The 144179-nt window shown below is 38.7% G+C and overlaps 3 protein-coding genes across 8 annotated transcripts in view; 2 read left to right on the top strand and 1 right to left on the bottom strand.

Annotated features, from left to right (window-relative positions):
• The first annotated feature begins 53548 nt into the window (after window positions 1-53548).
• Window positions 53549-58110, top strand: tsnax (translin-associated factor X). Its single transcript, XM_072677530.1, has 6 exons — window positions 53549-53931; window positions 54129-54218; window positions 55166-55280; window positions 56480-56610; window positions 57048-57169; window positions 57443-58110. The coding sequence occupies exons 1-6, from the start codon at window positions 53916-53918 to the stop codon at window positions 57812-57814; spliced, it is 846 nt and encodes a 281-aa protein (XP_072533631.1). The 5' UTR covers window positions 53549-53915; the 3' UTR covers window positions 57815-58110.
• A 5414-nt stretch (window positions 58111-63524) lies between these two features.
• disc1 (DISC1 scaffold protein) lies at window positions 63525-115885 on the top strand. 6 transcript variants are annotated; one of them, XR_011979618.1, is made up of 15 exons: window positions 63525-64032; window positions 64235-64544; window positions 64950-65139; window positions 65230-65299; window positions 71397-71550; window positions 71734-71827; window positions 71968-72200; window positions 76131-76185; window positions 77010-77112; window positions 77356-77544; window positions 79975-80035; window positions 90716-90953; window positions 99591-99637; window positions 100293-100337; window positions 104424-104458. XR_011979618.1 is itself a non-coding variant. In XM_072677528.1 (15 exons), the coding sequence occupies exons 1-15, from the start codon at window positions 63951-63953 to the stop codon at window positions 110839-110841; spliced, it is 2076 nt and encodes a 691-aa protein (XP_072533629.1). In that variant the 5' UTR covers window positions 63525-63950; the 3' UTR covers window positions 110842-115885. The 6 variants fall into 6 exon arrangements, 3 of the variants coding, with proteins under 3 accessions (XP_072533629.1, XP_072533628.1, XP_072533630.1); XM_072677528.1 differs by lacking the exon at window positions 99591-99637 and adding an exon at window positions 110690-115885 and having other exon boundaries at window positions 71752-71827; window positions 104424-104541; XM_072677527.1 differs by lacking the exon at window positions 99591-99637 and adding an exon at window positions 110690-115885 and having other exon boundaries at window positions 104424-104541.
• Window positions 115886-122456: 6571 nt separating this feature from the next.
• The window catches only part of sipa1l2 (signal induced proliferation associated 1 like 2), an 86599-nt gene continuing 64876 nt past the window's right edge, over window positions 122457-144179 (bottom strand). The window contains exons 15-20 of the mRNA XM_072677562.1: window positions 136353-136500; window positions 131463-131682; window positions 129633-129764; window positions 125072-125189; window positions 124205-124286; window positions 122457-123725 (exon numbers count right to left, since the gene is read on the bottom strand). Coding sequence (XP_072533663.1) covers window positions 123579-123725; window positions 124205-124286; window positions 125072-125189; window positions 129633-129764; window positions 131463-131682; window positions 136353-136500 — 847 coding nt within the window. The 3' untranslated portion in view covers window positions 122457-123578. The remainder of the gene's footprint in view (window positions 123726-124204; window positions 124287-125071; window positions 125190-129632; window positions 129765-131462; window positions 131683-136352; window positions 136501-144179) is intronic.

Genomic DNA, 144179 nt, shown 5'->3' with positions numbered 1-144179 from the left:
GTGAAAAATCATTCCAAACACTACAGATGTGCCAGAAACACTAAACAGTAACCTTAGCTTGCATAGTTATTCTTGTTTTCATGAGATTCTCATGAAGTTGTGCTAAAGGCTTTAAAGGCTCTCATTGTGCTAAAGTAACAGTGAGAAATCGTTTCTACACAGCGTAAAGTGCACCAAACGCTCTCCTGCAGCGTTAAAACAGCTTTTTGCAAGGAAGTGATGGCAAATCCTCTCCAGCTTTCTGAAATGGCTTTTCTTCATTGAAAAGGTGTTTTAAATGTAGAAATTGCAGTTGTTGGTTTTTTTTTTCATGAAATCCTAGACATTTGGGATCATTTGTTCTGAAAAATGTGGAAATGTTTTCTTCGTGAAAATAACATGGTGAAAAATCATTCCAAACACTACAGATGTGCCAGAAACACTAAACAGTAACCTTAGCTTGCATAGTTATTCTTGTTTTCATGAGATTCTCATGAAGTTGTGCTAAAGGCTTTAAAGGCTCTCATTGTGCTAAAGTAACAGTGAGAAATCGTTTCTACACAGCGTAAAGTGCACCAAACGCTCTCCTGCAGCGTTAAAACAGCTTTTTGCAACGAAGTGATGGCAAATCCTCTCCAGCTTTTTGAAATTACTTTTCTTGTATGAAGAATTGTTTTGAATACTGAAATTGCGTTTTTCTTACGTTATCGTGAAACCCTAGTCATTTGGAATCGTTTGTTCTGAAAAGATGGAAATGTTCTCATTGTGCCAATGCCAGGGTGAAAAATCGTTCAAAACACTACAAAAGTACAAGAAACCCTACACAGTAACGTTAGTTTGCATGTTTTTATGAGTTTCTCACAAAGTTGTGCTAAAGGCTTTATAGGCTCTCATTGTGCTAAAGTAACAGTGAGAAATCGTTTCTACACAGCGTAAAGTGCACCAAACGCTCTCCTGCAGCGTTAAAACAGCTTTTTGCAACTAAGTGATGGCAAATCCTCCCCAGCTTTCTGAAATGGCTTTTCTTCATTGAAAAGGTGTTTTAAATGTAGAAATTGCAGTTGTTGTTGTTTTTTCCATGAAATCCTAGACATTTGGGATCATTTGTTCTGAGAAATGTGGAAATGTTAAACCAGTAGGTGCCTGTCAAATGCTCCCCAGCTTTCTGAAATGGATTTTCTTCACTGAAAAAGTGTTTTAAATGTAGAAATTGCAGTTGTTGTTTTTTTTCATGAAATCTTAGACATTTGGGATCATTTGTTCTGAGAAATGTGGAAATGATTTCTGTGTGCAATAAACATGGTGAAAAATCATTCCAAACACTACAAATGTGCCAAAAACACTAAACAGTAACCTTAGCTTGCATAATTATCGTTGTTTTCATGAGATTCTCATGACATTGTGCTAAAGGCTTTAAAGGCTCTCATTGTGCTAAAGTAACAGTGAGAAATCGTTTCTCCACAGCGTAAAGTGCACAAAACGCTCTCCTGCAGCGTTAAAACAGCTTTTTGCAACAAAGTGATGGCAAATCCTCCCCAGCTTTCTGAAATGGCTTTTCTTCATTGAAAAGGTGTTTTAAATGTAGAAATTGCAGTTGTTGTGTTTTTTTTCATGAAATCCTAGACATTTGGGATTATTTGTTCTGAGAAATGTGGAAATGTTTTCTTCGTGAAAATAACATGGTGAAAAATCATTCCAAACACTACAAATGTGCCAGAAACACTAAACAGTAACCTTAGCTTACATAGTTATTCTTGTTTTCATGAGATTCTCACGAAGTTGTGCTAAAGGCTTTAAAGGCTCTCATTGTGCTAAAGTAACAGTGAGAAATCGTTTCTACACAGCCTAGAGTGCACCAAACGCTCTCCTGCAGCGTTAAAACAGCTTTTTACAACTAAGTGATGGCAAATCCTCCCCAGCTTTCTGAAATGGCTTTTCTTCATTGAAAAGGTGTTTTAAATGTAGAAATTGCAGTTGTTGTTTTTTTTCATGAAATCCTAGACATTTGGGATCATTTGTTCTGAAAAATGTGGAAATGTTTTCATTGTGCAAATAACACGGTGAAAAATCATTCCAAACACTACAAATGGTCCAGAAACACTAAACAGTAACCTTAGCTTGCATTATTATTATTGTTTTCATGAGATTCTCACGAAGTTGTGCTAAAGTAACAGTGAGAAATCGTTTCTACACAGCGTAAAGTCTTCTAAACGCTCTCCTACAGCGTTAAAACAGCTTCTTGCAACTAAGTGATAAATCCTCTCCAGCTTGTTTTTTTTTTTCATGAAATCTTAGACATTTGGGATCATTTCTTCTGAGAAATGTGGAAATGCTTTCTGTGTGCAATAAACATGGTGAAGAATCATTCCAAACACTACAAATGTGCCAAAAACACTAAACAGTAACCTTAGCTTGCATAATTATCGTTGTTTTTATGAGTTTCTCACAAAGTTGTGCTAAAGGCTTTAAAGGCTCTCATTGTGCTAAAGTAACAGTGAGAAATCGTTTCTACACAGCGTAAACTGCACCAAACGCTCTCCTGCAGCGTTAAAACAGCTTTTTGCAACTAAGTGATGGCAAATCCTCCCCAGCTTTCTGAAATGGCTTTTCTTCATTGAAAAGGTGTTTTAAATGTAGAAATTGCAGTTGTTGTTTTTTTTCCATGAAATCCTAGACATTTGGGATCATTTGTTCTGAGAAATGTGGAAATGTTAAACCAGTAGGTGCCTGTCAAATGCTCCCCAGCTTTCTGAAATGGATTTTCTTCACTGAAAAAGTGTTTTAAATGTAGAAATTGCAGTTGTTGTTTTTTTTCATGAAATCTTAGACATTTGGGATCATTTGTTCTGAGAAATGTGGAAATGTTTTCTGTGTGCAATAAACATGGTGAAAAATCATTCCAAACACTACAAATGTGCCAAAAACACTAAACAGTAACCTTAGCTTGCATAATTATCGTTGTTTTCATGAGATTCTCACGAAGTTGTGCCAAAGGCTTTAAAGGCTCTCATTGTGCTAAAGTAACAGTGAGAAATCGTTTCTACACAGCGTAAAGTGCACCAAACGCTCTCCTGCAGCGTTAAAACAGCTTTTTGCAACAAAGTGACGGCAAATCCTCCCCAGCTTTCTGAAATGGCGTTTCTTCATTGAAAAGGTGTTTTAAATGTAGAAATTGCAGTTGTTGGTTTTTTTTTTCATGAAATCCTAGACATTTGGGATTATTTGTTCTGAGAAATGTGGAAATGTTTTCTTCGTGAAAATAACATGGTGAAAAATCATTCCAAACACTACAAATGTGCCAGAAACACTAAACAGTAACCTTAGCTTGCATATTTATTCTTGTTTTCATGAGATTCTCACGAAGTTGTGCTAAAGGCTTTAAAGGCTCTCATTGTGCTAAAGTAACAGTGAGAAATCGTTTCTACACAGCGTAAAGTGCACCAAACGCTCTCCTGCAGCGTTAAAACAGCTTTTTGCAACAAAGTGATGGCAAATCCTCCCCAGCTTTCTGAAATGGCTTTTCTTCATTGAAAAGATGTTTTAAATGTAGAAATTGCAGTTGTTGTTTTTTTTTCATGAAATCCTAGACATTTGGGATCATTTGTTCTGAAAAATGTGGAAATGTTTTCATTGTGCAAATAACACGGTGAAAAATCATTCCAAGCACTACAAATGGTCCAGAAACACTAAACAGTAACCTTAGCTTGCATTATTATTATTGTTTTCATGAGATTCTCACGAAGTTGTGCTAAAGTAACAGTGAGAAATCGTTTCTACACAGCGTAAAGTCTTCTAAACGCTCTCCTACAGCGTTAAAACAGCTTCTTGCAACTAAGTGATGAATCCTCTCCAGCTTGTTTTTTTTTTTTCATGAAATCTTAGACATTTGGGATCATTTCTTCTGAGAAATGTGGAAATGCTTTCTGTGTGCAATAAACATGGTGAAAAATCATTCCAAACACTACAAATGTGCTAAAAACACTAAACAGTAACCTTAGCTTGCATAATTATCGTTGTTTTTATGAGTTTCTCACAAAGTTGTGCTAAAGGCTTTAAAGGCTCTCATTGTGCTAAAGTAACAGTGAGAAATCGTTTCTACACAGCGTAAAGTGCACCAAACGCTCTCCTGCAGCGTTAAAACAGCTTTTTGCAACGAAGTGATGGCAAATCCTCTCCAGCTTTTTGAAATTACTTTTCTTGTATGAAGAATTGTTTTGAATACTGAAATTGCGTTTTTCTTACGTTATCGTGAAACCCTAGTCATTTGGAATCATTTGATCTGAAAAGATGGAAATGTTCTCATTGTGCCAATGCCAGGGTGAAAAATCGTTCAAAACACTACAAAAGTACAAGAAACCCTACACAGTAACGTTAGTTTGCATGTTTTTATGAGTTTCTCACAAAGTTGTGCTAAAGGCTTTATAGGCTCTCATTGTGCTAAAGTAACAGTGAGAAATCGTTTCTACACAGCGTAAAGTGCACCAAACGCTCTCCTGCAGCGTTAAAACAGCTTTTTGCAACTAAGTGATGGCAAATCCTCCCCAGCTTTCTGAAATGGCTTTTCTTCATTGAAAAGGTGTTTTAAATGTAGAAATTGCAGTTGTTGTTGTTTTTTCCATGAAATCCTAGACATTTGGGATCATTTGTTCTGAGAAATGTGGAAATGTTAAACCAGTAGGTGCCTGTCAAATGCTCCCCAGCTTTCTGAAATGGATTTTCTTCACTGAAAAAGTGTTTTAAATGTAGAAATTGCAGTTGTTGTTTTTTTTTCATGAAATCTTAGACATTTGGGATCATTTGTTCTGAGAAATGTGGAAATGTTTTCTGTGTGCAATAAACATGGTGAAAAATCATTCCAAACACTACAAATGTGCCAAAAACACTAAACAGTAACCTTAGCTTGCATAATTATCGTTGTTTTCATGAGATTCTCATGACATTGTGCTAAAGGCTTTAAAGGCTCTCATTGTGCTAAAGTAACAGTGAGAAATCGTTTCTCCACAGCGTAAAGTGCACAAAACGCTCTCCTGCAGCGTTAAAACAGCTTTTTGCAACAAAGTGATGGCAAATCCTCCCCAGCTTTCTGAAATGGCTTTTCTTCATTGAAAAGGTGTTTTAAATGTAGAAATTGCAGTTGTTGTGTTTTTTTTCATGAAATCCTAGACATTTGGGATTATTTGTTCTGAGAAATGTGGAAATGTTTTCTTCGTGAAAATAACATGGTGAAAAATCATTCCAAACACTACAAATGTGCCAGAAACACTAAACAGTAACCTTAGCTTACATAGTTATTCTTGTTTTCATGAGATTCTCACGAAGTTGTGCTAAAGGCTTTAAAGGCTCTCATTGTGCTAAAGTAACAGTGAGAAATCGTTTCTACACAGCCTAGAGTGCACCAAACGCTCTCCTGCAGCGTTAAAACAGCTTTTTACAACTAAGTGATGGCAAATCCTCCCCAGCTTTCTGAAATGGCTTTTCTTCATTGAAAAGGTGTTTTAAATGTAGAAATTGCAGTTGTTGTTTTTTTTCATGAAATCCTAGACATTTGGGATCATTTGTTCTGAAAAATGTGGAAATGTTTTCATTGTGCAAATAACACGGTGAAAAATCATTCCAAACACTACAAATGGTCCAGAAACACTAAACAGTAACCTTAGCTTGCATTATTATTATTGTTTTCATGAGATTCTCACGAAGTTGTGCTAAAGTAACAGTGAGAAATCGTTTCTACACAGCGTAAAGTCTTCTAAACGCTCTCCTACAGCGTTAAAACAGCTTCTTGCAACTAAGTGATAAATCCTCTCCAGCTTGTTTTTTTTTTTCATGAAATCTTAGACATTTGGGATCATTTCTTCTGAGAAATGTGGAAATGCTTTCTGTGTGCAATAAACATGGTGAAGAATCATTCCAAACACTACAAATGTGCCAAAAACACTAAACAGTAACCTTAGCTTGCATAATTATCGTTGTTTTTATGAGTTTCTCACAAAGTTGTGCTAAAGGCTTTAAAGGCTCTCATTGTGCTAAAGTAACAGTGAGAAATCGTTTCTACACAGCGTAAACTGCACCAAACGCTCTCCTGCAGCGTTAAAACAGCTTTTTGCAACTAAGTGATGGCAAATCCTCCCCAGCTTTCTGAAATGGCTTTTCTTCATTGAAAAGGTGTTTTAAATGTAGAAATTGCAGTTGTTGTTTTTTTTCCATGAAATCCTAGACATTTGGGATCATTTGTTCTGAGAAATGTGGAAATGTTAAACCAGTAGGTGCCTGTCAAATGCTCCCCAGCTTTCTGAAATGGATTTTCTTCACTGAAAAAGTGTTTTAAATGTAGAAATTGCAGTTGTTGTTTTTTTTCATGAAATCTTAGACATTTGGGATCATTTGTTCTGAGAAATGTGGAAATGTTTTCTGTGTGCAATAAACATGGTGAAAAATCATTCCAAACACTACAAATGTGCCAAAAACACTAAACAGTAACCTTAGCTTGCATAATTATCGTTGTTTTCATGAGATTCTCACGAAGTTGTGCCAAAGGCTTTAAAGGCTCTCATTGTGCTAAAGTAACAGTGAGAAATCGTTTCTACACAGCGTAAAGTGCACCAAACGCTCTCCTGCAGCGTTAAAACAGCTTTTTGCAACAAAGTGACGGCAAATCCTCCCCAGCTTTCTGAAATGGCGTTTCTTCATTGAAAAGGTGTTTTAAATGTAGAAATTGCAGTTGTTGGTTTTTTTTTTCATGAAATCCTAGACATTTGGGATTATTTGTTCTGAGAAATGTGGAAATGTTTTCTTCGTGAAAATAACATGGTGAAAAATCATTCCAAACACTACAAATGTGCCAGAAACACTAAACAGTAACCTTAGCTTGCATATTTATTCTTGTTTTCATGAGATTCTCACGAAGTTGTGCTAAAGGCTTTAAAGGCTCTCATTGTGCTAAAGTAACAGTGAGAAATCGTTTCTACACAGCGTAAAGTGCACCAAGCGCTCTCCTGCAGCGTTAAAACAGCTTTTTGCAACAAAGTGATGGCAAATCCTCCCCAGCTTTCTGAAATGGCTTTTCTTCATTGAAAAGATGTTTTAAATGTAGAAATTGCAGTTGTTGTTTTTTTTTCATGAAATCCTAGACATTTGGGATCATTTGTTCTGAAAAATGTGGAAATGTTTTCATTGTGCAAATAACACGGTGAAAAATCATTCCAAGCACTACAAATGGTCCAGAAACACTAAACAGTAACCTTAGCTTGCATTATTATTATTGTTTTCATGAGATTCTCACGAAGTTGTGCTAAAGTAACAGTGAGAAATCGTTTCTACACAGCGTAAAGTCTTCTAAACGCTCTCCTACAGCGTTAAAACAGCTTCTTGCAACTAAGTGATGAATCCTCTCCAGCTTGTTTTTTTTTTTTCATGAAATCTTAGACATTTGGGATCATTTCTTCTGAGAAATGTGGAAATGCTTTCTGTGTGCAATAAACATGGTGAAAAATCATTCCAAACACTACAAATGTGCTAAAAACACTAAACAGTAACCTTAGCTTGCATAATTATCGTTGTTTTTATGAGTTTCTCACAAAGTTGTGCTAAAGGCTTTAAAGGCTCTCATTGTGCTAAAGTAACAGTGAGAAATCGTTTCTACACAGCGTAAAGTGCACCAAACGCTCTCCTGCAGACTTAAAACAGCTTTTTGCAACGAAGTGATGGCAAATCCTCTCCAGCTTTTTGAAATTACTTTTCTTGTATGAAGAATTGTTTTGAATACTGAAATTGCGTTTTTCTTACGTTATCGTGAAACCCTAGTCATTTGGAATCATTTGATCTGAAAAGATGGAAATGTTCTCATTGTGCCAATGCCAGGGTGAAAAATCGTTCAAAACACTACAAAAGTACAAGAAACCCTACACAGTAACGTTAGTTTGCATGTTTTTATGAGTTTCTCACAAAGTTGTGCTAAAGGCTTTATAGGCTCTCATTGTGCTAAAGTAACAGTGAGAAATCGTTTCTACACAGCGTAAAGTGCACCAAACGCTCTCCTGCAGCGTTAAAACAGCTTTTTGCAACTAAGTGATGGCAAATCCTCCCCAGCTTTCTGAAATGGCTTTTCTTCATTGAAAAGGTGTTTTAAATGTAGAAATTGCAGTTGTTGTTGTTTTTTCCATGAAATCCTAGACATTTGGGATCATTTGTTCTGAGAAATGTGGAAATGTTAAACCAGTAGGTGCCTGTCAAATGCTCCCCAGCTTTCTGAAATGGATTTTCTTCACTGAAAAAGTGTTTTAAATGTAGAAATTGCAGTTGTTGTTTTTTTTTCATGAAATCTTAGACATTTGGGATCATTTGTTCTGAGAAATGTGGAAATGTTTTCTGTGTGCAATAAACATGGTGAAAAATCATTCCAAACACTACAAATGTGCCAAAAACACTAAACAGTAACCTTAGCTTGCATAATTATCGTTGTTTTCATGAGATTCTCATGACATTGTGCTAAAGGCTTTAAAGGCTCTCATTGTGCTAAAGTAACAGTGAGAAATCGTTTCTCCACAGCGTAAAGTGCACAAAACGCTCTCCTGCAGCGTTAAAACAGCTTTTTGCAACAAAGTGATGGCAAATCCTCCCCAGCTTTCTGAAATGGCTTTTCTTCATTGAAAAGGTGTTTTAAATGTAGAAATTGCAGTTGTTGTGTTTTTTTTCATGAAATCCTAGACATTTGGGATTATTTGTTCTGAGAAATGTGGAAATGTTTTCTTCGTGAAAATAACATGGTGAAAAATCATTCCAAACACTACAAATGTGCCAGAAACACTAAACAGTAACCTTAGCTTACATAGTTATTCTTGTTTTCATGAGATTCTCACGAAGTTGTGCTAAAGGCTTTAAAGGCTCTCATTGTGCTAAAGTAACAGTGAGAAATCGTTTCTACACAGCCTAGAGTGCACCAAACGCTCTCCTGCAGCGTTAAAACAGCTTTTTACAACTAAGTGATGGCAAATCCTCCCCAGCTTTCTGAAATGGCTTTTCTTCATTGAAAAGGTGTTTTAAATGTAGAAATTGCAGTTGTTGTTTTTTTTCATGAAATCCTAGACATTTGGGATCATTTGTTCTGAAAAATGTGGAAATGTTTTCATTGTGCAAATAACACGGTGAAAAATCATTCCAAACACTACAAATGGTCCAGAAACACTAAACAGTAACCTTAGCTTGCATTATTATTATTGTTTTCATGAGATTCTCACGAAGTTGTGCTAAAGTAACAGTGAGAAATCGTTTCTACACAGCGTAAAGTCTTCTAAACGCTCTCCTACAGCGTTAAAACAGCTTCTTGCAACTAAGTGATAAATCCTCTCCAGCTTGTTTTTTTTTTTCATGAAATCTTAGACATTTGGGATCATTTCTTCTGAGAAATGTGGAAATGCTTTCTGTGTGCAATAAACATGGTGAAGAATCATTCCAAACACTACAAATGTGCCAAAAACACTAAACAGTAACCTTAGCTTGCATAATTATCGTTGTTTTTATGAGTTTCTCACAAAGTTGTGCTAAAGGCTTTAAAGGCTCTCATTGTGCTAAAGTAACAGTGAGAAATCGTTTCTACACAGCGTAAACTGCACCAAACGCTCTCCTGCAGCGTTAAAACAGCTTTTTGCAACTAAGTGATGGCAAATCCTCCCCAGCTTTCTGAAATGGCTTTTCTTCATTGAAAAGGTGTTTTAAATGTAGAAATTGCAGTTGTTGTTTTTTTTCCATGAAATCCTAGACATTTGGGATCATTTGTTCTGAGAAATGTGGAAATGTTAAACCAGTAGGTGCCTGTCAAATGCTCCCCAGCTTTCTGAAATGGATTTTCTTCACTGAAAAAGTGTTTTAAATGTAGAAATTGCAGTTGTTGTTTTTTTTCATGAAATCTTAGACATTTGGGATCATTTGTTCTGAGAAATGTGGAAATGTTTTCTGTGTGCAATAAACATGGTGAAAAATCATTCCAAACACTACAAATGTGCCAAAAACACTAAACAGTAACCTTAGCTTGCATAATTATCGTTGTTTTCATGAGATTCTCACGAAGTTGTGCCAAAGGCTTTAAAGGCTCTCATTGTGCTAAAGTAACAGTGAGAAATCGTTTCTACACAGCGTAAAGTGCACCAAACGCTCTCCTGCAGCGTTAAAACAGCTTTTTGCAACAAAGTGACGGCAAATCCTCCCCAGCTTTCTGAAATGGCGTTTCTTCATTGAAAAGGTGTTTTAAATGTAGAAATTGCAGTTGTTGGTTTTTTTTTTCATGAAATCCTAGACATTTGGGATTATTTGTTCTGAGAAATGTGGAAATGTTTTCTTCGTGAAAATAACATGGTGAAAAATCATTCCAAACACTACAAATGTGCCAGAAACACTAAACAGTAACCTTAGCTTGCATATTTATTCTTGTTTTCATGAGATTCTCACGAAGTTGTGCTAAAGGCTTTAAAGGCTCTCATTGTGCTAAAGTAACAGTGAGAAATCGTTTCTACACAGCGTAAAGTGCACCAAACGCTCTCCTGCAGCGTTAAAACAGCTTTTGCAACTAAGTGATGGCAAATGCTCCCCAGCTTTCTGAAATGGCTTTTCTTCATTGAAAAAGTGTTTCAAATGTAGAAATTGCAGTTGTTGTTTTTTTGTTCATAAAATCCTAGACATTTGGGATCATTTGTTCTGAGAAATGTGGAAATGTTAAACCAGTAGGTGCTGTAAAATGCTCCCCAGCTTTCTGAAATGGATTTTCTTCATTGAAAAAAGTGTTTTAAATGTAGAAATTGCAGTTGTTGTTTTTTTTCATGAAATCCTAGACATTTGGGATAATTTGTTCTGAGAAATGTGGAAATGTTTTCTTTGTGCCAATAACACGGTGAAAAATCATTCCAAACACTACAAATGTGCCAGAAACACTAAACAGTAACCTTAGCTTGCATATTTATTCTTGTTTTCATGAGATTCTCACGAAGTTGTGCCAAAGGCTTTAAAGGCTCTCATTGTGCTAAAGTAACAGTGAGAAATCGTTTCTACACAGCGTAAAGTGCACCAAACGCTCTCCTGCAGCGTTAAAACAGCTTTTTGCAACAAAGTGATGGCAAATCCTCCCCAGCTTTCTGAAATGGCTTTTCTTCATTGAAAAGATGTTTTAAATGTAGAAATTGCAGTTGTTGTTTTTTTTTCATGAAATCCTAGACATTTGGGATCATTTGTTCTGAAAAATGTGGAAATGTTTTCATTGTGCAAATAACACGGTGAAAAATCATTCCAAGCACTACAAATGGTCCAGAAACACTAAACAGTAACCTTAGCTTGCATTATTATTATTGTTTTCATGAGATTCTCACGAAGTTGTGCTAAAGTAACAGTGAGAAATCGTTTCTACACAGCGTAAAGTCTTCTAAACGCTCTCCTACAGCGTTAAAACAGCTTCTTGCAACTAAGTGATGAATCCTCTCCAGCTTGTTTTTTTTTTTTCATGAAATCTTAGACATTTGGGATCATTTCTTCTGAGAAATGTGGAAATGCTTTCTGTGTGCAATAAACATGGTGAAAAATCATTCCAAACACTACAAATGTGCTAAAAACACTAAACAGTAACCTTAGCTTGCATAATTATCGTTGTTTTTATGAGTTTCTCACAAAGTTGTGCTAAAGGCTTTAAAGGCTCTCATTGTGCTAAAGTAACAGTGAGAAATCGTTTCTACACAGCGTAAAGTGCACCAAACGCTCTCCTGCAGCGTTAAAACAGCTTTTTGCAACGAAGTGATGGCAAATCCTCTCCAGCTTTTTGAAATTACTTTTCTTGTATGAAGAATTGTTTTGAATACTGAAATTGCGTTTTTCTTACGTTATCGTGAAACCCTAGTCATTTGGAATCATTTGATCTGAAAAGATGGAAATGTTCTCATTGTGCCAATGCCAGGGTGAAAAATCGTTCAAAACACTACAAAAGTACAAGAAACCCTACACAGTAACGTTAGTTTGCATGTTTTTATGAGTTTCTCACAAAGTTGTGCTAAAGGCTTTATAGGCTCTCATTGTGCTAAAGTAACAGTGAGAAATCGTTTCTACACAGCGTAAAGTGCACCAAACGCTCTCCTGCAGCGTTAAAACAGCTTTTTGCAACTAAGTGATGGCAAATCCTCCCCAGCTTTCTGAAATGGCTTTTCTTCATTGAAAAGGTGTTTTAAATGTAGAAATTGCAGTTGTTGTTGTTTTTTCCATGAAATCCTAGACATTTGGGATCATTTGTTCTGAGAAATGTGGAAATGTTAAACCAGTAGGTGCCTGTCAAATGCTCCCCAGCTTTCTGAAATGGATTTTCTTCACTGAAAAAGTGTTTTAAATGTAGAAATTGCAGTTGTTGTTTTTTTTCATGAAATCTTAGACATTTGGGATCATTTGTTCTGAGAAATGTGGAAATGTTTTCTGTGTGCAATAAACATGGTGAAAAATCATTCCAAACACTACAAATGTGCCAAAAACACTAAACAGTAACCTTAGCTTGCATAATTATCGTTGTTTTCATGAGATTCTCATGACATTGTGCTAAAGGCTTTAAAGGCTCTCATTGTGCTAAAGTAACAGTGAGAAATCGTTTCTCCACAGCGTAAAGTGCACAAAACGCTCTCCTGCAGCGTTAAAACAGCTTTTTGCAACAAAGTGATGGCAAATCCTCCCCAGCTTTCTGAAATGGCTTTTCTTCATTGAAAAGGTGTTTTAAATGTAGAAATTGCAGTTGTTGTGTTTTTTTTCATGAAATCCTAGACATTTGGGATTATTTGTTCTGAGAAATGTGGAAATGTTTTCTTCGTGAAAATAACATGGTGAAAAATCATTCCAAACACTACAAATGTGCCAGAAACACTAAACAGTAACCTTAGCTTTCATAGTTATTCTTGTTTTCATGAGATTCTCACGAAGTTGTGCTAAAGGCTTTAAAGGCTCTCATTGTGCTAAAGTAACAGTGAGAAATCGTTTCTACACAGCCTAGAGTGCACCAAACGCTCTCCTGCAGCGTTAAAACAGCTTTTTACAACTAAGTGATGGCAAATCCTCCCCAGCTTTCTGAAATGGCTTTTCTTCATTGAAAAGGTGTTTTAAATGTAGAAATTGCAGTTGTTGTTTTTTTTCATGAAATCCTAGACATTTGGGATCATTTGTTCTGAAAAATGTGGAAATGTTTTCATTGTGCAAATAACACGGTGAAAAATCATTCCAAACACTACAAATGGTCCAGAAACACTAAACAGTAACCTTAGCTTGCATTATTATTATTGTTTTCATGAGATTCTCACGAAGTTGTGCTAAAGTAACAGTGAGAAATCGTTTCTACACAGCGTAAAGTCTTCTAAACGCTCTCCTACAGCGTTAAAACAGCTTCTTGCAACTAAGTGATAAATCCTCTCCAGCTTGTTTTTTTTTTTCATGAAATCTTAGACATTTGGGATCATTTCTTCTGAGAAATGTGGAAATGCTTTCTGTGTGCAATAAACATGGTGAAGAATCATTCCAAACACTACAAATGTGCCAAAAACACTAAACAGTAACCTTAGCTTGCATAATTATCGTTGTTTTTATGAGTTTCTCACAAAGTTGTGCTAAAGGCTTTAAAGGCTCTCATTGTGCTAAAGTAACAGTGAGAAATCGTTTCTACACAGCGTAAACTGCACCAAACGCTCTCCTGCAGCGTTAAAACAGCTTTTTGCAACTAAGTGATGGCAAATCCTCCCCAGCTTTCTGAAATGGCTTTTCTTCATTGAAAAGGTGTTTTAAATGTAGAAATTGCAGTTGTTGTTTTTTTTCCATGAAATCCTAGACATTTGGGATCATTTGTTCTGAGAAATGTGGAAATGTTAAACCAGTAGGTGCCTGTCAAATGCTCCCCAGCTTTCTGAAATGGATTTTCTTCACTGAAAAAGTGTTTTAAATGTAGAAATTGCAGTTGTTGTTTTTTTTCATGAAATCTTAGACATTTGGGATCATTTGTTCTGAGAAATGTGGAAATGTTTTCTGTGTGCAATAAACATGGTGAAAAATCATTCCAAACACTACAAATGTGCCAAAAACACTAAACAGTAACCTTAGCTTGCATAATTATCGTTGTTTTCATGAGATTCTCACGAAGTTGTGCCAAAGGCTTTAAAGGCTCTCATTGTGCTAAAGTAACAGTGAGAAATCGTTTCTACACAGCGTAAAGTGCACCAAACGCTCTCCTGCAGCGTTAAAACAGCTTTTTGCAACAAAGTGACGGCAAATCCTCCCCAGCTTTCTGAAATGGCGTTTCTTCATTGAAAAGGTGTTTTAAATGTAGAAATTGCAGTTGTTGGTTTTTTTTTCATGAAATCCTAGACATTTGGGATTATTTGTTCTGAGAAATGTGGAAATGTTTTCTTCGTGAAAATAACATGGTGAAAAATCATTCCAAACACTACAAATGTGCCAGAAACACTAAACAGTAACCTTAGCTTGCATATTTATTCTTGTTTTCATGAGATTCTCACGAAGTTGTGCTAAAGGCTTTAAAGGCTCTCATTGTGCTAAAGTAACAGTGAGAAATCGTTTCTACACAGCGTAAAGTGCACCAAACGCTCTCCTGCAGCGTTAAAACAGCTTTTGCAACTAAGGGATGGCAAATGCTCCCCAGCTTTCTGAAATGGCTTTTCTTCATTGAAAAAGTGTTTCAAATGTAGAAATTGCAGTTGTTGTTTTTTTGTTCATAAAATCCTAGACATTTGGGATCATTTGTTCTGAGAAATGTGGAAATGTTAAACCAGTAGGTGCTGTAAAATGCTCCCCAGCTTTCTGAAATGGATTTTCTTCATTGAAAAAAGTGTTTTAAATGTAGAAATTGCAGTTGTTGTTTTTTTTCATGAAATCCTAGACATTTGGGATAATTTGTTCTGAGAAATGTGGAAATGTTTTCTTTGTGCCAATAACACGGTGAAAAATCATTCCAAACACTACAAAGGTGCCAGAAACACTAAACAGTAATCTTAGCTTGCATAATTATTCTTGTTTTCATGAGATTCTCATGACATTGTGCTAAAGGCTTTAAAGGCTCTCATTGTGCTAAAGTAACAGTGAGAAATCGTTTCTACACAGCGTAAAGTGCACCAAACGCTTTCCTGCAGCGTTAAAACAGCTTTTTGCAACAAAGTGATGGCAAATCCTCCCCAGCTTTCTGAAATGGCTTTTCTTCATTGAAAAGGTGTTTTAAATGTAGAAATTACAGTTGTTGTTTTTTTTCCATGAAATCCTAGACATTTGGGATCATTTGTTCTGAGAAATGTGGAAATGTTAAACCAGTAGGTGCCTGTCAAATGCTCCCCAGCTTTCTGAAATGGATTTTCTTCACTGAAAAAGTGTTTTAAATGTAGAAATTGCAGTTGTTGTTTTTTTTCATGAAATCTTAGACATTTGGGATCATTTGTTTTGAGAAATGTGGAAATGTTTTCTGTGTGCAATAAACATGGTGAAAAATCATTCCAAACACTACAAATGTGCCAAAAACACTAAACAGTAACCTTAGCTTACATAGTTATTCTTGTTTTCATGAGATTCTCACGAAGTTGTGCTAAAGGCTTTAAAGGCTCTCATTGTGCTAAAGTAACAGTGAGAAATCGTTTCTACACAGCCTAGAGTGCGCCAAACGCTCTCCTGCAGCGTTAAAACAGCTTTTTACAACTAAGTGATGGCAAATCCTCCCCAGCTTTCTGAAATGGCTTTTCTTCATTGAAAAGATGTTTTAAATGTAGAAATTGCAGTTGTTGTTTTTTTTTCATGAAATCCTAGACATTTGGGATCATTTGTTCTGAAAAATGTGGAAATGTTTTCATTGTGCAATAAACATGGTGAAAAATCATTCCAAACACTACAAATGTGCCAAAAACACTAAACAGTAACCTTAGCTTGCATAATTATCGTTGTTTTCATGAGATTCTCATGACATTGTGCTAAAGGCTTTAAAGGCTCTCATTGTGCTAAAGTAACAGTGAGAAATCGTTTCTCCACAGCGTAAAGTGCACAAAACGCTCTCCTGCAGCGTTAAAACAGCTTTTTGCAACAAAGTGATGGCAAATCCTCCCCAGCTTTCTGAAATGGCTTTTCTTCATTGAAAAGGTGTTTTAAATGTAGAAATTGCAGTTGTTGGTTTTTTTTTTCATGAAATCCTAGACATTTGGGATTATTTGTTCTGAGAAATGTGGAAATGTTTTCTTCGTGAAAATAACATGGTGAAAAATCATTCCAAACACTACAAATGTGCCAGAAACACTAAACAGTAACCTTAGCTTGCATATTTATTCTTGTTTTCATGAGATTCTCACGAAGTTGTGCTAAAGGCTTTAAAGGCTCTCATTGTGCTAAAGTAACAGTGAGAAATCGTTTCTACACAGCGTAAAGTGCACCAAACGCTCTCCTGCAGCGTTAAAACAGCTTTTGCAACTAAGTGATGGCAAATGCTCCCCAGCTTTCTGAAATGGCTTTTCTTCATTGAAAAAGTGTTTCAAATGTAGAAATTGCAGTTGTTGTTTTTTTGTTCATAAAATCCTAGACATTTGGGATCATTTGTTCTGAGAAATGTGGAAATGTTAAACCAGTAGGTGCTGTAAAATGCTCCCCAGCTTTCTGAAATGGATTTTCTTCATTGAAAAAAGTGTTTTAAATGTAGAAATTGCAGTTGTTGTTTTTTTTCATGAAATCCTAGACATTTGGGATAATTTGTTCTGAGAAATGTGGAAATGTTTTCTTTGTGCCAATAACACGGTGAAAAATCATTCCAAACACTACAAAGGTGCTAGAAACACTAAACAGTAATCTTAGCTTGCATAATTATTCTTGTTTTCATGAGATTCTCATGACGTTGTGCTAAAGGCTTTAAAGGCTCTCATTGTGCTAAAGTAACAGTGAGAAATCGTTTCTACACAGCGTAAAGTGCACCAAACGCTTTCCTGCAGCGTTAAAACAGCTTTTTGCAACAAAGTGATGGCAAATCTTCCCCAGCTTTCTGAAATGGCTTTTCTTCATTGAAAAGATGTTTTAAATGTAGAAATTGCAGTTGTTGTTTTTTTTTCATGAAATCCTAGACATTTGGGATCATTTGTTCTGAAAAATGTGGAAATGTTTTCATTGTGCAAATAACACGGTGAAAAATCATTCCAAGCACTACAAATGGTCCAGAAACACTAAACAGTAACCTTAGCTTGCATTATTATTATTGTTTTCATGAGATTCTCACGAAGTTGTGCTAAAGTAACAGTGAGAAATCGTTTCTACACAGCGTAAAGTCTTCTAAACGCTCTCCTACAGCGTTAAAACAGCTTCTTGCAACTAAGTGATGAATCCTCTCCAGCTTGTTTTTTTTTTTTCATGAAATCTTAGACATTTGGGATCATTTCTTCTGAGAAATGTGGAAATGCTTTCTGTGTGCAATAAACATGGTGAAAAATCATTCCAAACACTACAAATGTGCTAAAAACACTAAACAGTAACCTTAGCTTGCATAATTATCGTTGTTTTTATGAGTTTCTCACAAAGTTGTGCTAAAGGCTTTAAAGGCTCTCATTGTGCTAAAGTAACAGTGAGAAATCGTTTCTACACAGCGTAAAGTGCACCAAACGCTCTCCTGCAGCGTTAAAACAGCTTTTTGCAACGAAGTGATGGCAAATCCTCTCCAGCTTTTTGAAATTACTTTTCTTGTATGAAGAATTGTTTTGAATACTGAAATTGCGTTTTTCTTACGTTATCGTGAAACCCTAGTCATTTGGAATCATTTGATCTGAAAAGATGGAAATGTTCTCATTGTGCCAATGCCAGGGTGAAAAATCGTTCAAAACACTACAAAAGTACAAGAAACCCTACACAGTAACGTTAGTTTGCATGTTTTTATGAGTTTCTCACAAAGTTGTGCTAAAGGCTTTATAGGCTCTCATTGTGCTAAAGTAACAGTGAGAAATCGTTTCTACACAGCGTAAAGTGCACCAAACGCTCTCCTGCAGCGTTAAAACAGCTTTTTGCAACTAAGTGATGGCAAATCCTCCCCAGCTTTCTGAAATGGCTTTTCTTCATTGAAAAGGTGTTTTAAATGTAGAAATTGCAGTTGTTGTTGTTTTTTCCATGAAATCCTAGACATTTGGGATCATTTGTTCTGAGAAATGTGGAAATGTTAAACCAGTAGGTGCCTGTCAAATGCTCCCCAGCTTTCTGAAATGGATTTTCTTCACTGAAAAAGTGTTTTAAATGTAGAAATTGCAGTTGTTGTTTTTTTTCATGAAATCTTAGACATTTGGGATCATTTGTTCTGAGAAATGTGGAAATGTTTTCTGTGTGCAATAAACATGGTGAAAAATCATTCCAAACACTACAAATGTGCCAAAAACACTAAACAGTAACCTTAGCTTGCATAATTATCGTTGTTTTCATGAGATTCTCATGACATTGTGCTAAAGGCTTTAAAGGCTCTCATTGTGCTAAAGTAACAGTGAGAAATCGTTTCTACACAGCGTAAAGTCTTCTAAACGCTCTCCTACAGCGTTAAAACAGCTTCTTGCAACTAAGTGATAAATCCTCTCCAGCTTGTTTTTTTTTTTTCATGAAATCTTAGACATTTGGGATCATTTCTTCTGAGAAATGTGGAAATGCTTTCTGTGTGCAATAAACATGGTGAAGAATCATTCCAAACACTACAAATGTGCCAAAAACACTAAACAGTAACCTTAGCTTGCATAATTATCGTTGTTTTTATGAGTTTCTCACAAAGTTGTGCTAAAGGCTTTAAAGGCTCTCATTGTGCTAAAGTAACAGTGAGAAATCGTTTCTACACAGCGTAAACTGCACCAAACGCTCTCCTGCAGCGTTAAAACAGCTTTTTGCAACTAAGTGATGGCAAATCCTCCCCAGCTTTCTGAAATGGCTTTTCTTCATTGAAAAGGTGTTTTAAATGTAGAAATTGCAGTTGTTGTTTTTTTTCCATGAAATCCTAGACATTTGGGATCATTTGTTCTGAGAAATGTGGAAATGTTAAACCAGTAGGTGCCTGTCAAATGCTCCCCAGCTTTCTGAAATGGATTTTCTTCACTGAAAAAGTGTTTTAAATGTAGAAATTGCAGTTGTTGTTTTTTTTCATGAAATCTTAGACATTTGGGATCATTTGTTCTGAGAAATGTGGAAATGTTTTCTGTGTGCAATAAACATGGTGAAAAATCATTCCAAACACTACAAATGTGCCAAAAACACTAAACAGTAACCTTAGCTTGCATAATTATCGTTGTTTTCATGAGATTCTCACGAAGTTGTGCCAAAGGCTTTAAAGGCTCTCATTGTGCTAAAGTAACAGTGAGAAATCGTTTCTACACAGCGTAAAGTGCACCAAACGCTCTCCTGCAGCGTTAAAACAGCTTTTTGCAACAAAGTGACGGCAAATCCTCCCCAGCTTTCTGAAATGGCGTTTCTTCATTGAAAAGGTGTTTTAAATGTAGAAATTGCAGTTGTTGGTTTTTTTTTCATGAAATCCTAGACATTTGGGATTATTTGTTCTGAGAAATGTGGAAATGTTTTCTTCGTGAAAATAACATGGTGAAAAATCATTCCAAACACTACAAATGTGCCAGAAACACTAAACAGTAACCTTAGCTTGCATATTTATTCTTGTTTTCATGAGATTCTCACGAAGTTGTGCTAAAGGCTTTAAAGGCTCTCATTGTGCTAAAGTAACAGTGAGAAATCGTTTCTACACAGCGTAAAGTGCACCAAACGCTCTCCTGCAGCGTTAAAACAGCTTTTGCAACTAAGTGATGGCAAATGCTCCCCAGCTTTCTGAAATGGCTTTTCTTCATTGAAAAAGTGTTTCAAATGTAGAAATTGCAGTTGTTGTTTTTTTGTTCATAAAATCCTAGACATTTGGGATCATTTGTTCTGAGAAATGTGGAAATGTTAAACCAGTAGGTGCTGTAAAATGCTCCCCAGCTTTCTGAAATGGATTTTCTTCATTGAAAAAAGTGTTTTAAATGTAGAAATTGCAGTTGTTGTTTTTTTTCATGAAATCCTAGACATTTGGGATAATTTGTTCTGAGAAATGTGGAAATGTTTTCTTTGTGCCAATAACACGGTGAAAAATCATTCCAAACACTACAAAGGTGCCAGAAACACTAAACAGTAATCTTAGCTTGCATAATTATTCTTGTTTTCATGAGATTCTCATGACATTGTGCTAAAGGCTTTAAAGGCTCTCATTGTGCTAAAGTAACAGTGAGAAATCGTTTCTACACAGCGTAAAGTGCACCAAACGCTTTCCTGCAGCGTTAAAACAGCTTTTTGCAACAAAGTGATGGCAAATCCTCCCCAGCTTTCTGAAATGGCTTTTCTTCATTGAAAAGGTGTTTTAAATGTAGAAATTACAGTTGTTGTTTTTTTTCCATGAAATCCTAGACATTTGGGATCATTTGTTCTGAGAAATGTGGAAATGTTAAACCAGTAGGTGCCTGTCAAATGCTCCCCAGCTTTCTGAAATGGATTTTCTTCACTGAAAAAGTGTTTTAAATGTAGAAATTGCAGTTGTTGTTTTTTTTCATGAAATCTTAGACATTTGGGATCATTTGTTTTGAGAAATGTGGAAATGTTTTCTGTGTGCAATAAACATGGTGAAAAATCATTCCAAACACTACAAATGTGCCAAAAACACTAAACAGTAACCTTAGCTTACATAGTTATTCTTGTTTTCATGAGATTCTCACGAAGTTGTGCTAAAGGCTTTAAAGGCTCTCATTGTGCTAAAGTAACAGTGAGAAATCGTTTCTACACAGCCTAGAGTGCGCCAAACGCTCTCCTGCAGCGTTAAAACAGCTTTTTACAACTAAGTGATGGCAAATCCTCCCCAGCTTTCTGAAATGGCTTTTCTTCATTGAAAAGATGTTTTAAATGTAGAAATTGCAGTTGTTGTTTTTTTTTCATGAAATCCTAGACATTTGGGATCATTTGTTCTGAAAAATGTGGAAATGTTTTCATTGTGCAATAAACATGGTGAAAAATCATTCCAAACACTACAAATGTGCCAAAAACACTAAACAGTAACCTTAGCTTGCATAATTATCGTTGTTTTCATGAGATTCTCATGACATTGTGCTAAAGGCTTTAAAGGCTCTCATTGTGCTAAAGTAACAGTGAGAAATCGTTTCTCCACAGCGTAAAGTGCACAAAACGCTCTCCTGCAGCGTTAAAACAGCTTTTTGCAACAAAGTGATGGCAAATCCTCCCCAGCTTTCTGAAATGGCTTTTCTTCATTGAAAAGGTGTTTTAAATGTAGAAATTGCAGTTGTTGTGTTTTTTTTCATGAAATCCTAGACATTTGGGATTATTTGTTCTGAGAAATGTGGAAATGTTTTCTTCGTGAAAATAACATGGTGAAAAATCATTCCAAACACTACAAATGTGCCAGAAACACTAAACAGTAACCTTAGCTTACATAGTTATTCTTGTTTTCATGAGATTCTCACGAAGTTGTGCTAAAGGCTTTAAAGGCTCTCATTGTGCTAAAGTAACAGTGAGAAATCGTTTCTACACAGCCTAGAGTGCACCAAACGCTCTCCTGCAGCGTTAAAACAGCTTTTTACAACTAAGTGATGGCAAATCCTCCCCAGCTTTCTGAAATGGCTTTTCTTCATTGAAAAGGTGTTTTAAATGTAGAAATTGCAGTTGTTGTTTTTTTTCATGAAATCCTAGACATTTGGGATCATTTGTTCTGAAAAATGTGGAAATGTTTTCATTGTGCAAATAACACGGTGAAAAATCATTCCAAACACTACAAATGGTCCAGAAACACTAAACAGTAACCTTAGCTTGCATTATTATTATTGTTTTCATGAGATTCTCACGAAGTTGTGCTAAAGTAACAGTGAGAAATCGTTTCTACACAGCGTAAAGGCTTCTAAACGCTCTCCTACAGCGTTAAAACAGCTTCTTGCAACTAAGTGATAAATCCTCTCCAGCTTGTTTTTTTTTTTCATGAAATCTTAGACATTTGGGATCATTTCTTCTGAGAAATGTGGAAATGCTTTCTGTGTGCAATAAACATGGTGAAGAATCATTCCAAACACTACAAATGTGCCAAAAACACTAAACAGTAACCTTAGCTTGCATAATTATCGTTGTTTTTATGAGTTTCTCACAAAGTTGTGCTAAAGGCTTTAAAGGCTCTCATTGTGCTAAAGTAACAGTGAGAAATCGTTTCTACACAGCGTAAACTGCACCAAACGCTCTCCTGCAGCGTTAAAACAGCTTTTTGCAACTAAGTGATGGCAAATCCTCCCCAGCTTTCTGAAATGGCTTTTCTTCATTGAAAAGGTGTTTTAAATGTAGAAATTGCAGTTGTTGTTTTTTTTCCATGAAATCCTAGACATTTGGGATCATTTGTTCTGAGAAATGTGGAAATGTTAAACCAGTAGGTGCCTGTCAAATGCTCCCCAGCTTTCTGAAATGGATTTTCTTCACTGAAAAAGTGTTTTAAATGTAGAAATTGCAGTTGTTGTTTTTTTTCATGAAATCTTAGACATTTGGGATCATTTGTTCTGAGAAATGTGGAAATGTTTTCTGTGTGCAATAAACATGGTGAAAAATCATTCCAAACACTACAAATGTGCCAAAAACACTAAACAGTAACCTTAGCTTGCATAATTATCGTTGTTTTCATGAGATTCTCACGAAGTTGTGCCAAAGGCTTTAAAGGCTCTCATTGTGCTAAAGTAACAGTGAGAAATCGTTTCTACACAGCGTAAAGTGCACCAAACGCTCTCCTGCAGCGTTAAAACAGCTTTTTGCAACAAAGTGACGGCAAATCCTCCCCAGCTTTCTGAAATGGCGTTTCTTCATTGAAAAGGTGTTTTAAATGTAGAAATTGCAGTTGTTGGTTTTTTTTTTCATGAAATCCTAGACATTTGGGATTATTTGTTCTGAGAAATGTGGAAATGTTTTCTTCGTGAAAATAACATGGTGAAAAATCATTCCAAACACTACAAATGTGCCAGAAACACTAAACAGTAACCTTAGCTTGCATATTTATTCTTGTTTTCATGAGATTCTCACGAAGTTGTGCTAAAGGCTTTAAAGGCTCTCATTGTGCTAAAGTAACAGTGAGAAATCGTTTCTACACAGCGTAAAGTGCACCAAACGCTCTCCTGCAGCGTTAAAACAGCTTTTGCAACTAAGTGATGGCAAATGCTCCCCAGCTTTCTGAAATGGCTTTTCTTCATTGAAAAGTGTTTCAAATGTAGAAATTGCAGTTGTTGTTTTTTTGTTCATAAAATCCTAGACATTTGGGATCATTTGTTCTGAGAAATGTGGAAATGTTAAACCAGTAGGTGCTGTAAAATGCTCCCCAGCTTTCTGAAATGGATTTTCTTCATTGAAAAAAGTGTTTTAAATGTAGAAATTGCAGTTGTTGTTTTTTTTCATGAAATCCTAGACATTTGGGATAATTTGTTCTGAGAAATGTGGAAATGTTTCTTTGTGCCATAACACGGTGAAAAATCATTCCAAACACTACAAAGGTGCCAGAAACACTAAACAGTAATCTTAGCTTGCATAATTATTCTTGTTTTCATGAGATTCTCATGACGTTGTGCTAAAGGCTTTAAAGGCTCTCATTGTGCTAAAGTAACAGTGAGAAATCGTTTCTACACAGCGTAAAGTGCACCAAACGCTCTCCTGCAGCGTTTAAAACAGCTTTTTGCAACAAAGTGATGGCAAATCTTCCCCAGCTTTCTGAAATGGCTTTTCTTCATTGAAAAGATGTTTTAAATGTAGAAATTGCAGTTGTTGTTTTTTTTTCATGAAATCCTAGACATTTGGGATCATTTGTTCTGAAAAATGTGGAAATGTTTTCATTGTGCAAATAACACGGTGAAAAATCATTCCAAGCACTACAAATGGTCCAGAAACACTAAACAGTAACCTTAGCTTGCATTATTATTATTGTTTTCATGAGATTCTCACGAAGTTGTGCTAAAGTAACAGTGAGAAATCGTTTCTACACAGCGTAAAGTCTTCTAAACGCTCTCCTACAGCGTTAAAACAGCTTCTTGCAACTAAGTGATGAATCCTCTCCAGCTTGTTTTTTTTTTTTCATGAAATCTTAGACATTTGGGATCATTTCTTCTGAGAAATGTGGAAATGCTTTCTGTGTGCAATAAACATGGTGAAAAATCATTCCAAACACTACAAATGTGCTAAAAACACTAAACAGTAACCTTAGCTTGCATAATTATCGTTGTTTTTATGAGTTTCTCACAAAGTTGTGCTAAAGGCTTTAAAGGCTCTCATTGTGCTAAAGTAACAGTGAGAAATCGTTTCTACACAGCGTAAAGTGCACCAAACGCTCTCCTGCAGCGTAAAACAGCTTTTTGCAACGAAGTGATGGCAAATCCTCTCCAGCTTTTTGAAATTACTTTTCTTGTATGAAGAATTGTTTTGAATACTGAAATTGCGTTTTCTTACGTTATCGTGAAACCTAGTCATTTGGAATCATTTGATCTGAAAAGATGGAAATGTTCTCATTGTGCCAATGCCAGGGTGAAAAATCGTTCAAAACACTACAAAAGTACAAGAAACCCTACACAGTAACGTTAGTTTGCATGTTTTTATGAGTTTCTCACAAAGTTGTGCTAAAGGCTTTATAGGCTCTCATTGTGCTAAAGTAACAGTGAGAAATCGTTTCTACACAGCGTAAAGTGCACCAAACGCTCTCCTGCAGCGTTAAAACAGCTTTTTGGAACTAAGTGATGACAAATCCTCCCCAGCTTTCTGAAATGGCTTTTCTTCATTGAAAATGTGTTTTAAATGTAGAAATTGCAGTTGTTGTTGTTTTTTCCATGAAATCCTAGACATTTGGGATCATTTGTTCTGAGAAATGTGGAAATGTTAAACCAGTAGGTGCCTGTCAAATGCTCCCCAGCTTTCTGAAATGGATTTTCTTCACTGAAAAAGTGTTTTAAATGTAGAAATTGCAGTTGTTGTTTTTTTTCATGAAATCTTAGACATTTGGGATCATTTGTTCTGAGAAATGTGGAAATGTTTTCTGTGTGCAATAAACATGGTGAAAAATCATTCCAAACACTACAAATGTGCCAAAAACACTAAACAGTAACCTTAGCTTGCATAATTATCGTTGTTTTCATGAGATTCTCACGAAGTTGTGCCAAAGGCTTTAAAGGCTCTCATTGTGCTAAAGTAACAGTGAGAAATCGTTTCTACACAGCGTAAAGTGCACCAAACGCTCTCCTGCAGCGTTAAAACAGCTTTTTGCAACAAAGTGACGGCAAATCCTCCCCAGCTTTCTGAAATGGCGTTTCTTCATTGAAAAGGTGTTTTAAATGTAGAAATTGCAGTTGTTGGTTTTTTTTTTCATGAAATCCTAGACATTTGGGATTATTTGTTCTGAGAAATGTGGAAATGTTTTCTTCGTGAAAATAACATGGTGAAAAATCATTCCAAACACTACAAATGTGCCAGAAACACTAAACAGTAACCTTAGCTTGCATATTTATTCTTGTTTTCATGAGATTCTCACGAAGTTGTGCTAAAGGCTTTAAAGGCTCTCATTGTGCTAAAGTAACAGTGAGAAATCGTTTCTACACAGCGTAAAGTGCACCAAACGCTCTCCTGCAGCGTTAAAACAGCTTTTGCAACTAAGTGATGGCAAATGCTCCCCAGCTTTCTGAAATGGCTTTTCTTCATTGAAAAAGTGTTTCAAATGTAGAAATTGCAGTTGTTGTTTTTTTGTTCATAAAATCCTAGACATTTGGGATCATTTGTTCTGAGAAATGTGGAAATGTTAAACCAGTAGGTGCTGTAAAATGCTCCCCAGCTTTCTGAAATGGATTTTCTTCATTGAAAAAAGTGTTTTAAATGTAGAAATTGCAGTTGTTGTTTTTTTTCATGAAATCCTAGACATTTGGGATAATTTGTTCTGAGAAATGTGGAAATGTTTTCTTTGTGCCAATAACACGGTGAAAAATCATTCCAAACACTACAAAGGTGCCAGAAACACTAAACAGTAATCTTAGCTTGCATAATTATTCTTGTTTTCATGAGATTCTCATGACGTTGTGCTAAAGGCTTTAAAGGCTCTCATTGTGCTAAAGTAACAGTGAGAAATCGTTTCTACACAGCGTAAAGTGCACCAAACGCTCTCCTGCAGCGTTAAAACAGCTTTTTGCAACAAAGTGATGGCAAATCTTCCCCAGCTTTCTGAAATGGCTTTTCTTCATTGAAAAGATGTTTTAAATGTAGAAATTGCAGTTGTTGTTTTTTTTTCATGAAATCCTAGACATTTGGGATCATTTGTTCTGAAAAATGTGGAAATGTTTTCATTGTGCAAATAACACGGTGAAAAATCATTCCAAGCACTACAAATGGTCCAGAAACACTAAACAGTAACCTTAGCTTGCATTATTATTATTGTTTTCATGAGATTCTCACGAAGTTGTGCTAAAGTAACAGTGAGAAATCGTTTCTACACAGCGTAAAGTCTTCTAAACGCTCTCCTACAGCGTTAAAACAGCTTCTTGCAACTAAGTGATGAATCCTCTCCAGCTTGTTTTTTTTTTTTCATGAAATCTTAGACATTTGGGATCATTTCTTCTGAGAAATGTGGAAATGCTTTCTGTGTGCAATAAACATGGTGAAAAATCATTCCAAACACTACAAATGTGCTAAAAACACTAAACAGTAACCTTAGCTTGCATAATTATCGTTGTTTTTATGAGTTTCTCACAAAGTTGTGCTAAAGGCTTTAAAGGCTCTCATTGTGCTAAAGTAACAGTGAGAAATCGTTTCTACACAGCGTAAAGTGCACCAAACGCTCTCCTGCAGCGTTAAAACAGCTTTTTGCAACGAAGTGATGGCAAATCCTCTCCAGCTTTTTGAAATTACTTTTCTTGTATGAAGAATTGTTTTGAATACTGAAATTGCGTTTTTCTTATGTTATCGTGAAACCCTAGTCATTTGGAATCATTTGATCTGAAAAGATGGAAATGTTCTCATTGTGCCAATGCCAGGGTGAAAAATCGTTCAAAACACTACAAAAGTACAAGAAACCCTACACAGTAACGTTAGTTTGCATGTTTTTATGAGTTTCTCACAAAGTTGTGCTAAAGGCTTTATAGGCTCTCATTGTGCTAAAGTAACAGTGAGAAATCGTTTCTACACAGCGTAAAGTGCACCAAACGCTCTCCTGCAGCGTTAAAACAGCTTTTTGGAACTAAGTGATGACAAATCCTCCCCAGCTTTCTGAAATGGCTTTTCTTCATTGAAAATGTGTTTTAAATGTAGAAATTGCAGTTGTTGTTGTTTTTTCCATGAAATCCTAGACATTTGGGATCATTTGTTCTGAGAAATGTGGAAATGTTAAACCAGTAGGTGCCTGTCAAATGCTCCCCAGCTTTCTGAAATGGATTTTCTTCACTGAAAAAGTGTTTTAAATGTAGAAATTGCAGTTGTTGTTTTTTTTCATGAAATCTTAGACATTTGGGATCATTTGTTCTGAGAAATGTGGAAATGTTTTCTGTGTGCAATAAACATGGTGAAAAATCATTCCAAACACTACAAATGTGCCAAAAACACTAAACAGTAACCTTAGCTTGCATAATTATCGTTGTTTTCATGAGATTCTCATGACATTGTGCTAAAGGCTTTAAAGGCTCTCATTGTGCTAAAGTAACAGTGAGTAATCGTTTCTCCACAGCGTAAAGTGCACAAAACGCTCTCCTGCAGCGTTAAAACAGCTTTTTGCAACAAAGTGATGGCAAATCCTCCCCAGCTTTCTGAAATGGCTTTTCTTCATTGAAAAGGTGTTTTAAATGTAGAAATTGCAGTTGTTGTGTTTTTTTTTCATGAAATCCTAGACATTTGGGATCATTTGTTCTGAGAAATGTGGAAATGTTTTCTGTGTGCAATAAACATGGTGAAAAATCATTCCAAACACTACAAATGTGCCAGAAACACTAAACAGTAACCTTAGCTTGCATATTTATTCTTGTTTTCATGAGATTCTCACGAAGTTGTGCTAAAGGCTTTAAAGGCTCTCATTGTGCTAAAGTAACAGTGAGAAATCGTTTCTACACAGCGTAAAGTGCACCAAACGCTCTCCTGCAGCGTTAAAACAGCTTTTTGCAACTAAGTGATGGCAAATGCTCCCCAGCTTTCTGAAATGGCTTTTCTTCATTGAAAAAGTGTTTCAAATGTAGAAATTGCAGTTGTTGTTTTTTTGTTCATAAAATCCTAGACATTTGGGATCATTTGTTCTGAGAAATGTGGAAATGTTAAACCAGTAGGTGCTGTAAAATGCTCCCCAGCTTTCTGAAATGGATTTTCTTCATTGAAAAAAGTGTTTTAAATGTAGAAATTGCAGTTGTTGTTTTTTTTCATGAAATCCTAGACATTTGGGATAATTTGTTCTGAGAAATGTGGAAATGTTTTCTTTGTGCCAATAACACGGTGAAAAATCATTCCAAACACTACAAAGGTGCTAGAAACACTAAACAGTAATCTTAGCTTGCATAATTATTCTTGTTTTCATGAGATTCTCATGACGTTGTGCTAAAGGCTTTAAAGGCTCTCATTGTGCTAAAGTAACAGTGAGAAATCGTTTCTACACAGCGTAAAGTGCACCAAACGCTTTCCTGCAGCGTTAAAACAGCTTTTTGCAACAAAGTGATGGCAAATCCTCCCCAGCTTTCTGAAATGGCTTTTCTTCATTGAAAAGGTGTTTTAAATGTAGAAATTACAGTTGTTGTTTTTTATCCATGAAATCCTAGACATTTGGGATCATTTGTTCTGAGAAATGTGGAAATGTTAAACCAGTAGGTGCCTGTCAAATGCTCCCCAGCTTTCTGAAATGGATTTTCTTCACTGAAAAAGTGTTTTAAATGTAGAAATTGCAGTTGTTGTTTTTTTTCATGAAATCTTAGACATTTGGGATCATTTGTTTTGAGAAATGTGGAAATGTTTTCTGTGTGCAATAAACATGGTGAAAAATCATTCCAAACACTACAAATGTGCCAAAAACACTAAACAGTAACCTTAGCTTACATAGTTATTCTTGTTTTCATGAGATTCTCACGAAGTTGTGCTAAAGGCTTTAAAGGCTCTCATTGTGCTAAAGTAACAGTGAGAAATCGTTTCTACACAGCCTAGAGTGCACCAAACGCTCTCCTGCAGCGTTAAAACAGCTTTTTACAACTAAGTGATGGCAAATCCTCCCCAGCTTTCTGAAATGGCTTTTCTTCATTGAAAAGATGTTTTAAATGTAGAAATTGCAGTTGTTGTTTTTTTTTCATGAAATCCTAGACATTTGGGATCATTTGTTCTGAAAAATGTGGAAATGTTTTCATTGTGCAAATAACACGGTGAAAAATCATTCCAAACACTACAAATGGTCCAGAAACACTAAACAGTAACCTTAGCTTGCATTATTATTATTGTTTTCATGAGATTCTCACGAAGTTGTGCTAAAGTAACAGTGAGAAATCGTTTCTACACAGCGTAAAGTCTTCTAAACGCTCTCCTACAGCGTTAAAACAGCTTCTTGCAACTAAGTGATGAATCCTCTCCAGCTTGTTTTTTTTTTTTCATGAAATCTTAGACATTTGGGATCATTTCTTCTGAGAAATGTGGAAATGCTTTCTGTGTGCAATAAACATGGTGAAAAATCATTCCAAACACTACAAATGTGCCAAAAACACTAAACAGTAACCTTAGCTTGCATAATTATCGTTGTTTTTATGAGTTTCTCACAAAGTTGTGCTAAAGGCTTTAAAGGCTCTCATTGTGCTAAAGTAACAGTGAGAAATCGTTTCTACACAGCGTAAACTGCACCAAACGCTCTCCTGCAGCGTTAAAACAGCTTTTTGCAACTAAGTGATGGCAAATCCTCCCCAGCTTTCTGAAATGGCTTTTCTTCATTGAAAAGGTGTTTTAAATGTAGAAATTGCAGTTGTTGGTTTTTTTTCCATGAAATCCTAGACATTTGGGATCATTTGTTCTGAGAAATGTGGAAATGTTAAACCAGTAGGTGCCTGTCAAATGCTCCCCAGCTTTCTGAAATGGATTTTCTTCACTGAAAAAGTGTTTTAAATGTAGAAATTGCAGTTGTTGTTTTTTTTCATGAAATCTTAGACATTTGGGATCATTTGTTCTGAGAAATGTGGAAATGTTTTCTGTGTGCAATAAACATGGTGAAAAATCATTCCAAACACTACAAATGTGCCAAAAACACTAAACAGTAACCTTAGCTTGCATAATTATCGTTGTTTTCATGAGATTCTCACGAAGTTGTGCCAAAGGCTTTAAAGGCTCTCATTGTGCTAAAGTAACAGTGAGAAATCGTTTCTACACAGCGTAAAGTGCACCAAACGCTCTCCTGCAGCGTTAAAACAGCTTTTTGCAACAAAGTGACGGCAAATCCTCCCCAGCTTTCTGAAATGGCGTTTCTTCATTGAAAAGGTGTTTTAAATGTAGAAATTGCAGTTGTTGTTTTTTTTTTCATGAAATCCTAGACATTTGGGATTATTTGTTCTGAGAAATGTGGAAATGTTTTCTTCGTGAAAATAACATGGTGAAAAATCATTCCAAACACTACAAATGTGCCAGAAACACTAAACAGTAACCTTAGCTTGCATATTTATTCTTGTTTTCATGAGATTCTCACGAAGTTGTGCTAAAGGCTTTAAAGGCTCTCATTGTGCTAAAGTAACAGTGAGAAATCGTTTCTACACAGCGTAAAGTGCACCAAACGCTCTCCTGCAGCGTTAAAACAGCTTTTGCAACTAAGTGATGGCAAATGCTCCCCAGCTTTCTGAAATGGCTTTTCTTCATTGAAAAAGTGTTTCAAATGTAGAAATTGCAGTTGTTGTTTTTTTGTTCATAAAATCCTAGACATTTGGGATCATTTGTTCTTAGAAATGTGGAAATGTTAAACCAGTAGGTGCTGTAAAATGCTCCCCAGCTTTCTGAAATGGATTTTCTTCATTGAAAAAAGTGTTTTAAATGTAGAAATTGCAGTTGTTTTTTTTTTTCATGAAATCCTAGACATTTGGGATAATTTGTTCTGAGAAATGTGGAAATGTTTTCTTTGTGCCAATAACACGGTGAAAAATCATTCCAAACACTACAAAGGTGCCAGAAACACTAAACAGTAACCTTAGCTTGCATAATTATCGTTGTTTTCATGAGATTCTCACGAAGTTGTGCCAAAGGCTTTAAAGGCTCTCATTGTGCTAAAGTAACAGTGAGAAATCGTTTCTACACAGCGTAAAGTGCACCAAACGCTCTCCTGCAGCGTTAAAACAGCTTTTTGCAACAAAGTGACGGCAAATCCTCCCCAGCTTTCTGAAATGGCGTTTCTTCATTGAAAAGGTGTTTTAAATGTAGAAATTGCAGTTGTTGTTTTTTTTTTCATGAAATCCTAGACATTTGGGATTATTTGTTCTGAGAAATGTGGAAATGTTTTCTTCGTGAAAATAACATGGTGAAAAATCATTCCAAACACTACAAATGTGCCAGAAACACTAAACAGTAACCTTAGCTTGCATATTTATTCTTGTTTTCATGAGATTCTCACGAAGTTGTGCTAAAGGCTTTAAAGGCTCTCATTGTGCTAAAGTAACAGTGAGAAATCGTTTCTACACAGCGTAAAGTGCACCAAACGCTCTCCTGCAGCGTTAAAACAGCTTTTGCAACTAAGTGATGGCAAATGCTCCCCAGCTTTCTGAAATGGCTTTTCTTCATTGAAAAAGTGTTTCAAATGTAGAAATTGCAGTTGTTGTTTTTTTGTTCATAAAATCCTAGACATTTGGGATCATTTGTTCTGAGAAATGTGGAAATGTTAAACCAGTAGGTGCTGTAAAATGCTCCCCAGCTTTCTGAAATGGATTTTCTTCATTGAAAAAAGTGTTTTAAATGTAGAAATTGCAGTTGTTGTTTTTTTTCATGAAATCCTAGACATTTGGGATAATTTGTTCTGAGAAATGTGGAAATGTTTTCTTTGTGCCAATAACACGGTGAAAAATCATTCCAAACACTACAAAGGTGCCAGAAACACTAAACAGTAATCTTAGCTTGCATAATTATTCTTGTTTTCATGAGATTCTCATGACATTGTGCTAAAGGCTTTAAAGGCTCTCATTGTGCTAAAGTAACAGTGAGAAATCGTTTCTACACAGCGTAAAGTGCACCAATCGCTTTTCTGCAGCGTTAAAACAGCTTTTTGCAACAAAGTGATGGCAAATCCTCCCCAGCTTTCTGAAATGGCTTTTCTTCATTGAAAAGGTGTTTTAAATGTAGAAATTACAGTTGTTGTTTTTTTTCCATGAAATCCTAGACATTTGGGATCATTTGTTCCGAGAAATGTGGAAATGTTAAACCAGTAGGTGCCTGTCAAATGCTCCCCAGCTTTCTGAAATGGATTTTCTTCATTGAAAAAGTGTTTTAAATGTAGAAATTGCAGTTGTTGTTTTTTTTCATGAAATCTTAGACATTTGGGATAATTTGTTCTGAGAAATGTGGAAATGTTTTCTGTGTGCAATATACATGTTGAAAAATCATTCCAAACACTACAAATGTTCCAGAAACACTAAACAGTAACCTTAGCTTGCATTATTATTATTGTTTTCATGAGATTCTCACGAAGTTGTGCTAAAGGCTCTCATTGTGCTAAAGTAACCGTGAGAAATCGTTTCTACACAGCGTAAAGTGCACCAAACGCTCTCCTGCAGCGTTAAAACTGCTTTTTGCAACGAAGTGATGGCAAATCCTTTCCAGCTTTCTGAAATGACTTTTCTTCTTTGAAGAAGTGTTTTGAATACTGAAATTGCATTTTTGTTACGTTTTCGTGAAACCCTAGTCATTTGGAATCATTTGATCTGAAAAGATGGAAATGTTCTCATTGTGCCAATGCCAGGGTGAAAAATCGTTCAAAACACTACAAAAGTACAAGAAACCCTACACAGTAACGTTAGTTTGCATGTTTTTATGAGTTTCTCACAAAGTTGTGCTAAAAGCTTTAAAGGCTCTGATTGTGCTAAAGTAACAGTGAGAAATCGTTTCTACACAGCGTAAAGTGCACCAAACGCTCTCCTGCAGCCTTAAACTGCTTAAACCAGTAGGTGCTGTCCAATGCTCCCCAGTTGTCTGAAATGGCTTTTCTTCATTGAAAAAGTGTTTTAAATGTAGAAATTGCAGTTGTTGTTTTTTTTCATGACATCCTAGACATTTGGGATCATTTGTTCTGAGAAATGTGGAAATGTTTTCATTGTGCAAATAACACGGTGAAAAATCATTGCAAACACTACAAATGTTCCAGAAACACTAAACAGTAGCCTTAGCTTGCATTATTATTATTGTTTTCATGAGATTCTCACGAAGTTGTGCTAAAGTAACAGTTAGAAATCGTTTCGACACAGCGTAAAGTGTACTAAACGCTCTCCTGCAGCGTTAAAACAGCTTTTTGCAACTAAGTGATGGCATATCCTCTCCAGTTTTCTATAATGACTTTTCTTCTTTGAAGAAGTGTTTTGAATAAAAAAAATTGCATTTTTGTTACGTTTTCGTGAAACCCTAGTCATTTGGAATTAAGTTGTGCTAAAGTAACACTGAGAAATCGTTTCTACACATCGTAAAGTGCACCAAACGTTCTCCTGCAGCGTTAAAACAGCTTTTTGCAACTAAGTGATGGCAAATCCTCTCCAGCTTTCTGAAATGACTTTTCTTCTTTGAAGAAGTGTTTTGAATAAAAAAATTGCATTTTTGTTACGTTTTCATGAAACCCTAGTCATTTGGAATCATTTGATCTGAAAAGGTGGAAATGTTTTTGTTTTTTTTAAATAACATGGTGAAAAAGCTTCCCACACACTACAAAAGTGGTAGAAACGAAACACGGTAACCTTAGTTAGCAATATTCTTCTTGTTTTCTTGAGATTCTGATGAAGTTGTGATAAAGGCTTAGAAGGCTCACATTCTGCTAAAGAAACTAGGAGAACTAATTTATGTCAAATGCTCTTTAGCTTTCTGAAATGTTTTTTTTTCTTTGAAGAAGTGTTTTGAATATAGAAAATTTAACTTTTACTTAGTTATTTGGAATTATTTTAGTTGAAAATGGAAATGTTTTTCTTCTATAAATAATACGGCAACAAAGCGTTCCACACACTACAAATATGCCAGAAGCGCTACAATATTGCAATATTCCTGCAATAATACTCTTGTTTTCATGAAGTTCACACAAAGTTGTGGTAAAGGTTTTGAAGGCTCTCAAAATGCAGATGTGACTGTGAGAAATAGTTTCTTCACATTGCTAAGTGGACGAAATGCAGTTTAACGTTCCAGCAACGTTAGACTGCATAAAGCAAATAAGTGATGTGACAATTCTGAGAAATTATATAACTTCTTTGAAAAAGTTCTAAATGGGGAAATTACACTCATAAAATGAATTAAATACAAGTCATTTGGGATCATTTGATATGACAAAAGTGACAATGTTTTGTTTGGGCAAATAACATGGTGAAATTACATTTCACACTCAACAACGTGCCAGAAACGCTACGCATTATCATTAGTTTGCATTATTGTACTTGGTTTCATGAAATCCACATCAATTTTGGGTAAAGGCTTTAAATAAAATGAGGCTCTGCAAATAATAGAGTAAAAAAGCGGTCCTCACACAGCAATCTGTTAGTCTGATATATTTTATGTTTATATTTATATGTTTTTTTTGCTTTGAAAACAGTTTTGAACTATGAAAATTTATTTACCAATAGGGAACTGCACCAGTGTAAGGTTTTGAAATTCTCGTCAACCGTTTTGATCAGGGCTTTAAATGTTATCTTAATGCACGAATAACTGTCAGAATGCAATTTTACACGTGGACCAAGCGCTCTCCAACAGCGTTACGTTTTAGGGAAAGTTTAGTCATTTGAGTTAACTTGCTCAGTTAATAGTGTAAATGTTTTTTATGCAAATAAATCACTGAACAGGCGTTTCTGTGTATGACAGAGTGGACCAAACCGGCTGATGTGTGCTGGTATGAATAATAGGTAGACATGGGTGTTGGTCATACCATAAGGAGTTAGATCTCCTGACAGTGTGGAGAAGGAACTGGGAGTGTTTGTCATTGTCCATTCATCAAAAAAACTTGGATTGATGAAAATGGAACACAGATTGAACTTCACTAGTAGCTAAATCTGTGCAAAGCATTTGTTCTCTTTGAGATACAGTTAATTACACTTGATCCCCGACCAGGGGCGTGCCTAGACTGTTTCTCCATGAAATTGTCATGAAAGCCAAAATGATGTTACAATTGTACTAAAACTGTATACATTACTCATTAAGATGAGATCACTTTAATATGTGAATAATTGAAACAGTGGGCCGAAATTCATGTAAACAAAAACATGCAAGCACATGTGGCCTCTTTTTTTACAGCATTCAGAAAAAATGTTTCTACCAAACAGTGGCACAACATTGGGTGGAACACACAACCAACCCAATACATTATATAAATAGTGTTTTATGTTACACAAAACATGGGATACACAAGGATTGTCAAAATGTTGCACTTATATGACATTATGTATATATATCATTTATTTGAGTCTTTACACAGGCAATACTCCGTGATAATGTGAGATTAGCAGATTTAGATATTTTAACTGGAGTGACTTTTGACGGAGTATCACAATATGTACACCAGACCTGAGGAGTTTACCTTAGTCTGCTGAATATTGGTTTCGAAAAGGACCACTGTTCCCTAATATTACTATGAAGTTATAACTTGAGCAGGTAAATTATGTATTGTGTATAATTATGTATATTGGAATGTTTCTTGTAATTAATTCACATAAAAACAATAGGTTATAATTTGTGCTTTATTTGATTCATTTTACATGAATACAAATGTAACATTCATTTTTATTCACAACCAGACCAATTTGCTATTTAAGGAAAAAATGCGCGAACAAACCGGTGGAAAGCATCGGGTGCTTGCAAAAGTCATGGCATCATGATAGACTATAAACTTTCATGAAATTAAGACCTCACATTTGCTCACATTTGATTCTTTTCATCACAGCTTTTATTACATGTATTACATTGTTATAAATTATTAAAACAAGTTTAGATACCAGTTACCAAAAGATGTAACTGACACATACATACACAACGATTATGGTTAATTTTGATTATTATTATTAATAATTGTCATGTCAGGTCTGTCTATGGTGTGTCTCTAGAGTTCGCCGCTTCACGTTCAGGAGTATATCGCCTCATGGTTTGCAGGTTGGTTGCCTTGAGGATTCGGCGGAAGACGAGAGGACCCCCATCCACATGGTCAGGCGGTCCTTCTTGGTGGTTCATGCTCCGCAGGTTACTGGCCGACGACCGTGGTGTCCCCGTGGGGGGGGGGGGGGGGGGGGGTATATGTCTTGTTTATTCATTATCCCTTGTTCTTGCTGCATTCTTGTGTTTTCCCCTGTTTTGTTTTAATAAATCTTGCATTGCACCGTCTCTGCGAGTGTTCGCCAGTCATTGTCTAGCCTAGCCAGCATGACACTTACATACAAATAAGCAGTTAAAAAATACTTAAATAATGACACAAAATCCACAACATGATGACAGTATTTGAAAAATAAAATTCTTTTTTGAAAACAATGTACACAGATAAAAATATGAACCCCAAACTAAAATAAACCACTGATGTTCAGACATTTACTCTTCTTATTTTGTTCTGAGAAAAAAAACACTGCCTCTGCTTTATCCAAACCACTTATATTAAACCAAATATTCTTTCTCTGCCTAAGCCTTCTCTGACATAACATTCAGCATCTTTGTTTCTTAGCTTTTCTGGAGATAAACACATTTGGTAAACTGGTGGTGAACTGGTGGTGGATTTCCGCAGGTGCAGACACCCCTGGGTGTTCATCTGAACAGCAAACTTGACTGGTCAGTCAACACTGCTGCACTCTACAAGAAAGGCCAGAGCAGAATCTACCTACTGAGGAGACTGAGGTCCTTTGGGGAGCAGGGAGCACTCCTGAGGACTTTCTTCGACACAGTGGTGGCATCTGCCATCTTTTATGGAGTGGTCTGCTGGGGCAGTAGCATCTCGACGGCAGATAAGAAGAGACTGAACAAACTCATAAAGAAGGCCGGCTCTGTCCTGGGGTGCTTCTTAGACCCACTGCAGGTGGTGGGAGACAGGAGGATGACAGCCAAGCTGGCATCCATGCTGGAGAACAGCTCCCACTCCATGCATGAGACTCTGGCAGCACTGGGCAGCTCCTTTAGTGACAGGCTGCTTCACCCCAAGTGTGTGAAGGAGCGGTATCGCAGGTCCTTCCTTCCTGCTGCCGTCAGACTGCACAACCAGCACTGCTCCCAGCGGACCACATACACACACACACCTAAACTACACACACATGTTCAGGGAACAGAGATCCCTCAATGTAAAAATATAAAGTGCAATACCCCCCCCCCCCCCCCCCATCTTATCTTATCTTATTTGACATCATCACATTATTGCAAGAGATGTCAGCTTTTGATCAGTTTGAGTTTGGAAAAGCTTTGTTATCAAAGATTTGGGAACAACTGACAAATGTCATTTTGAGAGAGGTAAGTAAGAGGCTCAAATGCATCTTTGCGCATTTTAGCTGGCCAGCTAACCATAAACTTAACCAAAAGCTTAGTTAATGATGGTAAAAAATATTGTAATATTGGATATGCAAATCTACCTTTGTCTTGCTGTGTTCGCTCTTCTTCCAGCTTCTTCTTCTTTCTTTTTTTTTGCTCCAGAGGGACAATTCCTTTTTTGAGACAGGGGAGGAAGGCACCCATCGTCAAGGCCCGGGCACTTCAGCACAATATCTCTCTGCGAGAGCTGGACTTTTTTTTCTCAGAGCGATTTACCGAGAGAGATATTGTACAATATGGGTGCTGAAGCGCCTGGGCCTTGATCGACCACACAAAGCGGCACATACCTGCATTTGCCCAACAGTGGCATAGTATTGGTATAATAATAATTGGTAATAGTATTGGTGTGCCAAGTATGAAAATAAATTCATTAAAAATCCATTTTACTTGTGTAATACCATTTCGGTTTATTATTTAAGGTTATTTTTAAATATAGATATTTGTTTATTATGATAACATTATATTTATCATAGTGCTCTTGGGGGACCCCTGGTGGCGTTAGGGTTCTAAGCGGCCGCGTAATTAGAGTATTCCTTGTGCCGGCTCTGAAGTCCTCGGATCTTGAAATAGTCCCGCCCATTTTCTAAGTGGTCAAACAAAAGTCTTAAACTTTCGGGAGGGCAGGGCGCAACATTGGAGACGGGCTGTAAGACTGCCCATCCAATCAGAAGCTAGGTATTGGCATATTCTGTGGCTCAAAAACAATTCTCAACTTTTGATTGGGTGGGCAAGACTCTGGGCTTGGGTGGGCTGAGCCCACCCCTGGCCATATTTCCCGACAGCCTTGGGCAAACCGGGGAAATGCGTGCGAAATAACATGTGTGGTTTTTGGTGTCTGAGAGTTTCCAAGTAGGATTTGCCTGCATGTTCAGATTATGGGAGTCTGTCTTTCTTGGTTTGGAAATGTTTATCACATGTTTATCGAGGTTAAAGATCAGGGTCCCCATACCGGATGAGTCTCTTCTCCTATCCTCTTCTGTCACGATACCAGACTGATGCGAACACCATACGGTATGCGCCATATGTTTCTTGTTGATCTCTTGAAAAGCACCTGGTAAGCCAGCCTATATAAGTAGGGAAAGTAGAACTGCAAGTCAGAGAAGTCTCAAATTGTCGTGTGTGGAATAGCCATGCTGCGTTGATGTTTGGAGTGATGCTCCGTTCTAAATTTAGATACATTGCATTGTAAACACCGCAGTGGCAGGGGGGTTACAGAGTAAAAATTAGAAGAAAAAGTATAACGACGGAAAAGGAATAGTAAAGTTGAAGTAAAAAGGAAAGTTGAAGTAAAAGTGTAGAATAGCCTAATTAGTAACGATAAGGTAAGCTAATTAACATCATGCGAGATTAATGAAGGTTGGGCGCATATCTGCATTCATTAGGGTAAGTCATTAGTCACTGCGTGAAAGTTGGCTGTGAGAAATAGACGGATTAGGTTAAAAGTTAAAAAGAGAAAAGTTATACCCTGGCCAGGGAAATTGGAAAGAGTTAAGAATAAAGAGGAATATATGAATGGAATAAAGAAAAATATGAGGAATAATGAGAAAATTTGTGAATAAGATAATAGGAATAGAAAAAGAGCGAACTAAAAGAATACGAGAAGAAAGCCGCAGATTAGGATGACAATATATTTATGTATAATTAATTATGTATAATTAAAAAATAATTTGTAAGTTCCCACTCGAATATTTTTTTGACGAACAAGTGTTGATGGTTCGCATAGTGTGAGTGCGCCGTTACGTTTCCTCACTTCCAAACGGAACAAACTCGGGATATTATAGTGACTGTGCTCCCACACTATTGATGATTTAAGCCGAACCTTCTTTTCTGCGTCGGTCATGTTTAATTTTTTGGAACGTATTTATATTTATTTTTTTATGTTAAACTTATTTTAAAGATTACGCCACCGTGCAACACAACGAATCGATAAGAAATTCGTTGCCAACCCTTTTAATAATCGATTATTATCGATTCGTTGTTGCAGCCCTAGTTGTAATGTCTGTATGCACTGTGTTGTGTTGCACCATGGTCCTGGAGTAATCATGATATCTTGTGTGTGTTTCTGTATGAGCGGACCTGCATTACCTTTGTGTGTGGCTATATGTGTGTGGCGTTCGTCCTAGGTGAATGAGAGAGGTTTCTGTTATTGAGTTTTATATGGAATAAAACATATAGATTGGAGTTGAGAATAGGAAATTTAGAAATTCATAAGGAAAGATATTTTGTCCTTTATTGTTAAAACTTAAGGGTCTTTTTGGGGGACTGGTTTTGAAATTGTTACAACAAATGAGCCCAGAAATGCGGACTTTATAAATTAAACTTATAAATGTACAAAACATATAAAACCTATGATGTGATGTGTGAATCTCTTTTTGAACTGACTAAAATATATGATTATTATTTTAAAATATTTTTAACTTAAGTGTGTCAATCCTAGTGATGATTATTTTAGCCAATAAATAAAAGAAATGTAACATACTACATTTTAAGCAAGTAATTTACAAAAAATGAACTAGCACCAAAGTAAAGTTATTTATTAAAGTTATAAACACTTACTAAACAGGCTGCCATTCCAAAGGCATCAACAATTATCACACTTAAAATATTTCAGAGTATAGAGCATGAAAACATGAAAAACATTATCTGCGGGTGAACACAAAAGAGCACTTATCTCCCCCTGAACATAATTTATACCTACACAGCTGCCTTGAAACAAAATCAACAAAAATATCACACAACCTCCTTGTTTCTGCATATCATAGTCCATTAACATCAGCTCCACTTACCATGTAGGAGCACTTTGAGTTCTATAATTCACAAACAAGGTTGAGTGCGCTTGATAATGACAGGCTTCGTCTTTTGTGTTTGGTTAGATTGACCACTAGAGACAAAATGTTAGGGACCATTTGATATGACATTTTATAAGCAATTTCAGTCACTGGCATTTCACTGCAGGCTAGGCCTTCCCAACAATGATACATGCACAAACATTTTAATATACTACATCATCTAACTTTAGCCTCAATTTAATGCTGCAATTTTGTTTTATTTTTCTATTTTTAGACAGCTTACTCCTTGTTTTTTGTGCTGCAATACTCTGAAATGTCTGCACAAACGTGATCAATACTGTGCTGATGGCAAAGTAAAATCCCGCCATGCCTTCTGCCTGAAGAAGACAATCATTCGTGGTGTGTACCAGTTGAGCGCAGGTTCACATTTGTTATGCCATAAAACTCCACAAACACCTGCAGACACACAAATACATATGTCTACAGAATACTTGTTTCAAGCATCTTACTGGCTTGGTAAGACACAAAAACTGGATAAATAAAAGGTAAAGCGATAAATCATGTTCATGTTAAAGTGCACAAACAAAGACAAGGATTTGTTATGAAGAATTAAATAATTCCTAAACAGATGTAAAAGTCTCCATTTATATTTTGGCAAGCTGAACTAAAAAAAAAACACCCTGAAGTTTTGAAAATAAAGTTTTTCTGTTTCTTTGCCAGTCTGTCTTTTTCCCGTTTGAACAATTAAGAAACAGACTGCTGCAAACATATGCTGATACTGAATGTTGTAGTTGTCCCCATTGGTCACTGACAGATGATGTCAGATGCCTAAATGTGTAACTTATTTGTAATGTCATGTTTTGATGGGAGAAAAAATTAATGCAAGTGAAGGCAAGTGATATTTCCATATAGTATCTGATTCTGTCCCCAGTTGTATAGTTGTACAGTCGTACAGAAGGCTATGAGGCAGAAGACTATAATGCAGATTTACCATCAGCAAAAATAATCAGTATGCGAGCTAGAATCATGATGTGATTGTTATGCGGATCTGCTGGAGGAAACTCCAGATTGGAGTAGTCTGCTATCTGGGTCTAACGAACATATTGGGAAACACACTGGTTTTATTTTTGTAAAGCTTGTAACTTCTGAAGTTGAGCTCTCTGATGAATGAAATGAGATTCAAACTTAAAATATTCACAACTTGGCAGGTGATTTTCAATACAAATGACATTTAGCAGAGCTTGATTTAGCAGAGCTTAAGTTGTGTGCTCAAGTTTAGAATCAAAGCCTTCAAATACTCAACATTTTAGTGCCACAAATATTAATAAATGACTGATCAAAGTTATAGAAATTAATGTTCTATATTTGCTAATGTATAACTGTATAATCTTATAAATTATTGTATGAACTGTATAAATGATTTAAATATACCAAATTGTGTGAGTTTTCATAAATCGAGCTTGGCTAAACCAAACTAATTTTTAATAAATTTGTTTGGAAAATCACCTACAAAGGCAAAATAAATAAATAAACCTGTAAGTAACCTGAATGAACTAATAAGGACTAACAAAGTACACCAGTGTTTGAAGATGCATGTTACTGCATTACAAAGTTAAAGCAGATTACAGTTGAACCACTGTAACTGTATTCTATTCTCTGCCGTACATAGCTAAACTGTGGCCTTGCCTCAGGGTTGACAGGGTTGTAGGTTCAATACCCGGGCTCGGCAAGCTGCCACTGTTGGGCCCTTGAGCAAGGCCCTTCACCCTCTCTGCTCCTCGGGTGCTGGAGTTGGCTGCCCACCGCTCTGGGTGTGTGTGTGCTCACTGCCCCTAGTTCACTAGTGTGTGTGTGTGTGTGTGTGTGTGTGTTCACTACCACAGTAAAATTGACACATCAGTGCAAAAGGCAGGGATGTCAGAGTTTGAAGGTTGTTCAGAGCATAGTACTATGATTTGGCATCAGATTCAGACAGCAAAAACAGAGAGAAAAGATCTTAATATGTTATTCATTATGGTATTAAATTTGGTTGGCTAATGCTTTTAGTCAAGTCAAGTGGGTTTTATTGTCATTTCAACTACATACAGAGTACACAGTGAAACGAAACAACGTTCCTCCAGGACCATGGTGCGTACAAAACACAAGTGCAACACAAACAAGTGCGGACAGACAACACAACACAGTACAGACAGAGAATAATAAATAATTGGCGGTAGTGTGCAAATTCTGCAGTGTGTAATAAATATTAAGTCCAGTGAGGTAGTAAAGTTATTAGTGCAAATGCTTTGTGCAAAAAATGCTTCCCATTTTATCTGGGGTAAACTGTGGACAGAGAGAGAGAGAGAGAGAGAGAGAGAGAGAGTGTGTGCATGTAGCAGAAAAGACATCAGGTCAGAAGTTGAGTTGAGTTGAGAAGTCTGATGGCTTGGGGGAAGAAGCTATTGCAGAGTCTGGTCGTGTTGGACCGGATGCTGCGGTACCTTCTTCCTGATGGCAGGAGGGAGTGGGTGAAGGGTGGGTGGAGTCATCCACAACGCTGGTTGCTTTGCGGATGCAGCGGGCAGTGTAAATGTCCATAACGGAGGGGAGAGAGACTCCGATGATCCTCTCAGCTGTCCTCACAATGCGTTGGAGGGTCTTGCGGTCAGAGGCTGTGCAGGTCCCAAACCAGGCAGTGATGCAGCTGCTTAGGATGCTCTCTATGGTCCCCCTATAGAAGAGGGTGAGGATGGGTGGAGGGAGACAGGCCTTTCTTAGCTTCCGGAGGAAGTAGAGACGCTGCTGGGCTTTCTTGGCTGTAGAGCTGGTGTTCAGGGACCAGTTGAGGTTCTCCGCTAGGTGGACACCAAGGAACTTGGTGCTCTTAACAATCTCCACAGAGGAGCCGTTGATGTTGAGCGGAGAGTGGTCTTGTCTTGTTTTCCTGAAGTCAACAACCATTTCCTTGGTCTTCTCTACATTCCAGTAAAGGTTGTTGACTGTACACCAGTCTGTCAGCTGCTGCACCTCCTCTCTGTATGCTGACTCGTCGCCTTTGCTGATGAGACCCAGCACAGTTGTATCATCGGCGAACTTTATGTTGCTGTTGGAACTGTGTTTCGCAACACACTCATGAGTCAGCAGGGTGAACAGCAGAGGGTTCAGTACACTGCCCTGGGGTGCCCCAGTGTTCATTGTGATGGTGCTGGAGCTGCTGTCCCCGAACCGGACTAACTGGTGCCTCCCTGTCAGGAAGTCCAGGATCCAGTTGCAGAGGGGGGTGTTGAGGCCCAGCAGGCTTAACTTCCTGGTGAGGTTCTGTGGGATGATAGTGTTGAATGCTGAACTGAAGTCTATGAACAGCATTCTGACGTAGGTGTTTAGTTCCGTGCCGCATGCTCTATTGTGGAAGGTATTTGAATTTGTCCATGTACTGGGTGGATTATAAGGCTGGTCAAAGCTTATTTTCAGAATATTCCGTTTTATTTTGACAAAGTGGAGTACGTCACACCCTGACAACAGCTGTGACCAAACTTCAAGCAGTCAAAAAGAAGTGTTATCTTCTTCATGTGTAGACAACTGATTTGACAGTGTACAATGAAAACAGGAAGAGAGCTTGACTGGAAAGGTCTGTAGGCAGCAATGCGAGCAGCATGATGTCCAAAGGGAGTCGCAGGGTCCAGGGTGAAAGCTGAAATGTGCTGCAACCTAACACTGGTCCAATCTATGGCAGAGGGAACCAAGGCAATGCATAGGTAATGCAGTAGGAGAGTGCTGAGGTCAGCAGCCAAGGACCTGAGGGATGTGGAAATGTTGTGATGAATGAGGCAGGGACTGGGATGAAGGGGATGAGACTGCAGTCAAGGACCTAATTGTGAGCAGGCAGCATGTACCGTCAGCCACCAGCAGGGGGCCCGACCAGCAAAGTATGAAAGCTGGTGGGGTTGGAGCAAAGAACACCAAGCCCCAGAATCCCCAGCGGCAATCAATTCAATAGAAATTATTCTATACTTAGTGTTGCTGGGCTGCACTGGTACTTTATTAAAATAATCTTAATCATGATACATAAATCTTTAGCAAATGTGCCATTATGAAGGACAATATACAGCTTTCAACCAGGAGCACCATGTTTTATACTAGGCAAATACACAAAATCAATGAATTTTAGACATTTTGGCTGTAATGTCTGTACTAAAACTAGTGTTGCTTGGAAACACAGTTTACTTTTTGAATATAATTCGACACAGGACACATAAATCTTTAATAAAAGTGGCATTATGAAGGAAAATATACAGCTTTCAACCACTGGCAGTACCGACATTAAATCCACAGATTTTTTGTATTTGCCTAGTATACAACATTGGGCCAGTGGCTGAAAGCTGTACATTTTTCTTCATAATGCCACTTTTATAAAATATTTATGTCATGTATCAGATTATATTCATAAAGAACCAGCGCAAAACTGTATTTCCCAGCAACACTAGTTTTAGTACAGACGTTAAATCCACTGATTTTCTGTATTTGCCTAAACATGGTGGCTGAAAGCTGTATATTTTTCTTCATAATGACACTTTATTAAATATTTAAATTTCCCAGTAACACTACGTATAGAATCAGTCTAATAACATCTGTTCTTATTTATTGGTATTAATTTGAGTTGCTAAGTTAATAAGCTTTTAAATAGTTGTAAACACACGTTTAGTCTTAAACCAGTTTATAATTTTCAATTCAGATAGTCAAAAATTATTTTATTTAGATTTTGGAGGGACTTTTATTTTGACAGAATTTCGTTCTGGACTCTGACTAAGTGTTGCTGGAATCACAATGCTGGCCCAAGCTATATGCAAATTACGCGGCCGGTAAGGACCCCAACGCCACCAGGGGGCCCCCAAGAGCTCTCTCTCTCTCTCTCTCTCTCTCTCTCTCTGCGGTCCTTTTTTTGTTTGTTTTGCACACTTACACATCTGTTTAAAACTGGTTAACTTGTTTACAGTAAATGCAGTGTCTTGACTGCTGGTGTTACTTTCACACAGTTCAATTATATGGCACACTGACAATGGCAAGTGAAAATGTATTGAAATATTTTTGTGAGTTTGCTACCTCTGTAAGGTTAAAAATGACCAGAATGACACTGGTATGATGTAAGCTAATTACAAATAATGCCAATGATAGCGGGTAAATTACACACACACAGTGTAGCATATGGAATGCTGAAGCACCTGGTGCTGAGGTGGTGGTATGGGGAGTCCCACATAAAAAATCTGTGGCTGACCCTCCACATCTTCAGCGTAGTCTTGGTTTGAGCTGTTTCAACTCTTTCATCTTCCAAGTCTCTAGTGAGGAAAGGCCATTCACCAAGCAATGGATAATTTATACAGTAAATAGTTTATATGATCCCTTGGGATTCGCTGCCCCCATCACAGTGCAGGGAAAGGCCCTCATCCAAGAACTTACACAAAAAAAAACAGGCGACTGGGACAATCCTCATCCATCTGCTAAATAAAAGCAATGGAATGCATAGAAATACTCTCTCTTTGAAGTAGAGACTTTGCAAATCCCCTTGCAGCCTTTGCTTACATACAGGTTCTCAATGAAACCCTTACTGGATTTGTCACCGAAAATGCACCGAAATGGCAGAGCTCATTTGCCAAGAAATGGATTTCAAATTCCAAGATGTGAAGTATACCACCTTTAGGCTTTATGTCTATGAATTAAACAGAGTTTCAAGAATCAAGAAATTCACTACTCCCCCACATGTTTGTGACCATGTTTTGTCAGAAAACAACCTGACGCTTATGTTGCAACAAGACCAAGAACAGTAGGCTTTCTGCAACAAACCTCAGTTTTTGAAACAAACCCAACAACAGTTGTTTTCACCAGTGACATCAACTGCGTTTTAACTACTCAAACCAGAGCACGATACTGAGATTCATATAGAAGCAGGTGCTTTTAAAACTAAAGCCATTGATAAACTTTGGAGTGTACAACAGTTTGAACTCAAGGATAAAGTCAGACATTTGCTAAAGAGAACGAATCTCCAAAAAATGTCCTTGTGGAAGCCGAACCCTTTCATTGACCAGGATGGAGTGCTTAGTGTTGAAGGCCCTGCACAGATGATTGTTCTCTCCGGGAACATCACGAAGGTGGTACACCACGACTGACTGGCTCTACCCAGTCATTCCACTCAGGTAGGTGAATTAGAGACTGGGCAGTGTTTTACTCGATTTAAACCATTAATTCTGCCATTTCTTGCATAGTGTGGGAAATAGTAATTTACCAGTATCACTCACGTATGACGTATTAGATAAACCCTGCAGTATTGAGACAGTGTCTGTCTCCCATATAGTTGTAGACGAAAATCAATTTTAACAACCTAATTAGGATCAACATTGTGTTTTCCTAGCAACTTCCGCATTAACTTTGGGCTATTAAACGTACAATCTCTACCACCTAAAGCAGTCATTGTCTATGAAATTATTACTGAAAACCACCTCAGTTCACTATGTTTTTGTGAAACATGGGTTAAACCTAATGAATTAATTGCTTTGTATGTATCGATTTCCCCCACTAACTACTGCAATTATCCTCGCATGTCTGGTTGTGGCGGCAGCATAGCCACAATCTATGATTCAGTTCTAGGCATAACCCAAAAGACTCAGGACCCCCTTAGAACTGGATTTAAAACAATCTTAGATGCCCTGGGATTTATTCAAAATGTTATAGGTCCAACTCATTGATGCAACTATACACTAGTTCTGACCCTGGGTATTGAAACAGAGAATTTAGTCAGCATCTCTCAGTCTGACTCCATCTCAGACCACAACCCAATCATGTTTGATGTAGTCTTAAACCAGGATATTTGCCTGCCACCTCGCTTGATGAGCAACGTACCATAACAACCTAGTTGAAAAAAGCTAGTGGATTTATTAATAACTCATCCTATAGATCTTGAGCATGAAACATATGATCTGCTGTCTGTGCTCCACTCTAATCTTGACAATTTTGTGCCAATTAAGATCAAACAAATTAGAAAGAAAAGGCTAGCATCTTGGTATAATAACAATAAGTGTACTCTAAAACGGATAACTCATAGCTATGAACGTCAGTGGCGACATACAAAATTAAAATCCCTACGGCCTGAATGGCATCATAGTCATGCGGAATACAAAAATGCCTAAATTAAAGCAAAACCATCATATATTGCTTCACTAATTCCTTTTTCCTTTTTAATACTGATTTCATGACCTTTTTTAATGATAAAATTGAAAACATTTGACTAAAAATTCATAGTCAGTCCCTAACCACTGCAGTTAATGTTAATAAATGGTGGACCAGCTTTAATGCAAACTTGGAGTATTTCCATCCGGTCACTGACAAAGACATTATTCATCACAAGTTCAACATTATTGTCATCCTCATCCTCATGTGTGCTAGATCCTACTTACCTACATCCCTTAAATCAGCAATTATCAAGCCTATTTTTAAAAAACCTAACCATGACCCTAATGAGCTTGGTAATTATAATGTCAAATATCCCCTTCATAGCAAAGGTCCTAGAAAAAGTAGTTTTTCAGCAGCTATGCACCTACTTCCACAACAGTAGCATTTACGAGGTCTTTCAGTCTGGGTTTAGACCCAACCATAGCACTGGTTACTAAGAGTCACAAATGACCTGCTCGTTTCATTTGATAGGGGCTGCACTATTATTCTTGTGCTGCTTGACTTTAGTGCTGCATTTGACACCATAGATCATACAATTCTGCTTTACAGGCTTGAAAATACAGTAGGAATCTAACAAATCAATGTGTTCAAAAATTTGACCATATTAGTACCAGTAAAATTCCGCATTGTATATAAAAAAAACTCCTTTTGACTTAAGTCACTAAATGGTTGGCCCCATTGGGGAACCATACAATCCATAGCATACACTTGGCTCGCAGGGTGCTGGCTTTGTTTTAGTTTCTCGCTTTAGGAGAATCAACGCTGGAGGACAAGCTTTCTCTTATAAAGCTCCCCAACTCTGGAATAAACTTCTTATTGGTGTTCGGGACTCAGACACACTCTCTGTGTTTACATCTAGATTAAAAACCTACCTTTTATAAATACTAACACATATTCTTTACAGGCTGTACATCTATTCAAACTACTAAACGCATCATACTTTTCTCTTTTCTTTTCTTTCCCCTATGTTCTGAGCTGCCTTCTGCTGTCAGCTTGATGCCCATTGATTCCTGTGTCCATGGACCTACAGCCACCCTCTCCAGCAATGCTCCTCACACAAAAGAGAAGCCCTGCATCTGCTCCAGAAGGGGTGTTTGATCTAGAACATTTATACAAGAAACAATGGCAGCATGTCCATGTTCTTCTGGAATAGCTTTAAGAAAACCTGGTGTGGCCTCGCCTAGTATTATACATGGCTTGGGTTTAGTTGCATTTTTTTCTCTGTGAATCTTGGTCCACATATGCCTGTAGGTTTGCCATCCTGTGTCCTAAAAAACTATACAACTGTGTCCTGTGTTACTTCTTACTTCTTATTTATATTGTGTATATAGTGTAAATAATTTATCTACATCTTTTGTAACTGAGTGTCTTGCTATCCCTTTCTGCTGTGACACTGAGAATTTCCCCACTGTAGGACTAATAAAGGATTATCTTATCTTATCTTATCTTATTTTATTTCATGTTCCAATGTGTTTGTGATTGAAACACAACATTTTTCTAGTTCATTGGATAGCTACAAAAGCTAGCATGTTAGCATTTGTGCAAGTGTGTTTATATGGCAGCAATGTAGCTATTTCTCAAGAATGCTTATGTAGACTGTTACATCTGAGATCATTGAGATGAGATAATGTTGATATGTTTGTAGAAGCTAATGCAATAATCTTGTAAGTAGTTGAGACAACGTATACTCAATAATTAAGAAACTGTAAACAGATGTATTGTAATTTGTTTATTTCAGTTTTACAATAAAAGAGAGACGGATCGAAAACTAAAACAAAAAAAAAGTAAAACAAAACAAAGAATAAAGAGACCTTGAGTTTGAACTTAATGTCTGCTGTATGCTATCCGTGTAACTGGATAGCTCCAGCCAGTTCCATTTTCAGTGAGGACAGAACAATGACCTATCTGAAGCTGAGTAAGCATCCCTTCTGGTCTTTGATCATTCCTCCTTACTGCAGTTGAACCAATCCTAGGCTGGAGGAAAGCTAGTAAGCTATGCTCTAAATCAGTGTTTCTGAACCCTGGTCCTGGAGACACCTTACCCTGTGCATTTGTGCTTTAGTGTTTTCCCTGCTCCCAAAACACCTGTTTAAACTAATCAGCTTATTAACAAGCCCAAAAAAGCCCAGGGGTGTTTTGAAGCAGAGGATCCACTACAATGTGCAGGGCAGTGTGCCTCCAGGACTAGGGTTAAAAAACACTGCTCTAAATAAAAGGTAAAGAGCACAGGTTTAGCACATTTAGCACTCAATTATTGAGTATACATTTTATGGTCATTTCCACACTAATTTGGAGTGAACGTCACAGATACGTTCCTGGCAGTTGCACATGCACTGTGCTGGCAGACACAACAAACACAAGTGGAGTGAAATGAGCGGGATACACAAAATAATGACAAAAATGTAATTGGATGCCACAATCAGAATGGTAAAGCAAATTATGTGATTTGTATGGAACATCAGCAAAGACGCCCTTTGAGGCAAAGCAGAGACGTTTATGGTTGCTAATAAATGGGGTGATGAAATTTTGTGAGAAACAGACTGGGGTAATGAAATTTTGTCTCTGCAGTGCTTATTTTATATTGCCACTGTTTATCACACACAAATGCAAAATCAATTATGTACTTAAAAATAAATACAGAAAAAGCAGTCACAAAGCTGGTATTCTCTGTAGGTTATTTCATAATGGTAAACACCATTGACCAGTGTTAGCAACATATAATATATGCAAATGGTCTCTCTCAGTGCAGCTCAAGGGCCCTCCACTATGGAGACAACAACATACTTTCATCCTCCAGACAGTCAAGAGGGGCCTTGTACTAGTAAGAGTTTAGCACATATTTGTTAGTCCAAGTATCCTCCTTTTGTTGTAATGCAGTCATGAATAGCTCTATAACCACTTACACAAGCAGTCTGTTGCTTGCATAGTTGCAATAGTAATTCAGGATTGCATGATCATACAGTAATCTGGTTTATCTTATTTCATAGTCACATCTTACATGTTTGTAAGGCCAGTGCATTTATTATTCATATATATATATATATATATATTCATTCATATATATATATATTATTCATATACAGTCATGCCCGAAAGTATTCATACCCCTGGCAAAGTTTGACTTAAATTTACTTTTATTTAACCAGAAGTTATATTTTTGCCTTGAAACGACACAGGCATCTCCCAGGAGATAACACGATGATGTACAAGAGGCATCATTGTGGGAAAAAGTATTTCTCAGCTTTTATACACATTTGAACAAAAAGTGGCATGTCCAAAATTATTCATACCCTTTGAAAACTGTCACAGTATATGGGAAAATCCAAAGTTCTATACCATTCCAAATAGTCCAAGCTGTTTTAAAGCATCCTAATTACCCTGATTCATTGGGAACAGCTGTTTTAATCAACTCAACAGGAGAAAAACAGCAGCTTGCAGTTGGTTTGTGGACAGTCATGGCTAAGACAAAGGAGCTCACTAAGGACCTGCGGCTGTGCATTGTGGCCGCTCACAAGTCAGGAAAGGGCTATAAAGCCATATCAAAATGTTTTCAAGTTCCAGTGGCTACAGTGCAAAGTATTATTAAAAAATACAAGAAGTTCCGCACTGTGGAAAATCTCAGAAGATGTGGTCGGAAGCCAAAAGTGACACCTGTGCTGGCCAGGAGAATAGTGAGAGAGGTGAAGAAAAATCCAAGGATCACCACCAAGGCCATCCTGGTGAATCTGGACTCTGCTGGTGGCGACATCTCAAGGCAGACAGTTCAACGGACACTGCACACTGCTGGGTTCCACGGACGCAGGCCAAGGAGGACACCACTTCTCCAGAAAAGGCACACAAAAGCCCGCTTGACCTTTGCAAATGCTCATCTGGACAAAGAAGAAGACTTCTGGTGTTCTGTTTTATGGTCAGATGAAACAAAAATTGAATTGTTTGGCCACAATGATGTGTGCACCATTCGGCGTAAAAAAGGAGAAGCCTTTAACCCTAAGAACACCATCCCCACTGTCAAACATGGTGGTGGGAACCTAATGTTTTGGGGGTGTTTTTCAGCCAATGGACCAGGGAACTTGATCGCAGTAAATGGCACCATGAAAAAAGAGCAATACATCAAGATTCTCAACAACAACATCAGGCAGTCTGCAGAGAAACTTGGCCTTGGGAACCGGTGGACATTTCAGCACGACAACGACCCAAAACACACAGCCAAAGTGGTGAAGAAATGGTTAGCAGACAAAAACATTAATGTTTTGCAGTGGCCCAGCCAGAGTCCTGACTTGAATCCAATTGAGAATCTGTGGAGGGAGCTAAAGATCAGGGTGATGGCAAGGAGACCCTCGAACCTCAAAGAGTTGGAGCTCATCACTAAAGATGAATGGGCAAAAATACCAGTGGAGACATGCAAAAAGCTGGTCAGCAATTACAGGAAGCGTTTGATTTCTGTAATAGCCAATAAAGGCTTTTCTATTAATTATTGAGAAGGGTATGAATAATTTTGGACATGCCACTTTTTGTTCAAATGTGTATAAAAGCTGAGAAATATTTTTTCCCACAATGATGCCTCTTGTACATCATCGTGTTATCTCCTGGGAGATGCCTGTGTCATTTCCAGGCAAAAATATAATTTCTGGTTAAATAAAAGTAAATTTAAGTCAAACTTTGACAGGGGTATGAATACTTTCGGGCATGACTGTATATATATATACAATGAACTCAAAGTCCAGCATGACAAACTTCTGACAGAGAGACCTAATGATATTACTGCTCAAACACAGACGTGGATGGACAAAGGATGAGTATTTGGCTGAGCAAGGGTTTTGATTAGGAAGGACCTTTTTCGGCATATGGAAGAAATTCAAAATATTAATAATATTAACAAGTGTAGTGCCTAACAGATGGCACAATGACAAGGCAGTGAAGCCTTCACAATGTGAAAGAGAAAGACTTACAGGTTGAACTGAAATGTGTGCTCCACAAACGGTACATTTCCATGGTTTTAAAGTGATTTTGATTGACATTGAGATTAACAGCAATAATTAAATGAGTGCTGCATTTGCATTTTAGAGGGCATTTTAAGTTCTAAAAATGCCTAATTTTATGGATTTAAACTTAAACTATAGCCACTTAAATGGCTTTTAAGACACCTCCTTATTGTATTACATGATATTTTTATGTAATTGTCTGTAGATTTTCCAGCTGAGCACAAATAGTGTAATGTAGTGCTTCTTATTCTGCCTTTTGTGTGTGTGTGCCAGTCCCTGCATTTTGATTGCCTCCTGGTGGTTTCACATTGATAGTAAACCTCTAGAGCATATAAAGCAACTTTTTCTGGTGTTATTGGAGACTTTTGGAGACTATGAGGTCTCTGATGACACGACACATATGTTCTTCAGTTACTGTCCTCAGCGAGCAGCTGGTGTTGCTGTGAGCCCCGTCCCACAACAGTAGATGACTTACTCTTTCTGTGAACAAGTACAATTTGTGTATATTAGGTTTGAAATTAAAGAAAACAAACAAACAAACAAAAACTAAAAAAAAAACAACTGCTGGGTAGTTTCTACTAACCCAGCCATACAAGTGCAGTCCGCCGTAAGTATATAGTGCTAAATAGCTAGTTGTTGTTAACTTGTTGTTGGATAAATAAATTGTATTGATTATATTAATTGTGATTCTTTTAAAATAGAATTTATAAGTAGGATGTAAGCTTTTACCGTTTTTTAATTTATTTTTGTAAACGTATTTTTAACGTTTAACTGCTTATTTTACATAATCATCTAAGTAAGTACAAACCGTAAACACACATCGGTTCTCCACCCTCCGGTCCAGTGCGCGGCGGTAATGCATCAAGACAGCGCTCAAACAGAAGAAGGGACCAGCACTGTTGCTACACTGGCCTCGATAAGATTAGGCTGTGTGTAGCTTTCGTCGAAGAGATTATGCTTGCGTTTATAAATAAAAAAACGGATATCGTTAGCTAAATTACCTATTTATCTATGCTTAAAAAACATGTTTTGATAGCCCTTCGTGAACGGGTTGTACCATTGTGCCAGCTAGCCAGCACAGTAGCTAGCTATAGCTAGCTAGCTAGCTAGCTAACGATTAAATTACACAAGGGCTAGTTTAACGGTTACTCTGTAAGTGTTAGCTAGCTAGCTACGTTACTGTTCCTATAAACGAGGCACTCATCGAACTTTCAGTATAACTGGTCCAAGAGAAATGAATAAAAAAGAAGGTAACTTGAGTATTGTCAGTATTATTTCAATCAGTTGACAAGGATAGTGACGTTAGATAGTGCTAGCTAGCTTTTTCGCTTTGTTTGGGTACACACGCATATCTAATTAGCTAATGCTGATGGAATTATCTTAACCAATAAAAGCTGTTTATATAGCTAGCTTTTTAAAGTGAAAATTAAAGTTTTTTATTTGTTAGGTAACGGAAGCGCCCGGAAACGGAAGACTGATTCAGTTCACAAAACAGACGATTCTGTGATCCCATCCGATGTGATTTCAGCATTCAGAGGTAAGTTAGTTAAACATGTAGTCGTTAACGTTACATTATATAACATTTTTGGGCTATATTGCTATAGCTATATCTATCATTGTCTGTTTCACAGTCCTCTTCCATTACTGGTATTAAGTTATGCATCCTGCCACTTTCACAGACCGCAACAAGAATAGAGTTAGGCTAACATTAAAGGTAATTTTGGTATGGCATGCTACTCGGTAGGTAATGAATAACAACAGCAGTAAAACTAGGCTGAGTATATGATACATTATATAATTAACCACAATAAACAACACTAATATAACATAAGATCCAAAACCTGAAGAACAAAGTTTTACTGTAGTATTTTTTGTGGCCTGAAAAATAAGGTATTAAAATATATTAAAAATAATATTTTTGGGAGGTGTAATTACTCTTTAATCCCAAATTCCATTTTATTGGAAAATATATTGTTCTTCAGGATACTGAGCGTTATACTGAGCGTCTGTTATGATGGCTTAATAATTTAGTCAAAAATGCAGCAGCAAGCCATTTGTTCGTAGAAAGTGTACGCTTCCCAGTTTGAAGGGTGGAGTGTTGAAATGTATATTATATTATTTTCTTAAATACATTTTCCTGAAGAAAATTGAAAACCGACCTGACTGTATAGACAGGGCTTTATTTAGCCAATTCTGTGTGTTAATATCCATTTATAGACACCAATGTAACTGCTGCACAATTTAAGGTTGAATAAAAAATAAAAAGGCAAATAAAAAGCCAATTTCAACATCAGGCAAAAGTTGTGCATTCAGTGGAGTACTTTGTGCAATACAGTGCAATATTACTAGTTTTAGTTTCACTGCAGCATTCAGACCATTATGTGCAAATGTATATTTGCATTGATTATTTATTTATTGAATCCTTTATTTTTTTATGTATAGATATATATATATATATATATATTTTTTTTTTTTTACCCACAGTGTTTCAACAGGAACTTGACACCAGACATGATAAATATGAACGCTTGGTCAAATTAAGTCGAGACATAACAATTGAGAGCAAGAGGACAATTTTTCTCTTACACAGAGTAACGAGGTAAGAATGACATACTCATACTCACTTGCATAGTCATCAGAAATGAGTCACATTAATTGACCAATTAATGTAAATATAAAGGAATATGTTTAGCATATTTTGGTGTCCTTAATTATAGAAAGGCATGTCTTAATTATAGAAAGGCAGTTTTCTTTTGAAGAAAAAAAGTTTGTTACTGCTTAAAGTGTCTACACTTTAGCTTCACAACGTCAGGTGCAAATTATTAGAACTTTATCAAAGAGAATTTTGGAGAAGCTTGTCTTGTTTGAACTTCAAGCATTTAATTTGGTTTGATTTTAATCTCAATTTGACTACGTTTGTTAAAGAAGGGAGAAAATTACCACAAAAAGTAATTATTATTATCTGTTGATAGTCTGTGATGTTTCGTTCCTTGCCACATGCACCGGGAGTCCGCAAAGGTGTAGCATCCCTCCAACTTCAGCTTGTACTGTCTCTTGGCCTGTCTGATAGATCTACGCAATTCATATCTGGCCCTGCACGTAGCCTTAAGCTTTAGGTCACAAACCAACAGGTGGACTTTTTGGATTTTCTGATAGAAGTGTGTGGTTCAGTTAAGACAAGTCCAGGTCTTGCAGCAATAATGCATGTTTGATAGTTGGTATGATGTTCTTAAGGGTTTGTATGTGTGTGTTAAACCCTTTGGAGTTATGTTGTAAGACATTTCCAATTTGCAAAGCTTACAGAACACCAAAACAGTCTTTCTCCAAAATACTCCCACACTTTAGATGCCCACGGACGAGTACTTTTAGCTGCAGACTAAAAGGAGTGTGTCCGGTTTGATTGAATCTGTATAGTAAACCTGCTCACTTGCTGAACACACTAGAATTAATTAAACCTAGATTTACTTGAAAATGTGATGCCATTTTCCCTTTTGTTGGTGATATGAAATTTAAGCTAAATAATGAGCTGTTATGTGAAAACACCCCCCCCCCCCCCATCACACAGTGCCAGCCACTACCATTTTCCCCACTTTTCGAACTGCTACTAATGAATTTTCATCAAAGAGCAAACACTTTCTTTCAAGTTCACATGCTCATTTTTGTGCAGCTTTCATAAGTAAGGGCCAATCTATATTAAATAAGTGGTCATATTTTGCTTGTAGAATCAACCATTAATATTAAAATGTTTTTTGTATGAAACAAAATGCACAATATGTTTTGTTCTGGACTGCATTGCAGTGTACCCAATGTGGAAGAGGTGTTAAATGAGGCTGAAAACAAGCTAGATGGTGTGAGGCAAAAGATTGGTCAGATAGCTGAGGAGCTGAGAGCGGAAGATCTTTATCAGTTCCACAAAGCCTTCACATCAGGTTGGTCTTCATGATTATGGTCTAGCTTGTTCTGATGTAGCTGGTAAATCAAAACCTAGTATTTGTTTTATTAGTCAAATTAACTCGCACGCAATGCAGCTTATTTTTTTATATATATAATGCCATGCCAGTGTTGCATTTAGCACCTACTTTTAACCATTATTCGATTTAATTTTACTTATCAGATTTTCACACTTTGTTGAGAGGGTTAAAATTTCAAATAAACACCTAAAAAAAACATTTATCTGTTTCTGGATTCTAATGTTAAATTATTATATGCTTATATGTTACCTATGCTTATATAAAACTTAAGGTGGTTTCATTTTTCAAGCAATGCTTAAGCTTAACTATGGTCCATAACCTGAGGACTGAGCTGTGTCTGTGCTACACTAGGCAGAACCATACCACTGCAAACTAAATAATTTTTTGTCTGTAAGGGGTTCAGGAGTATGTAGAGGCTGTGTCCTTCCTTCACTTCATCAGGCATCGCATCTTGATCAGTCTTGAGGAGATCAATGCCGGTCTTGTGTTCTTGAAAGATGAAAAGAAGGAAACCAAGGTAAAGGGTCTTTTAAGTATATACCGAATTGTTGATTTGACCACTTTCTGCTATCTCTCTGGTAGGATTTCGTTCAGCCTGTTTCAGCCTAATAATGGCTGCCTTCAATTGATTCACTTCACTAATTCAATTGATACTTTTGTGGCGGTCCCATGAACAGCAGCCAAATATAACACTTGGAAGCAACTCCTGGCCTTTTATCTCCTGTATTTGTCTTGTAATGTCATAATTTCACTTTTGCAAGTGTTCATTTTAATCTCCTCTTCATGTTAGGTAAAAGGTGAGTGTCCAGGAGCATGCGTCTTGACCTTCCAAGTGACACCTGCTGACTACTTGCTGGGTGTGGCTGACCTGACAGGTGAGCTGATGCGTATGTGCATCAGCAGTGTTGGAAATGGTGATATGGAAACACCTTTTGAACTCAGCAACTTCCTGCGGGACATCCATGATGGATTCTCTTATATAGGTAACATGGGTCCTTATGAAGTCTCTAAAAAGCTTCATACTCTTCGTCAGAGCCTCGGCAAGGTAGAGGATGCCTGTTATATGCTCAAAGTGCGTGGTTCAGAGATCCCCAAACATATGCTAGCTGATGTTTTCTCCGGCAGGACGGCAGTGTTGGACCAGGATGAGGGATTGGCATAAGGGAGTTTATTTCTGTGTTTTAGATCTACATGTCACCATCATTGCCTGTATTTGAGTTTATGTGCAGAATGTGCATGTTGGATTGTATCCCCCACTGGACATATTTTTTCTAACAAAATGAGAGGTGCAGCTCTTCTACGCAACAAAGCTGCTACACAGTAGAACTGGTGTATTTGATTTAAAAAAAGTGCTGTCAAACATGTTAACAATACTTCCTCCTGCTATGAACTAGTGTTCTGTCTTTACCTTTCTGCTGATTTGTCAATGGCATTGTTAGAATATATATATGTTCTCTGTTTTGCATCATTGTCATTTTTTTGTACACGTCATGCACAAAATTGAACAGTATGCAAATGTCCTATGTAAACACACAATTAAGTTCTGTTTATTCCTGCACAAGGTGCTGTATTTGTTCCTTACACGCATTGCAAAACAATAATTGGATATTTGCATGTCTGGTCATTTGTTTTAGGAGCAGCTTTATAGGTCCACCTTAACAAGCATCTCATGCAGTGCTTCTTCCATGATCCAAGTATTGGTAGAAGATTTGGTGTAGTTGATGTTTTTTCTGTCAAACAGAATAATGGGAAAATATGGGTTAAAATGTTTGTGGGACTACCATCTTCTGGTAGGCTTTAAATTGGAAGGCTCTAGAACAAAACTGTGTTTTTCAGCCATGAGTAATGGTACTGAGATCTCATCAATATTTGTCAGTTTTGGGCTAATTGCCACTAGCAAGTCTTTCATAGATTTTTCTGTACATATGTGCTAAAGTCAAATGTCAAAGTTTGTTCTTGTTATGAAGCCTTAATTTTTAGGAGCCCCACCACGTCCTTGTTACATCCTCCTTGTGTGTCCAAAAAGGCTTTCTTGCTGTAACACAGAACGCTTCTGGAGCTTTCATCATAATTGGTCTAAAGTGTATATAGGCTGCTACAGTCAATCTCTTATATATTTGAGGTAATATTACACAGTCTAATGTGACCAGAGCGATTGTGTCTTTTTGAAAGCCCAACACATTTAGCAAAAGCTACTTGAGGGAAAGAGGGAAACAGAAAAATAAAAGTAGGACAAGGAGGGGAAAAACATTCAAAAACGGCAACAAAAACCAAAAATTACCAGTTAGTGGATGAACTAGAAGGGTGTGCAGCTGGTCTGGCATGGGTGGTAGGGGAGCCTGGAGGTTGGGCTCAGGTAAAGGGTCTATCTTCTTACAGGTCTGGCTGGGTAAGCGGGCGGAGAGCATGCTAAGCAGTATCTGAGTGCGGCAGATCTGACTATAACTGCCTAATTGGAAGGAGAGAGCCAGAGGGTAGCAGAGCTACGGGAACACCATGAAACACTGGTGTCCATCTGCTTCCCCGTCCACTAACCTGGATAATCGCATGCAAGCGGAAGGATGACAGCTCCAGCACTCATCCAGCAGATGAGTTTTCAACTTGTACTTGAAGATTGGCACTGTGTATGAGTCCCAAATATTATCTGGAAGGTTATTCCAGAGTTGGGGGGGGGGGGCTTTATAAGAAAAGGCTCTGCCCCCTGCTGAGGCTTTCTGAATTTTGGGAACGAGTAAGAAGCTAGAACCCTGTGATCGAAGTAATTGTGATGGTTCATAATAGGAAATAAGATATTGCAGGTACTCAGCAGCGAGGCTACATATGGCTTTGTGTGTTAGAAGAATTTTATAGTCAATATGAAATTTAACTGGGAGCCAATGCAGTACTGATAGAACAGGACTGATTATAGTCAAATTTTCTATTTTTAGTAAGGACCCTGTCTGCAGCATTTTGAACTAGCTTAAGTTAACTAAGGTAAACTTTAGTAAGGCTCAGTAAGATAGGATTTGAACCATGGTATGGCTGTTCCTGTGATCCCAACCATGCTTTCCAACCTTTCTAAGAGAATAGATTGATCTATTGTATCAAAGGCTGCACTGAGGTCGAGTAGAGCTAGTAAAGATGCATAGCCTTGATCAAAGGCAAGAAGGAGATTATCTTCACTAGGGTCTGATTCCAGGTTGGAATTTCTCCTACATGTGGTTCTTACCCAGGTATGAGCAGAGTTGTTTGGCCACAGTTTTTTCTAGGACCTTAGAAATAAATGTTAAGTTAGAAATGGGTCTGTTATTAGACAGTATGCAAGGATCAATACTTGGTTTCTTGATCAAAGTTTTTAGACGGCTAATTTTAGGGTACATGCCCTAAGCTAAGGAATGAATTTACTATTGTTAAAAAAGGTCTGATTATCATTGGGAGTATTTTTTATTTATTTATTTTTTTAAAGGAATTGAGTCAAGATTTTATGTTATCAACCTAACCTTGCCGACCTCAATAACTTTTCCTATAATGTGAATTATATACAGGTGAATATTTGCAATTCTTGACACTTAATGACCTGGTGACATGCATTTCTATAGGTAATTGTGATTATTATATATTTCATTACAGTTGTACGAATTGGATTGTCCATATAATGGACCATACTTCTCGATTTCTTGGTTTGACCATAACACTAAACATAATACTATAGTGTAACAATGGATACATACCATGCACACTGGCTTTAAAATCAAAGCACTGATAATTTTTACCATTTTATGTACCTCATATCATGAGGCTATGGCTACCACTGTAAAGAGATACACATGCACAGTGTCACAAGGAGTAGGGTGATCAAGTGCAACACCACCACCACCACATGCTTGGCACTGCCGCTACCCAATCCGCGCACCAAGTAGGGGGCACAAATTGGGTAGCACTGTAAAATGCATCATTCATGTATGTATGCATGAGGGTTTGCGCATCGGTCATGCAAATCAGATGGTGACCGTGACCAGCTGTTCTTCCACCATCTTGCTGCTTATTAGTTTGGTCTGCAACCATGACAACAGAGCTCTAAATGGTATGCCTGATTTTAATACATTTGTAAACTGCAGAAAGCTGTACCTTAGTGGGCAGTGTGATGTTTTTTAGCAATACAGAATACCAACAAAGCCTCGTGCAAAGTGAGGGGGACAGTTGCGCCTGCAGATTGAATTAAATATAAACAGGCTCAAGCTGTAGTAGGAAAAAATTGGCAGGTGACAAAAAGAGATACTGGAGAACATACTGTAATAGAATGGTGACAAATGTTGAAGGGTTTTTGGGAGCGATGTTAAGAAATGGGTGTAAAAAATGATTATCGGTATTGCAGTGTGGGAATGTGGAGGCAATGTCTGATAAGGAAAAGGCAGAACTGCTAGTGCAACCCTTTTGTTAGTACATAGCAACCCTCACTAGACCCTCACTCATCTTAGATTCTGAAAAGATGACATCTGCTATGAAATGATGAAGCATTTATCTGACAAAGCATTTGTCTTGTTAGATTTATACAACCTTATCTGGAGAACAGGATGCCTTAAAGCTGGTTGTGGTAGTCCCAGTAGGGAGGCTTGGAAAAGACCCACAAAGGACCAATGTCTTTCACATCACACTTGAGCAAAGTGATGGAGCGTATGGTGACTGAAAGGCTCTCCTTCTTTTTAGAACAGCAGAATAGCTTCTAACGCCACCAGAGTGGCTTACAGAAAGGTAGGATGACAATGGATTCAGTACCGTGCTTAGAATCAGATATTTGACTACCACAAGCTAATAAAGAGGAGGTTTTGTGTTGAAGTTTTCCTTGATATAGAAAAGACTTGTATATCCTCCAGGATATGCTCTGGAAGGAGGGACTACTAATTAAACTAGATATCTTTGGTGTTGGAGGTAAGCTTTATAATTGGTTGGTGGATGTCTTGAAGGGTAGGAGGATACAAGTAAGAGTGGAGAATAAATTTTTCGGAATATGTCACATTGAAATGGGGAAACTGATGGGCAATATGAATCAATGTTAAACACTGTTACCTAGCTTCAATAGCTGCCTTAGTGGTGGCTCAGCGGTTAGAGCGCCGGGATATCGATAATAGGGTTGTGGGTTCGATTCCCGAGCAAGGTCCTTTACCCTCTCTGCTCCCCGGGCGCTGGAGTTGGCTGCCCACCGCTCTGGGTGTGTGTGTGTGTGAGTGTGTGTTCACTACCAGATGGGTTAAATGCGGAGGACACATTTCGCTGTACACTGTACAGTGACAAATACGTGCACCTTTTTTTTTTTTTAAAGTGCATAGAGTATAACAGTGGGGAATAACAGTCGATTAAACATTGTAGTTTTACATGGCAGATTTACCAAACCTATTTACGTGGATCAGCACAAGACTCCCTCCTGTAATTCTCAACCCCTGAATTTCATTAAACATGGTTACTTGGGATCAGAAATTAAGTGAACATATGTAAGTGAAAATGCTTCAGGTCCACAGACCAAAAACAGATAGTCCTTGCAGGTGAAGGAGGAAACCATGTAGAACAAACAGATCAAAGATGATTATTTTGTATTGCCAGGTTGATAATTTTTAATTTATCTCTCATTAGCAAAGCCTTTTAGCACTATCCCAAACACCCTAATTTCAGTAGAAATAACAAATATCTTTCTTTTTTTTTTACTGATTTTGTTTCTAGTATTACATTATATTTATGTTAATGATGAAAATATGTGCTATTTAAGATGTTTGACCAAGTGAGTGAGGGCATGCAATATTGGTTTGTGGTTTCACAACTAAAAAAAGTTTTAGTTTTTTCCACCCATCAAACAAGAAAATAAACCTTGCATACGGTCCTATTTTACTTTTTATTTCCATATGGGAATAAGAAACTTTTTAGATTTGCAATGAACTGCATTGTGCCCAGTAATTCTGAGTAGGGGCTCCGGACCCATCGCAACCCTGACTAGGAAAGCTCCCCTGCATGGACAGCTGCATCTTTTGTATTGCTTAATATTGTTTACTTGGTCAAATATTGTGTATACTTTGTAATGATACTTTCTTACACTTGTAAAATTATTCAGCTTGCATGGCAATCATTTGTAATACCTTAATACGTTCTGTTTTATAAGTGTATGTTATAGGGTTAAGTTACATTTTTGTTTCTATGATTATTACATTATTGGAAAATTATTACAATAGTACATGTGTATTTGTTGAGAAACTAAAGAATACAAAACCCGCAAAGACAACATCGTAAGTGAAAGTACCAAACTCACTTAAAATATATATATTTAAAACATCAAGCTATAGATCAAGTGATCCAACTGCATCTTTGCTGTGTATCTGTAACTATGAAACTTGTTTTTGCCATGTTAAATGTATATTTACTCATACTTTAAGATATGCAACATCTGTGTTTATTTTTTTCCCCCATATATTTTAAAATAAATGTAAAACTCTATTTGGTATATAGTCAATATTATTGGAAATACATTTTAGTGAGTGAAATGTTATTTTGCAATCAAATAAAATACGTGATCATATATTTTTTTCTATATTGGTCCAGCAGATTTCCAGTCTATTAGTACTCTTTTGGTGTACTAATATTGTAACTATTAATGTACAGCTGTTTGTGTTTCTTGGTTTGTTAGCATTATGCTGTTCAGAAACTTACATCAGGATCTTTTTTTTTTTTTTACAAAAACGTAAACCTTAGCGCCCAGTATAGTTGGCACATCACTCCTAGCTTCTATAAATTTACTGACAGCTTAGCAACTTTAAAATGTGCTCTGCAGCTACATGCCAGGTGTCTTTAACAGCACTAACCAGTAGGGGGGGCAACATGGAAGCGGGAGTCAGATTCTAGCACACGTAGGAGGAACTGCTTTATCACGCGACACAAAGCGGGTTCTCTGCTGCGCCTGTTTCAAGATGACAGTACTTTTCGTGTTTTATTAACATAGCTAGGGATTTATTTTTAGTAGAACTAACAGCAGTTGTGACTATTTTACTGTTAACGACCGGGATCCGGACATTTGGCTGTCGATTTCCCATTTTCAGACCGCTGCTATTACTTTTTTCCTTTTCTTTGTCTTATAGAGGAAATGGCTACTTCAATTGGCAGGACCGTTAGACTTCTCAGACGCATATAAGTAGCTTTACTCTCCTTAATACTGTCTGCTACACTAACTACTACTAATATAAGAAATCTTGGTGAAAAACAAAAACGGAACAGATTGCAGATTCCAAAAGCGACCAGAGTCGCTTAACACTTAATTTTGTCACAAGGACATTTCAGTGATGTTCACAGGAATGGTTATGATGGGGAGCAAACCAAAGTTTACCACTGTCAAACATAGTCGCCGCGCTGTGTTCGGGGAAGGTAAGAGCTTTTAAATGTCAGCTCATAAGATGGTAAACATTTTAATTTGTACTGCATAATACAAGACTAAAGCTTATGATTTTTTGTCTTGAGACAGCTGCAAGTCACCTGTCTCCATGATAATTTAAGTCTCTCAAAGAAAAAAGTGAGACTCTTTTTTTTGTACCTCTTGTGGTTAAGTTTCTAACCTTCTTTTTCATAGGCAGCCTGGTCACATCAGCAGAAGTAGATGTTTCTTGGAGGATTTTCAGGAGGCCAGAGTATATTACTGCAAAACTGAATAGGTGTCTAGACTGTGCTGTGGGTTTGGTAAGCAGGGAGTGCTGCTTGCTTTGCAGTGACACTGGAGCTCAGCCATCCTGTTCATTTGTCTGTTATACCAGTGAAGAGAACACTAAACGATCCAACAGTCTGGGTCACCATGGAGAAGATTCTACAGGAGACAGACCAGGTCTGCTGTACCAGAATACGTCTCGTCCTCTGTGGAGTGGCGCCTATCCGCTAGGACCCAGGTGGGAGGAAATATCTTCATGTATTCTTGAGTGTTCTGAAGATACTCCCTCAGTAGACATTTTAAACTCTAGCTTTAGCTTCATTCAGCAGTCTATTCAGTCAGACTCTAAATGTTCTTTTTGGAGCAATTGTACATTTAAAACTACTGAACAAACAGACCGTGATACAAGGACTACATTACCTGTAGTGGACCGATATCGATCTATAAATGAAAATGCGGAACCATCACGATTTGGTTCTGTGCCTGTTGATGTACCGAGATAAGACATTTTGTCTGTAGACAAACTGTCTGTCGATCACTCAGTAAAGCCACAGAAGCTAAATTGCAAACACTTGGGAGTTGAGCTGTATATGCCATGGAACAGAGACAGACAGATTTCTTTCTCTGTATTGTCTCACTCCAGACACAATATGCTAGACTCAGACACAGGCTTTTTGGACACAGAGGTTCACTCCTCCCTTTCAGTGGATTCTTTAGACGTTGCCTCTACTTCAGTGTTGTCTGGTTGTCTGGACCAGAGATGGGATGTCCTGATGAACAAGTATGAAGGACTCATACAAGACTGCTTGCATGAAAACCGCACAAACTTCAGGGTTAGTAATACTCTTTTATAGTATTTAGCCATTTACTAAAGAGGATCAAGGAACATAAGAAGTCAGAATCACTAAATGTTTCCTTTCTAGATTGAATCTATGAAGTTCAAGCTTCAGAGGCTGCAGAAAAAGGCAGTTTTAGATGATGATTATGACACAGGTGAGTTTTTTTTTGTATACATTGTTAACTTGCATGAAAAAATACTAGACATCAGAATTGTCTTGGCAAATTTAAGTTAAGAACAATATAAGATAATCAGTTAAATTACATTTAAACAAATGTCAGTTTGGTATTCAGAAGGACAGGCATTTAACCAGGGAATTGCTGAATCCGGTATACCCATTTCATTCCACTGTATGTTTTTAGTAGCAAGAGACTCATTATGCTTTTTGGTGTACATTCAGCTGCATTCATTCATGAAGTGAGCTAAATTGTGAGAGCATTGTGGAAGATTGTAGTGCCCTCACGATCACGCTTGAATGCAGTAACATGATGAGTTATATATCTCTAGAATTCTGCAGCTATGTTGGTGAACAACAATACATAAACATGTACTAATTTAGCAAGACTAATAGATAGTTCTGATAACCTCTTTATAAGTAGCATTAAAAAAGCAAATGAAAGTTTTTATAATAGGGCTTCTGGATATGGCAACGTGGGGAACAGACTGCTCCGCGATACTTCCTTGAAATATCTTGTTAAAATAAGCTTAGCAGTTCCTTAAATGTAATACATGTAGATGAAACACTTTTGAATGGGCTGCTCACCACTGCCATAGTGTAATGGAAAAGGGGTTCCTGAAAATTCAAGATATGGTGGGCAACAGACTTGGCAAACTCATATTTGAAAAAACAAAATCACTCAGAGCAAGCTGCCATCAACCTTAGGCTTTGAGAATGTTTTAGAAAAGCAGGTATGAGTATGTAACTGCCATAGTGAATGTGTGTGCAGATGTGGCTAGCGCAGTAAAAGGTATCACAAACTGTGGGTTAATTGCCTGGATTAGAAGTCATTTCAATATTTGTTTAAAAGAAATCTCCCCAAATTGATCAGCCCTATGATGGATATGTACAACAGAATGTATAAATCACCACAAACATTAGAGCAATGATTAATTATTGTAATTCTGAAACCAGAAAAAGATGCACAATTGTGTGTTTCATATTGACCTATTTAATACTGATCTTAACAAAAGCAATTGCCAAGATTGAAACAATATATTATACAAGTGCCTTATGTTGAAGGTGGAATGTTTTATTTATTTATTTATTATTATTTCAGGCATCAAACCACCTGACAGTCATTGTACGCTGGAGATCAAAATTACAGAACATTTAATGAACTCATTTTTCTTGTATCTATACTATATCTATATTCTTGTAAAATGTTTTACAAAATAACCAAGGCACATCAACAATTTTTTTTCTTCCTGTAAACACAATCAAAATCGGAGAACAGCACAGACACAGCATGGTCACAACAGTCAAAAATTAGTAGGAAGTATACCTTACTTTAAATGACTACAGGACATCTGCAGCCACAGGGCATCACTATTATCTCTCACAGTCTCTTCCACAGTTTGGTGACTGGAATAAGTTTCTTGGTCATAAATTTGTTGCCAAGGATTTTCCAGAGGTTTTTGAAGACTCTGGGTTTTAATGTTTTCAATTTCAGGGAACTGCTTTACCCATTTTTCTGTATGACAGGGAATTGTCCTGTATTAAAATTGCTGGTTGATTGGGTGATGAACGCAGAGAAGGAACCATATGTTGTCAAAGAACGTTCGACATAAACATTTGCATTCACTCTGCCATGTAACGGTGTAACTTCTGCTGACAACATCCCCAAACCATGACACTTTCTCTTCCACCTTTCACTGATGTGTTTACACACTTTGGGTTCAGTCTTTCCCCAGTTTGACGACAAACGTTTCCTACCTGACCCAAATAAATTAAACTTGCTTTCATCACTAAAATACACTTTGGAGCACTTCTCCTGTCCACACAACATGCTCCTCAGCAAAGGTTAGTCTAGCCTTTTGATTCTTTCTGCTAATGAGAGGTTTGGGCACTGCAGAGTGGACTTTCAGACGAGACACTGTGCTGAACTGAACTGGCAAGCAATTCCAGCTGCTGTGTTGAACCAAGCTGCCTACTGAGATTTTTTTAGTGGATGGCCAGCCTTCTTGGGGCTTGAATGAGTTTGTGACATTGTAAGGATGCAATATTCTAGAAATCACAGATTTGGACCAGCTGGTCCTGCCTTGGGTGATGGCATCATCCCTTTGGCCTTCATCTGGACAACCTACTGCCGAGGGTTATAGTCACCTTTGAATGGCTTACCAGGTGCCAGATTAACACAAATAACTGGGGGTGAATCTGAAAGTGTTCTTTTTAGTTATTCATCCTTCAATGAGTCAGATGTATACAGGTTTGCAGCAATACCTCATAAAATGTGAGAAATAGGTGATCGTGACAGACCGTGCCAGATTCATCCCAGATCTCTTGAATTGCTTGACTAACTGAACTTTGGATGATAAACTTTACCCACCCATCTAGTGTATAAACGCAAATGATCAGACATATGTAAATGTGTTTCATGGAGGAAAGCAATGTCCACCTTTAGCTAATATATATATTAATAATAATTTCCTTTTGTTTGTTTAACATGGTCCAACCATTATTGCTTTCAAATATCGTCTGAATCTCATTCCTTTAAACGGTCACAAAGTCTGCTCACATCGAAGGTTATTGTTAGTTATTGGAACCAATTATTTCCAAGTGGGGCAACAATGCCTTAGCCTTAGCAAGTCCAGTCATTGAGACTGCAACATTATGACCTTTAGTGGTCCTGACAGTCATTATTAGTGTATTTTGTTGGATAGAAAATGTTTTTTGTATGCATTACGCCAAAATAACACTTAAATGACTACTTATTCTGAAACATGACCTACTCCATTGCTTGCTTAATAGCGCCCCCAGACATATTTTAACGGTAGAGACAAAAAAACATAAGACACCCCTGAAAGGCTTAACGAGATGCTCTAGATATTCTTTATTTTATAGAAGGGTAGAAGGTATATAGATAAATAGAAGGTTCGCTATTTCACATGTTTTGTTCCTGTTCATTAATTGTAAATGTTTTAGAGAAAAACACAGAGACTTAGAGATTGTAACTGGTATTGGGATTCTATTAAGCCTTAGGCTGACCTTGTTAGGCGATGATAACTTGTTATCAAAAGTGAGTTAGAATTTGTCAAAAGATGTCCATATATATTATGATTATTGATCAGCTGCCTTTAGTCTAGATAGTTCCATTTGACTGTAGACACCATAGTATCATAATAAAAATATTATTAATATTCCTAAAATTGAAACCAATTTGTACATCTTAATAGGATACGACGGATATGAGATGATTAGATTAACTGCTGAAAAGTCATAGTAATTTAGGTTAGAAATTTTTTTAAATATTGTTAGTAATAATTTTTTACCTGATGACTATGAATAAACAAGCAGTATATAGTAAGCATTTTAACACACTTATTTACAAATTAGTTTTTAACTCAGAGTCTATGCCCGAATAAACAGTGACTATGTGTATGTATTAATTAGCATATGGCAGTCATTTTACATAAAGTTTTTTCAGGGTCTTGAAAGTCAGACTCTTAGGGTTTTTTCAGGCATTTTTTAACTTTTGGGAACAACAGCAAAAACTAGAATTACTTTGCAGGTTTAGCATATTATGCAAATTAGCAAGACATTAAAAGTAGGTGGAGCTGTATGGTACCTGTAATCTAGAAAACCTTCGACCTCCCTGTCCGTGGAGACCCCGCCTCCTGCACCTGCGTCAGGGAAAAAGGTCGGTGGCTGATTACGTCATCGAATTCCGCACACTATCGGCGGAGAGCGGGTGGAATGCCAGCACTCACCTCAGCTTTCCACCATGGTCTTAGTGAGGAGCTCAAGGATGAGCTGGCTTACCGTGACCCTCCCACCTCCTTCGATCGACTCATTGAGTTGGCCCAACGGGTTGATAACCGTCTCGAGTAGAGGCGAAGGGCGCGGAGTGCCAAAGCCTCTCGAGCTCACTGGGTAATAGAATATCCTATATATCCTATTTGATATATCTACTTATAAGGAACATCCTGACTGGTGAATGTTTAGCTTGGGAAATGACTAATTAATAGCAACTACAATATTTTACATATAAATTAATCCTTTGAAAGCAAAATATGTAATAGGGTATAGGTAAAAACCTGCACAATTTCAGCTTGATTGTATATATGGTTGCTGAGAAACAGTTTTGTAGCACTGGCCCAGCCCCTTTTGGTATATGTCCACTGAGACGTTTTGTTGAAATATGCTTAAGCATTCAAAAGTCAGAGCTGTTGGAGCAAATTTGGCTCCAATTCAGTTCATTTGCATTAGGCTCCCATATTTGTCGTTTGTTTTTATTTTTTATAATTCTTAACATACAGACCTTACTGATTATTTTATACCATTTATTTATTACCATTTATGTGAGGAGTGGTAAAAATCTGTGTACTAGTTTAACTAAGTAGGTTTTGCATATTATGCAAATTAGCAAAAAATCTAATTAGGCGGATGTTAGTGGTCCAAAAATAAAAGTTCTTTGGATTGACCCAAGGAATCAGAAAAAAACTATTGTGATTATTATACCTACAGTTTAGAAGTTTTTGGACAAAAACGCTTTTTAATGTGCTGCAGTGCCACCATCAGGCCAATGAATGTCATTTCAAGATAAACCCCAAAACAATGAAGTTGCCACACTTGGACCATAAAGAAGAAGAAAACAAAAACAATAGGGTTCCTGCATCTTCCTGGAGAATAAACACTTTAAATAATGTATCCTAGACAGTACTGAAGGGTTTTGTTTTTCCATACACTGGATGTCCAGCTCAGCTATGGTTTACCAGGACTGGTGAAGATTACTGTCATGCCCGCGCCGCCGCGCCTGCCCCAGGGGCAGTCTCGGGCCGCGGCTCACAGGCGATCAAGAACTCCCTATCACGGTCATGTCATGGACTCCAATGTTGAAGAGGATAATTTATTTGTGAATTATGGTGGAAAATAAGTATTTGGTCACCCACAAACAAGCAAGATTTCTGGCACTCACAGACCTGTAACAACTCTTCTCAAACTATTCTGTCCTCCACTTGTTACCTGTATTAATGGCACCTGTTTGACCTCGTTATCTGTATAAAAGACACCTGTCCACAGCCTCAAACAGTCAGACTCCAAACTTAACCATAGCCACAACCGAAGAGCTGTCGAAGGACACCAGAAAGAAAATTGTAGACCTGTACCAGGCTGAGAAGAGTGAATCTACAATAGGCAAGCAGGTTGGTGTGAATAAATCAACTGTGGGAGCAATTGTAAGAAAATGGAAGACATACAAGACCATTGATAATATCCCTTGATCTGTTGCCCCACGCAAGATCTCATCCCGTGGGGTCGAAATGATCATGAGAACGGTGAACAAAAATCCCAGAACTTAAACGGAGGGACCTGATGAATGACCTGCAGAGAGCTAGGACCAATGTAACAAGGGCTACCATCAGTAACACACTACGCAGAGAGGGACCCAAATCCTGCAGTGCCAGGCGTGTCCCCCTGCCAGTACACGTCCAGGCCCGTCTGAAGTTCGCCAGAGAGCATATGGATGATATATATATATATATATATACCTTTTTGAGCTTCTCATTTTGCCGCTGAAAGTTGTAGGTAAGATGCTCCTCAGTGGCATCATTTTGTTTCAGCTCCACTCTTCGGTTTTCATTTCCTCCTCTATTGCCAGGAGATTCAGAGTTGCACTGAGAGCACCATGGCAATAGAGGAGGAAATGAAAACCGAAGAGTGGAGCTGAAACAAAATGATGTTAGATAATTTAGATTTTTTTTTTATTACTGCTTAGTTTGCGCAAATGGTAGTTATGTCTGTACCAATTACACAACTGTGGCCAACGATGTATAAAAACAAAGCTGAGATGCATTAAAAATGTTTAAGAATTTATTTTGATTACACAAAGTAAAAACGTCATAACAAAAAACATCATAGTGTTGCGAATTATTTTAAAAACTAAAATCTTTAAATAGTAAAAGTAGCAATGCACCTTGAGCTTGTGTTTTTAGGGCATTTGTCATATTTTTCTTTCACGCTCTGCTGTGGTATGGCTATGAGTTGTAAACTGTATATATACATGCTATTTTTTTAAACCATGTGTGTACTTTTAGCTGAACACTTCAGTAAGAAGTTGGACAAACTAATGAAGCAACAGGCCTCCCTGAAGCCTGGCCTACCCTCCAGACATCCCAAAGTTGCTTGCTTTTTGGAGAGGCTCAGGGTGACAATTCATAATGCTCTCCGGAGGACAAATTCAGAATGCAGGTCTGTAACAACATTGGACCTCAAAAGGTCTTTGCATAATTACATAACTTATTAATACCTAAAGGCAGATTAGATGATTAGATGCCACAAACTGTAATTTATTTGGACAAAGTAACTAGCTATCAAATATGCCAAACATACTGCTTCTCTTTACTCATTATATAGTTAAATTTTTCCTTAAAGATCACTTTATTTAAACAGACAAAATGAGAAATCTGATGAATGTCACATGGGACCAGAACGAGAGCAGCTTCTACAGAAGAAAGAGCTGATTCAGGTGCATTCAAAATAGTGTGTTTGCATAATATAATAATTAAAATATAGACCACCACATTGATGTGTAAATTGTTTTTAATATCATGTTTTATTTAATCATACAAAAGCCTAAGAGTACTGTCAACTGCTAATTTTCTTCAGGAAGAGATGGTAGTGCTGCAGCGCAGACTGGAAGAACTACGTAAACAGAGCCTGGCTTTGGAGGAGCAGCTGATTCAGGAAGAGCGCAAGCTGGAGACAGTAGAGATTGAGGGAACCATACTGCAAGGCTGCAGCCCAGCTCAGCTGCGCCTGATTGGCCAAACACTGGAAGACCTGATCTTTTTCAAGCACCGTGTCCAGATTTCTCTGTCTCCACTTCCGTGTATTGTCAGGTACCTTAAATATGTTGTTCAAACACTAGTAGATTCTTGTTTATTGTTGTCTCATATTAATATTACTAACAGACAGGGCCTAAAAATGAAAGAAATCTTACTACTATTTTAAGTGCCTTTATTATGCTGCTCTCTTGTTTGATTTTGCTGCTGTAAAAAGTGACTTTCCCGTGGGATAAATAAAGTGACCTACCTACCTACCTACCTACCTACCTGGCCTTACGACCGGAAAGTAGGTGTAGTCAGGTTAACAATATTCACGGATATGGTGTTGGAAGAGGGCAGCTTGTCAAATCTATTGCATTGTTAGTGAATCTGTTTCATCTGTATGCAAGTTGCAGTAGGTCCACTGAGGTAGTGAGATCACATGAGGTATCTAACCAGCCGGTCATTTAAGCAACATTGTCTTTGGAACAGGGACAATGATGGCTAGTTTGAAGCACCGATATCACCGATAACAGTACTGTCTTTGATATCACATCGTCCTCAATGCATTTTCTGATTAATTTGGTGACTATGACTGAAATGGATCCCTATTTATGTTGTAGGACACTAATTGAGTACATTGTCCAGTTTCTGAATCATGACGTGAAATTCAAGCATGATTTTAAAGACACTACAGTTTTCAACAATGCACACAACAGTGTAATTTCTAGTGAACAGCGTAGCTAAGCATCATAATGGTCAAAGATTATTCAATAAACAGCACAGCAGTTTGTGTGTGTATATCTTGACAATTGCTTTAAACATAGCTCAACCATTCATATTTGTGACCAATGCCAATGCATGTTGATGTGGAAGTTGCTAAATTAATTAGTTTTTTTTACCATTGCTTAGTAAACTACAGAACATTTTCCACTCCACATCACCAAAAAATAGAATTTGATTGGTTTGACTAGCCATGCAACTCCCTGATAGTAGGTGACTTCCATTTCCGTTTCTGCCTATAGGAGTAGTGATCCAGTTTACCAAAAGGCAAATGTATGGGTCTCATTAATCAAGCAATGGAAATTAGTTACTGCAGGTTATAAAACTAGTTAAACAGTGCATTAGGCACTACTTTATTATTGTATTGCTGTCTTTGCAGCTATTGTGAACAGCTGGCACATACAGTGGGGCAAAAATGTATTTAGTCAGCCACTGATTGTGAAAGTTCTCCTACTTGAAAGATGAGAGAGGTCTGTAATTTTCATAGCACACATAGGCACACTTCAACTGTGAGAGACAAATGAGGTAAAAATCCAGGAAATCACTTTGTAAGATTTTTAAAGACTTTATTTGTAAATTATGGTGGGAAATAATTATTTGACCACCCACAAACAAGCAAGATTTTTTTACAAGACCTGTAACAACTTGTTACATGTATTAATGGCACCTATTTGACCTCATTATCTGTATAAAAGACATCTGTCCACAGCCTCAAACAGTCAGACTCCAAACTTAACCATGGTCACAACCAAAGAGCTGTCGAAGAACACCAGGAAGAAAATTGTAGACCTGCACCAGGCTGGGAAGAGTGAATCTACAATAGGCAAGCAGGTTGGTGTATAAATCAACTGTGGGAGCAATTGTAAGAAAATGGAAGACATACAAGACCATTGATAATCTCCCTCCATCTGGGGCCACACACAAGATCTCATTCCGTGGGGTCGAAATGATCATGAGAACGGTGAACAAAAATCCCAGAACTACACGGAGGGACCTGATGAATGACTTGCAGAGAGCTGGGACCAAAGTAACAAAGGCTACCATCAGTAACACACTACGCCGAAAGGGGGCTCAAATCCTGCAGTGCCAGGCGTGTCCCCCTTGCTTAAGCCAGTACATGAAGTTTGCTAGAGAGCATATGGATGATCCAGAAGAGGATTGGGAGAATATCATGTGGTCAGATAAAACCAAAATAGAACTTTTTGGTAAAAACTTAACTCGTCATGTTTGTAGAAAGAAAAATGTTGAGTTGCATCCAAAGAACACCATACCTACTGTGAAGCATGGGGATGGGAAACATTATGTTTGGGGCTGTTTTTCTGCAAAGGGGGTCTCATGTATCATGAGATTTTAAGCCAAAACCTCCTTCCATCAGTGAGAGCATTGAAGATGGAACGTGGCTGGGTCATCCAGCATGACAATGATGCCAAACACACTGCTCGGGCATTGAAGGAGTGGCTCTGTAAAAAATAATTCAAGGTCCTGCAGTGGCCTAGCCAGTCTCCAGACCTTAACCTCATAGAAAATCTGTGGAGGGAGTTGAAAGTCCGTTTTGCCCAGCGGCAGCCCCAAAACATCACTGCTCTAGCAGAGATCTGCATGGTGGAATGGGCCAAAATGCCAGATATACAAAAAAAAATCTTTAAAAATCCTATAATGTGATTTCCTGGATTTTGTTTCTCATTTGTCTCTCATAGTTGAAGTGTACCTATGATGAAAATTACAGACCTCTCTCTTCTTTCTAAGTAGGAGAATTTGCACAATCAGTGGCTGACTAAATACTTTTTTGCCCCACTGTATTATACAGACATCAGATAAGAAAACAACTTAAAATATAAACAGATTTAACATCACCTTTTGGATTTGAAATTGAGAATTACTAATCCCCCTTGGATTATGAGATTAGGTGCTTGACATTATAAAACCCTTTGCAACCGTTTTATAAATGGAAAAGACTGAGGATGCTCTAGTAATGTAGCCTATTACAGTCGTCAAGACAAATATATCAAGAAAACCATATTGACCATTTGTGACGGACACAGCTGGAATTTGGCTCCCGCTTTTATCCCATCCGTGCAGTGAACACACATGCACACCAAGGCAAGGCCCTTTACCCTCTCTGCTCCCCGGGCGCTGGAGTTGGCTGCCCACGGCTCTGGGTGTGTGTGTACTCACTGCCCCTATTTCACTAGTGTGTGTGTGTTCACTACCACAGATGGGTTAAATGCACATTTCGCTGTACATAGTACAGTGACAAATATGTGCACCTTTACCTTATACACCAGCGAAACACACACAGTGGACAGTGAGCACATATGCCCGGAGCGGTGGGCAGCCATTGCTGTGGCGCCTGGGGAGTAGAGAGGGTGAATGGCTTTGCCCAACAGTGGCAGCTTGCCGAGCCCAGCTCTAACCGCTTATCCACCACTGCCCCCTTACTGCCCCCTTAGTGCTCTCATGCTTTGGTTAATAAAGTAGAAGACAAACTCATCTTTGAAAGACAATGTTAGAGATTAATTATTGTTTTTAAAAACTTTAAGCAAGAAAAGTGTGGTGTTTGAGGAGTGCACTGTGCTAAGTTTGGGTACCCTAAGAGATCTCAGCTCTGAGCTGAGAAATAATGGTGAGGAATTGCATACAAAAAACACCCCACCCGGTTGATAAACTGGAGTGTCATTGCGATGTCTGCCTGCCTGCTCCTTGTTACGCTGCAGCACTAGTTTTGTATTTATTAATACTAGCACTGTATTTATTAAATCTCTGTATGTAGCCTCCTCTATCTCTTTTTGCAAAATGTTAGTAGGTGGTTCGGCCTCGCCCTGTTCTGTCTGATACATAAGTGATGAGGCATCTGCATTAGTATTTCTAGAACCTGGTCGATGTGTGATGTTAAACATGAAAACGACGAATGGGATTGACAAGCATCGAGTTTCGCATTACAAAAATACTCTGACCGAAAAGAGGTGATTGGCTGCAGACATTCTCTTCTAATGCGAGTTTAATTGCGAGTAGCTCCCTATCTCCTCTCCCATAATTACATCATATGTGTGTAAAATGTTGCACTGGTGACATTTTACTGTCATTTACTTTCATTTGATTAATGAAATGCATTCCAATAAAATGGAACTTTATTGATCTGTTTCTGGTCTGTTTAAACAGACATGTAAGCAAATGTTTTCTATTTGTTGAACGTCGGTCTAGTTTTCCTTTCTCTATCTGCAGACTTCAGGAGCAGGAACAAGCTTTGAGTATATTCATAAAAGAAGCATCAGCCAAAGTAAGTCTTCATTATATCAACAGTCATCATATTGTGTGGTGTTTAATTCAATTCTGATTCATTGCTTGTTGTATATCCCAATTTGTTTTACACACATCTGTAAGGGTACTTACTGTTAGGTCTTTACTATGTTTCCTCAAGAAGCTCATTAGTTTTATACTTCTTAGAGTTGCTTTGACTGAGTTTGAGTCAGATATGGTATAAAAACTAAACAACTAGTCAGTAATCACTGGCACTATCTACATTTTGTACACAAAGTATTTTTCAGCGCAATGCCCAGTGTCAGAAAGCTGGATCTCTGTGAGAGGTCATGGGTTTTTCAGCAGAACAATGATAGCATACTTTAAAAAGCACCCAGAAGTGGTTTAAGACAACTAGAGTTCTTAAGTGCAGTTGCTGTACTAGAGAGTTTATAAGTGCAGTGAGTCCAGATCTGCATCCTAAAGAACAGCTGTGAAGGGATCGTAAAACAGCAGTTAGAAGAAGGCACTCTTTAAATCTGAGACCTGGAGCAGTTGGGAAAAGATGGCCACACCTCTTTATATCTGTAGCAGTGAAAACTGTTGTAACGTCCAGCTTGCTAACATTTTTGCTTTGTGTGTTTGCGCTGCATGACTGACTCTGCACATGCACATATTAGCACACATGCAGAGCATGTGCATGTGGATATAGGCGTGATGTAGGTATGTAGACATTCAATCATTCATCCGGTTTGTTTTATTGTTTATGCCAGCTTTTAAGACACGAAACATTTTGTGACAGTGATTGAAAAATTGTGCTCTATTCCATTATTAGCTTATGTTTTTTTCCCCTGTCTCTCACAGGTTTTGATGAGCCAGAGGCTGGGAAATAGTCTCAGAAGGAAAGTTAGTGAGAGTGAGACCCAATTGCTATCCTTGCATGAGGCCAAGCTAGCGGCCATTTCAGGTACAGAAACTTCTCTATTGTAAGTAAAGAAAAAGAAAAATAGTTTTTTTGTGGATTTATAAAAAGTCACTTAAGACATTAAAATACCAGACTCCAGGGCATAGCAGTTTTTCACTCTAACACTGTAACTTTTTTTTACAAAAAACAAAACATTTCCTTTTCATGTTCAAGAGCAGACAGCAGATCTCTACCAAAAACAAAGTTAGTCTTCTCTAACCTCTCGGTGGTCCATTGTTGGTACAGGAAGTGACTTTAGCACTGCAAAGGAGCTGAAGGCAGAAATAAAGTCTTTATATGGAGAGAGGGATCATCTGGAAAGCCTGGCAAAGAGACTACAGACATTATGTGCGGGATGTGCCCAAGATCTGGCTGACATGAACGGGCAACACAGCCGGCTAAAAAAGGAGCTGCAGAAGAGACAGGCCCAAAATGGTAAGTCACAGCCTCCCAGCAGCACTGCCCTAGATTATATAGAAGGCTATCTTAATGCTGCCCAGCTTCTGGGCCAACTTTTGCTTTCAAAGAGATTTGAAAACTTGCTAATTCTTTTAAGATTTTGTTTTTTAAAAAATCCCCTTATCCCAAATGTAGTTGATCAGCCAAGCTGGAATTTTCTTTTTTGTTTTGCCCTGGAAGTATAAGACTAATATAACTAGTACACTTTATGGAAGGTTCTACCCCATCAGGCTAATCCAATAAATATATTGTGTCTGCATGGTGACAGCACAAATCATTTCTAATTTAAAAATGCAGTTCTCCTTTCAAACTAACTACATTTACATTTACATTTACGGCATTTAGCAGACGCTCTTATCCAGAGCGACTTACAAAGTGCTTTGCTATTTACCCAAGAAAACCTTCGCTAGTTAGAATAGGCTAATAATTCAAAAGATACCTCTAAGCTTTAGACATTGCTAAACACAATACAATAAGGCGACCATAGAACTATTCGTTCGGACACCCAGGGGCAGCTCGTTCCACCACTTTGGTGCCAGGACAGAAAAAAGCCTGGACGCTTGTCTTCCGAGGATTTTGAGGGATGGCGGGTCGAGCCGAGCCGTACTTAAAGCTCGAAGGGCTCTTGGTGCGGATTGGATTTTGACCATTGCCATCTGATACGGAGGGGCTGGTCCGTTCTTGGCTTTGTAGGCCAGCATCAGGGTTTTAAATCTGATGCGGGCAGCTACAGGAAGCCAGTGAAGAGAACGCAGCAGTGCAGTGACATGGCTAAATTTTGGGACATTGAAGACGACCCGTGCTGCTGCATTCTGGATGAGTTGCAGGGGCCTGATGGTGCACAGAGGGAGACCAGCCAGAAGAGAGTTGCAGTAGTCAAGTCTGGAAGTGACGAGAGACTGAACAAGCACCTGGGCGGCCTCTCTAGAGAGGAAGGGTCGAATTCTCCGGATGTTGTACAGAAGAAATCTGCAGGACTGAGTTACGTTTGCAACGTGACTTGAGAACGATAACTGATCATCCATCACTTCACCAAGGCTTCGGGCTTCAGTAGAAGGAGTGACCAGTGAGTTCTCAAAGGTGATCGCAAGATCGTTTCTTGGTCCAGCAGTTCCCGGTATGTACAGCAGCTCCGTCTTGCTGGGGTTGAGTTTGAGGTGGTGAGCCGCCATCCAAGAAGAGACGTCGGCGAGGCATGCTGAGATACCGGCAGAAACCTGTGTGTCAGACGGTGGGAAAGAGAGCATGAGTTGAGTGTCATCGGCGTAACAGTGGTAAGAGAATCCATGAGAGGATATCACTTTACCAAGAGAGTGAGTGTAGAGTGAGAAAAGAAGAGGACCAAGAACTGAGCCTTGTGGAACGCCAGTGGAGAGACTACAAGGAGCGGACGTGTCGCCCTGCCACGTTACCTGGTATGAGCGTCCCTGCAGGTATGATGCAAACCATTGCCATGCAGAGCCGGTAATTCCAAGACCGGCAAGGATAGACAGGAGGATCTTGTGGTCCACTGTGTCAAAAGCTGCGGAGAGGTCAAGAAGGATCAGAACCGAGGACAGTCTGGCAGCTTTAGCTGCATGGAGCTTCTCTGTAACTGCAATGAGAGCAGTTTCAGTAGAATGTGCAGCTTTGAAGCCAGACTGGTTAGGGTCCTGAAGATTGTTCAGAGTGAGAAAGAGAGACAGTTGGTTGCAGACAGAACGTTCGAGAATTTTTGAAAGAAAAGAGAGAAGAGAGATAGGTCTGTAGTTGCCAATGTCCAAGCTGTCTAGAGTTGGTTTCTTTAGGATGGGCACGACTCTGGCAGACTTGAAGGCTGATGGTACCTGACCTGACGACAAAGAGCTGTTTATGATAGAGGAGATGAAGGGAAGGAGGTTTGGAGCGATTGTTTGGAACAGAGGGGATGGAACAGGGTCTAGTGGACAGGTGGTAGGATTATTGGAGGTGAGAAGATGTAGGAGGTCATCTGTGGAAAGAGGAGAGAAGCAGGTCAGAGAAGAGGGAGGAGGAGGGCAGTGCCTAGAGAGCGGGGTAGAGGCGGGGGGCACTGCTATAGTTTGCTTTGTCAGTAGGTTTGTTATGGTCAATTTGTCAGCTTTGTAAACCACAGTAGATAGGTTTAATGCTTTCTTATGATGTATCCACAGTTCTAGGTATTAACCGAGGTACAAACTACTAAGTATGATTGAGTATGATGATGATGATGATTTTTTTTCCATGTTAATTTAAGGCTTCCTGTATGGAGACTTGCATACATATACATCAGTATTGACTAATGTGTTAACAAGAGAATGAAAAATAATCTTAAAAGAAAAATTCTTTTAAAAAATTAAATGTTTTTCACTAGATTTCCTTTTTGTAAAAGTAAACTGTGTTTTGCCTCAGCCTTCTTTTTCTTTACAGAGCAGAATTTGAAGGAGAATATTGTCAAATACATTGAATTTCTGGAGGACAAACATTACAGGTAAAAAAGAAGTATCTCTCACACATCATAAATTTTGTCATCAACCTTCCTGCCCTGCAAATTTAATGCTTTTCTGTTTCAAAGTTTGCAAAATAGTTAATGTGATTCCAAGGCTGATAATCAAAAGCTGTAAAACCTTGGGAATTGAATGCTAATAGTAGAATTTCTTAGGATGTGAATGTGGGACCCTTTGGTGTTTGTGCCGTTTGTCACGCCCGCATTTCTCTATCATGGTCATGTCATGTTTACTAAAGGACTTTTAGGTTGACACGGACTTTTATGTTAACAGTCACGTTCTGTTCACGCTTCACTATGCATGTGTTTGTCTTCACGGTTTTGATTAATATGTTCCACCTGTGGCTGGTATATTTAAAGATGGCTAGCGCCAGCAGCCAGTGACGAGAATTTAACTCAGTGTTGAATTTTGTGTATCTTAGTGCAGACTGAATCTGTTGGGCTCATCTACTCAGGGAGTAGAGGCTAACCTCATTAGCCTAGGGAATCCTGTGTATCTGCCAAATCATGCTGACTCTCTTACCTAAGGACGGATTGTACCATAAGGATCTGTAGGGGCTTGTTCACGTGAGTGAGCTTAACTCACTTAGCTTCAGTCACGGTTCAAAGCACAGTCATGGTCGTTAGCTCAATTACGGGCTAGTGGCATTGTCTGTACTCAGGGAAGCTAGCCCAATTATTGTATCGGTTCTGTCGTTTGGGTTCGGCAGCTGTTTCCTCAGCTCTTGAGTCAAGTAAGTTCTGAAGCGCCTGACTAGCCCTTTTGTGTTTCACTGTTTTCCCCAGGCACGGCCTGTAGGTTTTGGTTAGTGCTATTGTTCTGGCTCATTCCTGGCACGCTAGCCTAGCCCTCGTATCTCACCAGCCACAGGTGTGCACCTTTGTTTTGCCCTGATTCCGTTGTCACGTTTGGCTTTCTGTTTATCATTTATCCCGGAAACGTTTGCTGCTTTTTCCTGTGTTCTGCCCTGTTTATTGTTTTAATAAACTCTCTCGCTTTGGTCCATCCCCTTGCGAGTGTTCATCCTCATTGTCAGACCCAGCGGATCATGACACTGTTCCCCAAAGACGTATTTGTTGTGCTTCAATTCGACAAGCCATGGATAGTAGTCTGGAAAGAGGTGTTGGCATATACTCAAAAAAATACTCAGTGTTAACCACAAAGTGTCAGACACGTCAGGGACGGGGCTGTTTTACTTGCAGGTGTAACAGATCACAGATGTAAACTTCTTTGAAGCCTCTGACGCAGCACATCATATTGAGGAGCTGACACATGTCCATCCTTTTGTTAAAAATAGTCCACTAGTACCTTGCCCTTTTGATTGATTTCCAGAACGTTGTTGTACATGGCAGCCCCCTCCCCCACACTTCACAGTGAGGTTCTCTCACTCTGAATATCTAGTTACACCTTTCTAGAATAAATGGGTAGACTTCTATTAATTCAGCAGGACCTTAGGGGATGTAGCCAGAAGGTCTGCTCCTATCCAAATCTGAACCATCCAGACACACAATAGACACACAGCAGTTAAACCTTTGAACAATACATTTCAGATACCATAACAACATTTGCTGTCTGTCCTCGCTCTAACCCTTGAGACTTGGATGTTTGCATTACAAATAGTGCACAAACATAAAATGGTTTAATCACAGTATCAAACTGTGGAAATAGGCATTTTTTTTCTTTAACTTTTCAGTCTTCTTTCACTTTTTTTCTCTGAGAAGTCTGTGATGAGCAAAATTAAATCCAAGTTCAAGTCCAACCAGGCCGGTCTTACTACAGCTCTCCCAGAGTTGGTTCTGAGAGTACGAGTAGATGATGGTTCATAAACGTTCTGCTGCGGTGGTGCAGATTAAAGCGTTGTGCATCTTTCATCCTCCTCTCCCTTTCATTCGGCATCACAGCGTCTCTATTGGAAAGAGCAGGTTCTAACAGTGCAGGAAGAATAGGTACTGTGGTACGAAACCTCCTTCCCATAAGAAGTTAAGCTAGACTGTACCCGTTTTCTAGTGGGGTAGCCCTGTATGCAAGCTTTAAAAGCAAAACAAGGTAGGGATCGCCTGAGTTCAAGAGCCCCTTTACTGTCTGTACTGCATGTTCAGCTTCAGCATTGCTCTGAAGGTATTTTGAAGTGCAGGTCCCATGACTGAAACCATAGGATTCTGCAAACTCAGCAAAGGCCGCTCCCGAGAACTGTGGCCCGTTATCAGTGACAGATCGAATTTAGGTGGTGGATCGTGTCATTAGACCTTGTGGGGGTTAGCAGAGCGATCTCCACGTACCTTGACGCATAGTCTACCACTAGCAGGTAGGTTTTACTCCCTAGCATGAACAAATTTGCTCTACACTTCTGCCATGCTTGGCCTGGGTTTGGTGTTTGCATCAGCGGCTCCCTGTGATTCTGTCTCTCCTGGTAGCATGCTCTGCAGTTTAGAACCAACTCATTCAGTTGCTGGCTCAGCCCTGGCCACCATACTGACTGCCGTACCCGCTCTCTGCACTTGACCACTCCCTGATGTCCTTTGTGCAACTTGATGAGTCATTTCTCATTGTTAAGGGTATGACTAGTCTTTGTGCCTTTAGCAGGAGACTATCCTGGACTGTAAGAAGGGCTTGTTCAGCCTGGTATATCTTAAGGGCTAAGGTACGTTGTGCTGGCAAACCTTCTGCACACAACTGCATCCCACGTGAGCACACGCTGTCTCTCTGCAGCTGTTCTCTTAACTTCTCCAGATATGCAGTCCTCGCTTGTAAATTCTCCATGTCTATACAAATGTTAATGTCTTCAAACTCTTTGTCAGCTTCATATCCTTCAGATCTCTAAAGGCTCTAAAAGCTTGCTCAACGGCACACATCCAGCAGTTTTTTTTTGACAGGAGATTACACAGGGGTTTGTCTCTCTGAGCCAGCTGATAAACTTGCCCAACTGGTTAACCTTTCGAGAAATGATCTTAAATCATTCATTGTCGTCGGCTCCTGCATCCTCTTCTCAGCTCTTCTCTGTCTTGCCGGGGTCTTGTCTGATGCCACTGTTTGAGACCACATGACCTTGGAAGCTCACCTCTGACTTTGACAGGTCACATTTATCAATGTTTAAGGTAATGCCTGCCTTCTAGATTTTCTCCAGCACAGCATACAGGCGAGGGTCATGCTCCTCTTGTGTACAACCCCACACCAGCACATCATCTATATGGCAAACCACACCTTTAAGCCCCTCTTTGACCTCAGTTACCATTCTCTTCTAAAAATGTTCAGGGGCTGATGCTATGCCGAAGGGTAGCCACTTGAAGAAATTGCCCTATCGGATGCATTAGAAAGGACCTCTTTGCTGCCTTTGACAGAAAGAAGCATTGTACACTTTTGACACAGTTGATGATTTCCTTGTCTTAAAAAGCTTACGAAACACTGGCTTTGATAACAAAGCTACAAGCTGGGTTCATAGGTACAAGTGTGTGTGGCCCTGGGACACCATAAAGCTCATCTGCTGCCAGTAATAAAGTAAAGAGTTTCACAAGATTCAATATTAGCTCTGACTTTATACAGTCAGGGCTATTCACACCCCTATTCCAGACTGCAAAGTACATCTATATGCAGATGACACTAGGTTTTTAACTGCTGCCTGTATAATATCAGCAGAGTAGTAGTGCTTTTTGATGCCTTACAGTTAACTTTCTAAGCATAGACTAGTCCATGATGTTTTCTAGAAACAAACTTTTAGCTGCCCAAGTCTTACTACCCTGAAGGGATCTTTAATTGAAAGGGCCACTGAATACACGTACCTTGTCATAAGGCTGGATAAGAATTTTTTAATCATATTAAAAAGCTAGTTAGTAAACTAAGACGAAAGATTCCATGCAGCGGACTTGCCTGGTTTTTCTTGCCTGGTTAGGAGAGACAAGGTGCACAGTACATGGTCAATTGCACATCTCATCCACTGGTGGCACTAGTAATGAGTATCAGGTGGAGGTATAAAGGGTCTTAAGTAGAATGATGAAAGAGGCTGGTGTCGGGCGGAGCTGAAATAGGCAATGAATGTCAACACTTGAGACCTGTTCTACCCTTAGGTCTTCCTTTTCTTTTTTTGTTTTTTTTTATTTTTGTGGTGGTTTTTATATATATATATATTATATATATATATATATATATATATAAAACTGGACTTGTCCAGTCGGTTTGGGTACAATCAACCATGAGCTGTAGTATTCCCAAGTGTCACTCATTCAGTTTTGTTTAGCACACATTGATACTCACATTTCCAGGTTACTCGGTCTTCTCCCTAGGTTGACTGGGTAGTGTGCACGAGTAATCTTTACAGATTTTTCGGTGAGAACTGCTTCAAGGCCCACTTCACTACTATCTGCCGGTCACCTTGAACGGTCTGGTGGAGTTAGGACAGGTGCTATCTGTAATGCTGCTTTCAGATCCTCAAAGGCTTGCTTATATTTTTTCTTTTTTTTGTAGTGCACATAATGGAGTGGCACACTCTTTAAAAACAACCAGAAAAAAAATGTGTGAATCAATAGCCCACAAGGCCCTAGAATCGTACATCTTTCATTTTTTGGACATTGTTAACCCCCCCCCCCCCCCCTTTTTTTTTTTTTTCTATGTTTTTTATTTTTCTCCATTTATCAGTCTATATGAAAAGTAAAAAGCAAAATTCCTTAATTTCATTGTCAAGCATGAAAAATCATATTGGTTGTTTTTTTGCACATGCACTGTTTTGTGGGTACTGTTTTCATCTTTGCTGACCTGAAGCCTTGTACATAAGATCAAGGGTTCTTGTTTTCTGGAATGAAAAAGCCATTAAAAATGTTTTTTGTGTTTAGGACTCGTATCTTAGATACAAGTACTACTACAGGAGCAGCCCAAGGAGAAGTAGAAGGGTTTGAGTATATGTTTAGCATGGGCATCTTCATCTTCTATCTCATCCATGAAAGATGACAGCTGTTTAGTGAAATGAACAGGATATGCTTTCCCTTATGCTGAAACCTCATCAGCTATGAATGTTTCATATTTAATTATTGCAATGTGGCGTAATGCATATGTGAAAACTGTTAGCCAACCTAGAAGCAAGTTTCTTAATTGTTGTTCTGCACCTGTTGCTAAAGCACTTGACACTAGATGTATGATGCCTTCTACAGTGGAATCTGAAACTTTGATCAAGATCAAAAGCAAGAGGTAGGGGAAGAGGCAGTGTAATAACTGCACACTTCAGTAAACAAATCATGTCTTCAAAATTTCAAATAAGCAAATAAATAACAATCCTGTTGCAAGTTTTTTTTTGCCTAAACTCCTATTAAACTCATTTTAATACATTAAGTATATATAGAATAAATAAATAACATATCAAAAGTAGAACAAAGAAAAAATATTGCACAGTTAGATTGCACTTGTTAATAGTTATTATTGCACTTATTATACAGTTATTATTGCACGTTTACAGTTATTATTGCACTTGTTTGTTCGTATATGTTTTGATCAACAGTCCTGAAGGTCATCAAGTTGTGTGTTATGTTAGTGGGTGTTAAGTAATGTAATGGCTTGTGGGACAAAGCTCTTGTTGAATCTGGCTGTCTTACACCGCACGCAGCGGTAGCGTTTCCCAGAAGGCTGAACAGTTTGTGGGGGAATGGATGGAAATGAGGATCTGATGATTTTCTCTGCTGTCCTCACCCGTCTCTGGAGAGCTTTCTGGTTCAAGGTGGTGCAGCAGCCATACCAGACTGGGAAGCTGCTGGTCAGGATGCTCTCAATTGTACCTCTGTAGAAGGTTTTGAGGATTGGAGGTGGAAGGTTTAGCCTTCTAATCTGTCTCAGGAAGTGAAAACGCTGCTGTGTCCTTGACAAGAAAGGTGGTGTGTGTAGTCCATGTCAGGTCTGTGATGTGCACTCCCAGCAACTTTGATATTCTCACTGACTCCACAGCATTGCCATGGACTGCAAGTGGCAGGTGTACTGTGTGCTTCCTCCTGAAGTCAATAATAATCTTGTTTGTCTTGTCGCCATTCAGTGACATTATTGTTGTCACACCACACCACAATGAATTGAAGACAGAGCTGAAGTCAATGAAGAGCATCCGCACATAACTGTTCTTGTTTTCCAGATGTGCCAGGCTGTGAAGCGCTGCTGATATGGCATCATCCGTATATTGGTTGGGGCGATATGCAAACTGGAGTGGGTCAGGTGTTGCAGGGAGTCCAGCTGGGATGTGTTTTTTGACCAACCTTTCAAAGCACTTGATCATGATGGAAAAAACTATGGGATGGTGGTCTTTGAGTGTTAATGCTAGTGACTTCTTTGGTAGTAGTATGATGGTGGTGGTTTTGAAACATGGTGAAACGATGCCTTGGCTCAGGCAAGTGTTTTAGATATCAGTGAGGGTGTGTGTCAGTTTGTCAGCACATGTACACACCCTGGTATATTGTCAGGGCCTGCAGCTTCTCATTGATCTGAGCCTTTTGTGGATGAAGTACTTCATTGCCCGGGCTGAGGGGGTCCTTTGTTGTGTGCCTTTTAATGTTGTGTGCAAGTTTCTCCACATTTTCAGGTGGCAACTTCAAATGTGAACTTCTTGTCATGGTCACAATATTGTCAACTTTGAGAAAATGTGCTCTGAACGCAAAGGCATGTTTGACAGCAAATGCCAGTCTCAGGTTTCTCCCAGTTTATTTTCTGCTTTGTCTGTGGTAGTGGTGCAACAGCCTCTTCTTCACTATGATTTGCTGCTGGCTCATCAGCAACTATTTTCCAAGCATCCAAGTATCAGCATTTACTATTTTAATTTTTTGTGTGTTTTTTATGTTTCTGCCCAATGAAAGAATATCCAGAAAGTTAAATATCCTTTACAAGAGCACCTTTGGTTTTCAGGTTTTCCCACAGGGATCTTAAGCAGATGGGATTCTTTTTCCTCCATAAGTCCTTATGTATTTTCTTTTTGCTAGTTTTTTGTGGCAGTATGTGTGAGCAGAGAAGGAAAGAGCACATGGCATCATATACTGATTTTTGAGACCCTCTTGCCTGCTTCAAATTCTAAGGTTATCTGCATTCTTTTCAGAGCCAAAGTGTATTTTATTGTCATTTGGACTATACAGCAGGAGTGCATAGCTAAACGAAATTGTTTCTCCAGGCTCCAATGGGCAAATATAACATCTATCAAAAATAAATATAATAAAAATTAATCTGGAAGGTAAACCATTTTTCACTCTTTTCACGCTTACTTGAATTTTGTCTTATCTTTTACCATGTATATAACCATGCTCTGACAGACAATAGTTATGTGATAAAAAACAAACCGGTCAGGGAACATGAACGGAACATGCAAGGATCAAACAACTATGCAACACACTAGATCATGATGCTTTTTAAGTGACTCAAAAACTATATACATGCATACCCACAGGGTTTGGGAGTGATATTTTAAAATGTATTCTGTCACATATCACTGATTACAAATAATGTCCAAAGGATTACTTAAACTTGTATTACAATAATAGAATGTGATTACATGCTATTGCTTTTGGATTAAATGTCTCTTTTAAAGCCACATATTTCAAAAAGAAATTATATATAAATTCACATAATTCCAAGATGTTGCGAAGTAGGCTGCATTGTAGCTTAACAGAAGCAATAGTGTTCATCATAGTGGTCATCATGACGACGCTCCAAACTTTTTCCACCCCTTTAAAAAAAATGTTTTCACAATTATTCCAACTTTATACCCTCTTTCTCTATACCATGGCTCGCATTAGTTATGATGAACACTATTGCTTCTGTTAAGCTACAATTCACTCACCTTTCATTTTTAACTCTGGATCCAAGCTGGCTGAGTGAGATCCTAAGGAAGAACAAATGACGACTGGTGACTGGTGACAGCCTGTGCTTTTTAACTTGCTCCGGTTTTTGCAAACATCTTTAATACCTCCCAGATGCTGGCCATATTCTGACATGCCATTCATCATGCCTTTTTCAAAGAAACCCCAGCCAGCGTGCCTCAATGACTGTTGCCCAGTAACCTTTACATCAGTTGTGATGCTGTGCTTTGAAAAGCTGGTCAGAGACTTCATCACCTCTTCAGTGCCAGTTTGCATACCACCAGAACCCCTCTACAGATGATGCCATCACATATCTGCACTGACTTACCTGGACACTAGTAGGGGTAACATGTGTACTACATAATAATAACATAATAAAAACATAATACTGTTTGTTGACTACAGCTCAGCATTTAAATGATCCCCTCCGAACTTGCCACCAAGTTGGAAGGTCTTGGACTTTATGTATCAGTTCATGAATGGATCTCAAACATCCTGATGGACAGACCACAAGCAGTGCGGATAAGCAAATATGTCTCACCCACCCTCAACACTGGAGCCCCCCCAAGGTTGTGTCCTGAGCTGTGTGCCCTCCTGTGCTCACTGTACACTTATGACTGTGTGGCCACTTCTTGCTCTACTGCAGCGCTACCACTCCATCTGGATCAACAGAGTAGAATGAGTGGACAATTTCAAGTACCTTAGAGTTCACATCTTACAGGATCTGTCATGGTCTTGCCACATCAACTTTCTGGTGATAAAGCTCTGTCAGAATCTCTGGTGCAGTCATTTACATTTACATTTACGGCATTTAGCAGACGCTCTTATCCAGAGCGACTTACAAAGTGCTTTGCTATTTACCCAAGAAAAGCCTTAGCTAGTTAGAATAGACTAATAATTCAAAAGATACCTCTAAGCTTTAGACATTGCTAGACACAATACAATAAGGCGACCATAGAACTATTCGTCCAAGTACTCTCTGAATAGATGGGTCTTCAGTTTGCATTTGAAGACAGCGAGCGACTCGGCCGTTCGGACACCCAGGGGCAGCTCGTTCCACCACTTTGGTGCCAGGACAGAAAAAAGCCTGGACGCTTGTCTTCCGTGGATTTTGAGAGATGGCGGGTCGAGTCGAGCCGTACTTGAAGCTCGAAGGGCTCTTGGTGCGGATCGGCTTTTGACCATTGCCATCAGTCAGACTGCCCTTCAAGGTGATGCAGACATTCTACTCCTGCACCATCAAAAGCATCCTGACTGGGAACATCACAGCCTGTTTTGGGAAAAGCACCAAACAGGACAGATGGATACTTCAGAGGGTTTTTCAGCTAAACGAGTAATTTGGACCAAGCTCCCTGACCTGCAGTTTATCTACAGCAAGCAGTGCTGAACCAAGGCCAGGAAGATTGTAAAGGACCTCAGCCATCCAAGTAACAGACTATTCCCTCTGAGGTAGTCAGGGAAGCGCACAAGCCATTCAGACTCTTAACCAAGACTGTGGCTGTTGAGACAGTTGACTTCCCCACCACCCCCACCAGACTGGACTTCACTAAACATACAGTGGCAAGAAAAAGTATGTGAACCTCTTGGAACTCTATGGTTTTCTGCATTCATTTGTCATAAAATGTGTCTGATCCTCATTCAAGTCAAGTGTATTGACAAATATAATGTGCTTAAAATAATAACACAAATTCTGATAATTTATGTCTTCATTGAGAACAACCATAAAAACCCCATAGTGGTAGTGAAAAAAGTATGTGAACCCTTGAGTTGATTATCTCAAAAATGCTAATTGGAGTCAGGTGTTGGCATACCTGGAGTCTTTTTAAGAAAATGATCTACTAGAGCTACTTTGACAGATTAAAAACCACTCAAACTTTTAGAGTTTGCCAAATGTCAACATTGAATGTTTGAGGACGTTTTATTATGTCTAAATGAAAGATTATTGTGTACAAGATACAAGTTTTTGTGCTATTGCTAATGCTATTAGTACTAATATTGCACAAACACACATGCACACATCTTAATCACATGTCTTAATATATTGTCTTAAAGACATAAAGAACTGGATGACTCTCAATTTTCTTTTCTTAATTCAGAAAAAATGAATTAACTTATTGTTTCAAATATGGATAAATCCAGAAATGCAAATATAATGTGCTTAAAATAATTACACAAATTCTGATAATTTATGTCTATTGATATTGCTGTAAGTTTAGATAGATTACTTACAGCAAGTCGGGCTAGATAAGTGGGCGACCATTAACTCTGAGAAGGTAAAGAGACAGAGTTGGTTCTCAATGGATTTGTAGAGAGCAGAGAATGTTGAGCAGTATCAAAGTTTTTTTCTTAATTCAGTTTTGTTTTTTGTTTTTTTGTTATTTTCCGGTGTCCAACAGAGGAAGATGAGTTTCCATTTTGAGTCTTGGTTTCTCTCAAGGTTTCTTCCTCTCGATCTGAGGGATTTTTTTCTTGGTACTGTTGCCACTGGCTTGCTCAAAAGCGGCTCGGACCCGAATCTCTGTAAAGCTGCTTTGTGACAACGGAAAAACGTTCAGATTTGAATTGAATTGAATTGAATCATTGAAAACAAAGGATACAGTCACAACAAACAACATCAGCAGTGGAATTTCACATTACATAAATTAGTTATGTTCACATTACATAAATTATTATATAAATTATGTAATGCTAGTAATTACTCTATTTTTTAAACGTAATTTTATGAATTACTTTACCGTACCATTACATGTATTTTGTTATTACTCCATTCTGATACCATCTTTTGCATCTTTTTATGTTTACACCCTTAAGGACCCATTTATTTAGTTAATATATAGTTATTGTGTTTTTCTACAGCGTTGGAAGCATGGCAGTGAAGCGTATTTGGGAGGCTGACCTGGAAGCATGCCACCTTCTCCTTCAAGGCCTCCAGCTCCATACTCTTGTGTGCTCTAAATCAGAGGATCTTTCACCTGCCCCAGAGAAATGTCCACAGGTTCAGGCCTTCTCTAAAGCACAAGCAGACTATGCCATGCTTACTGCTTTGGCGAGTTGCTGCGGCAGTGAGGCCAACCTGCAACACAAGTTCACTAAGGTACACCATAATCTCTTATGTTTTCATGTCTTCTTATGTTTTTAAGTGTACACCTAGCTATCAAAGCATGCAGACAGCTAAAAGATATGGTTGAACACACTTTATTTTAGCAATAAACTGACAATAAATTAATGTGAAATCTTAGCCTGCATTTTCAAATGAATAAAATTCATCGTTCATTAGTGAGAAGTGGGAAATATTTGTTAGTTGTGGTGTGGAAGTCCCGAGGTAGTTTTGCCAGTTTTTTGGATGAAACCACTGAACAAAACAATGTGATAAAAAGAGTGAAAATATATAAATCAAGACCATAGAAATAGCAGCACCTGAAATAAAATTTTCCTACACTAGCAACTCACATGTTTCACAAAACAAAATGTGCCACTGTATGTATTAAAAATACAAGGTCTATATATAAAAAAAATATTAGCTATGTTTTTATGTATATATGTGTGTGTGTGTGTGTGTGTGTATATATACAGTCATGCCCGAAAGTATTCATACCCCTGGCAAAGTTTGACTTAAATTTACTTTTATTTAACCAGAAGTTATATTTTTGCCTTGAAACGACACAGGCATCTCCCAGGAGATAACACGATGATGTACAAGAGGCATCATTGTGGGAAAAAGTATTTCTCAGCTTTTATACACATTTGAACAAAAAGTGGCATGTCCAAAATTATTCATACCCTTTGAAAACTGTCACAGTATATGGGAAAATCCAAAGTTCTATACCATTCCAAATAGTCCAAGCTGTTTTAAAGCATCCTAATTACCCTGATTCATTGGGAACAGCTGTTTTAATCAACTCAACAGGAGAAAAACAGCAGCTCTCTGCAGTTGGTTTGTGGACAGTCATGGCTAAGACAAAGGAGCTCACTAAGGACCTGCGGCTGTGCATTGTGGCCGCTCACAAGTCAGGAAAGGGCTATAAAGCCATATCAAAATGTTTTCAAGTTCCAGTGGCTACAGTGCAAAGTATTATTAAAAAATACAAGAAGTTCCGCACTGTGGAAAATCTCAGAAGATGTGGTCGGAAGCCAAAAGTGACACCTGTGCTGGCCAGGAGAATAGTGAGAGAGGTGAAGAAAAATCCAAGGATCACCACCAAGGCCATCCTGGTGAATCTGGACTCTGCTGGTGGCGACATCTCAAGGCAGACAGTTCAACGGACACTGCACACTGCTGGGTTCCACGGACGCAGGCCAAGGAGGACACCACTTCTCCAGAAAAGGCACACAAAAGCCCGCTTGACCTTTGCAAATGCTCATCTGGACAAAGAAGAAGACTTCTGGTGTTCTGTTTTATGGTCAGATGAAACAAAAATTGAATTGTTTGGCCACAATGATGTGTGCACCATTCGGCGTAAAAAAGGAGAAGCCTTCAACCCTAAGAACACCATCCCCACTGTCAAACATGGTGGTGGGAACCTAATGTTTTGGGGGTGTTTTTCAGCCAATGGACCAGGGAACTTGATCGCAGTAAATGGCACCATGAAAAAAGAGCAATACATCAAGATTCTCAACAACAACATCAGGCAGTCTGCAGAGAAACTTGGCCTTGGGAACCGGTGGACATTTCAGCACGACAACGACCCAAAACACACAGCCAAAGTGGTGAAGAAATGGTTAGCAGACAAAAACATTAATGTTTTGCAGTGGCCCAGCCAGAGTCCTGACTTGAATCCAATTGAGAATCTGTGGAGGGAGCTAAAGATCAGGGTGATGGCAAGGAGACCCTCGAACCTCAAAGAGTTGGAGCTCATCACTAAAGATGAATGGGCAAAAATACCAGTGGAGACATGCAAAAAGCTGGTCAGCAATTACAGGAAGCATTTGATTGCTGTAATAGCCAATAAGGGCTTTTCTATTAATTATTGAGAAGGGTATGAATAATTTTGGACATGCCACTTTTTGTTCAAATGTGTATAAAAGCTGAGAAATATTTTTTCCCACAATGATGCCTCTTGTACATCATCGTGTTATCTCCTGGGAGATGCCTGTGTCGTTTCCAGGCAAAAATATAATTTCTGGTTAAATAAAAGTAAATTTAAGTCAAACTTTGACAGGGGTATGAATACTTTCGGGCATGACTGTATATATATATATATATATATATATATATATATATATATATATACAATGTATACAGTGGGGCAAAAAAGTATTTAGTCATCCACTGTGCAAGTTCTCCTACTTAGAAAGATAAAAGAGGTCTGTAATTTTCATCATAGGTATATCTCAACTATGAGAGTGTAACGACTGGAAGTATGGTGTTAGGTGGGTGCTCTCGTGGAGAGGCAAATACTTAGCTCCATTAAGAAACACGCAGGGAACACGTCGTGCAGGGGTTTTAGAGTCAGTTTTAATGACCAATGAGAGCACCTCGACTTCGCTCGTCACAACTTCCCAGACAACACCAGCTGGAGAACCCAGGCTACAACCCAGCACAGTGCACATACTCTCCCGCACTTTCCTCCACACTCTCCATCATTCGCTCTGGCTCTCTCCATGCACATGCACACTGTACCCCACCTTAAAGTGACCGTTACATATTCCCTCCCAAACAAAAAAAAAAAGGCTGACCCCAGCCGTCTACAAACAAGCTATAAAGGATCAACAATGTGTCGTACCATACATGGTAATTGCAGGGAATATTACATATATTACAGACAGGTATACAGAAACAAAGAAACAAAAATACATAACCACAAACCCCCTTTTTTTTAAACCTGGAAAACCATGCCTTAGTACGTTTAGCAGGCAACCTAAAATAAAAAAAAAAGTATAAAACTTAAACCACTTGGTTCCCTTTACCATTCAGACATTTCGACATTTTCTTTTTAACATTGTTAAACTTTCAACTTAAACATGTGATTGCAAAACCTGCACACAGTATGATCTGAAAACAGACTTTTTACATGGCCCAGAAAACAAAAACAATATGTTCATTGTGGTCAAATAAAGAAGTTAGTCCCGATTTAAATGGTCTGTGTGGTAACGGTCCATCTACTTACAGTCCAGCCGGCTGTAACTCTCGGATGATGTCTTGGTCTCAGGTCATAAGAATGGGTCACGTAAATGTCAACATCAGACACAGCCAAATGACTGGCCATACCAGTAGCGGTAGTGCTTATCAAACAGTCATTGTCAGTTTTGTCTGTGTCAGAGAGTCTCTCTCTTAAGTCATAGCTATGAGCAGCTGGTCCGTCAACATCATCTACAAACATACGAGCTAGGGGCTCTGACAGTTCAACCAAATCAGCACTAGCAGGAATTGGGTCTTTCAAAAGCGGGGCCTCCTCCTCTATAGCCTTATCAAGGACTTGAGGCTCTGGCTCTACAAAGGAGCTATGACTCAAATTGTCGTCACCTGCCCTACCAGAGGAATTTTCCAAACTAACAAAAGAATCTGGGTTAGGGTGAGTAGTGGTCTGAGTGTCACTTCTGGGCCAAGTGTGAAATGGCTGAAGGTTGACTACATGCACAACACCCATGTCTCAACCATCTTCTTTAACCAAACGGTAGTTGACCTCTGAAAGCTTCTGAGCAATGCGATAAGGCCCACTATACACAGGAGCCAGTTTAGCTGTTAGATTGGCCACTGCATGGGTGGCCGTCCGGAGGGCAAAACAAATTTGCGGGAGGTATTTGTCCCAAGTGTTGTCCCACACTCCTTTTCTGTTGTGGAGTAGAGCTTCTCAGACTTATGAAGTGTTCGACTGGCATAGGCTATGACAACCTCTCTTCCAGCGTTGTCTCGCTGCATAAGCACTGCACCCAACCCTATGTCGCAAGCATCCGTATGACGACAAAACGGACAGTCAAAATCAGGGAAGCTCAAAATTGGTGCTGAAGTGAGGCAGCTTCTCAAATAGTCCATTGCCTGCTGACAGTCTGTGTTCCACACAAATGGGGTGTCATGCCGGGTCAGGGCAAACAGAGGTTCGGCATGCCGGGCATAGTTGTTCACAAACCTCCGGTAGTAACTGGTAGGATCCAGAAACGGTCTGACTTGCCTTACGTCTGACGGCACAGGAAAGGCCAACACAGCACTAATCTTATCTGTATCAGGAAGGATACCTTTGGGCGTGACTCTGTAACCCAGGAATTTGAGATCATCATGACAAAAATTGACATTTCCCCAATTTTAGGGACAAACCTGCCTGCTCAAGCCTCAAGAACACTTCTCGCAAGTCAATGAGATGTTGTTCGAAGCTTGGAGAAACAATCACAATATCGTCCAAGTAAACGGTACAGCATTTGTAGATAAGGCCGGCCAAGATGGTGTTCATAACCTTCTGGAATGTAGCAGGGGCATTACAAAGGCCAAAAGGCAGGACCCTGAACTGGAAAAGACCACAGTGGGATGTAAACGCAGTTTTCGGTCTAGAGCTCTCCTCCACCCCAACTTGCCAGTATCCCCGAGCTAAATCAATAGTGGAGATAAATTTCCCCCAAGCCAGGAAATCGAGAGACTCATCCACACTTGGCAATGGGTACTTGTCCTTCACAGTTACATTGTTTAGACCTCTATAATCTACACAAAATCTGGCCTCTCCTGATGGTTTAGGTACAATGACCACCGGTGCCCAGGGTCCCGATGCTGGTTCGATAATGCCCTCCTCAAGCATGCACTGAATTTGTTTTTCAATGAGCCTCTTCTTTAGAGGAGAAGTACGGTATGGGGAAGATGGATTGGCCTATTATCCCCCGTCTCAATATGGTGCTCTGCCACTCTGGTATGACCAAGGCGATTGGTAAACAACCCACTGAAGTCTCCCAAAAGATTCTGCAGCTTCTCTTTTTGCCCAAGACTCAATGAGGACTCGCCTACTTTAACCAGAAGCGCATCAGTCTCAACCTGTGAGCAAGCAAGGTCTGGTCCATCCCAGGCACAAAAGGTGTTATCACTTGAAGGGTCGTCAACTAGGTCTAACATACCCGATGTATCTTGGACTCCCAGAGTCACAGTCCTGCTTGGGACATGTATTGAGACCGACGCCCGTATCATTAAATCCATCCCAAGTATAACAGGTGAAGACATACTGTTCGAAATGACAAATCGATGAAAGAAACGTTGGCCCTGAAACCAAAGAGGAAGCCACGCAATCCCAACTGGAACACAGTAGGCTGCATCAGCCAATCACCCATGGCTCACACTTAACTTCTCCATCTTTGTTTCGGTCAGCATAATCTGCTAATATGGCCGAAAGTGAATCGCCAGTGTCCAATGTTGCAGACACAACATGATTCCTCAGCTTAACACTGACACAAAATGGGGTGTTCCACGAAACTGCAGAAGACACATCCACAATATGGGCTAAGTGGGGAACATCAGCAGTGTTAGCCACCTGCTTATTAAAGTCAGGCGAATCGCGTGGTGGCAAAGAGTCACGCCGGTACGGCCTTTCACCTTTCGCACGGCTATATGGCTGCCCTTTTCTTTGGGGACGTTCGGGGACGTGCCTGCTCAACCCACCATGGGGTTGTGGAGAAAACACAGCACCACTTTGGTTGCCTGTCCCGTCCCCCTGAGTAGTTTTAGAATTGCACTCCGGGCAGGTTCGAGACGAATAACCAGGCAGTGAGCACTTATAGCAGACGACAGACTTAACTGACGGAAGGGAAATCCCACGAGAGCTGCTGGAGTCACGGTGACCCAGTGCTGCATGAAGCTCGTGGGCCCGCAACAGAAGATCCGAGACAGAAGATATACAAGAGCCATACAGAGCAATAGTGTATTTCTCCAGAGCATGCTTGCAGATCCGCCCAACCTGATCGGGTTCAGGCGGTGGATGTCTCAGCTTGGCAAACTCACTCAACATGTGTGCAACAAAAGTCGGAAAAGGCTCCTCCGAAGCTTGAAAGTAGTCAAGAATTCCCCTCCAAGTTCGCTCCTGATCATCAGAAGGTATAAAGGCCTTCTGGAAAAGCTGGGAGAACTGGGCCCAACTATCATTATGCGGCCTTAGAACTTGAAACCAACGGCTTCAAGAAAGGATCCGAGCATCCGACAAGCCCATATCACGCTGGTAGTCTCCAACCGCGCGTAGCCACTCCGCTGGCGGAGTGCCACCAGAATTACTGAACTTGGGAGGTTCAAGTTTTGACTGTTGCAGTAGTGAAGTAAGAACACGTGACGTGCTACTGAGCACAGCGGAATCTGATAAGAGTTCATGGCTTGAGCAATGATCTACACCACAAGAAGTGTTCATGTTGACTCTAGCTCCAGATGAATCACTCAAGTCAGCTGCATCGTGCCCAGGACTAATCTGAGCCCCATAGGAACTAGCAGAACCCCTTAGATTAAGTGGATCAGGATTTGCATAAACATTAGGCCGACAATCAGCTGATAGGCCCACATTTTGGCCAGGTATATGCGGCTTAGACGTGCTTAATGGAACTGACCATGTAACACACTGACTATGAGAACTGGGTCTAACGTATGTAGCCATGTATTAGCCCCGTGCTCCCGCATTTAGCGAATTCAGTTCACCATAAACAAATTATTCAACAGCGAAAATGTCCCATCTGAAAAGCAGAAGCACACACAACTGTCCGCTTAGGCAAAAATGGTCCAAAGGGAGCAAAAAGCAAGTCCAATCTCGCAAAATGAGCCGAATCCAGGCACGAGAGGCAGTAGCTGGTCTAGCTAACACGCTAGCGCTACATAGGCTCAACGAGTAACGGCGGAAAACAGGCGACAGTGGCCTCGGAAAAAGCAATGGGCTAATCGTTAGCAGCGCAATAAGCAAAAAACACCGGGTATCAAGTCCCTGTTCGTGCACCATTTTTGTAACGACTGGAAGTATGGTGTTAGGTGGGTGCTCTCGTGGAGAAGTGAATACTTCCATTAAGAGACACGCAGGGAACACGTCGTGCAGGGGTTTCAGAGTCAGTTTTCATGAGCAATCAGCGCACCTCGACTCGCACGTCACAACTTCCCAGACAACACCAGCTGGAGAACCCAGGCTACTACCCAGCACAGTTCACAATACGCACACACTCTCCCGCGCTTTCCTCCACACTCTCCATCATACGCTCTGGCTCTTTCTATGCTATCTTTCTATGTACCCCACCTTAAAGGGACCGTTACAAGAGACAAAATGGGAAAAAAACCAGGAAATGACGTTGTAGGATTTTTTAAGAATTTATGTGTAAATTATGTATTTGAAAATACATTTGGTCAATAACAAAAGTTCAACTCAATATATTGTAACATAACCTTTGTTGGCAATGACAGAGGTCAAACATTTTCTGTAAGTCTTCACCAGGTTTGCAAACACTGTAGCTGGTATTTTAGCCCATTCCTCCATGCAGATCTCCTCTAAAGCAGTGATGTTTTGGGGCTGTCGCTGGGCAACACAGACTTTCAACTACCTCCACAAATTTTCTATGGGGTTGAAGTTTGGAGACTGGCTAGGCCACTCCAGGACCTTGAAATGGTTTTTACAGAGCCAATCCTTCGTTGCCCAAGCAGTGTGTTTGGGATCATTGTCATGCTGGAAGACCCAGCCACATTCCATCTTCGGTGTTCTCACTCTCTGATGGAAGGAGGTTTTGGCTTAAAATCTCACAATACATGTCCCTGATCCCTTAACATGGATCAGTCGTCCTGTCCCCTTTGCAGAAAAACAGCCCCAAAGCATCAGGTTTGCTTCACAGTAGGATGCAACTCGGAATTAATCTTCCTCCAAACACGATGAGTTGAGTTTTTACCAAAAAGTTCTATTTTGGTTTCATCTGACCACATGATATTCTCCCAATCCTCTTCTGGATCATCAATATGCTCTCTAGCAAACTTCAGATGGGCCTGGACATGTACTGGCTTAAGCAGGGGGTCCCTCTCGGCGTAGTGTGTTACTGATGGTAGCCTTTGTTACTTTGGTCCCAGCTCTCTGCAGATCATTCATCAGGTCCCTCCGTGTAGTTCTGGGATTTTTGTTCACCGTTCTCATAATCATTTTGACCCCCAGGATGAGATTTTGCCCCAGGTGGAGGGAGATTACCAATGGTCTTTTATGTCTTCCTTTTTTTTTTTCAATTGGTCCCACAGTTGATTTATTCACGCCAACCTGCTTGCCTATTGTAGATTCGGTCTTCTCAGCCTGATACAGGTCTACAATTTTCTTCCTGGTGTCCTTCAACAGCTCTTTGGTCGTGGCTATGGTTAAGTTTGGATTCTGACTGTTTGAGGCTGTGGACAGGTGTTTTTTATACAGATAACGAGGTCAAACAGGTGCCAATAATACAGGTAACGAGTGGAGGACAGAAGAGCTGTTTGTGGGTGACCAAATACTTATTTTCCACCATAATTTACAAATAAATTCTTGAAAAATCCTACAGTGTGATTTCCTGGATTTTCTATGATGAAAATTACAGATCTCTCTCATCTGTCTAAGTAGGAGAACTTCAATCTTCAACTTCAACTTCAAATATATATATATATATATATATATATATGTGTGTGTGTGTGTGTATCTATAGAATTCACTCTTCCTGATGAGATTTTACAATTCTCACTTATCACAGTCTGTTTCTCTCCAACTGATATTTTAGTTTTTAACCCTTATTGATTCATTTACTTCTTTGTTCCTTGGCACATCTCTCTCCTTTCCTCTGCTTCTCTTTTCTGAAGACTGACTATTACTACTAACCAGCAAACACCCTCCCTGAATAGAGAAGGTGAGATGGGGTGTTTTCTGTCCTCCAATTCTCCATTTGTCTCCATTAATTAAATGATAGTTTAATAGGCTTCTGCACATATATATGGACCAATGGAACTTTCAAAGAATATGGTATTTAATAAGCTTTAAATTGCTTGCACATATTATTCTCTTTATAAAACAAATTATTTTTTTCTGCAGACACACCACAGAACTATATAGGGTTAAAAGGACAGATGGATGGATAATTATATTTTATATGTATGTTAGGTAATATATGAGTTTGGTGGAATTACCCCCTCCCCCAACTGCATATCAGGTCAAATTTAATGTTGACTTTGCATCCCCAAAGTAAACAGGATACTACTTATTGTCCAGTACCTTGTTTAGCAAATATATAAATCTGTCATTAAATTGAATCTTGTGTGTTTATTGTGGAATTAAACATATCCATTAGGCCTCGGTCACACTGGGTTGTTGTCAGGGAATTCTGTCTGCAAAATTCCATAGATTTCAATAAGATTCACCATAAATGAGGCCTGTTTACACTGATGATTTTCAACCCTGCTTGCAGCCGTGCCTATTTCACAAGGTAGGGCAAATGCAAGAACCCAAGGTGACCGTTGTTATTTGCATGCGTTTTTCTAAAACTATTTTTGTTCTTTCTGTTCTAGAAATTAGAAGAGTTTCTTTGCTGTTTAGAAGATAGCCATCATAAGGTATTTGGCTTGATTATTGTTTATCCAAAATATTCTTGTTTCTTTTGTGATGTGTTGAGGTATCCTATAATAGCTTAAAAGTTTATTTGGACCCTGTTTATCCTCAGTGGTATTTATCTTAACAGGGGCCTGTTAGCAAGACCACTGTGACCATCAAATCAATAATTTGCACAAATGTGAAAGTTACTTACCAGTTATAGTGGAAATAATTGCTTGTTTTTATAGACGACGTGAGCAAGTAAATAAAAATATATTGACATTTCATACATTTTTCAACTGTGGCATTCAGCAGCTGTGATGGTTGGTGAATTTTCTTTATCAAAATCTAATTAATCTTACATGGTTAGTATGGTTTAAAAGGCTACGATTTGAGAGAGGCGTATTTAGTTAGAGGTTTTTGGAGAATGGTTGTATGTGGACGACTGAAAATCGGTATGCAGGTAGCTTGAGATGGCCAGAACATGACCGCCCACAATCCCACTAAGGGGCATTTTTGCGTAAACAGGTTCAAGTGCACTAATGTGTACTAGTAGCCACACTAATCATCAGTGCTAAAATGGAACTATTTCTGTACTTATACTTAAATTGTACAAAAAATAGTACAAACTTAAATTGTGTTGTGTTCTGAACTGTGCTAAAATCGAACTATTTTAAATTTACTAGACTTTAAACATGCTACTGCATATGTATTTAAATTAACATTCCCTTAACTTAAAGTAAAATTAAAACACTTTAAGGGAACACAATGTTATTAATTGGCCACACAATGTCACACCTACCAACGATTACAAGGTCCAGGTTTGAAGACTTTTTTCAGACTTCATGCCAAGTGATCACTATAGCATTCAGCCAACATGAATCCACACTAAGTGATAACTTGCTCTTATAGCCTTCAACATTAAGACCAAGCAGCCCACACCACTTTAAAGATTACAAGTGAACACAGAGGTGATTATGGTGAGTGAAGGGGGAAGACACTCCCTATATTACCAATAATGCTGACTTTGAAAGAAACAGATGACATTGAACACTTTCTGACCATGTTTGAACAGTTAACTCAAAATGGTAGGTGGCCGAGAGAAAGCTGGGTACTACATTCAGTTCCACTGCAGTGTATGTGGTTATGGGTGGGCACCACAAGAGAAAGCAAAAGATAAAATTGAAGGCACAATCATGCTTAAACATTACTTGAGAATGGTCAACCCTGAGCTTAGAAGCTGGATCATCAAACACAGCATGGCCTCAGCTGATCAAGCTGTGGAGATGGCAGAATACCAGCACCATACCAGTAAAAATAGACCACAAAACTTTCACTATTTTATTTTTCAAAAATTGTGAAAAAAAAGCTCTGCTGAATAGGTTACCTTACTGTGAAGTACCAACAAGTAAAAAATCAAGAACGAAACAGACCCTACCTGATATCCTGAAGCTTTTGCACTGAGAAAAGTTAAAGCATGTCAATTTGTTAATGCTTTCATACAGCTAACAGTTTAAAGATCTTTTTGCCTTATTAGGCATAAAGGGTATCAGGACCACCCCATACCATCCCTGAACTGACTGGTTAGTGGAACGTTTTAACAAGTTTGTTTCAGAGACTGGTGCAGACTGGGTTACCTGGCTTCCATACCTGCCTTTTGCATGCTGAGAAGTGCCTCAAGCATCCACATGGTTCTTTCTGCCTCCTGTATAGGAGTAGATTAATATTATTTAATATTCCAGTGATATGATGATATGCTAGCTATTTTGCCCCAGCAATCTCCTGAGCTGGTGCCTTGTGTTATGTCCCAATGCTGGGTCCCAATCATTTCATAAACATGGAGGCTGAGTGATAACCAATCTTGCTCTGTGCACTTGGAATGCAGACAGAACAGTGGCGAAGATCTCTGCAACAAAATCAACTTCTGGCTGGTCTGTGATGACATCCATCAGCTTGCTCTCGCCCTGCAGCTCATGCTCTTTGACAACTTGCACTTATTCCGCAATTCACATTGAGCAAAGCTTATGCCCCTTAGTAGCTTGCGCTCACCACTTAGCTGGCCCTGAACGCAGCTTTTTTTTTAAAATTCTGCTCGTGCTTAATCAGCAGCTCAAACTAAGTAGCTGGCTTTATTGTGGATTAACCTTGTACATCCTTGGCGCGACATATTTGCCATAGACAATCAAGCATGTAAAGCATGCCTACCAGACCCTTATGTTTGATTTTGTTTTTTTTTTGTGCATGGGGCAAGAGGTCAAGTTTTAAGGTCTGAAAGACCAAGAAAACTTTTTGAGAGTACTTCTCATAGGATTGCTAGAAAGGCAAATCAGACCTCCTCCCTTTTGTACCCATACATTCATAAATGTGACCTGTAATGTAAACGAATCTGTCCCTTTGCTTAAACGTATTTTTATTTTACGTATTCTTGGTGCAGCACATGTTTTTTGAGATGTCCTAAAGATTAAATACACGTCATTATGCTGACAAAATCTTGCCAGTGGATAGCTCTGTACTGTAAAAGCAACAGGCTAGATAAAGGAAGTAACAATTTTATTGTCAGATTTAACCCTTGGTATGCTTTTACAGTCCTGAAATACAACTGATGCTTAAGCAATGTTCCGTTGGCTGATGACCGCACTAAGCACATGTTTACAGAAGACACAGATGCCTTAAATGGAAGACTGCTTTTTTTTTCTCTTTTTTTAACTCTTTAAATGGATGAAATCCAAAAAGCTATGCTTTTTGTTTCTGCTGCAACCTGACTCATACATAAAATCATGGCTACTACAACCAGCACCGATGTCTACCAATATCAGATCTGCTTCAGATGAGGAATCTGCCACAGTCTCCACTTTCAGGCAGACTGTGGAAAAGCCACATGCACAAGGCTTGCTACGATCCATGCAGTTGCATGAAGCCACTGGCCGAGAGAAGTGACATTGAAAGTGGTCTGCCAGGAGGTGAAAGCATGGCAAGCGAGCCGGAGTATGCGCTAGGCTTATGGCTGGAAACTGGAAAATCTAAATCCAGTGGACCATCTAGCATGAGTTCAGAGACTGCTGTGTTATTGTGTTTATGGAAAAATACAACTTCCACTCCAGACTCCACCCAGCTTGATTGGATTCTGGGGTCCTGAGTGTTTACATCAACACTGAATAGTGTTAAAACACAACACTGGTTTCCAGTCACTGCTGGAGTTAGCAGTTGCCAGAGCCAGACCCTTTTATTTACAGAGGGAGCTGACTAAAGTGTACACGGTACACTAATGCTAATGCCACATTGAACAAACTTTTATCTCTGCTCTTCAGGACTGTTTTAAGCACACTGATGGGGACATATTCAGGGAGGCAGTGGCTTCAGCCAACTCAATCAACCTGGTGGGGGTATATATAATCAGTGACTGGCTACTTTAGCAAGTGCATTGATGTTACTGTCTACAAACAAATCACAATACGACACAAAAAGAATATCTGTTAACAGATTTTACAGAACTAATTAATAGGTTTGCTGTGAAGCACCAAGTAACTGTGTTTCCGGCAGACCCCAGAAGCGCATCTACTTCCTGAGGAGACTAAAAAGCCCAGCAACAACCATAATACAACAGAATAAACTTTGTTGCAGGGGTAAACTGCTACAAAACTCTACTCTATTAAACTCTAAGTTTTTTTTATAAATCTGTGTAAGAACAATCTAAAAGCAGTTAGTAAGCATACAATGCTGTAAATGACTAAACAGATATATAAAAAAAGTGAAGAAAGAGGAGAAGCAAACTAAAGACAGCACAGAGACAGTAAGGCCTTGAACAGTGAGTTCACAGAACTGATCAGCACTAAGCAATCACAGTCTGATTTTCCATCATTTTTATTTAGTATTACTATTGTCATTGCTATTTCAGTGATCATTGTGTGTGTGATTTCTTTGTTTGTTTTTGTTTTTTCCTTTAACTTAAGGATGCCAAAACTTTGTCCATGTGTGTATAAGGTTATTCATTTTCTGGTCTTACAGAAATGCACAAAAGTTTCTTTCTTTAGCCTGTCGCTGAATTTAATTATCAAAATTGTAAAAGCTGCAGCTGTTTGTTGATTTTTATTCTTTGTTTTCGTTTCTAGAATCTGCACAGTGAGTCAGTGGACCTAACAGAACAATTTGAGTTCATCAGTGAAAAGCTGCTGTTTTTGGAAGAGCAGCTACAGACTGCCATGCAGATCAGTGACCAGGACATCACTTATATCCTTACAAAACATGTCATCTGTGCATATACATAGAATTGTGATCAACAGATACTGTTACATTTAAAAGCTCAGAGACATAGCTGCACTGTACAGATGTTCAAGATTACACACTAGAAATTAGAAAGGACTCATTGAACAGAGGAAGATCTAGCCAAGACATGGACCAAGCAGAGCCATTTAATCTAGAGCAGGCAAAAGGCGCTCTAGCTAGTCAGGAGCCGACTGTGGGGAGGCATGAGCAGGCCCTGCAGCAGATTTTTTCTCAGCTGCAGGGTCTGACAAATCTAGTAGCCCAACACCCTAGCCAGCACACTTCTTTATGCTGAGCCCTCTCTACCAGCCCCAGAGCGCTATGCTGGTGGACCAGGAGGATGTAGAGGGTTCCTTCTTCAGTGTTCACTGGCTTTCGAGCTGCAACCATCCTGCTTTCCGTCTGAGCGTGCTAAGGTGGCATACATCGTCTCTCTCTCCTCACCGGTAGGGCATTAGCCTGGGCCACCCCGGTGTGGGAGCACCAACCCCACGTATGTGCCTCTGTGGCCCGGTTTGCGGCTGCACTGTTGCAAACCTTCGACCTTCCGCTCCATGGAGAAGAGGCGGGGTCTCGCCTCCTGCACCTGTGTAAGGGAAAAAGGTTGGTGGCTGATTATGCCATGGAATTCTGCATGCTTTCAGCGGAAATTGGATGGAATGCCAGCGCTCTCATTTCAGCCTTCTACCATGGTCTCAGTGAGGAGCTCTAGGATGAGCTGGCCTACCGTGACCCTCCCACCTCCCTCAATCGGCTCATTGAGCTGGCCCAAAGAGTGGATAACCGCATCGAGGAGAGGTGTAGGGTGCGGGGTGTCAGAGCCTCCTGAGCTCCTCGGGGCCCCCCTGCTGTCTCAGGCTCTCTTCGGGGGTTAGAGAAGCCTCCCGGCAGTAGGGCCCAGTCCATGCAGCTGGGACACACTCGCCTTGTCCAGCGCTTCCTGGGCTTTGCCAACTTCTTCTGAAGGTTCGTGAGGAATTTTGGCTCTGTGGAAGGCCCTTTGACCGCTTTGACGAGGAAGACGTCAGGGAGGTTTGTTTGGTCCACGAAAGCCCAGGAAGCGTTCGACACCCTAAGGCACCTGTTGACCACGGCCCCGGTTCTCCAGTTGCCTGACCTGAAACTTCCGTTCATCGTAGAGGTGGACGCCTCTGAGGTAGGCATGGGTGCAGTCCTCTTCCAATTACGTTGTGGGTGACAGTGAATTACTGGTGGTCAAGCTTGCGCTCGAGGAGTGGAAACACTGGCTTGAGGGAGCAATCAAGCAGGCCAAACCTCTTAATCCGCACCAGGCCAGGTGGAAATTGTTCTTCACTCGGTTATATTTCGTATTATCGTGCCGACCGGGCTCGAAGAACATCAAGCCTGATTCTCTCTCTTCTGTGATGGCGATTCTGGTGGCCCCGCATGGAAGGAGACGTGCATGCTCATGTAGCTTCCTGTTTGGTGTGCTCTCAATGTAAAAACCCCAGAACCAGGCCCACTGGTCTGCTGCTCCCACTGGCTGTTCCCACGTGTCCTTGGTCCCACCTGTCCCTTGACTTGATCACGGGATTGCCCTGGTCACGTGGCAACACTGTGATTCTAGTCATTGTGGACAGGTTCTCCACGGCTGGCTGCTTTGTGGCTCTCCCAAAGCTGCCATCAGTTAAGCAGACAGCGGATCTAGTGCTCAACCAGGTGCTCCGGGTTCACAGACTCCCCTCGGACATTGTGTCAGGCCCCAATTCACCAGCCAGTTCTGGGGTGCATTTTGCCAACTGTTGGGGGCGGAGGCCAGCCTCACCTCTGGCTTCTACCCCCAGTCTAATGACCAGACAGAGAGGGTCAATCAAGACCTGGAGCGTACCCTCCGCTGTTTGGCCTCCTCCTCACTGTCTACCTGGTCTGACCAACTGATTTGGGCGGAGTATGCACATAACATAACCTCTGGCACTCGTCCCTGGGAATGTAACCCTTTGAATGCCATTACGGGTACGCTCCGCCCATGTTCCCAGAACAGGAGACAGGAATGGGGGTCTGTTCGGCAGAACAAATGGTCATGCGCTGTCGGATAACCTGGCAGAAAGCCCGCAGGTCCCTCCTGTCTGCAGTAGCTGCTCAGAAGCGGGTTTGGCTTTCGGCTAGGATCTGCCCTTGCGTGGTGCTCCCCGCTAGTTGGCTCCTCGTTATATTGGACCATTCAAGATCCTTCGCCGGGTCAATCCTGTTGCCTTCCACCTTGCCCTTCCCCCTTTGATGCATGTCCCGTATCAAGCCCGTCTTGTGTTCCATGGGTCCCGCCGATCCGCCAGGCCCATAGTTGGCAGTGCGCCGGCCTAAACAGTCAGGCGCCTTCTGGATGTCCGTCGGGTCTGGAGTGGGCTCCAGTATCTAGTGGACTGGAAGGGTTATGACCCAGAGGAACAGTCCTGGATGCCCTCCTGCCACATTCTGGACCCCGAGCTTATCTGGGCATTTCGTCGGGAAGCAGAGCGCAGCTGGGTTTGATTCCTGGGTGGCTTTATTTTCGTTTCCATTTTGCCTTTCAGATTAAGTGCTCTGCACTTGGGGCTGTTGGTCACGGGATCGTGGTAGCTCACTTAGTGGCCTGTGTAGCTGAGCACCACATTACAAGTACACGTTATACACCACCAACAATGGATTTAAAATTAAGCAATTAATATGCAAAATTCAGCTTCAAATATGTAAAGTTTAATCACAGTTTTCTCCCTTGCGATTCTTTGCCAGGCTTTTACTGCCACCTTTTTGTGGATCTTTTCATCTTCACTTTTGTCATCAGTAAGGCATGATCAGAGATCAGACATGTGACTGATTAGATATTCAGATGGGAATTTTACCAAGAAAATAATTCTGCAACCAATTGTCTTCTGTGGTCTTCCAGGCTTGCTAAGCTTAACAGTGCATTCTGTATATATCCTTTCTTTATTTTTTTTCAATGTGAAGAGGGTCATTTGACACATCAAACTTATTGAGACTTTCACAAGAAAAACAATGGTGTGCTTGGTTTTAACGTAACTTTCTACATTCTTTCATGAGTTATTTACAAGCTTCTCTTTGTTAACAGCCATTGACATGTCACAGAGATTAACACGTGAGGAGCAGATAGAAATTGTGTTGATGTCTGCTGAACGCGGTACCCGGGTCACTGCAGCAGATTTCAAAGCAAGACACCCTATGAGACCACCCATCTCCCATGCTACAGTTAGCAAACTGCTTGCCAAGTTTCGTGAAACTGGTTCAGTGTTGGATTTGCCAAAATGTGGACGCATGAAAACTGTCACTAATGAAGAAACATCAGTGGCTGTCCTAGCTTAATTCAGCAAGAGCCCACAGCGTAGCACTCGCCGCATGTCACTGGAGAGTGGCATCAGTCAAACATCCCTTCGGTGGATATTAGCTACTCACAAATGGCACCCTTACAAACTCCAGCTGCTGCAGCATCTCAACGAGGATGACATAGATCGGTGCACTGAATTTGCAGAATGGGCAAAACAAAAATTGGAACAGGACCCTCAGTTTACACAGAAGATTTTATTCAGTGGTGAGGCAAAAATTTATGTGAATGGTTAACAAACAAAACCACCGCTATTAATCTGATCTATTGGATAGATCCCTCCAAGACTGTTGGAACACAAAAATTTATGGTATGCTATATGGGGTACAAAGATAGTGGGGCCATTCTTCATCAATAGAAACCTCAAGGCCACTGGAATTTGAAATTGCTACCTGATGATGTGTTTCCCTCTTTAAGCTGGCACGTTCCCTGAGTTTTTCCAGCAAGATGGTGCACCACCACATTATGGGTGTCGGGTCCGAGCATTCCTAGATGAACAGTTTCCTGGAAAGTGGTTTGGTCGTCGTGGGCCAGTTGAATGGCCCCCAAGGTCTCCCAATCTGACCCCCTTAGACTTTTATCTTTGGGGTCATCTGAAGGCAATTGTCTATGCTGTGAAGATACAAGATGTGCAGCACCTGAAACTACGGATACTGGAAGCCTGTGCTAGCATTTCTTCTGCGGTGTTGCTATCAGTGGGTGAAGAGTGGGAGAAGAGAGTTGCATTGACAATCCAACACAATGGGCAGCACTTTGAACACATTTAATAAGTGGTCAGAAACTCATGAAAGAATAAAGTTACGTTAAAATCAACGTTAACGCCATTGTTTTTCTTGTGAAATTCTCAATAAGTTTGATGTGTCACATGACCCTCTTCCCATTGAAAAAACTAAAGTTGCATCCAACATGGTCACCACCCATCTTGAATAGTTTTCCCCCTCCCATATACTAATGTGCCACAAACAGTCTTGAAATCTCAAGACTATCAAGGGATTCTAGAGAGAAATGTGCTGCTCAGTGTCAGAAAGCTTGGTCTCAGTTGCAGGTCATGGGTCTTGCAACAGGATAAGGACCCAAAACACAGCTAAAAAAAAAAAAAAACAAGAATGGCTAAGAGGAAAATGTTGGACTATTCTGAAGTAGCCTTCTATGAGCCCTGACCTAAATCCTATTAAGCATCTTTGGAAGGAGCTGAAACATGCCGTCTGGAAAAGGCACCCTTCAAACCTGCAACAACTGGAGCAGTTTGCTTATGAGGAGTGGGCCAAAATACCTGCTGAGAGGTGCAGAAGTCTCACTGACAATTACAGGAATTGTTTGATTGCAGTGATTGCCTCAAAAGGTTGTGCAACAAAAGTTAAGTTAAGCATTTTTATTTATTATTACTTTTGTCAGATTCAAGTTATTTCTGTGACTATTGTGGGTTTTTCTTTCATTAACCGAGGGGTACCAACAATTTTGTCTGTGTGTGTGTGTGTGTGTGTGTGTATGTGTATATATATATGTGTGTATATATATATATATATATATATGTGTGTGTGTGTGTGTGTGTGTGTGTGTGTGTGTATATATATATATATATATATATATATATATATATATATATATATATATATATATATATACACACACACACACATTCTACATTTTGTGAGTAGTGCCATCTTTTAAGCAGTGCTTAGTCAAATGTACCCAACCAATATATCCAGCTTGCAAGGATTAGAACTTTTAGTATTTTTTCTTATCAAGATTAGGAAAGCCATTGCAACTTCAGAAGAATAAAAAACTAATTTAGAGCAAGAGATGAGTAGATGGATATTAGAGATTTTTGCTGATGGAACTTGTCGTGGAATTCTGTCAAGAATCGATAAGGCAGACAAGAATATGCATTGAGTAGCAAAGTTTTATTGAGTCTGCACGCAGCTCGTGACCACGATACAGACTGAGGTAGAAACAGTTAACATACATATTTATAGTATAGATTAGGGAGTTGAGAAAAGGGAGGAGGAGAGGGTGTGCGTGCCACACCGACGTCTGAAGAGATACATTGTTTAGGAGTGCTGGCGCCTGAGAGGACACATTGTCCGGGTCGAGAGGTTACTAGCAGGTTAAGATAGGCTGTAAATACGTCAGGTGCACTCCCAATGCAGCTGTAATCTATGCTAGGAAAAACAATAGTGTTTCATGGGAAGAGAAGAGCGATTTAACATATGCCGTACAGGCAGTTGCAAGGCCAACACATGATTATGGTTAGCACACACTATCACAAGGCTAAGCATGATTACAATGAATGAGTGGATTTTAAATGAGTCTATTATGAATCAACATAATATTATAATGTGGTTATAATATAATTTTCCATAACAAACTTAATCAATTTCATTCAGCCACACTGATCTCTCTTCATTTTATGATGAACTGTACAGGAGCATCTGCCATCAGAGGTGCACCTTTAATTTGCTTCAAAAACAGCTTAAACAATCCAACAGAATTTTGCTGCATCTATTTTATTCCTTAGAGATGGTATGAATTATTTAGGCCAAATTTTGTGCCCCTCAGGAGGTTCAAATAAACATTACAGTTAAGAATTGGTTCAGTTTAATAATGATTGAGTTGTTAGTACTTGTTGATTGAGCTGAAGAGCAGGTCATTTATTTGCATGTTTTTATGTAGGCTAATTAATATTTAGATGCATGGATAGATGATGTTTATTTTTGGCTGTTATGTGATGTTTGTCTCTGAGTGTCACTATGCTCGTTAACTCCTTATGTGCACCATCATTAGAGAAGGACGTGCAGGAGGTGAAGACCACTCTCCAATATATGCTGTCCCAGCTGCAGCGAGGTTTTCTTGTGCATGAAGAGGAGGGACAAGAAGATAAAGTTCATTTTTGTGATTTGGATGGTGGAGAGAAAATAAAAGCATAGGATAAAAATGTTATTGATGGGTGGGAGAATTGGTGGAATGATAGAATGCACAGCTAAAACATGTATCCTATACTCTTTAATGCCAGTTTTGCTTTTAAAAACAATTGATAGCCCTCTTTACTGGTCATTTTTAATGTTCATTTTGTGTTAGATCTGAATAGTAACTTATTCATACAGTAAATGTTACAGTATGTTTGTGCACATAATGGCAATGGGAGGGGGGTACTCTATAAAATGTTACTGAAGTTAAAAAATACAATGGCATGCAAATGTTTGGGTATTCCTTAACAAGAGGGACTATTTCATATTTTTTGCATAATGCTTTTTACAACTGGTGGTTTTTACAAAGCAACTTTACAGGAATCCAGTAATAGGACAAGAGAACAACAAAAAATAAAACATAAAATACATAAAGACCCCTGGTGAGCAAGGCAAAGCTGACAAGGAAGGCAAGGAAAACTCCCTCAGAGCCCCTGGATTTGCAAGCTTTATCTAAGATGCCAGCACACTGTGATCTAAGTAATTGTGACAAGTCGTAATAGAAAATGAGATCTCACAGGGACTCAGGAGCAAGGCTGTGTAGAGCTTTATATGTTATTAGAAGTAGATGCCAGTGCTGATAGAACATGGCTGATATGATCATTTCTTCTAGTTTTAAAAACTGGTTGAAAACTGGTTTCAGCTGGAACATCTTGACAATAGTACATTGCAATGGTCATAAGCAATCAATAAGCATGTACTAATATTTCTATTAGGCAGAAGATACTCTGTCCTAATAATATGACCTGTACATTAATCAAATAGATCTGAATTAATGATGACGCCAAGATTTTGTCTGCTGAACTATAAACAAGACAGAAATCAGGAGATTTAACATTAAGCCTGATCATTTATTTCTTGTGGTTTTTGGACCCAAAAGAAGAACCCGTTTTGTCTATGTAGAGAAGAAGGAAGTTTCCATCCAGCATTTTACATCTTTTACATAGTTTTACAAATTTTCAGGTTTGGCTAATACATACAGTTTTGTATAATCTGCAAAGCAATGGGAATTAATGCCATGTTTGCTCTTAATTGTGTCCAGTTACAGCATGTATAATGTAAGTAATAATTATCCTAAAATAGTCTTGCGAAATTTCATATCTCACTTTATCATTCAAGATACATATTGTATCTTTATGAACATTCAGTTAAATAAGAACCACAGAGGAGCTGTTCCTGTGATTCAAACCATGTTCTGTAATATTTCTATTTCTATTTCTTGTGGCTTTTGGACCCAAAATGAGAAATTCTGTTTTGTGGAAGTTTTGTGACATCGAGTGTTTCACATCCTTTACACAGTCCTTCATTTTCTAGATTTGTCATCAGACTGGGCTGACATATATAGCTGTATATCATTTTCATAACAATGGAAGTTAACCCAATGTTTGCTCATAACTGTTCCCAGTGGCAGCATGTCAAGTCAAGTCACATTTATTTGTATAAATACACTTTTTACAACTGTTGTCATCACAAAGCAGCTTTACATAATTAGTAATTAGTAAAATACCGAGACAAAAAGAAGAAATAACGTAAGACATGAAGGATCAAAGACCCCCAGTGAGCAAGCCAACGGCGACAGTGGCAAGGAAAAACTCCCTCAGAGCTGGAGGAAGAAACCTTGGAAGGAACAAAGACTCACAAGAAGGACCCATCCTCCTCTGGTCAGAACTATTTAAACATTATTGATAAAAATTACCAAACTAGTTGTATCTACCTCCAGCTTGGTTGACCGCCATTTCCACTCTAATTTTCATACTGTTTGTTTTGAGGTATGCGTTTTTTCACTGAACCACGGTGCAAGCTTTTTTTGCCTTATTATTTTACATTTAAGCTATTTTATCTAAGGTAGTTTGAAAAGGTATTTTCTAGATTGTTAGTTAATACATCTAAGTCTGTTTGATCTGATGGAAACTAAGAGACTAATGGAGACTAAGGTTGATAAATCTGAAAGGTTTTCAACATATTGTAGGGCTGGTGTTATTGAGCGCTTTACACAATGGCAGGGAGACAACTGAAGATTTTGGCTAAGATGTAACTTATAAGAGATTAGGTAATGGTTTGAGACTACTGAGCTTTGATGAATAATATTTAGGTTATCAATGCTAAAACCCAGGATCAAAACTAAATCCAGGGTATGATTTTAGTAGTATTGTGTTATGTTTTTGGTAATGCAGACAGAATCTAAGATTAAGGTAAATGTCTTTGTTAGTGGTTCGTCGCATAGGATAGGGTCCTGGAAGCCTGTAGATATTAATTAATGTGAATGCATTCTTATCTGTGACCGGATTGATATGTTGATGGAAAGAATCTCAAAAGAAGTGAGAATCTAAAGTATTTTTTTAAATTACGCATACTCCACCTCCTCTTCTTGATAATCTAGGGCTATGTACATAATTATACCTAGCAGGGATGGCTTAATTTAATGTTAAATATTGATTAGGTCTAATACAAGTTTCAGTGAGACAAAAAAAGATATAATTCACCAATCTGAGTTGCCATTTGAAAGTGACAATTAACAAATTAAGACAAGCTTTTTGAGTTATTTTACGCTTAGATTTAATTTGGGGCACAGACAAAGTGACGCCTCAAGGCTAGCCTCTCTGTCTGCGGCCTGGCTCGGGTCCTGGCTCGGGTCCATGCTGCATTAAAGTAAGGCAGCACCCTCTGTATGAGTGGGGTGGACACCATCCCTACCTAAAAAAACAACAACAACAAAAAAAGACAAGCTTGCCTTTGAACTTTAACTGATTGTCTATAAAGCCCACATGATTCTGTGAACATCACTTAGACATTCAGCGGTTTAGCGCTGTGAGTCTGCTGTAAGCCTCAACGCCACACCTCATTCGAATGGGACCAGGACATTGGCTGGGCCAGTTTAATCCCCTCCTTTTTTTTCTTTAGTCACTTAAGATTGCCACAGACCAATCCCATTGGCCCCTATGTAAATGACCATCCTCGAATCTCTTATTTGCTAGCTGCTTAAAATTGTCTCCTGGTAAACTGCTGGAGCCTCTAGGGGACTACCTGTTTTTACATGTGAAACAATAGTGTCTTGAAGTTTGAACAGGCTTCTTATTTACTGTGATGAATGCAAGAATAGAAACAAAAGAGTGTACAGTACAGTAGGCTCTTAGTTAATGCAGACTGAGACGGGTGCTTCACTGAGCGGGGCAAACCTGTTTGACACGGGAAGGAGCTAAACTTTAAAGAAATGTGTAAGCAAGGTGCAAGCTAAACACAGAGACAGTGAGCCTCGAACACTGGCTTCTCAGCACTAAGCAGGAGCACTAAGTAGTTTTGACCAGAGGAAGATGGGCCCCCCCTTGTGAGGTCCCCTTCAGGGTTTCTTCCTCTAACCCTGAGGGAGTTTTTCCTTTCCACTGTCGCTTTTAGCTTTGGGGGCCTTAGTTTTTTTGATGTTTAACACAAATCCGGTTTTCTTGTCCTATTATTGGATTTGTGTAAATTGCGCCAGTGCCAATTGTAATATACACACACACAAACTAATTTGATTTGAAATAGCTAAAGGGATCATCTGTATCTACACACATGTATGCCTTTGTGAGTTGCAAACCCCTCCTGATATAAGCCATGGGTCTGACAACACCACCTTGCTCTTGTGACAAAACAGCCCCAAGATCATTCTGACTAGCATTGATCTCCAAGATGAATGGGAATGGGAAATCAGCATACACTAGCACCAGGACAGAAACCTGCTTTGGTTTCAAAGCTTCCAAACTCTGCTTACACAAAGTGGTCCAGGCTGACGTCTGGCCTGACCCTTTCTTAGACTTAGTATTAGCCAGCTCAGCCATCAGCTTCTGCAAACAGCTAACTGGGCAAACCCTTCCTCAAAGTATCTATTATAGCTAGCAAAATCTAAAAATCAATGGAGCTCGGCCACATGGTGTAGCAGAGGCCACTGAGCCACAGCCTCAATCTTGGCTGGGTCGGTTCACACTCCCTAATTAGGGATTACATGCCCCAATTAGTGGACCTCTTGCTGAAAGAAAGCTCCTTTTTCATAATTTCTGATGATAATGTCCCTCAAATTGGAGTCAGCTGAGGACAACCACCAGCTAATGGCATTCATTTCAGGACTGCTGGGACAGATGAAGAGGCATCCTGCATGTCATTTATGATAAGGATCACTCCTCCAATCATAACATCTGTCATGGGACATGATGACACAGTCATAGGGAGCAAACAAAAGTACACTATAATGTATATATTATATATAAATTTTAAACTGTGGAGCAGAGGGGCATGTCACAGAAAAATGTCTTTTTTTCAGAAGCATTGGAAGGCACTGTAGTAACAATACAATTTAGAATAAAACTAAATGCCAGGTATGAACTGAGGAGCTTTGAAATTCAAACATATTTTAACAAATAAAATCAAACATAACTTAGAACTATTTCAATTGTATTGGTATGGCATTTAAGCAGAATTGAATGTCACTAATGTAAAACTTAGTCTGGGTTTATAAAAAAAAGTTAGTGCAAGTTATATATAATAAAAAAGCAGAGAATATTTAAGAATAGACAGACTGTATTTGTGATTGTTGATTACTTTTTGTGGAAATCAGACATGTAATTAACTAATTAATTAATGTCCTTTCCTTTATTCCAAACCATGTAACTACTCTTTATTAAGTAATTAGTCAAATGTAGTTACTTTGTTCACTACACTAAAAAAAAGATACTGTAAAATAATGATGATGAATGTAGACCTGATTTATTGTTATTAATACCTGACCCTGTAATACTGCAATTGTTTTATTATATATTTTTATATCCTATAATTAAAATATTTCCTAAACTGTATAGTGTTTTTTTTATTGTTTTGAGTTATCAAAGAATTTCAGTATTCTGTCTACAATAAGGGTAGACACTAATGCTAAAGCTGTCCTACAGACTTATGATGTGTAATATGTGTGGAATGTTTATGGTTTTTTCTCCATAGTGTGGATTATGCATTGTCAAATAAAATACTCAAACATTAATTAAGGAAAAAAGATAACTTGATTAAAGAAAGAACAAACAAAAAACAGTAGAGACCTCTTTTCCATTGGACTTCCATTTTCACTGGAAATATTTTAGATGATCAAACTTAAAATAATTCATTAACATTTATGTTGTCTCATTAGATACAATAGATTAGATCACAATAGTGTGCTTCACTGGCATCATCTTGGTTTTCATTAGTGTACAATCTTACGCAAATGAATCAAATGCAGAACATCATTATTGCTAAGGTCTATGCAAACTTTACAAATGAAGTGGAAATTCTTCACAAGTGACTGCAAGTGCTTATTTCTTTTCATTTTGATGGTTATAACTGAGAACTAATGAAATCACAAATTCAGTATCTCAGAGAATTAGAATATTACTGTCATGACTGGGGAACACTCGCAGGTACGGTGCAATGCAAGAACAGGGGCATAACAAAAAGCAGAAGCGGCAGCAAAGTACAGGGTCAAACTAGTAACATAAAACAAACATGTGACAAAGTAAACTAGTGGATAGCCAGGGCGTGAACGATATAACAAAACAGGGAGATGTAAACAGTAACTAAGAACACTGGCAGTGCCAGTAAAAAAAAGCAAGGGAGAAACGTAAACCGCGCTCGTCAGGCGCAACAAAACTGACGAGACGTAAACACGAAGCTTAGGAATCAGAGGCGACTCTGAACAAACCAAAGCAGTAGTACTCTCATGAACATGGATAGTCCAGCAGGACTCTTGGAAACGTGACGGACTCTAGTAGACGTCCTCGTGAAGCACTAACAAGATCCCATTACTTGGACAGACACAACCACTCCAGGTTGACTCAGAACGGCAAATTCTCGGCAAAGGGGTGTTCGCGTAAGCTCCCTAAATACCCCAGCCTCAGGTGAACCAAATCAATGAATGCAAATCAGACACACGTGAACACAACATAAAACATGGAGTGATACATGAGCAACTGTCAACATAAAAGTCCGTGGCAATTGACGTGAACATGAACACTGAACTTAAAGTCCGTAAATGAGGAAATCAACCGAACATCAACTTAAAAGTCCCTAGGAGCCTGTGGACCACGGACCGGAACCGCCCTCGGGGCGGGCGCGGCGACGCAGACCTGGCAATTACTTAAGACCAATACAAAAAAGGATTTTTAGAAAGGTTGGCCAAATTAAAAGTATGAACATGAAAAGTATGAGTATGTACACCACTTAATACTTAGTCGGGGCTCCTTTAGTCTGGATTACTGCAGCAATGCGGCGTGGCATGGAGTCGATCAGTCTGTGGTACTGCTCAGGTGTTATGAGAGCCCAGGTTGCTCTGATAGTGGCCCTCAGCTCTTCTGCATTTTTGGGTCTGGCGTATCGCATCTTCCTCTTTACAGAAAATCTATGGGGTTAAGGTAAGGGGAGTTTGCTGACCAATTAAGAACAGGGATATCATGGTCCTTAAACCAGGTACGAGTAGCTTTGGCACTGTGTGCAGGTGCCAAGTCCATTGGAAAATGAAATCTGCATCTCCATAAAGTTGGTCAGCAGCAGGAAGCATGAAGTGCTCTAAAACTTCCTGATAGACGGCTGTGTTGACCTTGGACCTCACAGTGGAAACTTTACACTGGAGCTCAAGCAACGTGGATTTTGTGCTCTCTTCCTCCAGACTCTGGGACCTTGATTTCCAAAGGAAATGCAAGATTTACTTTCATCAGAGAACATAACTTTGGACCACTCAGCAGCAGTCCCGTCCTTTTTGTCCTTAGCGAGACGCTTCTGACGCTGTCTCTTGTTCAAAAGTGGCTTGACACAAGGAATGCGACAGCTGAAACCCATGTCTTGCATACGTCTGTGCGTAAGGGTTCTTGAAGCACTGACTCGAGCTGCAGTCCACTCTTTGTGAATCTCCCCCACATTTTTGAATGGTTTCTGTTTCACAATCCTCTCCAGGGTGCAGTTATCCCTATTGCTTGTATACTTTTTTCTGTCTTTTCCTTCCCTTCGCCTCTCTATTAATGTGCTTGGAGCTCTGTGAACAGCCAGCCTTTTTAGCAACGACCTTTTGTGTCTTGCTCTCCTTGTGCAAGGTGTCAGTGGTTGTCTTTTGGACAATTGTCAAGTCAGCAGTCTTCCCCATGATTGTGTAGCCAACATAACTAGACTGAGAAACCATTTAAAGGCCTCTGTAGGTGTTTTGAGTTAATTAGCTGATTAGAGTGTGGCACCAGGTGTCTTCAGTATTGAGCCTTTTCACAATATTAAAATTTTCGATACTGAATTTGAGGTTTTCATTAGTTGTCAGTTATAACCATCAAAATTAAAAGAAATAATATTTCAGTAGCCCTGCTGTGTCTGATCCACTCCCATCAGACACAGCACACACGAACACACCACCATGTCAGTGTCACTGCAGTGTTGATCCACCACCCACATAACAAAGTGAATACAGAGAAACAGATGTACTACAGTCTGTAAGTGTAGAACTACAAAGTGCTCATATATATTCATTATGAAATGGACAAATGGTTAGATGCAAGGACGGGGTTTTAATGAATTAGTTATTTCTAGTCATTTTTCCAAGCTAAAGAGTTTTCTTTCTGTGTGTAATCACTGTCCCGTGTTTTACATGAATTGACCAACTGGCAGATTTCATTATCATTCAGCTAACCCAATTAATACATTACAGGGACAGCTATGACTGAGCCTTTTATGTCAGAATTACTTTGTAAATTACTCTTGAACCAAACAGTTTTCAAAATTTGTAATTATTTCAACCTTATGCCCGGGGATGTTTTGTGGATAAATTTTTTTTTTCTTGTCCAGAGGCTTTAGAGTTGAAAACATTTTCAGTTAGGACCTTCTCCTTTCCTGTACGCAATATTCTTGCTGTTTCAGGATGCTGATGGAGACAGTGTGTTACAGGACCTTGCAGTACAAAATCAAAATGGAAACATCAGACTTTTACAGGTATTGTGGTAGAAGGTGTGATAGTTCTGACTGATCTAGGTAACTTTGCAAGGGCTTGCTCCATGCTTGTTGGATTTGTATATGCAGTGGATCTCGCTTATCTCAAGGAGCTCAGGTATAAATTCAACATCTTTCAAAAACTCCTCTTTGAACTGGATTGTTTAAGGCTAAGGCTCTCTCCAAAAGAGAATAGCCTCAAGAATAAGCTACTTAAGAAAAGGGACTTGTGTGGAGAGAAAAGAAATTGTGTGACTCTTAAAACCTTTACATTGTTACATGTTTAATTGTTATGTTTAATTGTTTAATCACATGTTTATTGTAGACCAAATAACCAGGGAAGAGGATTCATGTTTTTGATATTATATTGTACAGACAACTGTTCATATGTGTTGTGACCGCATTGTCTAAACAAGGCTCTCTCCAAAATTAAATAGCATCAAGAATAATCTCAAGGCTTAAAAAAGGTACTCTTGTAGTACAACTTTTACATTATTGTCTATAAAGCTTTGTTAAATGCACACATTTTGTTAAATAATCACACTCATTTGTGGGCACATTTGTTTTTTATTTAATACTGGTATAGACAGCTGTTTGTATACATTGAGGAAATTTCATTTTGATTGTGGTTTAAGTGAATAGGGCCTTTTTTAACATTCCAAGTGAACCTTTATCAACATGATGGACAACAGATTGCCAGTCTGATATATTTCTGTTGTATACCTACTGTTTTATGCATGGTAATCTGTTATAATAATGTTAATATAATTAAAAGAAGATATGATATTTGGTAGATTAAAAATCTGAATAGATCTAGAATACAAATTTAAACTTAAAGTTGTACAGATGAATAGGATTTGCAGTGTATGTGTCTAAATAAAATTAAAATGAGTTTATACATTTATTAAATCCAAAAATGTTTACCCAGGCATTTAGTAAGCTTATATCAATTTCACACAGCTACACATAAATATTTGAGTTACATTAACTCAAAAATAGGCATGCTATTAATAAATCCAACACCTTCTAAACTGTTGCTTTTATTAGCATGTACTTATTTTCTTTGCTTAAATTTAGTTCACTTACTCAGTACATTTAAATACGTTTATGTAATTAAAATCTACTCAATTATATTATGTGCCATTTTGTTGCCATAATTGTTTTACGTAAACACTGTTCAGATTTTTTACAGTGTGTTGGCACCCATACTAAGTTGATCAATTCCTGCTGTTGGCTACTGCCACTGTTGGCCAAGTGCCACTTGGGTGGTCAATAATAGGTTTCTTCCTCCCATGTCTCAAAAAAGGAATTATCCCTCTGGAGCAGAGAAAAGAGAAGCTGAAAGAAGAGAGAAAACAGCAAGACACATATAAAAGATAAATATAAGTAATCTGTAAAGTAAAAAATATAATTTCTTGATGGAATCAATGAAAGCACACAAGTTGTCGGTTGTCTTGGCCACTCTATGCACCCTCTAAAACATTTGCAATTATCAGGTTCGCCCTGCATGAGCGAATTTCTTTTTGTTTTATACTTTTTTTTTGTTTGTTTGTTTTACAGATCTTCAACTCTGTCCATAAGGGGCGCATTTTACTTTTGCAGTGACGTAATGGTTCCGCTGCCGCACGTTTTTCTCACCAGCCAGAGGATTCTGGAAGCTGTTGATCGTTTCTTCTAAGCTGTTCACAGATGTCTGAAAAAGGCTAAGAGAGATGACAGTGCTAATACAACTAACAAAAACCAGGATAAACAAAAACTAGAAAGAGAGAGTCTACCTTCACAAAAAAACAACGTGAAACAAAAGGCACATATATCTTCCCCAACTCCCTTACTAGCAGAAACCAGGAGAAAAGAGTAATTATAAACAGAAATTGCATCAAACTTTCTACTACGTTATCCACAGTGTGCCACTTGTGTACCTTTGCCATTTTTAGCAGAGGAGGCCATAGCTGCTAACTTACTATCAGTGCTCATATTTGCTAGTGTTGCAAGAAGTGTACAAGATATTTGCTCATTATACAACCTCAACAGTTCTAAACTTGTACCCTGATACTACAAAGACTTTATGTGTTGTAAATTAGACGTCTCACTAAATATAACAAACTGCTGTCAGGAGACCCTTTTTAGACATGGCTAAACCTGTTACATTTGTTAAATCCATTTTACGTGTATATTTTCTTAGTTACAGTCATGTAAAAAATGTTAGGAAACCCATGAATACCATTTGTCTTTTTTAATATGGACATTTGATTATCATTTGAACAATATTGAAAGATGGAGGTAATTTAACTAAACCAATAAAACAGAAGAAATGTCTTCATTTGTCAAATGTAATTAATAAAGATTTCCTGTAAATAAAAAGTTAGGACCCTCCTTGCTGTCAGAAAAACATCAGAACAAGACTAAATTCAGACACCTCTTTAGGTTTAGGCTGAAAACTCATATGTTTAGTTTAGTTTTTGGTAATTAATGTTTGGTGGAGCAGATGGACACCAGTGTTTCAGGTGCTCCTGTGGCTCTGCAACCCTCTAGCTCTCCTCTTTTAATTGGGCTGTTATAGTCAACCCTGCCAGTGTGGTTAACCACACTCCAATACTGCTCAACATTCTCTGCTCTCTTTACCTTCTCTAACTCTGTCTCTTTACCTTCTCAGCTCCCTTAAGACCCATTCAAGACCAGCTGTACACCCTCCTGCCTCCTCCTTTCCTAAAATGTCTTCTGTTGCTGCCATAAGCTATTCATCAGTATTTAAGCATTGATTTGCAGCGTGGCAGTTGAGACATGGAACTACTAATTTGACTACTAACTACTAATATTTTCTCATTTTTATCTGGGACAGACCTAAACAAAGTTCCAGTAAAGACTCCTGTGAAACCTATGAAGACCTCTGAATGCACCTGGTGTGAGTGGAGGTACAATGCATGGCACTGAAACAACACAAGTACAAACAGTTGTTGTGGAGTATGTGTGTGTGTGTGTGTGTGTGTGTGTGTGTATGGGCATGCACTAAGCCCAAGGCAATGATAACTACAGCAAATTTGTCATCTCCTCCATTGACGTTTGTGTTCAGGTAACTTTCAAGTAGATTTAAAGGTAGATAGGTCTTGGATTTCTTTCCAGGTGTTCTCCAGTCTTCAGTAAACTGTGTTGTTATCTTTGCGGATGGAGGCTGCACAAAGTATTAAATACAGGGGTGCAAACGGTTCTCAAACCATATCGATTTAAGAAAAATAAAAATTGTATTTCAGATAAAACTTCGTTTTATTATTATTGTATTAGTATTGTATTATTGTTAATTATTTTGAATGAAAGATCAAAATGATAAGCAAAAAAGAATGTTTACAACTGGCTTTGCTTAATATAATTCAATTAATTTAATTTCGGGGTTCCAATATTTGTGTCGGACACTGTATAGTCCAACAAGGCCTCGAGTTCCGCGACATGCATGATGAAGGTTCTGGATCTCATTGGTAATACCCCAGATAACTTTCTAATTTAAGATATTCTTAAAATATACCCAAATACTAAGCTAACATCCACTGCAACAATAATCAAATAAATTATTATTTTAGCCTAAAAAAAGTAATTATTTTTTCTTTAAAAAAAGGGCAAACAACTATTTTTTTATGAACATTTATTTAAAAAATGACCAATGTCTTTACAATAAATGCATACAAACAAAGACAGTGTGATCTAGCAGCATAAAAAAAATACCTTAATATATTTGTTTTGTAAGCTACTCACATCATAGTCTAGCCTACTTCTAGCGCTTCTTTTCTATTTCTTAGTGCAGAAAAGAAAATTAAATAAGCTTAAATAACAGTGATAAATACTAGACGCTTCCGCAGTGATTCTGCACAGACATAAACACATTTGGCATTGAAAGATTGTTTGCTGGCTCATGAAGTTTCAAGATATGGGAAGCTAATGTAAAGATACACATTGAAACTTAGACAAGGCATGTATTCAGGAGGAAAACAACAGAGGAAAAAACTATGCATTTCAATGCTTATACTCTTTTTTTGAGGCACAGAATAATTGAAAAATAAATACAGTACACCGCACCTTTAACAGGATCTTTAATTTTGTGCTATGTTGTGCTAGGTTCTGCTAATACCACATTGTATTGCTAGGACATGATGACTGAATTTAAACTACTAACTAAATATTTTTCTGTTTTCTTTTAGCTACACATTAAATGTGGTGTAAGGAGAGATCATTATTTGATCTTAAAAGGTTTGGAATGAAACATGACTAAACATGTTAAGGGTCGCATATATTACTTAAAAATGAGATGCCAAGCAAAAGCAGGACTTGGATGAATTACATTCAAATTCCACTGCCATTATCCTACTGCGTCCATGTAGTGGTTCATATAGGAAACTGCGCACCACTTCATATTGTCCTGTACATTCCCCTCCTTGTCCTGTTCTTCTCAATTTCACTCATTCTTTATTTGTACTGTCTCACAACTAATCAATACAGCACCAGGAAAGTAACTTACATTACATACACTACTTACAATCATCTTCTCATCACCAAGAATTTGGCCTTGTTAGGTAGGTATCTCTCTGGCTTCAAAGGGTTGTGTTAAACAGAATGTGACACTCCAGAGCCTATAGTACTGCAATTATCTCTTCCTCATTCCAAGTGTGCCCACTTTAGGAACTTTTAATGGGAACACAGAGGGCACTTTGGGAGCATGAGCTCACCCGTTTGCTGTTTTGCTTGAGACTACTTCAAGGCTTTTTGTCAATGGTGTTGAAGAACCATTCCGTGAATTTCCTGAGCTGTGCAGCAGCTGTTTGACTCTCCTCCTGTAGACGCATATTATCTTGCCGAAGATGTTGCACCTCCACCTGAAGAATGGCTTTATCCTCTTTTTCCTGTACAGGGTGAGCAAAGAACATACACAACAGGCCTAAATTAAATGCTAACAGTTGGCAGGTGGTTATTAAAATTTTGCATTTCAACAGTGAAGTTTTTACTTTAACAGCTTACTATCACATACTAGGATAGAAATCGAGTGTGGGAGCAATTAAAATTTTCTGAAATATCTCTCACAATAATACGACTGAACAGTGATAACTTTATGACTGATAAAACAGGTATAAATAAAATAAAGTAAAAAACATTAAAAAATAAAAATAATAATTAATTGCATTATTATTGTATTTGCCATTAAACTTATAAAACCATCACAAAAGGCTCATTTACTCAAATGCAAAATGCATACATCACCACCTCAGGGAGTGTTAATGTATTGTTTGGAATTCATCTTTCACACACCCACAGACACACACAATAATGTGGTGGACAAAATTATGCAACCAGAAAAAAACTGGCTCTTGTTGAGACCGTTTACCTTTCTTAAGTCATGTTGCAGCTGCCTCAGGATTACTTCTAGCTGGTTTACTTTGCCAGTCAGCGTGGCAGGTGAGCTATCCCTTAACAAAGACAGAAATGTCAAGTTAATCATAATCACACATGAGCATACTAAGACAACCTTATCACTTACTGTGGCAGATGAGAAGCATCAGACAGTATAAAAACCAATCGGACATAAAATGTGTTTAATAATTAAACAATCAAGCTATTACTAATTATTAATTGGCCAAACAAATGTTATATATTGTCCAAAATCACATTGTGTTCAATTATCAATGTTAGATTAGTTTTTTTTAAACCTTTTTTACAATAAGCCATGTCTAAGGGCATGATCCAACAAGCCCTAGATTTGGTAAACCTTTTAAAGTAAACCTTTTAAAATAAAGTTTATTAGGAACATCACATTTGATCAAATACACTTGACCAGTTACTTGTATCTATTCAGCAGATCCCACACTGCATTGATAAAACCTGTTCTTCCTGTTTCTATATCTACACCGATCCACAGTATATGCCTCAGATTAGGCCACACAGTAAATTGTTTTTGTAACATAATCCATATATAAAAATAAGATAATATATCAAGTTAACATTATTTATATTGCACTTTTAACAATAGCTAGATCCAGATCTGAGCTCCATGTGAACAAGTCAGGGGTGACAAAGCAAGATGATGAAACCTTGGAGAAAGAACCAAGACTTAAAAGGGGAACCCACCTTCCTCTGGAAGACACTGAATGGCAAAACAAATAATATTACACTAATATATTCACTTTTCAAACATAAGCTGCTGGCCCATGCATCAGATGAACCAGACTTTACCAAGGTGAACTGCTGGACTCACCCTTTGTGCAGTGTGGTTCCCCCTACTGCAGCCACACGTCTAGTGAGCTCCTGGGAAATCTGCAGAGCCTCAGCTCTTTGTATATCTGTCATGGTGCAGAAAGAGGCCACACGCTGGTCTAGAAGCACAACACATACATAACACAATGTAGATAAACACCTGAGAAAAGACAGCCAAAACAAGCAATAAAACATTGCTAATTTGCTAAAAAGTAAAAATCTGAACAATCCATGAATACCTTTGTCTGTTCTAACATATTTAAACATATAGACATTTAATCTTTATTTAACAGTAATTTTCTTGGGAGGAAAAAGTTAGGACACCCTCACATTTATTACAACTGAAAATGCCTAAAATTGGAATCTAGCGCACCACATTAGCAGCAAATAATTACAACACTGTCAGAGAGGAACCAGTAATATTGAACCTCAGATATTTGGTTTGCGCTTGTTGAAGTGAGTGGCGAGATCCAAAAAGACCTCCATTATTGTATTGTATTGCCTCCTCATTATTGTAAAAATGTTAACACATTCTGACACTGAAAGTGGTTCCACCTAGCATAACACCTGACAAAGATTGCAGAGTGATTGTCCCTGCACTTTTCTGAATTTCTAATGCATTTTGTTAAAACAAGTGATTTGTCCTACAATAGCCATTTTATTTTTTTTATTGTTGTTCCAACCCTGGCTCATTTATCCATTTAAAGACATATCCCACCCTCTATCCCACCATCAAATGAGAGCAGTAGTTATTAACATACAAAATTGACACCCCCAAAATGATCTGTTTCTCGCATAGGAATAAATTACATCATACAGACACACAATTTAAATGATTTTATTTTCCTCACAGTTCTGTCAAAAACACAGGCAACTACAATAATATGGAAATAAAAAGTAAACTACATCTCCTTTAAAGACAATCTTCACTCAATTCTTGAGCCTGCATGACCTGCTGAGGCTTTATGTTTCTTCAGCTTCCACACAATTTTGTGGTAGGACAATTTGTTTTGGTACTGTATTCATCAGTGATGAATCATTCGAAATACTTTTGAGGTCGTCTGACCTCATGACCCTGTCCTGGTTGAAAAGTACATGCTGTTGCATGCAGTCCAAAAGGCATCATAATGAACTGGTACAACCCAGATGGTACCCTGAATGCGGTGAGGTGTTTCGATGACTCAATGAAAATAATGGTGCTTACCAGTACCCTTTCCAGAGGTCCAGTGTCAGCTGAGTTAATGTACCTTGTTATGATGGCACAGAAGGGCAAAACAAATGAACATCTTAGAAAACAACATTGCAAAAGAAAAACACATTTACCAGCACCAGAACAAATTTACATCATGTGAAACACTAAAATAAATGTACAACATATGAAATACTTTTACAGTACCAAAACAAATGTACAAACAGCAAATTGAATGGAAAAGGTATGCACAATGCCCAGGAACTGCTTGTTGTGTGAATGGAATTTGTGACGGTACTGTTTTTAAAGTGTAATGACTTTCAATTTTAATTTAACTCCCTTTTGTGTGCATGCATATCACAGAGCAGTATGGATGCAAGAGAAATTCCATTTCTGTTGTTTCTGTTTATAAAAACTATTACTGTTAAATTTAAAGCAAACACCCGAGCATCTTCTAACGCATTAGCTGCATTTCCTTTAGCAATCTGAAGCCTGTTATGTTGATTGTTGGTGCTGCACCTAGGTTTTGTAAGCTTTTGATCAGAAGTCATTAAAAATAAATTTTATGCATATTTAATGTGTACCCTCCTCTGAGGGGGTGTCATTTTAGCAGAATTTGACTAACAACTAACAAATACATACGCTCCGTAGCTAACATTTTGCTTTTGCAGTACAATGCTTTCAACTGGTCAGGTTTTGTCATCATAATGAAATTTGTATTAATAATTAAGAATATCTTAATCTACAATAATTATTTTCTCAGAGAAAAGAAATCACAGAGTGACATGTGACAATGATAGAAATATTGTCATGTGACTGAGGCATACATGGGAATTAAGAGCCGTGTTTATCTTCTAGAACACTTGGGTGCTGCACCAACAATCAACCCAAATTTGTCTTTGGTTTGTCTTTGTTTCTTTGGGAAACATAGTTACAGTCGGGAGTGTTTCTGTTGTGCCCATACTGTTGTAACATGCAATGCATGCAAAGGTAGTCAAAATTATATTGAGTACACTTTAAAAACAATAAACTTAACATTATGTCACATGTACATCTTTTTCTCCTGTCCACATTTTTAAACAATCTAAAGACATGAAAAAAAAACGTGCCAACTGGCTAAAATGACATCCAGAAAACTCTTCACTTTACTCCAACCCTTTGATTAACACATGGGCAACAAGCACTTCTTGTTTGTTGTGCCTACTATTGCTGTCTGATTCGCCATTTGTAAATTTGTTTCGGTGCTTTTAAAAGTGTTTCTTGTCTTGTAAATTTGTTTCAGTGCTGGGTAAAGTGTTTTTCAATTATAATTTTGTATTCCAAGATGTTGTTTGCCCTTCACGGCCACTCCATTGCCATTAGGTAACAGTTTTGGCTAGCAAACTGCTTTTGTAGATTGTAGGAGGCTTTTTTTGGCATGGGGTGCGATTTCTCTTCCAGGATGACCTGTCATACCCTACTTCCTATAGCTGTTTAGTTTTTTTTGACCAATGTTGCCAAAGTGGACAATTTTAGGACCATCTTTTAGGACATCCGGGGTCCTTGGACATCCAGGTATCAGTTTACATAATCACAAATAACTAAGATGTACACACGTGGACAAAATTGTTGGTACCCATCGGTTAATGAAATAAAAACCCACAATGGTCACAGAAATAACTTGAATCTGACAGAAGTAATAATTAATAAAAATTCAATGAAAATGAACAAATGAAAATCCAACATTGATTTTTAACCCTGCTTTAACAGAACTGTTTTAAAAAATAAACTCATGAAACAGGCCTGGACAAAAATTATGGTACCCCTGAAAATAATGTGACCAAAGGGACATGTTAAATCAAGGTGTGTCCACTAACAATCTACAATCTTGTAATCAGTCAGTGGGCCTATATATAGGGCTACAGGTAGTCACTGTGCTGTTTGGTGACATGGTGTGTACCACACTCAACCTGGACCAGAGGAAACGAATGAAAAGAATGAAAAAAAATTATAGACAAGCATGTTAAAGATAAAGGTTATAAGACTAAGCAGCATGATGTTCCTGTGACTACAGTTGCACATATTATTCAGAACTTTAAGAACCAACCTCCCTGGACGTGGCCGCAGGAGAAAAATTTATGACAAATCAAATAGACGGATAATACGAATGATAACAAAAGAGAAAAAAAGAAAAAGAGAGATTAAAGGTAAACTTTAAGCTCAAGGAACATCAGTGTCGGATCTCACCATCCGTAGTTGTTTGAGCCAAAGTGGACTTAATGGGAGATAACCAAGGGGGACACCATTGTTAAAAACAAATAATAAAAAAGCCAGTCTGAAATTTGCCAAACTACTTGTTCACAAGCCCCAAAGCTTCGGGGAGAATGTCCTATGGACAGATGGAACTTTTTGCCAAGGCACATCAGCTTTATGTTCACAGACGGAAAAATGAAGCATATCAAGAAAAGAACACTGTCCCTACTGTGAAACATGAAGGAGGCTCTGTTATGTTCTGGGGCTGCTTGGCTGCATCTGGCACAGGGTGTCTTGAATCTGTGCAAGGTACAATGAAATCTCAAGACTATCAAGGGATTCTAGAGAGAAATGTGCATCCCAGTGTCAGAAAGCTTGGTCTCAGTCGCAGGTCATGGGTCTTGCAACAGGATAATGACCCAAAACACAGCTAAAAACACCCAAGAATGGCAAAGTGGACTATTCTAAAGTGGCCTATGAGCCCTGACCTAAATCCTATTGATCATCTTTGGAAGGAGCTGAAACAATGCTGTCTGGAAAAGGCACCCTTCAAACCTGAGACAACTGGAGCAGTTTGCTCATGAGGAGTGGGCCAAAATACTTGCGGAGAGGTGCAGAAGTCTCATTGACCGTTACAGGAATCGTTTGATTGAAGTAACTGCCTCAATAGGTTGTGCAACAAAATATTAATTTAAGTGTGCCATCATTTTTGTCTGTTTATTGAGTTTACTTTTTAAAATAATTCTATTGAAGCATGGTTCAAAATCAATGTCGTATTTTCATTTGTTCATTTTCATAGAATTTCTATTTATTATTACTTTTGTCAGATTCAAGTTATTTCTGTGACCATTGTGGGTTTTTCTTTCATTAACCGATGGGTACCAACAATTTTGTCCACATGTGTACCTCTTGCCAGCATGGCTTCAATCTTGTAGCCCCTCAAGGTCCATAGCTATCTTCGTGAATGGTTCCTTACATGGTGGAACACATTCAGAATTTTTTTTTTTTTTAATGTTATTCATCCGCAATGGAATACTTGTAAACCAGATAGTTGCAGAAACAAAACATATTTAGTACATACTTTGCCCCATACTTTACTGTCGTTAGTGCATGATCCTACACACACAAAAAAGCTTTATACCTTCAAAAGCCCGGGCTGCATCAACAAGGTGTGACCAGTCCAAGCCTGTGGCTGTGTCTGGTAGAGGCATGAGTCCTGGGTCATTAAACTTTGACCTGTCTGCTAGGGAGCCATCAGAAAACCAGAAGTCATCTGAGGACACACACACACACACACACACACACACAGATGCACACGCACACACAGTCATGTCTCTGTTGCCTTGCAAAGCCAATCTTGTCTTAACCTTGCTTTCTCTGTTCAAGCTGTGTAGTATACAAACTCACATTTAAAAACTCAATCATCTACAGGACTTATATTAAAATTTCTATGTATTGTTTTCTATATAAATCTTTATATATCCTCCTCATCTTGTGAAATAACCTTCACTCAAGTGGACAAATTGTTTGGGTGCTTGAAGTGGGTTTATCAGAGTCTTCACATTGAATATTTTCACATCGAATATTTGAGTGTCCACTGGTCAGTTTCACACAAAACACATTCGGATGCACAAATCCAGAAATTACAAATGAGAGGCAGATGACAGACACACAAATCAACCAGTTAGACATGTCTTCAGAGCCTAGCAATTCTAGATGCGAGTCACATATGATCTGGCAAGGAGGGGTTTCTCTCTTCCAAAAAAAGTTTGAATCTTATTTCTGCGCTCCATTATTAAAATTCATAAAACATTGAGAAACATCACATTTGGCATGTTGGAGCGTTCATGCACTCCAGAATGTTATACGTCAGTGGAACTGACTAAATGAAGGCATTGCTTTGGGTCAAATTGGTTATCTGCTTTTCATGCTTCTGGCTTTACTGTATAATCTCTCCTTTAATTAACAACCCTGTGCATATAAATCTAGTCTGTCAGGCCACCTTCCTAAACATGACGTCTATTACAGTTAAATAGGAGACTAACAACTAGTTGTGCGGAAATTGCACCCTATGCTTCAGTCAATTTGACTTCTACTGTAGAAGCAGTGATTTTAGGATATGATTGGTAAATTACAGTTATCTGAATCGAGAGAGGAAGACCAGTAGGGCATGCCGTTTGTCAGTCACAAACTCTGGCATTAGAGCTGTACCCTGTACCCTACAGCTCAGAGGCTGTGGCAGAGTGAGTGGCCATGGACAGCCAGGAGAAGTCCAGAAAGTAGTGGGGGCTAAAGGGGGTGTTAAATCCCAGGACATGGTGGAAGCCACAGAGACTGGTGAAAGTGTGAACATCAAGAGCAGCAGCGTCTGAACCTCCCTTGTTGGGAATTCCATACTGCCTCTAGTGACACAGCTTGGAGCATTAACTCCAGAAAGGGGGACCGACAGGTGCAGGGGAGGGGTGTTTCCAGCAAGAGGAGAAGGAGGATGAATGGTTAAACATGCATAGAGAAATGTAAGAAGGTAGATAACGTACCACCCCACACCTATTTTATGCCCCGAATCTCATCTGGATCATGTTGTGAACAGCTGCAGCACTCCAGAACTACACTACAGGTGTAGCCACCTGACTGTCACAGCCACCTTACTGTACTCATTTGCTGCTCCATCATGGCCATGAAAAAGCAGACAGAAGGGTAGATGGGTGAAAATTTTTGCTCCATGCTTAGGGTGAGACTAACCAGTGTTTTTCTTTTCTGCGTTTCTGCTTTCCTCTCAGCCTGGCAATATTTCTTTTTGCCACTACTCTATGACATTGTATACTGGATATATATGATGTATTGCTGCCTCTGTCATGCACAAGACTAATACCATTAATAATTAAGTTTGTGTCTCATGTGATTATGTAGGTGGCACTGATTGTTAGCTTAAAATATCCCCTGAGAAAACGCATTAAGAGGCAGTACTCACTCCGAAGGTTGGATACAGGCTGGCTGAGGCTGATGCGAGGAGGTAGTGTGCTGTGGTACGGGGGGGTGCTGCTGAAAAGGATGTCATTGGGCAGAGCCTGATCCAGCACAGAGCTGTGGGAACTGCCGTAGGATGAGCCTTTACGAATACTGCACACACTCTCGTCTGAGAGAGTGCGATACAGAGAGCAGCGTGTGGATGGGCTGCCAGTTGGTAGTGCCTAAAGGTAGACACATGTATAATGCACATTAGGGGGTTCCCAAATACATTTCCTAATAAGAAACATGGCAAAAACATTAACATACCATTACCTAATATACCATAAATATAGCAGAAATATAACATATCATTAAGAAAGACATGTCCCAATTAGCACACAAATTGGCTTACAACTGACCTCTACCTTTGAATCACTCAATGTTTTTTGAATAATAGTACAACTGGTCATACTGTAAACCTAAAAAAAGGCTGTGAAAAGACCAAATAGCATTAAAAAAAAAACAAGCACTACTGGAGGAAACAGAAGCTGCATTATACCACCTAGACAGTGCTTGGACAAGGTGTTTTTGTCCACTCTTTGGAACCGGTATGAGGCTCCCCTTCCTTGTTATTTCTTTGTTACTTCTATGTCCCTTATATGTCCAAGTACTAATGGGTTTGAGTATACATGTAACAGTTTTAGCTAAAGAGGAATGGAAATAACCTCTTGCATAATAATTGTTTTCTTTGTGCGCCCTAAAGTTCCTTTTCTAGTGATGATACCATTATAATCTATATATTATTTCTATATTCCTTTGTTTGAAATTGGCGGGACAAAGACCCTCCCCACACACCTTTAGTCTCTGCCCTGTTGAAAAAGGAATTGTATGCTACTTACTTTCCACCTAATTAAAGAATACTAGATAACAAACAAAGTTAGCCTAGGCTTTGCCTAAATTCAGGATCTATTGTTGAATATATGTATGTATTAAAGCTAGTTTTACGAAGTTAGGCCTAGAGTTTAGAATTATATTAATATAAATTTTACTGAAACCGCTCCCCCTTTCTGGTGAGGAAACGGCCCTAAAAGTAATATAATAAAATAAAATGTAATAAAAGGTGTTGACATGGCAAGACGTAGTGGTGTGCGAAAGTTCCCTCAAGTTCGGATTATCCTTAGCTGAGCCACAAACTGGTGCAACTTTTCAAACTCCAAACTCCAGCATCAATAGGAAAGGACTTTCCTTTTTTTCTTGTCCTTCGTTTTATGGTGTCACGTTTCAGTTCGGTTCATTTATGTAATTGACACATGCTCTGAAGCAGCTTTGCTAGATTTGCAAAGTTTTAATTGTCGAATTGAAACTTCTGCAAGCCTCTGAATGCTTGCTTCTAGATGCCATAGAAACTCCATTCCTACCTAACAGCAGACTCTCAGAGCTTGGCACGGTACACCCTACTGGATTCCACCTAAGCTTAGGGTAGAGGATGCCGTCCAGGACACTAAATCGTCTGCGCGTTTCCCCTCCTTCTTCCTACCAACAAGGTGCCACCTAGTGTTTCGAAAGCCAACCCCTGTTCAACGGAGATTAGCACTTCGAGACCTGCCGACAAAGGTCCCCACGGCAAAATACGTAAGCATTTACATACATACCCTGTTGCTCGTTTGAATTGAGGAAAGGAGAGGAGGAGTGTAGGTTCGGTGTAAATCTGGCCACTCTAGCTTTGTGTGTATTTACAGTGATCAGTTGTACCAATCTGGCTCTTGTCAATAGCAGTAGTCTATCCGTGTAATCAAGCAATCACCTCACTCAAAACAACTCACCTTAAAAACATGTAGCTCACACTCTCAAGAGTAGTGTTCAATGTGGCGAGAAATTATTATAGTGAATTTCATATCTACTTCAGACGTTGTGGTAGAAGCAAAATTAAGTAAATCTGCAAGTCCTGGACTTATCCACGTGGTGCACCTTTAATCTGACAATAATTGACAGAATAATTAGATCCATTAATAGATTAACGGAATTAATTATTTGTGTACATGTTGCATTGTTAAGGTTTGTGTTAATAAATGTTTAATTTATTTACATCATACTTTCTATATTGATATTCAATACTGACAGACAGACAGACAGACAGATAGATCCTTTATTGATCCTCAAGGAAATTTTGCAGCCAGTAGCAGTTACATAATACAGCACATTAATACAATACAATTATAACGATGGTACACTATAAAAAAGTAGTTCAAGCAGAGGAAAAAATATAAATTATAGATGATACCATTAACTATAGATACATATATCTCCCTCATGACAATGAGTCAAAATGAACTATAAGTTAAGAAATATTCACTATAACTAAATACCATAACCTAGAGATAAATATAATATAAAAGGTTGTTGCCAATATCTATAAAGAAAATTCACAATTATTAAAAACCTTCAGAACTCAAATTATTTATATAGCTTTCTAGAGTAAGAAATTAGTCATTAAAATTTTTTAAATGTACATTTGAGGCTGATTTAATTTATTAATGAGGCAGATTGTTTTAATTATTCAAGAATTCTGAGACTGGGTATCAACACCTAAATTTTATGATACCATTGTATAACATGCTCATTTATTTACAGCACCAACAGGTTAGGGGTGGAGAATTATGTCTGTGGCTTCCATTCTGCCTTATTTTAGATATACAATGTTCAGGGTGACAAAGTGGACACTGTTTAAAATCAATCATTTAATAAATGGTAACCAGTCAATCTGACAATTATAAGTGTTACACTGCTCTGAATCAAGAGGGAGAAGCTTGTTAGCAATAGCTTAGTCAGCAGGATAACTTTGCTGCCATTTGGCTGGTGACGTTGCTGCAAACAGTGTACTGAAATAAAACCGTTGCATGTTTTTTTCTATATAATGGAAAGAGTCTTGTTGACAAGATTTCTGCTTTGCATCAAAAAGTGTTTTGCTATTGTATATAATCTTTGCTCATGGTATATTATTGGAAGCTTAGCATGCAAGTGTTTGGTCATGCCAGTCAAAATATCTGCTCCTGTAAACTGATAAACAAAAAGAGTATACATTCAGTTATACTAATATTTGAGGCATGATTACTTTATTTCCATCCATCCAAAAGAAAAAGGGCCCAACACAAAAGAAGCTTCCAGAATAATGCAGTCTGGCAGAAGGTACATCTGGGCCATTGTCAAGGACAAAACTTGTACAACTCATGTTTCCTAAACCATCCCAGAATTTAGTCAAGTAATTGAGTGCTGATGCCACAGGTTACAGTTTTAACAGAAAATGTATATTTAAATAAAATAAATTACACAATGAAAAACATTCATAGGATATTTATAATCATTCTCCTGACTGGTAAACCCAAATCTGGGTACTAGAGCAGAACCCATCTGCTAGCATTTTACATGGTAGGCCGCCACACAGCACACTTGCCATTGCCAGAACTAACCCACAAGTGCATTAACTGGGCTGTATTTGGCAATCTATCTGGGCTGGCAGACCAAAATCCACAACAGCACCAGAAGACAAGTTCCAAAGACTCAACAGCTCAGATTTGTTGATGGTGGGGTGGAGGGAACCTAATTTCTCACAAAACGTAAAGTCTGTGTTCCTTTTTAGTTAGGCTGTTATATTGAGCCTGCTGGAGTCACACTCTGCACTGTGTGGTACCTTACACATTGTGTTCAGTCATCCCATACATAATCTAACTGTTTTTCTTTCTGACAATTTATAGTTTTATCCATCAGTGTTGGACAATGATTACGTGGGAAAAAGAAATGTCATCCACCCATACTTCAACGTCTGTTCAAAAGTGCTATATAAACTTGAAGTAGAGTGTAATGGCTGTGCTTTATTTTCAAGTTTGCGTAAATTACTATTCAAACAGTATAAAAATAGGGATGCACCAATCCAACTTCTCTGTTCCTATACAATACCTAATCCTAATATCTTGCCTATTGGCTGCTACACAATACTGTTCTGATACCATTGTTGAATTGATCTGATCAGATCTGATCCATAATACAAACATTATTCAAACAGTATAAATTCTATGTATCTGTGTCTAGTTCAGAACACGCAACCACAATCATTGAAACAGTGCCGACTTAACAGTTGTCAAGAAGTTGATCGCAGACACCTTACACAAATAGGGTAACATTAGCCACAGTAGGTCATTGCTGAAAAAACTGTCTGTTCGCAGAGTGCACATCAATAAAATGTTGTGGAATGGGAAAATGTGGAAGGGAAAGGTGCACTAACAACAGGGATGACTGCAGCTGTTAGAGGATTGTCGAGAAAAGTCGATTCAAAAACTTGAATTGAGGCTGGTGTCAGCATCAAGAGCCACCCCACGCATGAAAGGGGCTACAGCTGCCGCATTTCAAATATCAAGCCACTCCTGAACCAAAGACAAAGACAGCGTCTTACCTGGACAAAAAGAACTGAGTGCCATGTCATCTGCTGGTTTTGGTCCAGTCAAACAAAGTCAATGCAGCTGTCTACCAGGAGATTGTAGGGAACTTCATGCTTCCATTTGCTGTCTAGGTTTATAAAAAAGCTGACTTCCTTTTCCAGCAGGACATAGCACCTGCTCAAACTACTACCAAATGGTTTGTTGACCATGATATTACTGTGCTTGATTAGCCAGCCTACTCTCTGGACCTGAACCCCTCTGAATCTAGGCGTTCTTGTCAAGAGGATGACCGGCACACAGACGAGCTGCTATCAAAGCAACTTTTGATCTTATGAAGTTTTCGAATAATTTAAGATACTGGATTTCAGATTTTCAAGAGATCATACCATAATGACAAAAGGTAAAACAAAAAATAAATGTCACTTAGTGTGTACACTGAATAATAGTACCAAATTGTACTTTTAGATACTATATATTACCTTCTTACGATTCTGCTCTCCAGGTGGACTATCTGGCATCCTCATCTTCAGGTAGTCTTCCTGCAACATGCCTGCTTGAAGTCTGACCTCTCTGTCCTTTTCTGCTCTCTGTATGCTCGGACATGCTGTCTCCACCAGATACAGTTGCCTGGAGGGGACAAAAGGCCAAAAAGGTCTAATTAGAAAATTAAATTAGAAAATTAAATGAAATACAGCCACTAATTGTTTTGTACGAAAGCCATGAAAGTTTGTGACTTTCTGGTTAGAAGATTTTTTTTCTTTTATTACTGCTACTCTGCCTGTCTACATGGCTACAGGACACCTACATATGCCTTTCATCACAGAGTTTCAGAACACCTCTCCAACAGTTAAGCACATGAGGTAGATCGATCATACTTTGGTGTTGGTGTTGCAGCAAGCGAAAAGAACATTTGACTGGTAGAGAGTATAAGAATAAATTAAATACTGGTAATTCTGGATGCCGACATCACACAGTCAGTAAAAAAAAATAGAGGGCTTCTGCAGCAGGATAATGAGCCTCTAATTAAACAGCAACCCAATGGGAGTTTGCCTACAGTGGCGTAGTCCAAACTTCATGACATGCTGAAATTGTAGGCAAATACACCTTAATCGCAGAGAAGGTTCTGCCTTGATCTAACTGATCAAGAAGCAAAGCACGCAAGAATTGTGAATCTGGGAGCTGTACCTGTTTTAGAAGGTGTCTACATAAGGCCACTACTTATTTGCACATCAACCGTTTAAAATCAAATTTAAGGTAAAAATAAGGTAAAATCCTTATATTTAATAAGTCAACAACCATTAACAGCCCTAACTGTTCCTGTGCCAACTCTTGTTTACATTTCACAGCTCTTCTGTTCCAAGTATTGTCCATTGACCATGTAACTCCTCATACTTAATTTTACTTAAATCTGATTATTTTAATTAATAAATTAGCTAAAGATTTCTACTTTACTGTACCAATGATACAATTATTTTGACTGGAAGCACTACAGTGACTAGAGTTCACCCTTTTACTGTATCATTTAGATGTCATTTTACCTTGTAATGCTTATAATGACTAGATTTTATTTGGGCATTTTGCTTTACAACAAATCGAATCATGTTTGTACCTACAACATGTCGCAATTCTTATAATTTCACAAAAATCCATCAATTACGTCACTCTACACGTCATTGTGGCATCATAAAAATAACATCGACCTGTCTGTAAAATTGACCGAAACTGCATCCTCTTAGCAGCAGTAATAGCCAGCATATTTACTTTTATATACTAGCAAGTTATTCAGTCTATGCAAATCATGTTATTCTAGCACTAACAATACTACATCAGTGCTTAATGTCGTCTTAAAGTGAAGAAACTAAAGTGTGCCACGTCACTACAAGTCATCCCTGAAGTGTTCTGAACAGACCTGTGAACACACCTTTCAAGTGGCAAAATGTCTGCACGAAATGCTAATTTCACTTAAGCGCTAAATAAAAAAGAGAAAGTTCATGTACAAACTATGTAAACGTTTGTCAAAGTGTACCCAAAGTTGTTGCTATGGAGTTGTTAGATGGTTGCTATATTAAATGGTTGCTTAGTGTTTGCTATGGTGTTTCTATGATAAGGTGTTGCTAGGCAGTTGCTGTAATATTCAAGTTGCTGCTAGTGGTTGTGTAGTCTGTGGGTGTGTCTCTGTAGGTAGTGTGTGATGTGTAAGACTGTGTGGTATTTAGTGTTTCTTAGTATCTTATATAGTGTGTGTTGTGTCAGAGTGTCTTTGTAAAAACAACTAATGCAAAACAACTAATGGGAATCAATTCTTATAAAATGTTTATCTGAAATAACCATTGTAAAGTGCTGTTCATAGTCCATGGTTGATTCTTAAATGGTTCCTTATTACTTCTATAGCGCCATGAGTCATCCAAATAAGCTTACAGAATTTCAGCTGCAATAAATCAGTCAAACGAGAACAATTAACACAACAATTAAAACAACTAATTTAACAATTGGTTTCTCCAAATGCAACACAAAATGCCACTTTTGATGACTGACGCGCACCAATATTGGTGCAGAACAAGACTGAAGTAAATACTAGCTATATGACAGCTATATTTTATAAAAATGTGAAGCCCAAGTTGTTTGATGCCAGATACATAAATCGGCAAACAAACAAACAAACAAAAAAACATTGGACTGTTTCCCACAAGTAGGTTTAGTATATGATGCAAAAACGGAGTGAACGGAGCTAAATGGTACAAATTGCATTTTAGTTGTCATCAGGCCATGGGATAAGTCAAAAATAACTTAATAAATATAGGCTGTATACCTTATGGTTTAGAATTTAGAGGGCAAAATGCTTTTCAATGCGCCATAGCACCCCCCCTTGAGGCCCACTAATGTCATGCATCTGAGTAGCAACAAGGATTACTATCTATCTGGTCTGGTCTGTACGATCCCAATACTAATTTTATTAATTTGGAAAGAAATGTTGGGAAAATCTGTGTCTAAAATATTTTGGACATAGTACATCACTAATGTATGCATTGGTATTGTATTTGCTGTATGTGAAAGCCATTACCTATATTAAAATCATATTCAATTCATGCAAACATTCTGTATTGACAATGTTCTTCACTTGGTAACAAAACATGGCAATGAAATAAACATTTTCAGTTTCTTCCATTGTTCTGAAATGTTACTCTGCAGTCTCACAACTGAACAGTTAAGACATGGTTGCCAAACCCTATTCATGGAAAAGAGAGAAAATGAACCTAATAATGTCACTTCATGTTCAGAGTTTTTTTTTTTTTTTTAACAATTTATATTTTGGAAAAAACCTTATTTGCTACTTATTATTGGGCACCACATTACACCAGTTAAGAGGTACTGGCAATACAATAGAATGGATAAACATTAACTTACTGGCATGCCTAATGTCAGATGTGGGATAGAGGGTTACAAAGCTCAGTGGAAACTGTTTTATCGAGAATAATGGTGTTATAAGTAAAAAAAAAAAAAAAAAAAAAAAGCCTGGACAGTAGAGACAGCAGAATAAACTCTTTTTAATACTCTTGAGGAAACAATGAAAAACCTTGGAAGAAACAATCGCATACCACAATGTTCATGACTTACACAAGTGATGATGAACTTCCATAATATTCCACAATGGCTTTAAATTGAAAAATGTTCCACTTGCATGCTTTTCACAATAGATGCAGTGGGAAAATTGCCAACATTTCCATTTTTTTCCCTCAAAAGTATACCAGTTTTTCATTGGCCTTTTTAGAAACACAAACTACTTCTGTTTGATTTATCCTATAATGTCAGTCCATTTTTTGTGGATTTTCAATTATGACAATGCCCACAACGAATATGTAAGGAAAATAAACAAATACAAACAAATACTCAGTGATATGGTAATTGTGGTTATTATTAATTATTATGAATGTTATTTACATTTCATTGGTCCCGGTCACTCAGCAAATAGAAATGCAACATAAGCATAATCATTCCATCTTTTTGCTGTCAGTTGTCATTTCTTAAATTCAAACATGCAAAAGTCTTAAAATTAAATTTTGATCTTATACTGTTTGGCAGTCCTCACATTAGTTACAAATTAAAAATGATAGGTGTGTCATTGTTGTGAATGTCACAGAAACCAATAAGTCTGTGGGACCTTAATATCTGTGAAGTGTCAACCTACTTTTAAAAAAAAAAAAACAATTACTATTTGTCTGGACAGTCACGCCCTAAGAACCTTTCAATGTTACTGTTTTCCTACTTTACTTATCAATTTTATTTACTCGACACTGTTAAAGAATGTTATAATTCAAAGTATATATACAGTGCCTTGCAAAAGTATATAAAGTATTGAACTTTTCAACCTTTTGCCACATTTCAGGCTTCAAACAAAGATATCTGAAATTGTAATTTTTTTGTGAAGAATCAACAACAAGTGGGACACAATTGTGAAGTGGAACGAAATTTATTGGATATTTTAAACTTTTTTAAGAAATAAAAAACTGAAAAGTGGGGCATGCAATATTATTCGGCCCCCTTGCGTTAATACTTTGTAGCACCACCTTTTGCTGCAACTACAGCTGCAAGTCGCTTGGGGTATGTCTCCATCAGTTTTGCACATCGAGAGACTGAAATTTTTGCCCATTCTTCCTTGCAAAACCGCTTGAGCTCAGTGAGGTTGGATGGAGAGCGTTTGTGAACAGCAGTTTTCAGCTCTTTCCACAGATTTTCGATTGGATTCAGGTCTGGACTTTGACTTGGCCATTCTAACACCTGGATATGTTTATTTGTAAACCATTCCATTGTAGATTTTGCTTTATGTTTTGGATCATTGTCTTGTTGGAAGATAAATCTCTGTCCCAGTCTCAGGTCTTTTGCAGACTCCAACAGGTTTTCTTCCAGAATGGTCCTGTATTTGGCTCCATCCATCTTCGCATCAATTTTAACCATCTTCCCTGTCCCTGCTGAAGAAAAGCAGGCCCAAACCATGATGCTGCCACTACCATGTTTGACAGTGGGGATGGTGTGTTCAGGGTGATGAGCTGTGTTGCTTTTACGGCAAACATAACATTTTGCATTGTGGCCAAAAAGTTAGATTTTGGTTTCATCTAACCAGAGCACTTTCTTCCACATGTTTGGTGTGTCTCCCAGGTGGCTTGTGGCAAACTTTAAACGAGACTTTTTATGGATATCTTTGAGAAATAGCTTTCTTCTTGCCACTCTTCCATAAAGGCCAGATTTGTGCAGTGTACGACTGATTGTTGTCCTATGGACAGAGTCTCCCACCTGAGCTGTAGATCTCAGCAGTTCATCCAGAGTGATCATGGGCCTCTTGACATCTCTGATCAGTCTTCTCCTTGTTTGAGATGAAAATTTAGAGGGAGGGCCGGGTCTTGGTAGATTTGCAGTGGTCCGATACTCCTTCCATTTCAATATGATCGCTTGCACAGTGCTCCTTGAGATGTTTAAAGCTTGGGAAATCTTTTTGTATCCAAATCCGGCTTTAAACTTCTCCACAACAGTATCTCGGACCTGCCTGGTGTGTTCCTTGGTCTTCATGATGCTCTCTGCGCTTTAAACAGAACTCTAAGACTACCACAGAGCAGGTGCATTTATAGGGAGACTTGATTACACACAGGTGGATTCTATTTATCATCATCAGTCATTTAGGTCAACATTGGATCATTCAGAGATCCTTGCTGAACTTCTGGAGTGAGTTTGCTGCACTGAAAGTGTATTTCTAAAAAAAGGTTTAAAATATCCAATAAATTTCGTTCCACTTCTGATTGTGTCCCACTTGTTGTTGATTCTTCACAAAAAAATTACAATTTCATATCTTTATGTTTGAAGCTTGAAATGTGGCAAAATGTTGAAAAATATTTTTGCAAGGCACTGTATATTTATATATTTATATCTTGCCTCTGACCAAGGCTACATATTATTAGCCAACTCAACCTTAGTGCAGCCTTTGACACTACAGATCACACTATTTTCTTAAAAAGGTTAGAGAACATGGTTGGAATCACAGGAACAGCCCTATCGTGGTCCAAATCACGTCTAGCCAAACACTATTAGTCCGTAAAGGTAATATATTTATCTTTAAATTACACAAAAGTGAGATAAGGAGTTCCGCAAGGCTCTGTTTTAGGACCGCTATTATTTACATTACACATGTTACCACTGGGCACAGTTATAAGCAGACATGATGTTAACTTCCATTGTTATGCAGATGACACACAGCTCTACATCAGCCAAACTGTGTAAAGGATATACAACTCTGAATGTCACATAACTTTCTTCTTTACAATACCAAAACCGAGGTTCTCCAAAAGACACTAGAAATAAACTTAATCAGACTTAATGTTAGCCTTGGCTGATTTTTCCATTCCTGGTCCAGCAGCTAAAAATCTTGGCGTCATATTCGATTCAGATCAATCATGTGAGCAACTTTTAGCTAATATTACTAGGGCAGCTTTTTACATCTTAGGAACATTGCCAAACGAAGAAATCCCTCATCTCTACAGGAAAGAAAAGCTAGTACACGCTTTTATTACCTCAAAGCTAGATTTTTGTAACGCACTGTTGTCAGGGTGTTTCAGCAGGAACCTAAATAAACTTCAACTAGTTTAAAATGCTGCAGCGAGGGTCTTCACTAAAAACAGAGTTTGACCATATCAGTCCAGTTCTATTAGCACTGCATTGGCTCCCAGTTAAATTCTGTTTAGACTATAAAATTCATCTATTAACATACAAAGCCCTACATGGCCTCGCTCCTGAGTACCTGCAGGACCTTATTACAAAACACAAACCATCAAGACTACTTAGAACTCAGGGTGCTGGCCTCTTACTCGTTCCCAAAATTCAGAAAACCTCAGCAAGGGGAAGAGCCTTTTCTTATAAAGCCCCCCAACTCTGGAATAACCTTCCAGATAATGTTTGGGACACCGTCTCAATCTTTAAATCTAAGCTGAAAACTCATATGTTTAGTTTAGCTTTTGGTAATTAATGTTTCTTAGACAAAGGCTGCAGATCCAGGGGTTCACGGACCCAGGTAATTGTAGTACACTGAGATGCTGGAGCGGTCATCTTGCTGCTTACACGCAATCACTCAGGTTTGTTGACGATGGAGCAGATAGATGCTGGCGTTTTCAGGGTGCTCCCGTGTCTGTGTTACCTTCTGGCTCATTCCTTTTAATTAGGCTGTTATAGTCAGACACATTCTGATACTGCTCAACATTCTCTGCCCTCCATAAAATTCCTCTCAGAACTAACTTTCTCTTTTTACCTTCTCCGAGTAAATGGCCACCCAGCCCGACCTGCTGGAAGATTGCCCGCTGAGGTCCCCTCTACCTGCGTCAAACCAGCTGCCACCTACCGGTTCAACCAGCAGGCCCCCCACCCACCCCCGCCCATAGCAGACCAGAGGCTCACCTGCCTACCACTGCTACCACTGTTTAATGACCATGTTAAAACCTAAATGGACTATCAGCCACTATTAATATTACCACTATTAACTATCTGTTGTATCTGGTTTCGTAATTTGTATCATTAATGTTTAAATAGTTCTGATCAGAGGAGGATGGGTCCCCCTTGTGAGTCTTGGTTCCTCCCAAGGTTTCTTCCTCCAGCTCTGAGGGAGTTTTTCCTTGCCACTGTCGCCGTTGGCTTGCTCACTGGGGGTCTTTTGATCCTTATTTGTTCTTTGTCTCTGTCTTTGATTAATTACTAATTATGTAAAGCTGGTTTGTGACGACAACAGTTGTAAAAAGCGCTATACAAATAAATCTGACTTGACTGTCTGAAACTGATGTTCATTTGTGTAAATATCCCTTGCAATCCATCCCCAAATGTTCTCAGTCGGATTTAGATCAGGGGATCAGCAGGATGGTCTAAAAGAAGGAAGACGTTATTCTCCTGGAAGAAGTCTTTTGTCAGGCAGGCATTGTAAACTGTAGCATTGTCCTGTTGAAAAACCCAGTCATTCCCACACCGACGAGGGCTGCTGCAACATCTCCACATAGCCAGCTGCTGTTTGATGCCCCTGCATAACATAAGCTCCATTGTTCCATTGAAGAAAAAAGCACCCCAAATAAGGATGGCACCCCATCACTGTGCCGCGCAGAAAACATCTCAGGTAGAATCTCCTTGTCCTGCCAGTACCTTGGAGGCCATTAGGATAATCATGGTCATCAGATAATAAAACTTCTTTCCAACTTTCAATGTCCCATGTTTGGTGCTTCTTGCAAAGTCCAAACAGGCAATTTTGTGGCGTTGAAAGGGACCTGGCCTTAAAAGACACTTTT

The sequence above is a fragment of the Salminus brasiliensis genome, chromosome 4 (assembly GCF_030463535.1).
Source record: "Salminus brasiliensis chromosome 4, fSalBra1.hap2, whole genome shotgun sequence".
Lineage (NCBI taxonomy): Eukaryota > Metazoa > Chordata > Actinopteri > Characiformes > Bryconidae > Salminus > Salminus brasiliensis.
Note: the sequence above shows the minus strand (reverse complement) of the source record. Positions and strands in the feature narration are given on the sequence as shown.

What these genes read in the sequence shown, in the direction of transcription:
- tsnax (XM_072677530.1), top strand. An exon ending in CTCTTACACAGAGTAACGAG is followed by an intron (nt 55,281 to 56,479) that starts GTAAGAATGACA and finishes ACTGCATTGCAG; the next exon opens with TGTACCCAATGTGGAAGAGG. An exon ending in CCACAAAGCCTTCACATCAG is followed by an intron (nt 56,611 to 57,047) that starts GTTGGTCTTCAT and finishes TTTGTCTGTAAG; the next exon opens with GGGTTCAGGAGTATGTAGAG.
- disc1 (XM_072677527.1), top strand. Translation starts at nt 63,951, where the DNA reads ATGTTCACAGGAATGGTTATGATGGGGAGCAAACCAAAGTTTACCACT. An exon ending in CCGCGCTGTGTTCGGGGAAG is followed by an intron (nt 64,033 to 64,234) that starts GTAAGAGCTTTT and finishes TCTTTTTCATAG; the next exon opens with GCAGCCTGGTCACATCAGCA. An exon ending in AGATGATGATTATGACACAG is followed by an intron (nt 65,300 to 71,396) that starts GTGAGTTTTTTT and finishes GTGTACTTTTAG; the next exon opens with CTGAACACTTCAGTAAGAAG.